Consider the following 144,179-nt stretch of genomic DNA (forward strand, 5'->3'; position numbering starts at 1 on the left):
GAATCTCTAAATGTGCTCTATTGTCTAGTATAATGTGATTAAATAGATCCATCATTAAGTAAGATGAAAATGTTGCAAAATACATTAAAGGATGCTCTCATTTACTTTCAGTTTGAGAATGATCTCAATTGTGAATCATTTCACTGAGGTGTTGAAACCTTGAGATTTATACAGCAATCAGTTTTGTGGCTCAGTTCTGGCTAGCTACTTAAATTCATCTCACTCCTCAATCTCTGATTTGGAGGTTGGTGAAAGTATTCCTAGGGGTTTTGAACATTGCCTCATTGGAAGAAGTCTGATTTTCTTTGTGGTAACTACTCTAGTGAAACTAAAAGACATAAATTGCTCTTTATATAAATCTATTTATCTAATTCATCCATCATATATCTATTTTCCTTTTTTTGTGTTTCTAGCTTTTATTTACATTTTCTTTTCTTCCTATTCTCTTAGCTTAGTGTCCCTCCCAAATATATCCCATTTATTTTTTTATTTTTTAAAGATTTTTCTTAGTTGTAGGTGAACAAATATCTTTATTTATTTTTATACAGTGCTGAGGATAGAATCTAGTGCCTCACATGTGCTAGGCAAGCACTCTACCATTGAGCCACAACTCCAGCCCCCATTTATTGATATATTTTGCCTCCCCTTCTGTTCAGAATCTCTTTTATCTTCAGTCTTATTTCTGTCAGATTTATTTAATTGTTTTCCCCTTCAGTTCATTGGTCTTTCTTCTATATTTTCTCTCAAACTTCGGAGAATGGCTGCATGTGGCTTGGCTTCTACTAACCCTCCCCTTTCCCTCTGCCTTCACATTCTGTTTTCTGCCCCACTGAACTAGTTATAGTGCAATGGTGTTTTCAGAGGCAGAGCCATTTGATGCACAGAGCTAGTAATTGTGTGAAAGGAAAAGAAATAGTGTCGTTGTTCTCACTTCATTTTTAAAGGGGATTTTCTATTTGCTAATATCTTTCCTACATTGGGGAAAATCTAACCAATGTGTTTTCTTCTGAGAACAATTTAAAAGAGTTTATTAACATTTTTTCTTCTTACCGTGGAAACAGACCACTTAAGAGAAATCCCTCCCACTCATGTATTAGTTTCTTTCTACAATCATTTGACCTCCTCTTCCTACCCCATTATTCTCTTTAACTCAGTATGTAAAACATTCCATATTCACAATAGACTTCTAATTTTTGGCTTTGAGAGAAATGTTATGCCCATCAGAAATGAAAAATATACTCTTTGATTGGAATCAGTGTCTTGGGGAACTGGCCAAATTCCAGTTTACTGCCTCAAAATGACTGAGTCCATTGTAGTCTTCTCACCACTTGTTAAATCCACTTAGCTACATAGCAGCCTGGTGGTCTACCTGTAATATGGCTTTTTAAATGTGGTTGCATTCCTGAGGACAATGAAAGTAGGAAAAATTCATGAAGCAATTCATGAAATTCTTGAAGTTATAAAATACTTAGGTACCCAATTCAATGTTTTAGTGGGTTGCTCCATTCAGCCTTTAGTTCTAGCCATAATTTTACTTGCCTAAGAAAGTTAATTTATCTGCAGATCAGTTATATTAGTGTTTACAATGTGCCAAGTATTTGCTCTCTGTTCTAGACTTACAGAGCTTCCCAGAACTTACAGCACAAGAGTTATCGATTTATAGTAAATACTGGAATGTCTCGGGAAGTTTTATGACTTGTACTTACATCTGACTCTTAACACTAGTGATTCTGATTCTGGTCTATGTGTAGACATAATTTTTAAAAACTCCTTAGATGATTCAGATGTTTGAACAAAAGTGAACTCTTCTAGTCTAGGGCAGTATTTTTCTAAGTGTCCCAGAGCAGCAGAATCAGAATCACCATTATCTGGGAAATCGTTAGAAATGCACGCAATTTATACGATCTGAAGAGAAACAGAGAAACAACATGTATCCCATTTGTTAAAATAAAAAAAAATGCACGCTATTGGCTCCCATTCCTTGTTTTCTAAATCAGAAACTCTATGAGTGGGACTCAGTCTTAATTTTAACAAGTCTTGTAGGTCAGTTGTTAATAAACTTTTTCTGTAAAGGACCAAATAGTAAGTATTTTAGGCTTTGTGAGCCACAGGTCTCTGCTGCAATGACTTAGCTTTGCTGTAGTAGCATGAAAACAACCATGAACAATACATGAAAAGGTGGCTATGTTCTAATAAAACTTTATTTGTATAACAGGTAACTGGGCTGGATTTGGTCATTGAACAGTCATTTTTTGACCCCTGTTCTGAAGTTTGAAAACTACTGTTTTAGGATGATTGACAAATGAATAGTCAGAAAAAAATGCTATTAGGTATGATTGATTATTTTCTAGGGGAGTGAAGGATGTCAAGAAAGTACATTAGAAGAGATCTAACCCAAATTTGGTGGGTGGAGAAAGAATGTTAATGAAAAGTGCCAGCTAATAAGAAATAAAAGATCTAGGAGAGAATGTTCTTGGCAGGGGGAACTGTTATGCCACTTTTCCTGAAGATGCCCCCTCATGCCAATCAAAACTGCCCTCTGGCCACCTTACTCATAGACACCTCTACCCATGACATTGTTTATACTACTTCCCCTTTTTGGAAGGTCTTTTCTTTTCTTCCCAAACCTTTTCATTCTTACCTATTTCTCAAGGCCCACTTTAAGTTCCAAAGGGAGTTTATATTTCCCTTTCTGTCACCATTGACATGTGGGATGTCAATACATCAGAGGTTCCAGTTGCTTATGAGCAGGCAGTATTCAGTGTTCAGGTTAAAGAACCAGATAAACTATTGCACCCACCTGCAAATTTACAGGTCATAATGTAGAGAGGCAAAGGATTTGGGTGAAATTTATGGATACATTTTAAATATTCAAAGACATTAAGTAAATGGCAAGAACTTTCAATGATTTGTAATCAGAACTTGCAGCAAGAAAGTATTCCAGAGAACAAATTATGTGGGGAAAAAGATTGAGGTTGGATATACTTGTTAAACTAAACTACCCCAATAGCCACACTATTTTAAGGGTTATTAGGTCTTCCCTGCTGAGGAGAAATTGAATACTGATATCCAAACTTACTCTTATCCTTCATGGATCTTGGTATTTGTCCATTCAGGGTAAATTGTTTTTGGTTTTCATTATGGACAGTGAGTTGACTTTTTCCATAAGTACTTTTGTTTCCTAAATAAACTTCCAAGTTGAAATATCTTTCTAGACATTTTCAAATCAAGGTACCTACACTGATCAGAAACTACCTGACAATTAAGTACTTAACTACTCGGATTAGACACAGTAAAGTAAGTAGAATTCTCTTAATGAGTCTTGCTTTACCTTAAATCTGTTACAAGTTACATAAATGTGGGGGAGGGGAGAAGAGAGAATAGTTTAGGAAACTAATTCAACATGACTGCAATATAGGGGCATAGGAAAATTGTCAGACTTGTGGTTGGAGTGCTGGGTGCAAGAACTACATCATGTAGGGCCTAATATTGTATGCTAAATTGTTTGGAATTTATTCTGACAGTGAGCCATTTATTTTAAACAAGGGAGTGACATGATTCATTTTACAGTTTACAAAGATACACTGAAAATTATGTAGGGGAATAGACTGGAAAGAGGTAATCCTGGGCAGGGAGAAGGTAATGAATTCCATTTTGGCTATGTCGTATTGATGTGCCTCTGCAACTTATCTAACTTTCCCCTCAAAATCTCACCAATTTCAATTTATCAATTGTAGTCCTCTATTTATACTTAAATCCCTCCTTTATCCTCATTTCACCTAATGAACTGAAAATTAACTATTAATAGTCATATGAGCACATAGAATCAGAAAATAATAGAAACATTAAAATAGGCAAGAACTTTAGATAAATCTATCTTCCTTATTTTACAAATAAGGAATCTGAGTATTGAAGAGGTTAGGTGACTTGTCTAAGGTCATAGGTGAAGTAATTAAATTGGAGTAGAGAAGTGGTATTTTTCCTTCTATGTGAGTGATTATTTTCATTATACTGCCCTACTTTATCTGTGTTTGTGTGTCTTAAGCAAGAGATATTTAGAGATATGTGCAAATATACTATCTAATACAGAAAATATCTTAGTTAATATTCAGGAAAGGTTAAATTCCAACAATAGCTAGATGGCTCTCTTACATATAATAGAAATTACACCAAGAGAAAATCCTCCCTGGAGTATTTTTATGGTTGTACTTTTCATGATTGAATCAATAAATTGGACTGATTTTTACATCAAAGGGAAAGAATTATTCCATGAGGGTCAGATCACACTAAGCATTAGCTAGTTTCTTTGGCTAACAATAGTAATTAATCAGTCATTATACATTGGCTGCAACATATGTGCATCTTTATACTTATTTATTATATAGATAAGCCTATAAACACTATGGAACATTTGAGAAGTTATAGCTTACAAATACGTATCCCTCAATTTAAAAAACATTTAAAAAATTTCATCAAAATAAAGTCTAAAAACCCATTAACTAGGCCTCATATAGACAAGTAACTCCAAATAATTAGAAGGAACTTAAATCTAAACTTAGTTTAGAAGATTATTCAAGTTATTCTCAGATAAATGTGTATGTCTGTGAATGAACATATTGTTGTAAAAAGAACATACCACATATGATACCACAACTAGACCAGATTGTGGGGTACCTAGATATTTGTTTAAATATTATTTCTGGTTGTATTTTTGAGTGTTTCCAAATGTGATTAGCATTTAAATCTGTAGGCTAGGTAAAGCATATTTCTCTCCTATATATTGGTGAGGATCATCCAGTCTATTGGAGCCCTGAATAGAATCAAAACACCAAGGAAGAGAGAATTCACTCTCTCTGCCTGACTGCTTGAGCTGGGACATCAGTATTCTCCCACCTTTGGACTGAGAATTATGCCATTAGCTTTCCTGGTTCTCAGGCCTTTGGATATGAACTAGAACTACAATAGCAGCTTTCCTGGGTCTCCATCTTGAAAATGAGAGATCACAGGATTTCTCACCTTCCATATTCAAGTGATCCAATTACCTTATTCCTTATGATAAATCACTCTCTCTCTCTCTCTCTTGCTCTATCTCTCTATATATACATATATATACACATATGTATGATATTTATGTATATATAATATAGAATGTATATATACATATTTTATTGCTTTTATTTCTCTAGAGAATGCTAATTATGTATATTATACCTAAATGTATATTATATATTACTTGTAAATAATATATATAAGATATAATTTGTCTGTCATAATCAGTATTTACAGAAAGATACTTTGGATTCACATTGAAAAAAATCAACTCCCAAATACTTCTGGCATGCAAAGGAGGGAATTGGGAAAAGAATGGAAGAAAACTAAGACATTTATTTAGTGTTCCTGAAATGAATAAACATTGGCCATGCTGACACTTCCTGAATATAATGTCTTATTTAATGCATACTTTTTCCTTTCTGATTGTAAGACTTTAGAATATCTGAACCATGTGGATGTTGATTCTGGGGAAGACCCATATTCTATTTATATTTATTCTTTTGCCTATAAGCCTAATAGTTTTGGGGAGGTATGTTATGAAATGTAAATGACGCCAATTGTGTCTAAAAATAGGTATAAAACTAGAATATTAATACTGGTGGGATTTATAATGTGTAATGCATTAGTTGATATTGGTTAGGATGCATATAAAGTAAGCCATTGTGTATAAAAGTTAGGTTCATTCTTGAAACTGTGAAGTGTTTTTCTCTGCAATTTTTACAACTTTAAGGAGGAGGATGGTCCTGTTATCATGCTACCAAATTAAGGATACACCATGTCATTACTTTTAGGATTTTCTCAGTTTGCATCTCAGTATGCACCCAGTTACAAGTGGAATTGTCTTTTGCTATCATTTCTCTTGATTTCTGAAGTCATTTGTGTTAGTTTTGCATCACTGTAAACAAACTACCTGACAAGAACAACACAGAGAAGGAAACATTTACTTTAGCTCATAGTTTCAGAAGTCTTAGTCTATAGTTGAGCTTCCATTGTTCTGGGGCTAAGGTAAGGCAGAACATCATGGTAGAAAGTCATGGAAAAGGAAAGCCACTAAGTTCATGGCAGCCAGGAAACAGAGAGAAAAAGAGTAATGGAGAAGGAGGGAAAGAGGGAGGGATAGAGGAAGAGAGAGAGAGAGAGAGAGAGAAAGCGCGTTATAGACAGACAGACAGAGGAAGGTAACCAGGGAGAAAAATAAGTGTTCCAGACCCCTGGTGTCCTGCTTCTTTCAACTAGGTCCTACCTCCAAGTAGTCCATCCAGATATCAATGGATTAACCCATCAAATGGAATTAAACTACTGATGGGGTCACAACTCTTATGATCCAATTATTGCCTAAAAGCTTCATCTCTGAACCTGCTGCACTGGGGATAATGTTTTCAATGCATGAACTTTTGGGGAACATTCCAGATCCAAACCATAAAACAACCATTACTTTGGGTTCATTCTTCACCCTGTAACAGAAGACATCCTTTCTGAGGCTTAGTTTGTTATTCCCTCTTTGATTGTTTTCTTACCTCATTAGGTTCAGTTCTTCCTCCTCTAACATAGTTGTTTTCTTCATGTTACACCTTCTTTTGTAATTTCAGTTAGTTACTATTAGTACTAAGGCCTTAAAATGTTTTTTTTCCACTAAGAGGAAAGCACTATTCATGATTTTGGTCAGTCTTCCAGAGAGAAGGTTTCAATGAAAGTGTGATTATTCTTTTGGTCTCAGTCTTTCTGGCTTGGTTAGTTTACAGCATGTGATTTGAAACACATGCTGTGTTTTACACACCTCTTAGTCATCATGTAGTTTCCAATAGGAAATGAGAAACTCATCTTTAAGCTAACCTTATTTAGTATAAGAAAAAGACATAGCAAAGACAGATAAGATTTTTCAAAAGTTCCCTTTTCTTTGTCCTTAAAAAGTCTGTAGATTCCTCTTTGGTTCTTAGCAGGAGGATATCTTGTCAGCTTTATTTGTTGGCCTGCAACACAAGGTTTTAAATAAAATCCTTTTGTGATTCAAGTCTATTTTATCTATAGGAAGACTAAAGAGAAAAGTCTATTTTCTTTCAAATAACTTTAAAATGTGGCTTCATGGTTTCCTTAACCAGAAACACTGACTGTGTCAATGTGAGACTGAGCTAAGAACAAATTTGACTCCCTTTACATTTCCAGATTTTATGGTTAAATGAAAAGTAAATACAATTTGCATAATTTATCAAGATAATTGACACAAACAAAAATTCATTTTGGTTTTTATACAAGGTGCAAATTAGTGAATATTTCTTAAGACCCAGACAGAAATTGTCTAAAGTTAACGTTTTCAAAGAGGAGATCATTTTCTTCCCCTAAAATGTCTTTCTTTGTTTAAAAAAAAGATGTTGAATTACACAGAAAAACTTTGAATTTTCCATAAAAGAATGTATTGTTCATAGTAAAAATAGTCTTTCCACATGAGCAAAATTTTAAAGAAAGGATTCTCATGAGTTTTTTGTTCTCTTTTATCAAATCTATGGTGATTGTATCTACTGAGGCTCATTCAATTGGCATACATCTTGAATAAGTTTACCATAACCTTATCAATTTACATCACAGTACAGTGTTCGTGGTGGTGATACCCAACTTATTCTTTGTTTTAAACCATGAGTAACTGAACTTATGGTATGACACAAATAGCCATATTCTTAGGGAATAAAACGGGTTTGACAAGGATATTCTGAAAATATTTCTGCCAATATGTGAAAGTCTGCAATTTTTTTCTGCTTGTCAGTTTTCACAACTCTATCATTTGAATACTTTGGCTGATATGAATCTGTATTAGTTCATCCCTCAGGCTGAACTTGTTTCTGTGTCATTTGTCTTGTGAGAAATATATAATGTTTCCTGAAGTAAATCAAAACTCTTTCATTTACGTCTGTTCCTTTTCTTATATTATGAATTGGACTTTAGCCCAGGAATATTTTACCTTCTTATTTCCAGTCTTTGTTCCTTTTTCTTCAAGGTTTTTGTTAATAATTTTAAGCAAAACAATACACCAATTCATTGTATTAATATTAATTCTAAGGCCGGGAGTCCTATACTTTACCAACAAAATTGATGATGATGGGGCTAGGGTAGAAGCAAAATGAAGTTCTGGGCTTCTGAGGAGTTAGGCCTAGGTGAGGTGGTATCTGAGGAAGTGAGTAGGGAAATAGTAGTCAAGCTCTTTGTATTTAACATAAATCTCTAATAAAAGCGACCAAGGCTCCTTTCGGAAATGGCTTACCCTAGGGTGGAACACAGAAAATATAAGCTGATCCTGTCACATCTTACAAAGCCATAAATTAAAGAAGTACTCAAAAACCAAAATGATGGCGATATATCAAAGGAACATAGTAACTGACCTGAAAGGACTCCCAATAGAGTCCAAAGATGGAATAATTTATTCACCAAAATAAATAACAGAGCATTGAATTATAATGCTAAGCATAAAGTAAGTACACACAAGTCCAAACTGGCATAAATAAATAAATGGATAAATAAAGAAAAATAGATAAATCTATGTATAATTTATGGAGATATCCTCCATTTTAGTAGTAGAACTTAATTCTACTCTATCAAGTGAGGAACTGACTTAGTGACTTACTCCCAAAGAAATTGTATATGAAAATGGGTGGGGGTTATTATACAGTAAAGAAAACTGATGGAGATCCAAGATGGTGGACTAGAGGGTGACTGCATCTCCCGTCACTCCAGAACTCAGAATTCAAGAAGGGGGGTATTGAGAGACTTGGAACAACATAGAGCCGCGGGGTGAGTCTCTCCCACTGGGTGAAGCTTGGCCCCGGCGGCAGACCCAGACAAGGGAAAGTTCTCGGAGCAGGGAAGGGCAGCGAGAGTCTTCCCCAAGCAGCCCTGCTCCCTCTGGCAGCAGACGAGATCTACAGCCAGCTTCTCGGAGCAGGCCCGCCCAGTGAGAGTTTTTTTGCACAGAGCCAACCCCAAGCCCTGAACCCAGTGGCGAGCCCCAGCCTGCAGGCGGCTTCTGGGACCAAGGCAGGACAGGGAGAGGCTTTCCCCAAGCAGCCTGGCTCCCTCAGGCGGGGGCAGGCCCTGTCTATAGTAGGCTTCTAGGAGCAGGACCGCCCAGTGAGAGGATTTCCATGGAGAACCAGCCCCCAGCCCTGGACCCAGTAGCAGGCTAGGGACAGCTTTCTTCGGAAGCACTGCATTATCAAGTTCCTCCAAGACTTCAGGCTACTGAAGGGTGGGAGGTGATACACTGGAAATCTACAAGAACACTATAAGCCAATAGAGGAAATCTGCAATATCTCAGAGTCCCACTGACATCTGACCAATATGAGAAAACAAGGGAAGAAAATGTCCCAAGCAAACCTAAATACTGTATCAATAAAACCCAATGACAGCACAGCAGAAGAAATGTCAGAAAGGGAGTTCAGAATGTACATAATTAAAACAAAATGAACCCTCCTGTTATGTGTAGCTATAATGCACTACTAAAAACCTGTTAAAAAAGTAAATTCTAAGAAAAATCTTCTGAAACAAGTACACATGGAAGACAAACTTTGCACATATCATAATTGTCCCTTGAAAAACTACATCTCATTTGCTTTGTATATAGATTGCTTAATTATATATAGCAAATTATATGTATATATATCAATGCAATTCACACTCAAATCAATTTCTATAAAGGATGATGAAATTGCTAGAAAATAGATGTCACAATTGTTGAAAAATTGTCATATGTTTCTGTGACATAAGTATATGTATTACATGGAAGAAGAGTTTCAAATGGAATGAGAAGTTGGATGAACCATATATTTGAACATAGTATTTGTAGGCTCAGATTCAAGAAGAGTATCTATTGAAGACAAAGAAAATGGAAAGAAGAACAGGAGAGGAAGAGGGAGAGAGAGAGAAAGAGAAGCCGAGTGAGAGAGAGAGAGAGAGAGAGAGAGACACCAACCCTAGGACCCTAGGAAGAGTAGAGGATGTCAGTCCCTATGAGTAGAAAAAAAAAAAAAAGATTGGGTAATTAAGCTACAGTGGAAAGCTGATCAAGCAGACTCTGCAGTTTCACACACTGAACCAATTAATCACATATTTGCCAACAGTTGAAATGATTGACATCTTGGGAATGATTCTAAGTTGCATGTAGTCATCTATTTACTACATCTGTTGAAGATTGATGCATATTTAGATTTGGGGGATTTGGGTGATTTAAGGAGAGAAAAAACTATTGGGACATCATTTTGAAAAAGTAGTATCTGAAATAGATGTCTTTGCTTTACTGAGCAGTAGAAACAGTATTATTAGGAAAACTTATTTTTGAGATATGTTTTAGTCAGTTTTTTCACTGCTGTGACCCAAAGACCTGCAAGAACAACATTAGAGGAGGAAAGTTTATTTGGAGCTCATGGTTTCAGAGGTCTCAATCTTTAGACAGCTGACTCCTTTGGTCTGTGCTGGAGGTGAGACAGAACAACGTGAAAGGGTGTGGTAGAGGAAAGCAGCTAGGAACATGGCACCAGGAAGCAGAGAGAGAGCTCAACTCAACAAGGACAAAATATATACATCAAAGACCCCCATCCCAGGATCCATCTCCTTCACTATACCCTACCTGCCTACAGTTACCACCCAGTTAATCCATTCAAGTGAATTAATGAACTGATTAATTCATTAAGGTCCTCATAACCCTATTGGTTCACTTGTAAACTTTCTTGCATCATCTTACACATGAACTTTTGGGGAACACCTAATAGTTAAATCATAACAATATGGTACTAAAACATATTGACAGAGCACTTGGATTAAGTAGCAAAAGTAAAAGGGAGAATAGAGGCAAGGAGAGGTCAAAACTCTTGCCTGGGAGTTGGAATTAAGCAAACAATGGGCATTTTTTTCATATTTTGGCATGGTTCACAATAACACTAAACGTTTTATAGCCAGCTTTCAGATATGGGAAGCAGCAGTAAAATGTGGGCATAATATTTGTTTCACTTTTGCCAGAAAGACTAGTCTTAGGTACACAAGTTATGTCCTACCAGCCAAAAAGCATAACAAAGTTGATGGGGAGCACATAATGTCTGCTGAAACAATGTTTTATCTAAAAGTTATCAAAGAATGGAGCGATCTGCTTCAACTTTTGATGCCACACCAACTAGTAAAACCAGAACCATAATTAAACCCAGAGTAGAATTAAGGCCAGTTCACAATTCAGTGTGGTATTTCTCAACAATTATGCAGTGACTTGGAATTTTTAAATTCAGTAATTTACTCTCTGTTGTCTTCCATCTCATAAAGGGTAGTTATAAGACAGTTTATATTGCTTGTATTTCACTGTTTCTAAAAGACATTCTATTTTTTTCTATTTTAAAAATGATTGAATAGCAAAGCATATTATGTTCTCTTTTTCTCATCCATGGAGTGCCTGGTTGTTCAGATTCAATTCCCAGTCAAAGCACTGCAGTTGGTTGATAGCATATCTGAATCGATGGCAATCTATTCACGTGGAGATAGTTCTCAGAGTGTGTTAGCTTTGTGTCACTGACTAAAATACCTGACAAGAACAACTTAGATGAGGAAAAGTTTATTTTGGCTCATGGTTCCAGAGGTTCTGGACTAATTAAATTACAGCTCTCCTCATTCAGTTTTTAATCTCTGAAGATTTCTGGATTATCATATAAACCTTTTGGGGACACCTTATAATCTAAACCATTCCATCTCTGCCCCCCCCAAACTCATGTCCATCTCAAAATGCACTTAGGAGTCACATAGTCTTAACAGTTCCAGAATTTCCCAAAAGTTCAAGTCCAAAGTCTCCTCTGAAACACAAGGCAAACTCTTCACTGTATGCCCCTGTAAAAATCAAAAGCATGTTATATATATCTGATATACAGTGACATAGAGTGGGCATTTTCTTTACAAAAGGGAGCAATAGGAATGTAGAAAGAAGGAAAGGGATCAAAGACAACCCAGTTGGGGAAACAGGTCCTATCACTCCAAGTATAGTATCTAGGTTACATGGCTGTGATATGTGCTCTCTCCACACATGCAGTCCCACCCCCTTGGCCTTGACAACTGCAGCACAAATCAGCTCTTTTTAGCTTAACTCTCTTCACAGCAACTTTTCTTAGCAGACAGTCCACATTACTAACATCTCTTAATTCCTGGGATCTCCATTCCAGCTTCATCTTCATCTTTACAGCTTTATGTATTGTCCTTTAGGGGTCAGCCTGCAGGGATTCTGAGCCTGCTTCATTTGTCTGGTCTTCTGCCTTACTTTGAAATCTCAGTGGAAAGTTCTACAACCCCTTAACTCCAGCATCCTGCATTCCTGCAGAACCAGCACCACATGGGTAATGCCAAGGTCTACTGCCAGCTTGCACAATACTTTGGCCTCCTGGAATCATGACTGCAGTGGCTTCTGAGTGCCAGCACAGTTGAGCCAAATTTTATGCATCCATGTGTAAACAGGACTTCCCATGACCTCCTCTCAAATAAATTTTTTCTTCTAGGCCCTTGAGCTTGCAATAGGTGTGATCTTACAGATTCCTGAGATGTGCTCAAGTCATCTTTCCTATCATCTATATGTAAAGTACTTCACATCTCTTTAGGGGCTATGATCTCTTTAATAATCACAGCTTTTTGGGCACTAGTTTTACATGCACTTTCATAACCAAAATGCAAGTTTTTAAAGTCATTCATTTCTATTTTCTGTTCCAGACTCAAACGGTAGACTTGGCAAAAATCTTCTAGTAATATCCTTGCCACTGACTGAGCTGTGCTGCCTTGATATTTCCCTCCACTAGAATAATTAGTCCATCATCTTTAAATTCTGCATCACACACAGTCTCAGGACATGGACAAAATGTAGACAAGCTCTTTCCAGAACATAATGCATATAGCTTCTAGTTCAACTCCCAATAGAGTCCTTTTCCCTCTCTGAAGCTTCAGGAGCACACTCCCCATTCCTACCATCATTATCTTCTGAGCTTTCACCAGAACCTCCAATTAAGCTCTGCTTACATTTTAAGTCTTCTCCAGTCTGAATTTTTTATCTTCTTCAAGTTTACACTGCAAATCATTTCCAAAATCTTCCGAACCACATGGCCAGGTCAGTCACAGTAACAGCCCCGCTCTTACTAGCAACTTCTGCATTAGTTGGCTTTGTGTCACTGTGACAAACTACTCAACAAGAACAACTTAGAGGAGAAGTTTATTTTGTCCCATGGTCCCAGATGTGCAGTCCATGGTCAACCCAGTCCTTTGCTTTGGGTCCAAGGTAAGGTAGAACATCATAGCAGAATGGTATGATGGAGAACTGCTGCTCCATTCATGTGGTGGCCAGAAAGGAGAGAGAGAGAGAGACAGAGAGGGAGAGAGGATAATAGGGGCTGCAGGAAATATGAACCCTGCTAGGGTATATCCCCAGTGACCCACCTCCTCTAGCCATACTACAGTTTCCAGTCAGTCCATTCAAACTAAGATGATTAAGTTACAGTTCTCACAAATCCAATCCTTTCACCTTCAAACTGTCCAGCATTAACACAGGAGCTTTTGGGGAACACCCGTATTCAAAACATAACACAGAGTGTTGGTATTACAAATTGTAAAATCAGAGCAAACACAGGAACTTTGCTTAGGAATGAACAGAGTACACCAATCAAAGGAAATATTGTAAGGAGAGACTTGTAGGTGGTCATAATTGAACCAGCATAAGGCGGGAATGAAAGAGAAAAGGAGAAGAAAACATAAAAACAGAGGCTATGGAGAGAAGTATTTACAGAAAATCAAGGTGAAATAATTCTCTGTCAAAAGCAGGCGGAATAAGCTGACCTGTCATTGATGGAAGGTGGATAAAAATGGCACCAAATGAGAAAAGGCCCAGGCAAAGAAAGGCTGGACACAATCTTCTAAGGACATTCTGAGCCATTCCAGGGATGTTTCTTCTTAAAATTGTAAAAAAAAAAAAATTCATCTGAACGGTCCTTTAAGGCCAGTTTTGAGGGAAACCCTTCAGATGTACAATTGAGAAGGAATTGGAAAGGCATTTTGGAGTTTTCATTTTATGCTACACCTGGTTGGCACTAGCTGAATTTCAGTGTCCATGTTTCCTTACCGCTTGCCTCAGATTCCCAAATTGCTAGCGTGTTTAATGAACGTGAGGCAGTAAGGTAAAGGAATTGTAGCAACTTGAGATTTATGTAGAAATTGTGTCATCAAGGCTTTTGTTTCCTCTTACAGCTTCACAAAGGATATGGATTACCAGACAAATATATGTAAGATTTATAAATCAGCTCAAACATAATAGTGGTGTTTGGAACTTGTACTGAACTTGTACTGAGTTTACTAGAGCTACTCCTTTTAAGCTTAGAGCTTTACATAACCCTTTCTTACATGCACTGTTATTGCCTTTATAGATAGATTCATAAATTACTCCTGGTATATAGAATACGTGGGAGGCTGACTGTTTGCACAGCATGGGTCCAAGACCTGAGTGTTCAAATACCGGAAGACAGCTGGAACACAATCTGTGCAAAGGCAATCAGAACTCTCATATCTATTCACTACTAACTTAGAACATCAAGTGAGAATTGAAGAAATCTCACCGAGTTATACATTTATAAATTTTTTAACTTGGAATTCTCCTATTTATGTCTCTCTCTCTCTCTCTCTTCCATGTATTTTAATCTATACCATTAGCTTACCAGAGGAATTTGTCTTTGATGTATTGAGCCTCATTTCCAAAATGCAATAAACCAAATCTGTCTTTGCAAGAATTGTGTACATGTGTCTTTTCTATAAGGAGAAAATGTTGACGAAATCTTTGTTTTGATTTGGGATTATTTGCCACCAACAAAAGATAACAGAGACTGAGTACAGCAATGTACAAATTAAACCAACCCCTGAGTCTTTCCTTGTTTAAAATTACCTTTACAAATGTGTAGATGAGACAGTTCCATAGGTTTACACTGTTTGCTTTCATATTGTTGATGGTTCCCTTCATATATTAATTACTGTGTCTGTGTAGAAGATAAGTCATGTTGAAAACCATATTAATTCCTTTAGACTCTCAGAGGGCTATATACATTATAATAAGAACTTCAAAGAGCTCTTTCTTATCCCTGAAGAAGGCCTCAGAATTTTTATATCACCAGATACTGGTTTCAGGGTTATCTGGTGAGGCATGGTCAGAGGTCTATTACAATTGTTTAATGATTATTTGCCTTGTGCCCAATTTTCGTCAAGAAAAGACTTCTGTAGGGATCCAGATTGAGACCTTGGTTGCAAATTTTAAGAAAATAGTGGAAGTCCTTGTTAAATGATAAATCACCAAATTAAGAAGTTGTGGGTAGGAAAAGGTTGTTTCTGTCAGAGCAAATCTACAAAAAATACCCTTAACCTCTAAACTTCCCATATAATTAGCACTAACAGACCTTCCTTGATTTCTTTTGGAAATTAGATATCTAGAAGTAAATGCATCAAAAAAGTACACCCACACATTCCTGAGGAGGATTGAGCACTTTGTCTATCTCTGTACACACACATACACATACACACCTATCCTTTCTGTGCTACAATAATACTTTTGCAATTGAACTCATAATTAGGTTTTTATATTGTGTAGTTAATACAATGTAGCCTCTTAATTATATTAAAGTATTAGTATTTGTATAATGTACACATAGGCAAAACTTCAGTGTACAGTGAAAGAGAGTATGCACATGAATGAAAGGTGACATGAAGAACCCACCAATTCCATATTAGGAAGATCATTTGGAATCTTTATTCTTCCTTTTTATTTTCTTTGGTAATGGTTTGTGCAACCACTGAATCTGTTGAACTTCAGTGTTATACAGTGGCCGTACACCCATTCACTTTTCTCTTCTGGGGCATACAAGTCCAATTTTCTCACTTGTTGAATGGGTTGTGTTTGGCAGATATAGTAACACATGTTTTCTTTCATGTTTGCACTATGACTGAATTGTGGAATGAGCCCATACTTTTTAAGTTCAACCTGTTTAGTACATATTCAAATTTATTTCTTCATTGATTGATTATAATACCTCTACATTTCACATTAATTCATAGTTAAGCTTGACTACTGCTTCCTATCAAAATGCAACAAATGGTTCTACTGACTTCTGCTGGAAAATAATACCAAGGCATTTCTTAAAACGAGAATGGTAATTTTGTTTTGAGGACTGTGTTTATTAAGGGAATTAATGCACTGTGTACTTTGGTTAAGTTCTCATTATTTATAGATATCCAGAACTGGAAGGGACTTGAGAATTCATATAGTTCTAACAGCAGCCATGCCAACCCAGTGCCTGCCTTTAGGTAGTACCACAAAACCTCCAAAGTGTGATGAATTGATATGTTTACTTAACGATTCTTGATAAAGAAGATTCCTGACTCACATAAATCACTAAACACTAATTCTTATTATCAGGGAATTTGTTTTCATGTTGAACAAGCTGATCAAGTTGCTTTTAATAGCAATTCCTTTAAATTTGTCTTTAGCATATTTGGAGAATTATAACTTTTTTGGGGAAAACAAAATTAAACCAAACAAAAGCCCTGAAAATATTAATAAAGTCACTGTTCTTTCTTGTCTGGGTAGAAGAATTTCAATTTTTTGCTATACCTTATCTGAATATATTTTAGTCACATTTGTTATTCTTTTCAAGATTTTACTCAAGATTTTTTTATCTTTTTTTAAAAATTATGTACTCCACTGTTGGACAAAGCCCACTAATAGTAATATATGAATGGGAAAGAATCATATCTCAATCTCAATGCTCTAATACTCTTTTCTACTTAGACCCAGCCCAAAATGCTTAAATTCAAATAAACAGAGTAAAAAGGAATATCTGCCAACACTACTCCTTGCTTCAGTGCTTATCAATTCCAACTCTGGATATGGGGCATTTGTTTTCATTTCCATTTCTTAAAACTTCAGAAAAGAAGAATTTGTTCTACATATTTTCGTCAATTATCCCATTTTGCACAATATTCAAATAACTTCACCATCTGCCAAGTCAATGATTCGATAAGTAATTACCAAACTCCAAACTACATATATGGCAATGTGCTTGATGCATCCCTACACTGACTCAAATTTGTACGGCATCTACCTCATGCCTTGAGTTTAATTTCTAATCTTGACATTTTTTTGGGGGGGTACTACAGGATTGAATTTAGGGGCACTTAACCACTGAGTTATATCCTCAGCCCTTTTAATTATTTGTATTGAGATAGGGTGTCATCTTGCTAAGTTGCTAAGTCCTTGCTAAGTTGGTAGAGCTTCACTTAGTTGCTGAGGCTGGCTTTGAACTTGTGATCCTCCTGCCTCAACTTCCCAAGTCACAGGGATTACAGGCATGCACCACCATGGCCAGCTAATCTTGGCCAATTTTGAGGCAAGCCTGCTGCTGAGATCATCTACAATTCTGGAGATGTGAGGGTACCTATACAAAAGTAGTAAGTAATTTGATTCTCTGAATCTCTGTATGTGAGAAGTGGAGTCATTCATTCATTGATTTACTCACCATGTATATTTATTAAATATAAATATATGTTTTATCACTCAACATTTATTTATTAAACCCATATATGTTCTAGGTGCTATATTAGGTGCTCATATACAATAGCTAAGAACAATACATATGAGACCTTATCTCATTGAGTTTTCACTCCTTTAGACAAGAAGACTTTAATCAGAGGTTCAGACAAGTACATGAAGAATGAAAATGTACAGTGAAGGTATAACATGTCATGACAACATGGGAACTGACATGCCAGGGAGGGTACTGGAAGCTTCCCTGATAAGGAACAATTAAATTGAAAGCTGAAGGAAGAGAATGTGTCCAGTAGATTCTTGCTAACTACCATAGTGTTACTATACCTGCCTCCAAAGCCATTAGAGTTTGGTGAGGATGATGTTGGTCATGTAAGGAAAAGGTAGAACCAGGATGGTATTTGCATGAAATAATGCAGGTGGAGTAGAACTGGAGGGCTCAGAAAGTGATTAGCAGGTATTTAGGCAAATTACTACTTAGATTAAAAGGAAAATAAAAGATATGAAAAAAGAAAAGGAAAAAATCCCCTGCTTTTGGTTTTCAAACTGAAGGGAAAGAGGAAGAAATTAAACATTGCTGTATAGGTACAAAGGCTATGAAGGAAGTAGTATTCTTTGGCAGATGATTCTATGATACTTTTTCTTTTCTTGAGTGTTGGTGTTGACAGGTGATGAGACACTTTGGGGAATGTGATTTGTTAACATTTATATTCGTATTATTTATTACTTCTTTTTGTTCTATGTGAGAGCAGAATTCGTGGTTTCTAATAGACAGAGTTCAATAGAATGGTGGATTTATGGTGAAAGTTAAGGTGTTTTAGAATGAATAAAATAATTATGTAGTGTGCCCTAGGACATTACAAAGTAGGGTTGAAGAAATAACTGACTAAACAAGACTCAGAACATTAAATTTTAAATTTGTAACACTAGTTGTGCAAGAACATACTAAAGAGGGTATCAATTGGTAAAATTAGCATGTTAATTCAAATAGTGTAAGAAGCCAAAAGCAAGATGTCCCCAAAAGTTTAGAAAATATTCTCCTGAAAGGGCAAAGCCTGAGAGAGGACATGATACATCTATAGTAGGAAAAGTGAGACCAGATTTATGACTCAACTTTTAGAATGCCTCTGAAGCATTAGCAAGGAAAATAGAGGACAAGAAGAAATGGTTTCTTCATAGTTTGGACAACAGAGATATAACTCACTACTCCCAAAAATGTGGTACAGAAAAGGATTATAGATTTTTTTTCAAGCATTGACAGATTTTACTTTCTTTCCTTTTATTTTCTTACTTAAACTAGGATTAAGTTATATTTTCCCTGTTGTACAGCTTTGCTTTTAATTTCTGTCTATGTCTTTGTTTTTTAAAAATGTTTCTTTTAACTTTTCAGTTAATTATTTAAATGATACTTAGAAAGTATTTTAAATCTCATTTGTTTTTAACTGACTGTGTTAAAACATATAGTTTTCAAGTAATCATTTATGTATAGTTCATAGTCTGGTATAATGACTCAGAGTAGAGATTCTTGAGTCAGATGTGCGTGGGTTTGAGTCATGCTTGTAGTACTAACTGGCTATATCACTTCCAAGTCACTAAATAGCTCTTTTCCCAAGTTCCTTTATCTGTAAAATGATCATAAATATAATATGTACCTCATAGGGTTGTTTTAAGGCATACTGATCATAATACTGGATATACATAACCCATAGAACATATCTAGCCAACAATGAGTACATTGTTATGTGCCAGACATCATTCTGGTCTTTTATATTCATATTCTCATTAAGTCCTTGAACTTTATCACATGCTACATATAAACCTCATTTTAATGGTTAGGAAATTGAGTTACAAAGAAGTTAAGTGACTAGTCTAAGTACTGGAAAAGCTTCATTTTGAACCCAGGATATTTGACTCAAGAACCCATACTCTTATTTATTATACTATACTTTGTTACTTCTAGTTTTCATATACAAATATTTGTATTTATATTCTGCGTAGTCTTAGTCAGGATACATATGTACAATTTATTTCTTCCATGTTCAATAAATATGGTTTATGAATAACTTTCATGATGGTACATTAAGGATCTAATGTTATTTTTAATTTATGAAAATAGTCCATCATGTTGATGGGCCTTAATTCATCTCCCCATAACATTATCATGAGGCATTTAGGCTGTTCATAGAATTTTGCTTTTATAAATAGGATCATTATGGGTATCTATGTAATATAGTTCTTTTCTTCTTTAGAATTATTTTAGTGAGATATCATGAAAAGGCCAAATTTAAGAATTATTGGGATTGAGGAAGGCCTAGAGAAACAAGCCAAAGGAATGAACAATTTATTCAATGAAATAATATCAGAAAATTTCCCAAATCTGAAGAATGAAATGGAAAATCAAGTTCAAGAGGCTTACAGGACTCCAAATACACAAAATTACAATAGACCCACACCAAGGCACATTATAATGAAAATACCTAACATACAAAATAAAGACAGAATTTTAAAGGCTGTGAGAGAAAAGAACCAAATTACATTCAGGGGGAAACCAATACGGATATCAGCAGATTTTTCAATCCAGACCCTAAAAGCTAGAAGGGCCTGGACAACATTTTTCAAACCCTGAAAGAAAATGGATGCCAACCAAGAATCTTATACCCAGCAAAACTTACCTTCAAATTTGACGATGAAACAAAATCCTTCCATGATAAACAAAAGCTAAAAGAATTTACAAAAAGAAAGCCAGCATTACAGAACATTCTCAACAAAATATTCCATGAGGAAGAGATGAAAAACAAAGAAGCAAATCAGCAAAGGGAGGAATTATCCTAAAGGAATTGCCAAATAAAGGAGGAAACAAGTTGTGTCAAACAAATAAATAAATAAAAATTAAAAAATGAACCAAATGACCGGGAAACCAAATCATATCTCAATAATAACCCTGAGTGTTAATGGCCTGAATTCATCAATCAAAAGACATAGACTGGCAGATTGGATTAAAAAGAAAGATCCAACAATATGTTGCCTGCCAGAGACTCACCTCATAGAAAAAGATACCCATAGACTAAAGGTGAAAGGATGGGGAAAAACATACCATGCACATGGACTCAGCAAAAAAGCTGGAGTATCCATCCTCATTTCAGATAATGTGGACTTCAAGCCAAAGTTAGTCAGAAGAGATAAAGAAGGGCATTTCATACTGCTGAAGGGAAGCATAAATCAGCAAGATATAACAATCATAAACATCTATGCCCCAAACAGTGGCTCATCCATGTATGTCAAACAAATCCTTCTCAATTTCAGAAACCAAATAGACCAGAACACAATAATACTAGGTGATTTTAACATGCCTCTCTCACCACTGGACAGATCTTCCAGACAAAAATTGAACAAAGAAACCATAGATCTCAATAACACAATCAATAATTTAGACTTAACGGACATTTATAGAATATACCATCCAACCAAGAGCGAATACACTTTCTTCTCAGCAGCACATGGATCCTTCTCTAAAATAGACCATATATTATGCCACAAAGCTCATGTTAGCAAATACAAGAAGATAGAGACACTACCATGTATTCTATCAGATCATAATGGATTGAAGTTAGAAATAAATGAAAGAGTAAAACACAGAAAATATTCCAACATCTGGAGATTAAACAATATGCTATTATATGATGAATGGATAACAGAAGATATTAGGAAGGAAATTAAAAAATTCTTAGAGGTAAATGAGAACAAAGAAACATCATATCAAAATCTCTGGGACACTATGAAAGCAGTACTTAGAGGGAAATTTATTTCATGGAGCGCATTTAATAAAAGAAGTAAAACTCAACAAATAAACGACCTAACACTACAGCTCAAAGCCCTAGAAAAAGAAGAACAGAACAGCACGAAAAGTAGTAGAAGACAGGAAATAGTTAAACTCAGAGCTGAAATCAATGAAATTGAAACAAAAGAAACAATCAAAAAATTGACAAAATAAATAGTTGGTTCTTCGAAAAAATGAACAAAATTGATAAACCTTTAGCCACACTAACAAAGAGAAGACGAGAGAAAACCCAAATCACTAAAATTCAGAATGAACAAGGAAATATCACAACAGACAGGACTGAAATACAAAACATAATTAGAAGCTATTTTGAAAATCTATACTCCAACAAAATAGAAAATTTTGAAGACATCAACAGGTTTCTAGAGACATATGAATTGCCTAAACTGAACGAGGAGGACATAAACGATTTAAATAGACCAATTTCAAGTACTGAAATAGAAGAAGTCATCAAAATCCTACCAACAAAGAAAAGTCCGGGACCAGATGGGTTCTCAGCCGAGTTCTACAAAACCTTTAAAGAACAGCTCTTTCCAATACTTCTCAAAGTATTCCATAAAATAGAAGAGGAGGGAATCCTCCCAAACTCATTCTATGAAGCCAATATCACCCTGATACCTAAACCAGAAAGAGACTCATCAAGGAAAGAAAATTTTAGACCAATATCCTTAATGAACATCGACACAAAAATTCTCAACAAAATTTTAGCAAATCGCATACAAAAACATATTAAAAAGATAGTGCACCATGATCAAGTGGGTTTCATCCCAGGGATGCAAGGTTGGTTCAACATCAGGAAATCAATAAACGTAATTCACCATATTAATAGACTTAAAGTCAAGAATCACATGATTATTCCAATAGATGCAGAAAAAGCATTTGATAAAATACAGCACCCCTTCATGCTCAAAACACTAGAAAAAATAGGGATAGTGGGAACATTCCTTAACATTGTAAAGGTCATTTATGCTAAGCCCATGGCTAATATCATTCTAAATGGTGAAAAACTGAAAGCATTCCCCCTAAAAACTGGAACAAGGGAGGGATGCCCTCTTTCACCACTTCTATTCAACATCGTTCTTGAGACTCTGGCCAGGGCAATTAGACAAACCAAAGAAATTAAAGGGATACAAATTGGAAAAGAAGAACTCAAACTATCCCTGTTCGCTGATGACATGATTATATATTTAGAGGAACCTGGAAATTCCACCAGAAAACTCTTAGAACTCATAAGTGAATTCAGTAAAGTAGCAGTTTACAAGATCAATGCCCATAAATCCAACGCATTTTTATACATAAGTGATGAATCTTCAGAAAGAGAAATTAGAAAAACTACCCCATTCACAATAGCCTGGAAAAAAATAAAATACTTGGGAATCAATCTCACAAAAGAGGTGAAAGACCTCTACAATGAGAACTATACAACACTAAAGAAAGAAATTAAAGAAAACCTTAGAAGATGGAAAGATCTCCCATGTTCTTGGATAGGAAGAATTAATATTGTCAAAATGGCCATACTACCTAAAGTGCTATACAAATTCAATGCAATTCCAATTAAAATCCCAATGACGTACCTTACAGAAATAGAGCAAGCAATTATGAAATTCATCTGGAAGAATAAGAAACCCAGAATAGCTAAAGCAATCCTTAGCAGGAAGAGTGAAACGGGCTATTGCAATACCAGATCTTCAACTCTACTACAAAGCAATAGTAACAAAAACGGCATGGTATTGGTACCCAAATAGAAAGGTAGATCAATGGTACAGAATAGAGGACACGGACACAAACCCAAATAAACACAATTTTCTCATACTAGACAAAGGTGCCAAAAATATGCAATGGAGAAAAGATAGCCTCTTCAACAACTGGTGCTGGGAGAATTGGAAATCCATGCAACAGAATGAAACTAAACCCATATCTCTCATCATGCACGAAACTAAACTCAAAATGGTTTAAGGACCTCGGAATCAGACCAGAGACCCTGCAGATTATAGAAGAAAAAGTAGGTCCAGATCTTCAACATGTCGGCTTAGGACCAGACTTCCTTAACAGGACTCCCATAGCAGAAGAAATAAAAGCAAGAATCAATAACTGGGATAGATTCAAACTAAAAAGCTTTCTCTCAGCAAAGGAAACTCTCAGCAATGCGAAGAAAGAGCCTACAGAGTGGGAGAAAATATTTGCCAATCATACTTCAGATAGAGCACTAATCTCCAGAATCTATAAAGAACTCAAAAAACTCTACTCCAAGAATTCAAATAATCCAGTCGACAAATGGGCTAAGGAAATGAATAGACACTTCACAGAAGAAGATCTACAAGCAATCAACAAACATATGGAAAAATGTTCAACATCTCTAGTAATAAGAGAAATGCAAATCAAAACCACCCTAAGATTCCATCTCACCCCAATTAGAATGGCGATTATCAAGAATACAAGCAACAACAGGTGTTGGTGAGGATGTGGGGAAAAAGGTACACTCATACATTGCTGGTGGGGCTGCAAATTAGTGCAGCCACTCTGGAAAGCAGTGTGGAGATTCCTTAGAAAACTTGGAATGGACCCTCAATTTGACCCAGCTATCCCACTCCTTGGCCTATCCCCAAAGGACTTAAAATCAGCATACTACAGAGATACAGCCACATCAATGTTCATAGCTGCTCAATTCACAATAGCCACACTGTGGAACCAACCTAGATGCCCTTCAATTGAAGAGTGGATAAAGAAACTGTGGTATATATATATACAATGGAATATTACTCAGCCATAAAGAATGATAAAATTATGGCATTTGCAGGCAAATGGATGAAATTGGAGAATATCATGCTAAGTGAGATAAGCCAATCTCAAAAAGCCAAAGGACGAATGATATCGCTAATAAGTGGAGGATGACACATATTGGGGGGGGAGGGAAGGGTTAGTGTTAGGGTTAGAGTTAGGGTTAGGGAGGGGGGCAAGTATGGAGGAAGGAAGTACTGTACAGAGGTTAAAGAGGGGTGGGAGGGGTGGGGGGAAGGGAAAAAATAACAATGAATCAAACAATATTACCCTATGTAAATTTATGATTACACACATGGTATGCCTTTACGCCATGTACACACAGAGAAACAACATGTATCCCATTTGTTTACAATAAAAAAAAGAATTATTTTAGTGAAATCAGTTCTGAAAAACTGGTTTGCTGTGTCATACTGTGCAAACATTTTGAAATATAGGAAACTGAAATATACAACACATATATGAAATTAAAAATCAAATACAGTTAATCCTCCTTTATTTTCTATTGTACATGAATTGAGAAGTTCTTTTATTTGACCTCTAGACCCATAATACACAGGAGATCATTGTTAACAGTTCAGTATACATCCTTTGTAGGATATATGCATATATTTACACATGCGAGTGTTATTTGTTAAACAAAAATGGGATTGTGGTATGATTATAAAACATTTATACATTAATATGTCAGTGTTTCTTAAAATATACTAGAACAAATTGTGTATCAGAATGACTGTATCATTTGATGACAATATTAGCAACATATAAATATGTTTTCTTTCCTGGTATTATATTCACGTTTGATGTTTTCTTTTGTTTTAAATTTTGTAAAGTTCATTTTATGAACCTAAGACCTTAATACTCACTCTTTTGAATTTGTTTTCATTTGCATCATTTAATCATTCTATTTTTTGAGGTGGTTTTCAATCTTGGCTTTGTCTTCCATTTTGGGTATGTAAGGCTTTGATATCTGACAGATCTACTTTTGACTCCTGCCTATGGTACTTGTTGTCTGCCTTGGACAAATAAATTCATTACTCTGAGATTCAATCTTCATATCTGTAAAATGATGTTATGAGAATTAAGTAAAATAATTGATAATTTATATAAATCACACAAATATTTGCATGAAATATGTGCTCAATAAAGTATTAATTATCAATCCTCTATTTTGATGATATGAAAGTAGTATAAATATATCATTGTATGATTGCATCTAAATCACTGAAGAAAATGTTGAATGGGATAGGGCGAAGATAAAAATTCCTCCAATACCCATAGAGGAAATTCCTCCATTTGACATCAATTATTAATAAGTATTTGTGAATACATTCATGAGTCTGTCTCAGAAGCATTCAAACCTAATTGTACATCAGAACGACATGTGGCATTTTAAATCATACATATACTGAGGTCCTAAGTCAAATTTACTGAACAAGAATCTCTGCATAATAGGACCAACATATATCTTTCTTTTAAAAATTTCCATAACTTACCCTGAGTATTCAAGGATAAGAACCAATAATTTACATGAGAGAATTATCTAGCTTACATTTTCCTGTCCACAAATATATCCATCTTATAAACATTTACTGAGCCATATTTTATAGAGATAATCCTAAGCACTAGGCCTGAGATTAAAAATAACATGCATTCTACTCTTTATAGCCCTTACTCTGTCAAATAAAGCAGAAATTTAATCAGATAAATTAAAATACAATGTGATAAGAAATAAGAGCAAAATACTATGAGAATATGAAACTAGAATAGTCACATATAAGTACAGGCGGAGAAGACAATTGAGGAACTAGCATTAAATCAGGGTTTTGAAGATATGAGCACAGGTTTGTGAAAAGGAGCCTGGCCCACTCAAGGAGAATAACATCCAAAGGTATCTTGTTAAAAACAGAAGCAGGTATATTTAGCCAGTATTGATAATTAAACATGAAAGTGATATAAAATACATAAGTTTTGAAATGTAGACTGGAAAGAAAAGTTGATGATAGAGTGTGAAGGGTCATTCATCAGGTTCCCAAGTAAAATGATAATATAGATAATTATACAAGACATCTGTATATAAAGATAGAAAGCTCGTAGGAGAAATTTGAGCTTTAGACATCCATTTGAGCATCATCAGCATATAGATAACAGTTAAAGTTATAGTGGTGGATAAAATTCTCCGGAGAGGTTGTTGAGACAAGTAAGGACAGAGTTTAAGAGAATTCCAGCATTTAAGGGGTCAGAAGTAGGGTGAAATACAAAGAGAAGCAATGGTCAAAAGAAGAGTGACAAGAATCCAGGAAGAATAATTTTGCCATGAAATCCAGAGAAGGAGAGAATTTTACGAAAATTTTCTTATATCTGAGAAGTAACATAATTTATGTCTTTGCTTTCAGAATAGGGACAAGTTGAGCATAATTGTGGACATAAGAAAAAAAAGATGGTGAGATGGTATATACTGATGGCTTTAATATCTTCTGGAAATTCAGATAAACTGTGTCTAAAGTGTATCTATGAACTACCAGCCTAACAATACTATTTAAAAGGGAAATGAAATATAAAAATATGAAATAACAGAAACATATAGCTTGGCAGCTGAGAAGAGCTCCCTTCAGGTGGAAGGGAGCTAGGCAGAGATTCCAGATCTCCTCACAACACATAAAGGAAGCAGTTAAATTAAAGCAAAATCAAGAGGTGGTTGAGAAAATAAATTGTCAGAGACTCAATAATACAGAGACTGCGACCTGGAGAGATTTGAAGATCAATTACCAAAGTAGAAAATAATCACAGAGTTCCTTAACCCAGAACCCAAACCAGGTAGGGGAAAGGGGGACAACACAGGGAGAGAAAGGGAGGAAGGCAGAGAGGGAGAGAAAGAGAAAGAGAGAGAGAGAGAAAGAGAAATCCATCTCTGACCACTGATATTGGGGGGAGGCGTCATGGGAAGTTTAGGGACTGTCTCTTTGATCATGGGGACATGATGAAGGGAAGCTTCCTGAATATCCAGTGACATAAAGACATAGAGATCTGCTTCTCAGATGGTGGCATCCACCAGCAGGAGGCTGCTAAGGAAAGTTCCCTAAGTACCAAAGGAAACTTAAGCAGAAGGTACCCACAAACAGCCAGAGGGAATTAAGTTAAGGCAGAAAATTACCTAATCCACTGTAGCTGGAAGGGACTTCTCCAAGACTTACCCAGCTCCCAGCCTGACCAGTGGTCACAACTGGTGAGTGATAGGGCACTGTTTGGACACTGGCTGTACCTTGCTCAGTCAGTCCATAGATGGAATTGAAGTTCACCTTTCAGGATGTGTGGCAGTGGTAACTAGGTCTATTATAACCCAGAAAGCAGCATTAGCTAGGGGAAGGCTTTTGCACCACAGAACACTAACAGAAAATCCACAACCAGAGGTCATGTGCTCACAGACATACAACAGGCTCTATACCATCATGAAAAGAATCCTGAAGAGGGGAGCAGGAACACAGTGACCCACAGCAATTACACAGACATTCCAGAACCTGCATCCTGAACTCTCCTGCACATAATAGAAACAATCAAGACACGACACTGCATCATCCAAGAAGTGAGCTGCAGGCCCCTGAGCTGAGAAACCAGAACTGACTATTGGGATGTCCATAGCAGCTAGGGAAATGACTTCCATGCCCCAGCAACTCTGGAGGGATCTACAGCCAAAGAATGATGGACACCAGCTAAATGTCACAAGCCCTAATGCAATCCAAACCAAGATTCAATTAGAGTTTTCTTCACCTTGGCATTTTTTATATAAATAAATTTAACATCAACTTTGATCATATATGTTACTTTCAACTTGATAGATAGTTGTTACACTAATAGGTAGCTATGTACCTTCAACCCATATGAATGTATTTCATCTAAAGTTTTAAAGTGTTATTTGGAATCAGTGTTCTATCTTTGTTTTCCTAGCTCTAGTTTATAGAGCTAGTTTATTGCTCCCCTTACCCCCTATTCATCCTCTTGCATTATCTGCTACTATCTCAAATGCCCACCATCTATTTCCTCTTTCTACCTTGGTGTGTATTATTCTTTTCTATCTTCTCTCTCTTTTTTTGTCTCTCCTTTTTCCCAATCTTTCTTCTTCCTCCCATGTTAGCCCCATTTCAAGTTATAGCAATTTTACTAAATTCGATAAATATTTTTGACTGATTCCAGAACTTTACTAAAAGTTTATGCCTAGATTTGATGAACTGTGAAGAATAATATAAACAACCTTTTTATTTCTCATAAGGTTGCAGAGTATAAGTCGTGGCTCTGAAGTAATTATAGTAAATAGGATTCAGTGTCATCTCTGAAAGTGGTGCTGATATTAGCATCAGCAGAGGTCACATATTGAGTTAAATAGCATTATCTGAATATTCATCCAACTCAGGGCTTTTAAGAGGAAGAAATTCACAAAGTAGTACTTTGCTTAAAAGAAGAATTGAGAACTATCCCAATAGATAGGATAATTCTCATATAAATAGTAAGAAAAAGCAAATGGAAAAACCACTCCAAACAGTCCATAATGCTTCAATAACTTCAGCCTTACAGTGGAGGAGTAAGAGAAGTTAGAAAGTTCATAGTTAAAATGTTCTATGAACTACAGTATTTAAGGAGAGAAATTGGAGAGAAAATATAGGAAGTGAAAGTTAAGTTCTGTAAAGAGAAAGATGCTCTGAAAAATAACCAAACAGAAATCCTGCAAATGAAAGACTTAAAAAAAAAACAAATAAAAAATTCAATGGGAAGCATCACCAATAAGTTATACCACTTTGAAGACAGAGTTTTTAGGTATCAAAGAAAAAGTATATGATCTTTTTTTAAATTTATTTTTTATTTTTTAATTTTTATTGTAAACAAATGGGATACATGTTGTTTGTTTGTACATGGTGTAAGGCATACCATTTGTGTAATCATAAATTTACATAGGGTAATATTGTTTGATTCATTCTGTTATTTTTTCCCTTCCCCCCACCCCTCCCACCCCTCTTTTCCCTCTACACAGTCCTTCCTTCCTCCATTCTTGCCCCCCTCCCTAACCCTAACTCTAACCCTAACACTAACCCCTCCCTCCCCCCATTATGTGTCCTCATCCACTTATTAGCAATATCATTCGACCTTTGGTTTTTTGAGATTGGCTTATCTCACTTAGCATGATATTCTCCAATTTCATCCATTTGCCTGCAAATGCCATAATTTTATCATTCTTTATGGCTGAGTAATATTCCATTGTATATATATATACCACAGTTTCTTTATCCACTCATCAATTGAAGGGCATCTAGGTTGGTTCCACAGTGTGGCTATTGTGAATTGAGCAGCTATGAACATTGATGTGGCTGTGTCTCTGTAGTTTGCTGATTTTAGATCCTTTGGGTATAGGCCAAGGAGTGGGATAGCTGGGTCAAATGGTGGTTCCATTCCAAGTTTTCTAAGAATCTCCACACTGCTTTCCAGAGTGGCTGCACTAATTTGCAGCCACACCAGCAATGTATGAATGTACCTTTCTCCCCACATCCTCGCCAACACCTGTTGTTGCTTGTATTCTTGATAATCGCCATTCTAATTGGGGTGAGATGGAATCTTAGGGTGGTTTTGATTTGCATTTCTCTTATTACTGGAGATGTTGAACATTTTTCCATATGTTTGTTGATTGCTTGTAGATCTTCTTCTGTGAAGTGTCTATTCATTTCCTTAGCCCATTTGTCGACTGGATTATTTGAATTCTTGGAGTAGAGTTTTTTGAGTTCTTCATAGATTCTGGAGATTAGTGCTCTATCTGAAGTATGATTGGCAAATATTTTCTCCCACTCTGTAGGCTCTTTCTTCGCATTGCTGATAGTTTCCTTTGCTGAGAGAAAGCTTTTTAGTTTGAATCTATCCCAGTTATTGATTCTTGCTTTTATTTCTTCTGCTATGGTAGTCCTGTTGAGGAAGTCTGGTCCTAAGCAGACATGTTGAAGATCTGGACCTACTTTTTCTCCAGAAAACTTTTAGAACTCATAGGTGAATTCAGTAAAGTAGCGGGATATAAGATGAATGCACATAAATCTAATGCATTTTTATACATAAGTGATGAATCTTTGGAAAGAATAATCAGGAAAACTACCCCATTCACAATAGCCTCGAAAAAAATATAAAATACTTGGGAATCAATCTCACAAAAGAGGTGAAAGACCTCTACAATGAGAACTACAGTACACTAAAGAAAGAAATTAAAGAAAACCTTAGAAGATGGAAAGTTCTCCCATGTTCTTGGATAGGAAGAATTAATATTGTCAAAATTGCCATACTACCTAAAGTGCTATACAGATTCAATGCAATTCCAATTAAAATCCCAATGACGTACCTTACAGAAATAGAGCAAGCAATTATGAAATTCATCTGGAAGAATAAGAAACCCAGAATAGCTAAAGCAGTCCTTAGCAGGAAGAGTGAAACAGGGGGTATCACAATACCAGATCTTCAACTCTACTACAAAGCAATAGTAACAAAAACGGCATGGTATTGGTACCAAAATAGAAAGGTAGATCAATGGTACAGAATAGAGGACACGGACACAAACCCAAATAAACACAATTTTCTCATACTAGACAAAGGTGCCAAAAATATGCAATGGAGAAAAGATAGCCTCTTCAACAAATGGTGCTGGGAGAATTGGAAATCCATATGCAACAGAATGAAACTAAACCCATATCTCTCTCCATGCACGAAACTAAACTCAAAATGGATTAAGGACCTCGGAATCAGACCAGAGACCCTGCAAAGTATATAATCTTAAAAATAAATTTGACCATAAAGAAAAGATTTTAAGAGACCATGAACTGAATATTCATGAAATCTGTGATAATTACAAGAAATCAAATTTAAGAATCCTTGGGGTAGATGAAGGCTCTGAAATATAAACTAAATGGATGTAGAATATTTGCAATGAAATAATATAAGAAAAATTTCCAAATCTTAATAATGAGATGAAAATTCAAATGCAAGAGACATGTAGTACTCCAAATATACAAAATCACAACAGATCTATTAGAAGACACATTATAATGAAAATTATACATACAGAATAAGGATAAAATTTTAAAAATGGCAAGAGAAAAATGACTGTCCACATTTAGAGATAAATCAGTCTTCATTTCAACTGATTTCTCAGCCCAGACCCTAAAAGACAAGAGGGCTTGGAAAAAATATATACCAAGCTCTGAAAGAAAATAGATTTCATCCAGGAATACTATACCCAGCAAAATTAAGCTTCAAGATTGAAGATGAAATAAAAACCCTCATAATAAAAGAAGCTAAAAGAAGTTATAATCAAAATGCCTGTCCTACAAAACACACTCAATGAAATATTTCATATAAAAAAATCAAAAATAAAAATGAAAACCAGCACATTGTAAAAGCTATATATGACAAAGTCAATGCTAGCATTATACTGAATGGAGAAAAACTAAAAGCATTTCCTCTAAAAATAGGAACAAGACAAGGATGCCCACTTTATCTATTTCTGTACAACATAGTCCTTGAAACTCTAGCCAGAACAATCAGGCAAGAGAAGGAAATTAAAGGAATACAAAGAGGAAAAAAGATTCTGTTGTCTCTGCTGATGACATGACCCTATATTTAGAAGACCCCCAAGCTCCACTAAATGACATTTAGAGCTGATAAATGAATTCAGCAAAGTAACAGGTTACAAGATCAACACTCATAAATCAACTGTGTTCCTATACTCCAATAATGACCTCCTGAAAAAGAAATTAGAAAAACAAACCCTTTCCTATATTTTCAAAAAAATTAAATACACGAAAGGCATTCTAACAGACAAAGTGAAGAACCACTATATTAAACATTTTAGGGCATTAAAGAAAGAAATTGAAGAAGACTCTAGGAGATGAAAAGACTTCCCATGTTCTTGAATAGGCAGAAGTAATATTGTCAAAATAACTATAGTATGAAAAGTGATATATAGAATCAATGCAATCCCCATCAATATTCCAATGACATTCTTCATGGAATAGAAAACTCAGATCTGACATTAATTTGGAAAAAAGAGACCTAAGATAGCCAAAGTAGCTCTTAACAAGAAGAGTGAAGATGTACCCAAACTCAAATTATACTATGAGATATAGTAGAAAAACAGTCTTGCACTGGCACCAAAACAGGCATGAAGACCAATGGAATAGAATGGAAGACACAGAGACAAATCCACATAAAATACATTTATATGGTACTAGACAAATGTGCCAAAAACATACATTGGAGAAAAGATTGACTGTTTAAAAAATGGTGCTAGGAAAACTGGAAATCCATACATAGAAGAATGATACCCCTCTCACCCTGCACAAAAGTCAACTCAAAGTAGATCAAAGACTTAGGAATTAGAATAGAAACCCTAAAATCGTTAGAAGAAAATGCAGGCCCAGCACTTCAGTATGTTGGCATAGGAACCAACTTTCTTAGCAATATTTCTAAAGTACAAGAAATAAAATTAAAAAATCAATTAGTGGGATGGAATCAAATAAAAAAGCTTCCACATAGCAAAGAAAACAATTAAGAATCTGTATAGAAATCCTAGGAATGGGAGAAGATCTTTGCCACCTGATCCTCACATAGGGCATTAATATCCAGAATATACAAACAATTCAAAAAATACAACAAAACAAAAATAAAAAACCCAAATAAACCAATCAATAAATGGGCAAAAGAACTAAACAGACACTTCTCAAAAGAAGAAATTCAAATGGTCAGCAAAAATATGAAAAAATTGTCAGCATATTTAGAAATTAGGGAAATGTAAATAAAAACTACATTGAGATTTCATCTCACTCCAATTAGAATTATCAAGGACACAAATAATAATGAATGTTGGTGAGGCTGTTGTGTAAAAGGTATGCTCATACTTTGTTGGTGGAGCTTCAAATTAGTATATCCACGCTGGAAATCAGCGTGGAGATTCCTTAAAAATCAAAAAATGGAAGCAATAGGAGACTTAAAATAACCAAAGCAATCCATAGCAAGAAAAGTGAAGCAGGAGGTATCACAATACCAGACCTTAAATTATACTATAGAGCTATGGTAACAAAAACAGCATGTTATTGGCACCACAACAGACATGAAGACCAATGGAATAGAATAGAAGACATAGAGACAAACCCATATAAATAGCATTATCTCATATTAGACAAAGGTGCCAAAAACATACATTGGAGAAAAGATAGCCTCTTCAACAAATAGTGCTGGAAAACCTGAAATTCATATGTAGTAGAATGAAATTTAATCCCTATCTCTCACCCTGTTCAAAACTCAACTCAAAGTGGATCAAAGACCTAGGTATTAGACCAGAAACTCGGCACCTACTAAAAGAAAATGTAGACCCAACACTCCAACATGTCAGTTTAGGAACTGACTTCCTAACAAGGCTCCTAAAGTACAAAAAGTAAAAAAAAAAATCAACAAATGGGATTATATCAAATTATAAGCTTCTTCACAGCAAAGGAAACAATCAAGAGCTGGAAGAGAGAGCCTATGCAATAGGAGAAAATCTTTGCCACTCACACCTCAGATGTGGTGTTACTTTGCAGGATATATAACAACTCAAAAAGCTTAAAAACAAAAAAGCAAATAACCAAATTAATAAGCAGGCAAAGGAACTAAACAGACCATTCTCAAAAGAAGAAAGATGAATGGTTAATAAATATATGAAACAATGTTCAACATCTCTAGCAATTACAGAAATGCAAATTAAAACTACACTGGTATTTCATTTCACTCTAATCAAAATGGCAATTAACAAATAAGAGTGCTGGGGTTGTAGCTCAGTAGTAAAGTGATTGTGTGGCATGTATTAAGCACTGGGTTCAATCCTCAGCACCACATAAAAATAAATAAAACAAACAAAAATAATACAAATAACAATAAGTGTTGGTGAGGATGTGGGAAAAGGGTGCATTCATACATTGCTGGTGGAACTGCAAATTAGTGCAACCACTCTGTAAAGCAGTATGTAGATTCCATGGAAAACTTGGAATGGAACCACCATTTGATGCAGTTATCCTGCTCCTTGGTATACATCCAAAGGAGTTAAAATTAGCACACTACAGTGAAGCAGCCACATCAGTGTTTATAGTAACACAATTCACAATAACTAATGTATGAGACCAACCTAGGTGCCCTTCAACAGAAGAATGGATAAAGAAAATTTGTTATGTATACACAATAGAATATTACTCAGGCATAAAGAATGCCTTTATGATATTTGCTGATTGGCTAAGTGAAATAAGCCAATCCCCAAAACCAAAGGTGTAATGTTTTCTCTGATATGTGAATGCTAACCCACAATGAGTAGAGGAGGGGAAGAATAGAAGTTCATTGAATTAGACAAAGGGGAATGAAGGGAAAGGAGGGGGCATAGGAATAGGAAAGACAGTGGAATGAATTTGACATAAATTTCCTATATACATATATGAATACAGCACAGTGAATCTCAACATTGTATATATCCACAAGAATGGGGTCCTAATTAGAATAAGATATACTCCATGTGTGTATAAATATGTCAAAATAGACTTTACTGTCGTGCCTAGCTAAAAAGAAGAACAACAGAAAGAACAGAACCACCATAAGTATCACCTATTCCATTCCTCACTATATACATCCCAAAATATTTAAAATCAGTATTATTACCTATTCTGTGATTATAGGAGCACAATTCACAATTGCCAAGCTATGGATCAACCTAGGTGCCAGTTATGGTTTAGCTATTAGGTGTCCTCCATAAACTCATGTGTCAGACAACTCAAGAAAGCTTAAATGGAAAATGTTGGGGCTATAAAAGCCTTAACCTAATTGGTACATTAATCCTCTGATAGGGATTAACTGGGTGGAAACTGAAGGCAGGTAGTATGGGCTGGAGAAGGTGGATCATTGAGGGTATTCCTTTGGGGTATATATTTTATCTTTGTTAAGTGGAGTGCTCTCTCTTTTCCTGATGTGATATCCTACAGTGCTTTCCTCCACTACATTCTTCCCCCATGATGTTCTACCTCACCTTGAGCCCTGAGATGTGGAGTCAGCTGTCTATGGACTGAATCTGTGAGCCCCAAATTATCTTTTTCTTCTCTAATTGTTCTTGTCTGTTCTTTTGGTCACAGTAGTGAAAAAACTGACTAAAACAGCGTTTGGTACCAGGAGTGGGCGGGGGGGATCTTTGTTGTGTCTAACCAAACCACATAGTTCAGAAGCATTTGAAGATTTTTTGAATCTGTGGGAGGAATTTTGGAAAGGTTAGTGATGCAAGTGGGAAAAGTTGTAGAATGTTGTAAATGGACCTTAATGCACATACCTGGTGAGAGTTCAGAAGACCAGAATGCCAATAAGATTTGGACAGCAAAGATAGTTTGATGAGGTTTCAGAGGAGAAGGAGGACTCTATCTGAAATTGGACTAGAGAGCATTCATGTTACTTTCTGGTTACTAAGTTGTCTGCATTTTGTCGATGTCATTGGACTTTCTGTGAGGTTTAATTTAAAGGTGATGACCTAATTAATCTGGTAGAACTTTGATGGAAGCACATCCTTCAGGAAGTGGCATGGACATTGCTGGCAACTTTTAGTCAATTTTATTGTGATAACCAGAATTAGAAAGCTAAGCAGAAAGATTTGAAAAAACTTGCAGTTTGGCCAGAAAACTGTTTTTAAAACTAGGGCTAAGGAAGTTGTGGTTGTTAAAAACATTATAGCTAATGAAACACTAAATAATTTTCCCAGTGAAAATATGAAAGATGGCTTCAGGGCATCTCAGGAATTAGCAAAAATATACCCATCTCAGGCTCAGGGGTGTGAAACTAAAAATTCCTTTGAGAAGAGACAAATGGGTCATCCTGCTTGCACAAGGGAGCCTAGGAAGTTGTTTCAACATGCTCAGCTACCCAGATACTCAGAGGCTGCTGCAGACAGGGTCCCAGGAGACTTTACTTGTACTGAAGTTGTCATCCGTCACTGGTCTCAACCATGTGGTGCTGGTTCTGCAGGAATGCAGGATGCTGGTGTTAGGGGTCATCTTCCACTGAGATTTCAATGGGAGGCCAGGCAAAGTGCATCAGGGTTGGAGTCCCTAAAGACAGCCCCTGAGAGGGCAATTTGTGGAGAAGTGAAAAGAAAGCCAAAGCTGCAGTGGAGACCCCCAATATTCAGAAATGCTACTACTGAGATGGGCATGATGGCACATGCCTATAATCCCAGTAAATTGAGGCTGAGGTAGGAGGATCACAAATCTGAGACCAGCCTCAGCAATTTAGTGAGGCATTAAGAAAATGAGAAAGAACCTGAAAAATAAAAAATAAAAAGGACTGGGATGTGTTCAGTGGTTAAGTCCCTCTGGGTTCAATCCCCAGTACAAAAAAAAAAAAAAAGCAAAAGGAAAAGAAAGAAACCTTAGAAACCTTGAAATGCCACTACTGTGGAACATCTGCTAATGAAAGCTACAGAAACTGATCAGAGACAAGTCAAGAGATAGGCAGTGGGATGCAACCAGCAAATAAATAGGTGCAGTGCTACACAAGTCATTTAAAGAGAACATCATGATGCCATGTGCAGTAGATGCTGGATGCAGAGCTACAGGACTTGTTTTCCAGATGGATTTCAGTCTTGATTGGTCCCATCCCTTCCTTCTGTGACCCCATTTCTCCCTTGTGAAATGGAAATGTTTACTCTGAATATTTATATATCAGATACATGTAACTTGCTTTTGATTTTTACAGGAGCTCACTCTAAGAGGTTGCATTGAGTCTCAAAGGAGACCTTGAACTGTTGAGACTATGGGGCCTCTTGGAAAATGACTAAATGTATTTTGCATTATTAGATGAGCAGGAGTTTTTTGGGGGTCAGAGTTGGAATGTTATGGTTTAGATATTAGGTGTCCCCCACAAACTCATGTGTGAAACCATGCAAGAAAGCTTAGGGGTGAAATGATAGGGTTGTGATAGCCTTAACCTAATTAATACATTATTCTTCTGATAGGGATTAACTGGGTGGTAACTGTAGGCAGGTAGGGTGTGGCTGTTGGAGTGGGTCGTTTGGTGCATGCCTTTGGGGAGTATCTCTCTCTCTCTCTGTCTCTACTTCCTTGTGCCATGTTTCCAGTTGCTTTCCTCCACCACACTCTTCTGCCTTTGATGTTCTACCTCACCTTGAGCCCTAAAGAATAGCTAGCTACCTATGGACTGAGACCTTTGGCACTGTGAGTCCCCAAATAAACACTTGCTCCTATAATTGTTCTTGTCAGATCTTTTGATCACAGCAGAGAAAATGCTGACTAAAACATTGTCCTTCAACAGGTGAATCAATAAAGAAAGTGATACACACACACACACACACACACACACACACACACACACACACACAATGAAGGGTTACCCAGTCATAAAGAAGAAGGAAATTGTGGCATTTTCTGGTAAATGGATGGAACTTGAAACTATCTTGTTAAGTGAAGTAAGCTAAGGCCCAAAATGTCAAATGTTTTCTCTGATTGGAGAGGGTAGTCCAAAATATGGGTGGTGGTAAATAAAAAAGAAAAAAGGCACAGGGAATTACATCAAAGTAGAGAAAGGATTACTAGAATAGATGAAGGAGTTGAGGAGGAGGGAAGGGAAAAAGGAAGAACAGTAGAATGAATCTGATTGTACTTTGGTATATACATGATGAATATAGTACAGTGAATTCCAAAAATAATGGTATCCACAAGACACTTATTTAAAAAAAAAACCCTACAAATAAATTACAGAAATATCATTAGAGGAGAGAACTTGGAGGCAGAAGATAGGAGGGGGGAGGTTCTGGAGACTGAGTTAGAGCAAATTATATTTCATGCTTTTGTGATTATATCAAAATGTAAGTTATATATAACTAAAAATAATTTTAAAAGTGCATAACTTTTAATCATAATCTTTGAATGTGGAAGGATTTACAGGCATAAAGGCAATGGAAAAAATTAACATGAGTATATCAATAGATTTGACATCAAAGGTTTTAAATTTCCTTATGCCAAAATGATGGAAACAGAATGAAACCATGAATTGAGGAAATGTTTACAACAAATAAAACTGGAAAAGTATTGTTTTTATATGTGCTTTACCAAAAATATGCTTTTATATAGATCAATATGAAAATATTAAAACCCAATAAAATGGTTATAAAACCATGATCAGACATGTCAAAGAGGAAGTACATACAAGTATTAAATATGAAAGATGCAGCTGGGATTGTGTTTTAGTGGTAGAGCGCTTGTCTAGCACGCATGACTCACTGGGGTCAATCCTCAGCACCATATACAAAACTAAATAAAAAATAAAGTAAAAAAATATAAAACATGTACAATATGACAACTGCAAAACATAAAATTGACACGTGTTTTAAACAATCAGGTTGTTTCAGAAAAAAAAAAATCCTCAGTATTGGCAATGGTTTAATGAGGTGGACACGCTATGTAAGTGGTGGGATTAGAAATTGGTAATAACTCTATGGGAAATACTATGAACCCAAGGTATTAAAGTGTTCATCCTATGGCTTTAAAATTACATTTATAAGACACTATCCCAAGGAAATACTTAAAACTCATAAATAGCTTTATTATCAGGGTAGTTATTACAACATTCCTTATGTCAAGAAAAAAAATGGAAATGAATTTTTAAGGTATGAATAGGGGAAGGGTTAAATGAATGAACACACATATGCATGGTAGAATATCACTCAAATATTACATTTAAAAATATTCAAGTATTAAATTTAATATCAATAAAATTTAGTAAGTGGGGAAATAGCTTATAACTTAATATCTTATTCTCAGAGCCCATCACAATTCTTGGCAAAGAGTGAGAATTAAATATGTATTTAATGGATAAATACTGAAGGAAATAATATTAAGTGAAAAGGCTGTATTCTGAATTTCTAGTTTATAATATATCAACTATGTAATAATACATACTTTTAAAAAATCCCTAGATATACCAAAATGTTAATGAGTAGTTATGTCTAGTTGGGTGTTGGGGCAAACTGCAGTGATTTATACAAATTTGGCATGACCTGCCTGTTCTCTGTGAATCCACATTGGTCCTAGCTAATCACAGTTTACTTTTTGAAGTGCCCACAAAGTGCTCGCTTAATATTCCATTTTAGAATCTTTCTAGGAATAAGCATCAAGCTTGTAGTTTGTGATATTTGGCACATGCATTTTTGTGTTTCTTGAAAGTTCAGCTACTTGCCTCTGTTCAGACTTCCATCTTCCATAAAATTTTCAAGGCCTCCATAATTTCTCAAAATGAATAGCATTATTTTAGTGATTATATGGAAGTTTTATAATCATTCAGGACACATAAATACAATTCTGTGGGACTATGAGATTTAAAATCCTTTGTAGCAACAAGATGTTTTCTCCTCACTTATTATAAATTCCATTTTTTGTGAAGAGGTTTATCCTACTGGTTTGTGTCAGAAAATTATTATTCTTGATGGATAAAAGAGGAATGGGGCATTTCTTTCTAATCTGATGCTTGGGAGAGTCTAGCTGATTTCTTCACTTTGTTCCCCTAAAGACACAAAAGAAACAAAAACCCTTTTTTCTAGGAATAAAGTCATTCTCATCTTTACCTTTCTGACTTTGCTTTTTTAGGACAATGTAACTTTTCCTTATTGAGGAATTAAAGAGAAGACATGTTAGCACTTTAATTCTGGCATTTGTAAGGGAATTGCTTTTTCCCTTAACCCGAACCTCAGTATTTCTGATTATCAAATGTGGATCATAAAAATCACCTTATCTGTTGCTCAAGCTTATTAGGATGCTTAAATGAGATAATCACTATGTAAATGCTTTGTAAATCTTGTGTTAGAGCACATACAGTACCCTGTTACCCTTTGTCTAATCTGAAGTAATTCTATTCTTCCCTACTCCCCTTATTGTGTGTTAGCATCCACATATCAGAGAGAATATTCAGCCTTTGATTTTTTATGGAACCAACCTAGGTGCCCTTTAACAGATGAATGGATAAAGACAATGTGGTATAGATACAGAATGGATTATTACTCAGCCATAATGAAGAATGAAATTATGACATTTGCCAATCTTTGGTTTTTGAAATGAATTTGAATTATTTCCTAACTCTGGTCTAGGGCTTCTTACATATAAATGTTGAATGAGTGAATGAATCAGTGATTAAATTAATGAATGAAAACACCTATTATAAAATGCTATGTGCACATAAGTAATTGTTCTTGGTTGTTTCTTCTTCCTTTCTTTTTTTCCAAGTCATTTAAAAATCCAATAACCATACTATATTGTTGTGGCAATGATCACTTTTGTGTTTCCCTGTTTTCTGGTTAAGAAAGCTATTATTTTACTATTCTTTAATGTTTTCTTTTTATTTATTTTTTGGTGTTTTTCTGCCATTTTTATTCATGCATTATAATTGTATATAATGATGGAATTTGTTGTTAAATATTAGTACATACACACAACATAGTAATATATTATGGTCAATATCACTCCTCAGTACCTCTCTTATCCCTCCCTCTCCTTTCCTCCTACTCCCTTGTCCCTTTCCTCTATTGTACCTATCTCCCTTTGCTTGTCATATCATTACTCATACTTTTCCTTTTTCTTCTCTAGTTTGTACAAATAAAAGAAAACATAGGACCTTGATCTTCTGAGTTTGGCTAACTTTGCTTAATATAATGTTCTCAAGTTTCATCCATTGTCCTGAAAATGACATAATTTCATTTTTTCATAGTTTGACCATTGTGAATTGTACTGCTAGAAACATGGATATTCATGTATCACTGTAGTATGATGAGTTTAATTCCTTATGATAAACACTGAGAAGTGGTATAGCTGGGTCATGTGGTGGTTCCATGCTTAGTCTGTTGAGGAACCTCCATACTGATTTCCATAGTGGTTGTATGAATTTAAAATCCTGCCAGCATTGTAAAAGTGTTCCTTTTTCTTCATATTCTTCTTTCTTGATTGCATTGTTGATTTTACTTATGATAGCCTCTCACACACTTAGAGTCATATTCCCCCTGGAGTCTTCAATCATGGGATCATATACAGATTTTGAAACCTGCCCATGACATTTGGCTATCACAAAACCCTAAATTGATAGGATAACTGATACCCACTCCCCAGGAATCATTTCCATTTAAATGACCCTTGGTAATACAATTTGATATGGAGTAACAAATACTCTTTTTGCTTCCTTTGCATTTTGAGTTAATGCTTAATAGCAGGGCAAAGAACACCTTGGTTGTGTATATCCATTCCAGCTTGGATATTAAGTTATAATTAATGATGTTATTCTAAATAAGTACTTGAATATAGACCCTTGGTTTCACGTTGAATACACTCTTCTAATTAATTTCACATGTGGTCTGGTGCCCATCTTCTATTCTACATTTTCAACATGAACACATCTCTCTTTGTCCTACCTCCTTGCTAGTTTCACATTCCTTTCCAGGAATTTTAAGGTTAACTATGAGGTGTAGATTCTTATTTTCATAAAAGCTTTATTGAGATATAATCCACATAAAATAAGATCTATTCATTCTCATTGTTTAACCAAATGGGTTCTTTGTTATATTCACAGAATCGTACAACTTCCACTGCTATCTAATTTTGGAATATTTTCATCATACCAGACAAAAAAAAAAAAAAAAACCCTTATACCCATTAGTGGTTATTCCCCATTCTCCCTTTCTCCCTACCAATCCCTGACAACTATCAATTTTTCTATTTCAATGGATTTGTCAGGTCTGGACATTTGAACTAAATAGAAAGATGTGCTATATGGAATTTGTGTATGAAATTTTTATTTGGCCTAATGTTTTCATGGTTCATCCATGTTGTAGCATATATCAGTACAACGTTCTTCTTCATTGTAAGTAATATACCATTGTATGGCTATATCAGACATTGTTTATCCATTTTTCATAGACATTTGGCTAATTTAAGTCTTATCACTGTTATAAATAATACCACTACAAACATTACATATAATTTATTGAACATGTGTTTTCATTTCTTTTGGTCACACACTTAGTGGATGGAAATGCTGGATTATATGGTAATTCTGTGTTGACTTTTCTAAGAAAGTGCTAAATTACTTTCCAAAGTGGATGCACATGTTTACATTTATATGAAAAGTTTATAAGGGTTTCAATTTCTTTATATTCTCATCTTTTTTATTATACCTATTCTTGTGATTATGAAGTTGTATCTCATTTGAAAATATCTGGTGATGATGCTGAGCATTCTTTCATATGGTAATTGACCATTTGTTTATTTTCTTCATAGAAGTCATTATTTAGATTTTGTTAATTTCTAAATTGGTCATTTTTAACAATTGAGTATTAAATATTCATTATGTATTTTGGACCCTAGTCCATTATTACATGATTTGTGAATATGTATACCCATTCTCCTGATTCTCTTTTGATTTTATCATGTTGTCTTTTGAAACACAAAAATGTGAAATTTTGATTAAACTTGTTTTTTCTTTTTGTGATATCACTGTTATTTACAAAAAAATCACTGCCTAATACAAGATCAGGTGAAGACTTATTCCTATGATTTATTCTAAGTGTTTCTTGAATTTACCACTTACATTTAGATCTTTGATCCATTTTTTAGTTGATTTTTGTACACTGTGTGAAATAATGGTCCTTCATTCTTTGCACATGAATATCCTATTGTCAAGGCATTTTTTGTTGAAAAGAGTATTTTCCCCATTGAATTGTCTTGCTATCCTTGTTCAATGCAATTGGCCATGCAAGTAAAAGCTTACTGCTGAATCCTTAATTGTGTTCTATTAATCTGTATTCCTATCCTAATGGTAGTACCACACTGTCTTGATACCTATAGTGATTTAGTAAATTTTAAATTCATAAGTATAATTCCTCCAGCTTTGTTTGTCTATTTCAAGATTGCTTTGATTATTTAAAGTTTCTTGCATTTCATACTAAATTTAGGATCAGTTTGCAAATTTCTGCAATAATCCAGCTGGGATTTTGATAGGGATTTCACCTCATCTCTAGATCAATTTGGTGAGAAATGCCACGTTAACAACATAAAAGCTTCCAGTCCACCAACAGAGGATGCCTTTTTACTAACTTGATATTCAGCTTCTTTTTTTGAAATTTATTTTTATTGTAAACAAATGGGATACATGTTGTTTCTGTTTGTACATGGAGTAACAGCATACCATTGGCGTAATCATACATTTACATAGGGTAATGATGTTTGATTCATTCTGTTATTTTTTCCTTCCCCCCATCCCTCCCACCCCTCTTTTACCTCTATACAGTCCCTCCTTCCTCCATTCTTGACCCCCTCCCACCCACAATTATGTGTCATCATCCGCTTAACAGTGAGATCATTCACCTTTTGGATTTTTGAGACTGGCTTATCTCACTTAGCATGATATTCTCCAATTTCATCCATTTGCCTGCAAATGTCATAATTTTTAAATTCTTTATAGCTGAGTAATATTCCATTGTGTGTGTATATATATCATCTAGGTTGGTTCCACAGTCTGGCTATTGTGAATTGAGCAGCTATGAACATTGATGTGGCTGTATCTCTGTAGTATGCTGATTTTAAGTCCTTTGGGTATAGACAGAGGAGTAGGATAGCTGGGTCAAATGGTAGGTCCATCCCAAGATTTCTAAGGAATCTCCACACTGCTTTCCAGAGTGGCTGCACTAATTTGCAGCCCCACCAGCAATGGATGAGTGTACCTTTCCCCCCACAACCTCTCCAACAACTATTGTTACTTGTATTCTTGATAATTGCCATTCTAACTGGGGTGAGATGGACTCTTAGGGTAGTTTTGATGTGCATTTCTCTTATTACTAAAGATGGTGAACATTTTCTCATATGTTTGTTGATTGCTTGTAGATCGTCTTCAGTGAAGCATCGCTTCATTATCTTAGCCCATTTGTTGATTGGGTTATTTGTATTGTTCATGTAGAGGTTTTTGAGTTCTTTATATATTCCGGAAATTAGTGCTGTATTTGAAGTATGAGTGGCAAAGATTTTCTCCCACTTGGTAGGCTCTCTCTTCCCATTGCGGATAGTTTCCTTTGCTGAGAGAAAGCTATTTAGTTTGAATCTATCCCAGTTGGTGATTTTTGCTTTTATTTCTTGTGCTATGTGAGTCCTCTTAAGGAAGTCTGATCATAAGCCAACATGTTGAAGATTTGGACCTAGTTTTTCTTCTATAAGATGCAAGGTCTCTGGGCTGATTCCGGGGTCCTTGATCCATTGTGAGGTGAGTTTTGTGCAGGGTGAGAGATGGGGGTTTAGTTTCATTCTGTTGCATATTGATTTCCAGTTTTCCCAGCACCATTTATTGAAGAGGCTATCCTTTCTCCATTGCATATTTTTGGCACCTTTGTCTAGTATGAGAAAATTGTACTTATTTGGGTTTGTGTCCATATCCTCTATATTGTACCATTGATCTACTTTTCTATTTTGGTGCCAATACCATGCCGTTTTTGTTAATATTGCTTTGTAGTATAGTTGAAGTTCTGGTATTGCGATACCCCCTGCTTCATTCTTCCTGCTAAGGATTGCTTTAGCTATTCTGGGTTTCTTATTCTTCTAGATGAATTTCGTGATTGCTTGCTCTATTTCTGTAAGGTACATCATTGGGATTTTAATTGATATTGCATTGAATCTGTATAGCACATTTGGTAGTATGGCAATTTTGACAATATTAATTCTGCCTATCCAAGAACATGGGAGATCTTTCCATCTTCTAAGGTCTTCCTCAATTTCTTTCTTCAACGTTTTGTAGTTTTCATTGTAGAGATCTTTTACCTCTTTGGTTAGATTGCTGCCCAAGTATTTTATTTTTTTTTTGAGGCTATTGAAAATGGAGTAGTTTTCCTCATTTCCCTTTCAGCTGTTTCATTGCTTTTGTATAAAAATGCTTTAGATTTATTTGCATTGATTTTATAGCCTGCTATTTTGCTGAATTCATTGATAAAGTCTAGAAGTTTTCTGGAGGAGTTTTTTGGATCCTTTAAATATAGAATCATGTCATCAGCAAATAGTGACAGCTTAAGTTCCTCTTCTCCTATTCGTATCCCTTTAATTTCTTTAGTCTGCCTAATTGCTTTGGCTAGAGTTTCGAGGACAATTTGAATAGAAGTGGTGAAAGAGGACATCCCTGTGTTGTTCCCATTTTTAAAGGGAATGGTTTCAGTTTTTCTCCATTAAGAATGATGTTGGCCATGGGCTTAGCATAAATAGCCTTTACAATGTTCATGTATGTTCCTACTATTCCTATTTTTTTCTAGTGTTTTGAGCATGAAGAGGTATTGTATTTTGTTGATCGGTTTTTCCACATCAATTGAAATAACCCTTTGATTCTTATCCTTACGTCTATTGACATGATGGATTACATTTATTGATTTATGGATGTTAAACCATCCTTGCATTCCAGGGATGAACCCCACTTGATCGTGGTGCACAATTTGCTTAATATGCCTTTGCATATGGTTTGCCAATATATTTTTAAGAATCTTTGCATCTATATTCATCAAGGATATTGGTCTAAAATTTTCTTTCCTTGACATGTCTTTGCCTGGTTTGGGTATGAGGGTGATATTAGCTTCATAGAATGAGTTTGGTAGGGTACCCTCCTTTTGTATTTCCTGGAATACTTTGAGAAGTATTGGAATGAGTTCTTCTTTGAAGGTCTTGTAGAACTCGGCTGAGAATGCGTCTGGTCCTGGGCTTTTCTTGAATGGTAGGTTTTTAATGGCTTCTTCTATTTCATTGCTTGATATTGATCTGTTTAAATTGTGTATGTACTCCTGGTTCAGTTTGGGAGGAGCATATGTCTCTAGAAATTTGTCAATGTCTTCGGTAGATTCTATTTTGTTGGAATAGAGATTTTCAAAGTAGCTTCTAATTATGTTATGTATCTCAGTGGTATCTGTCGTGATATTTCCTTTTTCATCATGAATTTTAGTAATTTGAGTTTTCTCTCTCCTTCTCTTTGTTAGTGTGGCGAAGGGTTTGTCTATTTTGTTTACTTTCTCAAAGGACCAACTTTTTGTTTTTTCAATTTTTTGAATTGTTTCTTTTGTTTCAATTTCATTGATTTCAGCTCTGATATTAATTATTTCCTGTCTTCTACTACTTTTGCAGTTATTCTGTTTTTCTTTGTCTATGGCTTTGAGCTGTAATGTTAGGTCATTTAGTTGTTGACTTTTCATTCTTTTCTGGAATGCGCTCCATGCAATGAATTTTCCTCTTATTACCGCTTCATCGTGTCCCAGAGATTTTGATATGTTGTTCGTCATTCTCATTGACCTCTAAGAATTTTTTAATCTCCTCCCTGATGTTTTCTGTTATCCATGTTTCATTCAATAGCAGATTATTTAGTCTCCAGGTGTTGGAGTAATTTCTGTTTTTTATTTTGTCATTGATTTCTACTCTCAGTCCATTATAATCTGATAGAACCCAAGGCAGTATCTCTATTTTTTGCATTTCCTAAGGGCTGCTTTGTGGCATAACATACGGTCTATTTCTGAGAAGGTTCCACATGTTGCTGAGAAGAAAGTGAATCCGCTCTTTGATGGAAGGAATATTCTATATATGTCTATTAAGTCTAGGTTATTGATTGTGTTATTGAGTTCTATGGTTTCTTTGGTTGGATTTTGTTTGGAAGATCTATCTAGTGGTGACGGTAGTGCGTTAAAGTCACCCAGAATTATTGTGTTGTGGTCTATGTGATTCTTGAAATTGAGAAGGATTTGTTTGATGTACAAGGATGCACCATTGTTTGGGGCATAAATATTTACTATCATTATGTCTTCCTGATTTATGGTTCCCTTAAGCAGTATGAAATGTCCTTCTTTATCCCTTCTGACTAACTTTGGCTTGAAGTCCACTTTATCTGATATAAGGATGGAAACCCCCGCTTTTTACTGGGTCCATGTGCGTGGTAGGTTTTTTTCCCATCCTTTCACCTTTAGTCTGTGGATGTCTTTTTCTATGAGATGAGTCTCTTGCAGGCAGCATATTGTTGGGTCTTTCTTTTTAATCCATTCTGCCAGTCTATGTCTTTTGATTGAGGAGTTTAGGCCATTAACATTCAGGGTTATTATTGAGAAATGATTTGTATTCTCAGTCATTTGGCTTATTTTTGGTTTTATGTTGGCTTGGTTTCTCCTTTGAGTGGTTTTTCTCTAAGGTAGTTCCTCCCTTTGCTGACCTCCATTGTTGTTTTTCATTTCCTCGTCATGGAATATTTTGTTGAGAACATTCTGTAGTGCAGGCTTTCTATTTGCAAATTCTTTTAACTTTTGTTTATCATGGAAGGATTTTATTTCATCTTCAAATCTGAAGGTTAGTTTTGCTAGGTATAGGATTCTTGGTTGGCAACCATGTTCTTTCAGAGCTTGAAATATATTGGTCCAGGCCCTTCTAGCTTTTAGAGTCTGGGTTGAGAAGTCTGCTGCTATCCGTGTTGGTCTCCCCCTATATGTAATCTGATGCTTTTCTCTCGCGGCCTTCAAAATCCTATCTTTATTTTGAATGTTAGGCATTTTCATTATAATGTGCCTTGGTGTGGACCTGTTGTGATTTTGTGCATTTGGTGTTCTGTAAGCCTCTCGTATTTGATTTTCCATTTCATTCTTCAGGTTTGGTAAATTTTCTGATATTATTTCATTGAATAAGTTGTTCATTCCTTTGGTTTGTATCTCTTTCTTTCCTCAATCCCAATAATTCTTAAATTTGGTCTTTTCATGATGTCCCATAATTCTTGGAGATCCTGTTCATGATTTCTTACCATCTTCTCTGTTTGGGCAACTTTATTTTCAAGATTAAATATTTTCTCTTCATGGTCTGAGGTTCTGTCTTCCAAGTGGTCTAGTCTTTTGGTGTTTCTTTCCATTGAGTTTTTTATTTGGTTTATTGTTTCCTTCATTTCAAGGATTTTTTTTTTTTGAGAATCTCTATCTCTTTGTTGAAATGATCTTTTGCTTCCTGCAGTTGCTCTTTCAGCATATTGGTATTATCATTCATTGACTGCATTTGATGTCTTATCTTATCCTTTGCTTTGCGAATCATCTTAATCATGTATAATCTGAAGTCCTTTTCTGACATTTCTTCTAACATACTGTCATTGGATTCTATTTATATAGAATCTATATTTGTTTGGATCATTTTCTTCCCATGTTTTTTCATGTTGTTCATGTATCTTCCCCTCTTGCAGTGCAGATCTGTGGTATTGCATATTTCCCCGTATAGGCTTATAGTGGCCCTATAGGTTTCCAAAACCCTTTCTTTAAGGGGAAATCAATATTAGCAGTGCCCATTTCAGACATTATGCAATCCTAGCCTAAATAGCCCCTATGTGGACAATAACAAAATTGTCATGTAAACAGAATGAGTTCAAATATTATCTTCAATAAAACAAACAGGTTTGCAATGAGGTATGCAGTTTCTAACGGAGGACAAAGAGGATGCAGAGGGATATAGAATGTGGCTGTTAATGGGATAAGAGAAGATTTTACAGAAGTTCTAGATAATAGAATGTATGAGAGTGTAATGAAAAGAAATTGGATGTTAGCATGCAAAAAGGGGAGAAAGAGACTCTGAGAGAACAGGTAAACAAAAGAAAAAGAGAGCAAGAAAAGTAAACAAATAAAAACTTAAATTTTTTCTATAAGGAGAAAAAAGAAAATCTACAGTATAACAGTCATATAGTAATGAAACCTCCCAGTGTTCTGTAGCCTGATGCATGAGAGGTACCTGACAATGAGCTTCAAGCCTCCAGCAGGTGTCTCAGGATGGGATTTGCCCCACCTAAAGATAGGAGCTACGGCTTCCAGGATTATCCAAGATGGCCGCTCTGGCTTCAAAATGTGTTGGCAAATGGGGAGCTGTGGCTCAGGGTGTGGATGTGGTCAGCTGGAGGTCCTGGAGGCAGGATGCGGTTGGTCAGGCAGGGGTCCTGGACCTCCGGTGTGTCTGGTGTGGTTGTGGGATCCTGGAGGCTGGGTGTCATCAGTCAGTGTAGGGTCCTGGTGATAGGGCGCAGTCAGTTGGTCTGGGGGTCCTGGCGGCAGGGAGCAGTCAGTCGATGTGAGGGCCCCGGAGGCAGGGAGTGATCGGTCGGGCTGAGGGATCTTGGAGACGGGGCTCAGTCTGTCCGGCCAGGGGTCCTATGGGGCCTGGCTGTTGTCTCAAAATGGCGGCAGCCACATGTAATCAAACCTGCAGGTACTGTCACAGTGAACTTCCAGGCAACAGCAGGCAGCTGGTGCTCCACTGGCGGTCAGCGATCAGTTTGCTGACAGTTGTCGGACAATCAGGAGGTAAAACTTGTGCGTTGGGTGATGGATAGGTGTAAGTCAGGCGATGGACTGGCCAGAGGCAGGCAAATGGTGGATGATAGGTGCCTGACAGAGCAATCTGCACTTACAAAAGGCATCGATGTGCTGGCAGACTGCAGGTGATCACAGCAGACAAATGGGGTAAACACCAGGGAATTGATAAGCAGCAAAAACTGCCTCACCAAGCAACAGATATCCTTTGCTTGAAACTGGAGTTACAGAGCGACAAGGAACGCAGCCTCCCTCCAGTCCACTGTGTTGGATCCCCGGTATTCATCTTCTTTCAGTGATATTTTGTTATTTTCAGTATATAAGACTTGTACTTCTTTTGTTAAACTTGTAACTAAATATTTTATTTTTCCACTGTTTCTGTCGTTTTTGAATCATTCTTTGCTAGTGGTATAAAAACAATTTTTATTTTGTTTCCATATCTTTCAGTCATATGCAACTCACTTATTAGTTCTAATAGTTTTATTTATTTTTTGGTGCAGATACATTAGGATTTTCTAAATACAAGGTCATATAACCTTAAATGGAGAGAGTTTTATTTTCTTCTTTCCAAAATGGGCATCTTTTAGGTTTTTTCTTGCATAATTGCCTTGAATGGAACCTCTGCTACAATGTTGAGCAGAATTGACAAGAGTGATCATCTTTGAGTTGTTCCTGACCTTCAGGGGACAACATTCAGCCTTTCTCTATTAAAAATGATGTTAGTTATGAGTATTTTTTGGATTATTTTTATCAGATTGAAGATGTTCACATCCATTCAAGTTTGTTAAATGTTCCATTATGAAAGGATTTGTGATTTTATCAAGAATTTTTTTTTCTGCATACATTGAGATGATCATGTGACTTTTTTCTTTTGTTCTATTGCTATAATATTTTGCACTGATAATTTTTTGTATCTAAGCCAACATTATATTCCATGGAGACACACCACTTCCTTATCTTCTTGTTTTTAGTTTATCTTGTAATTTTTTACAGACTGCATTTTGATTCATTGTACACAAAAGGGGTACATCATTTTGTTTCTATGGTTGTACACAATGTAGATTCATACAATTCATGTAATCATACATGTACATAGGGTAATGATGTCGGTCTCATTCCACCATTTTTCATACTCCTTCCTTCTCATTTCCTTCTACATAATCTAAAGTTCCCTCATTCTTCTCTCACTTCCCACCCCCACCCGCATTATATATCATTCTCCACTTCTCAGGGAAAACATTCGGCCTTCGAATTTTTGAGCTTGGCTTATTTCACTTAGCATGATATTCTCCAATTCCATCCATTTATTTGCAAATGCGATAATATTATCCTTCTTTATGGCTGAATAGTATTTGAATGCATATATATATATATATATATATATATATATACCAGAGTTTCTTTATCCATTCATCTGTTGAAGGGCATCTAGGTTGATTCCACAATCTAGCTATTCTGAACTGAGCTGCTATAAACATTGATGTGGCTGTGTTACTGTAGTTTGCTGATTTTAAGTCCTTTGGGTATGAACCGAGGAGTTGGATAACTTGGTCAAAGGTGGGTCCATTCCAAGTTTTCTGAGGATTCTCCATACTGCTTTCCACCAAAGCAGTATGGTGGAGTGGCTACACCAATTTGCAACTCCACCAGCAATGTAAAAGTGTGCCTTTTCCCCCCACATCCATGCCAACATTTATTATTTTTTGTGTTCTTGATAATAATCATTCTAATTGGAGTAAGATGAAATCTTAGAATTGTTTTAATTTGCATTTCTCTAATTACTAGAGATGTTGAACACTTTTTCAAATAATTATTAATTGCCTGTGTGTCTTCTTTTGTAAAGTGTCTGTCCAGTTCCTTGGCCCATTTATTGATTGGGTTCTTTGTATTTTTGGTGTAAAATTTTATAAGTTCTTTACAAATTTTGGAGATAAGTGCTCTATCTGAAGTGTGTGTGGAAAAGATTTTCTCCCACTCTGTAGGCTCTCTCTTCACATTCTTCATTGTATCCTTTGCTGAGAAAAAGCTTTTTAGTTTGAATCCATCCCATTTATTGATTCTTGCTTTGATTTCTTGTGCTTTGGGAGTCTTGTTGAGGAAATCTGATCCTAAGCCAACATGATGAAGATTCGGGCCTATTTTGTCTTCTATTAGGTGTAGGGTCTGTGGTCTAATTCCTATGTCTTTGATCCATTTTGAGTTGCATTTTGTGCAGGGTGAGAGATAAAGGTTTAATTTCATTCTACTGCATATGGATTTCCAGTTTCCCAGCACCATTTGTTTAACAGGCTATTTTTCTCCATTGTATTTTTTTGGTTCATTTGTCTAGTATAAGGTGACTGTATTTATGTGGTTTTGTCTCTGTTGTCTTCTATTCTGTATCATTGGTTTGTCTGTCTATTTTGGTGCCAATACCATGCTGTTTTTGTTACTATTGCTCTATAGTATAGTTTAATGTCTGGTATTGGGATACCTCCTGTTTCACTTTTTCTACTCAGGATAGTTTTGTCTATTTGAGGTCTCTTGTTCTTCCAGATGAAGTTCATGATTGCTTTCTCTATTTCTATGAGGAATGTCATTGGAATTTTAATTGAAATTGCATTGAATCTGTATAGCATCTTTAGTAGAATGGCCATTTTGACAATGTTAATTCTGCCTATCCAAGAACATGGGAGATCTTTCCATCTTCAAAGGTTTTCTTCAATTTCTTTGTTTAATGTTCTGTAGTTTTCATTGTAGAGGTCTATCACCTCTTTTGTTAGATTAATTCCCACGTATTTTATTTTATTGTTTGAGGCTACTGTGAATGGAGTGGTTTTCTGAATTTCTCTTTCAGAGGATTCATCACTTATGAATAGAAATGCATTAGATTTATGAGTGTTGATTTTATATCCTGCTACTTTGATGAATTTATTTATTAGATCTAGAAGTTTTCTAGTGGAGTTTTTTGGATCTTACAAATATAGGATCATGTCATCAGCAAATAGTGGCAGCTTTAGTTCTTCTTTTCCTATTCATATCCGTCTAATTGCTTTGGTCTCTCTAATTGCTCTGGCAAATTTTTCAAGGATGATGTTGAATAGAATTGGTGAAAGAAGGCATCCCTGTCTTGTTCTGGTTTTTAGAGGGAATACTTTCAGTTTTTCTCCATTAAGAATGCTGTTTGCCATGGGCTTAGCATAGACAGCTTTTACAATGTTGAAGTATGTTCCTACTATCCCTATTTTTTCTAGTGTTTTAAGCATGAAGGGGGGCTGTATTATATCAAATGCTTTCTCAACATCTATTGAAATAATCATGTGATTCTTAACTTTAAGTCTATTGATGTGATGAATTACATTTATTGATTTCTGGATGGTGAACCAACCTTGCATCCCTGGGATAAACCCCACTTGATCATGGTGCACTATCTTTTAGATATGTGATTTGCCAGAATTTTGTTAAGCATTTTTGCATCAATGGTCATTGGGGATATTGGTGTAAAATTTTCTTTCCTTGATGCATATTTGTCTGGTTTTGCTATGAGAGTGATACTAGCTTCGTAGAATGAATTTGGAAGGGTTCCCTCCTTTTCTATTTCCTGGAATGCTTTGAGGAGTATTGGTATCAGTTCTTTTTTAAAGGTCTTGTAGAATTCCGCTGAGAATCCATCTGGTTCTGGGCTTTTCTTGGTTGGTAGGCTTTTGATGGCTTCTTCTATTTCGGTGCTTAAAATTGATCTGTTTAGATTGTGTATGTCTTCCTGATTCATCTTCGAAGGGAGGATCATACATCTCTAAAAATTTGTCAATGTCTTCAATAGTTTCTATTTTGTTGGAGTATAGACTTTCAAAGTAGCTTCTAATTATGTTATGTATTTCAATGTTGTCTGTCGTGATCCTTCCTTTTTCTTCACAAATTCTAGTAATTTGAATTTTCTCTCTCCTTCTCTTCATTAGTGTGGCTAGGGGTTTATCAATTTTGTTTACTTTTACAAAGAATCATCTTTTTGTTTTGTCAATTTTTGAATTGTTTCTCTTGTTTCAATTTCATTGATTTCAGCTCTGATTTTAATTATTTCCTGTCTTCTACTATTTTTGGTGTTGTTCTGTTCTTCTTTTTCTAGGGGTTTGAGATGTAATGTTAGGTCATTTAGTTGTTGACTTTTAATTTTTTTAATATATGAGCTCAATGCAATGAACTTTCCTCTTAGTAATGCTTTCAGAGTGTCCCAGATATTTTGAAATGTTGTGTTATTGTTCTCATTTACATCTATGAATTTTTTATATTTCTTCTCTGATGTCTTCTGTTTTCATTGCATCATTCAATAGCATATTATTTAGTCTCCAGGTGTATGAGTAGTTTTTGTTTGTTATTTTTTCGTTCACTTCTAATTGCATTCCATTATGTTCTGATCGAATACAGGGTAGTATCTCTATTTTTTTATATTTACTAATGAGTTCTTTGTGGCATAGCATATGGTCTATTTTGGAGAAGGACCCATGAGCTGCTGAGAAGAGAGTGTATTCGCTCAATGATGGATGAAATACTCTGTAAATATCCATTAAGTCTATATCATTGATTCTACTATTTAGTCCTACAATTTCTTTGTTCAGTTTTTGTTTGGAGGATCTATCCAGTGGTGAGAATGGTGTGTTAAAGTCCCCTACTATTAATGTGTTTTGGTCTATTTGATTCTTAAAATTGAGAAGTGTTTGTTTGATACACATAGATGTTCCATTGTCTGGGGCATAAATATTTAAAATTGTTTTATCTTGCTGTTTTATGCTCCCATAAGCAGTAGGAAATGTCCTTCTTTATCCCTTCAGACTAATTTGTTTGAAGTCCACTTTATCTGGAATGAGGATGGAGACCCATGCTTTTTTACTGGGTCCATGTGCATGGTATGTTTTTCCCCATCCTTTCACCTTTAGTCTGTGAATGTCTTTTTCTATGAGATGAGTCTCTTGATGGCAGTATATTGCTGGGTCTTTCTTTTTAATCCAATCTGCCAGTCTATGTCTTTTGATCATTGAGTTTAGGCCATTGACATTCAGGGTTATTATTGAGATATGATTTGTATTCCTGGTCATTTTGGCTTATTTGTGGTTTTTTACTTGTCCTTTGATTACCTTTTCCTTTAGGGTAGTTCCTCCCTTTGCTGACTTGTATTGTTGCTTTTCACTTCCTCCTCCTTGCTGAGAATGTTCTGTAGTGCAGGCTTTCTATTTGTAAATTCTTTTAAGTTTTGTTTATCATGGAAAGATATTATTTCATCATCAAATCTGAAGGTTAGTTCTGCTGGGTATAGTATTCTTGGTTTGTATCCATGTTCTTTCAGAGCTTGAAATATATTGTTCCAGGCACTTCTTGCTTTTAGAGTCTGGGCTGAGAAATCTGCTGATATCTGTATTGTTTTCCCCTTATATGTAATCTGATGCCTTTCTCTTGCAGCCTTTAAAAACCTATCTTTATTTTGTATGTGAGGTATTCTCATTATAATATGTCCTGTTGTGGAACTGTTGTCATTTGTGCACCTGGTGTTCTGTAAGCCTCTTGTATTTGATTTTCCATTTCAATTTTCAGTTTTGGGAAAATTTCTGATATTATTTTGTTGAACACCTGTCCATGCCTTTGGTTTGTTTCTCTGTGCCTTCCTCAATCCCGATAATTCTTAAATTCGGTCTTTTCATAATATCTCATAATTCTTGGAGGTTACATTCATGATTTCTTAACATCTTTTCTGTTTGGTCAACTTTATTTTCAAGATTAAATATATTTTCTTCATTGTTTGAGATTCTGTCTTCCACAGGGTCTATTCTCTTGGTGATGCTTTCTATTGAGTTTTTTGTTTGGTTTATTGTTTCTTTCATTTCAAGTATTCTTGTTTGTTTGTTTATCTTCAGAATTTCTATCTCTTTATTGAAGTGTTCTTTTGCTTCCTGCATATGTTCTTTTAACTGTTTATTGGAGTGATCATGCATTGCCTGCATTTGCTCTCTTATCTCATCTTTTGCTTCACGGATCATTTTAATTATGCAGATTTTAAACTCCTTTTCTGTCATTTCTACTGCCATGCTGTCATTGGATTCTATCACAATAACATCTTGGTTTGGTAGGGACACTTTCTTCCCCTGTTTTTTCATGTTGTTTTTATATATTCCCCTCTAACAGTGAAGATCAGAGATACTAAAGTTACCCCTTGCAGGCTTATTATGACCCTGAAGTTTTCCAGTACCTCTCCTTTGAAGGGGAAATCAATACCAATAACACCCAATATTGAGAAAATGCGGCCATGAACTAGATAGCCCCTAAAACTTTAACATTATTGTAATGAACAGGATCAGTTTGATTACTATTTGCAGTATTTCTAGTTGTGAACAAAAGGATGGTAAAGGGTGTAGGATGTAAGTTAGTAAATAGTGGTACCTGTCAAAGGGCCTCTAGTCCCCTGTAGGTGCCTCAGGAAGGGAGCTGCCCTTCCAATGATGATGGCCACACCCTCAAGAATAATTCAAAATGCCTACACCAGCCTCCAAAGTAGCTGGGGAGCCCCAGCCAGGGTGCACTGAGTCAGCACAGAGGCAGGTGCAGCATCCTCAGCAGTAGGGGGACAGACAGGAAGGCTTAGCTACTGGATGAATGTTCTTCTCAAAGGAAATTTTACTTTTTCTCCCTTGAGTCTGAGTTCTTGCCAATTTCTGAGATGCCCTCAAGTCATCTTATTGTCTCTTGATAAAGTCTTTAGTGTTTCTTTTTTGGCTGTAATGTCTTTAACAACCACACCTTCCTTAACCCCAATTTTACTAGCATTTTTCTTGCCAAACTACAAGGATTTCAGAACTTTCTGGTTTGCTTTCTACTCCTGATTATCAGAATAAATTTGGATAAAAGTCACCAGCAATACCCATGCCAACCATGTAGAATATTATGCTTCTTGAAATTTCTTCTGCCAGATTATTAAGTCTATCACCTTTAATCAGCCTCACAGAAAGTTTCAGGACATGGGCAAAGTGCTGTCAAATTCTTAGCCAGAAAATAACATAAATGGCCTCTAGTCCAATTTCCAGTAGAGTCTTCCTTCTCTGAAGTCTCATGAGCACTGACTTCACTGTCATCAGTCCTATCAGCTTTCAAGTCTTCTGACTCCCACCAGAATTGCCCTTTAAGGTCCATTAACAACATTCTAAAACTTTCCTGTTTGCATCAGTAAACTTTCCAAAATTCCTCCCATAAATTCCAAAAAGCTCCAAAACTTCTGTACAACATGGTCAGGTTACTCAATGTAAAGGACCTGTTTGTTTGTTCCAATTTCTGTTTTAGATAGCCTTTTTGCTGCTGTGACCCAAAGACCTGCTGTGACCCAAAGACTCTAACAATATTAGAGTAGGAAAGCTTATTTGGAATTCATGGTTACAGAGGTCTGATCCACAGACAGCTGACTCCATTCCTCAAGAGTGTCAAGGCATGTCAGAACACAAAAGAGTGTGGGGGAGGAAAGCAGTTGGAAACATCACAACAGGAAGCAGAAAGAGCTAGGCTCCACTTTCCAGAGACAAAATATATACCCCCAAGGCAGACCCCAATGACCCACCTCCTCAAGCCACACACTACCTGCCTTCAGGTACCACTCAGTTAATCCCTATCAGAGGAATAATTCACTTATTTGTCCATAATCCAATGATTTCACCTCTCAACCTCCTTGCATTGTCTCACATATGAGCTTTTGGGGGACAACTCACATCTAAACCATAAAAATATCTTTTAGAATCATTGTTACATTTGGTTTGCTAATAAGTGACGAAATATTTTTGTACTTATTTTCCTGAGATATACTGTTCTTGTGATATCCTTGTCTGGTTTTGATGTCAGGGTAATATTTGTTTCATAGAATAAGTTTGGGATTGGCTTCTCCTTTCATAATTTGCAAAGTGTTTGTGAAGTATTAGTGTTTAATAATTGCCTGAACATTTGGTGAAATTTAGCAGTGAAGACATTTGGGCCTGGTGTTCCTTTGTGCCCAATTTTTTGACTACTAATCCATTCACTTTCCTTTTTATATGTCTCACTGATGTTCTGTTTCTTCCTGAGTCAGTTTTTGTATTTTGTTTTTCTAAGAATTTGTTCATTTTATTCAGGCTCTCTAACTAATTATATTAGCATATAATTGCTTATATTATTCTGCTATTCATACTTGTGTATCACTAGTAATGTCTGCTCTTATAGGCCTGATTTTCAAAATGCAAGTATCCTCCATTGTTATTTTTTTAAATGAGTCTAGCTACAGTTATTCCAATCTAGGTTATTTTTTAAAAAAATGAACTTCTGGTTTCACTAATTTTTTCTGTTCCATTGTAGCATATTTTATTTTTTCCACTATATTCTTTATTATATAATTTTTTATGGTGCCATTGGGTTGTTTTTTTCTTATTTTTCTAGTTTCCTATGAGGAAAATTTAGGTTGTTGATTGACATTTTATTTTTAATATAGGCTATTTATTTTTAAAAGTATTTTGTAATTTCCCTGTGATTTCTTCTTTCATTCACTGATACTTTATTAGTGTGTTGTTTAATTTCCATGTATTTATGAATTTTCAAATATTCTTTTATATTGATCTATAATTCCATTTCATTATAGTTGAGGAACAGGTTTCTAAAAATTATTTTAGTTCTGTTAAAATCATTAACAACTACTTCATGGCCTTATTTACAGTTTATAACAAATAAATTTTCATATATGTTTGAGAGCAAAGTATATTCTTCTGTTTTGGGGTGTTCTATTGACTTCAAATCTGGTGTTGAATTCTGTAGTAAATTTTTATTTGTTATATTTTTAATTCTAAAGTGGATTTTAAAAAATTTATTGTTTGTAACTGAGTTTTATTATTTATTTAGTAGGACACTCATCTTGTCTTTTAATTCTTTGTCCTCAGTTTCCTTTGATTCATTCAGTTACTTTAAAGTCATAGACTAGTATGGGTTCCTCAGGAATAGTTCTACTAACTACGCTTTTACCAGTGTATGTAAGTGTGTGTGTGTGTGTATATGTATATATATACACACACACATGAAAAGGAAAGTAGGGCACATATATGCATATATATATATATGAATAGGAAAGTATGGCACATATATACATATATACATATTTATTTGCATGCTTTGTAACTTTTCGTTGAAAGCTAGGTATTTAATATGTACAGTGTGGTAACTCTGGAAATCTGACTTACTCCCTCTTCAGGAGTTTTATGTTTTGGATATTTGTTAGGTACTTTTCCTGAATTAATTGTTTAAAGTAAGTATTCTTTGTCATGTGTCACCTTTGATGCATTTTGTTGGTTATCTATGTTATCAGCTGGTGATTGGATGAAACTTTTAAGTACCTTGAATTAATATGTATCCTTGACTTTGCTAAAAGAACTCTGTTGTATGATTTAGGGGTCAATGTCCCTGCTTGCAGAAAGAAACAATATTAGCCAGGTATGAAAGATTAGGGTCTTTTCCTGTCTTTCCTGACACTGCACAGAGTCCTGAATGACTATGTCACTTTCTAGATTCATAGAAATATGTTTGAGTTTTCAAAGCCCACAGGGACATTTTATTTCTGAGTTTAATTTTCCCTTTCACATTTTTGTCATACTTTTGTTTCTTCCAACTAAATGGCAACTATTGCCATTTAAGGCATCTGCAATGTTAAAAGATTGCTGGCAGATTTTTTTTAATTTGTTCAAATTAGTTATACATGGCAGTAGAATACATTTTGACACATCATACATAAATGGAGTATAATTTCTCATGCTTCTGATGATGTAGAGTTATAGCAGTCATGTAATCATATATGCACACAGGTTAATAATGTCTGATTCATTCTACCCCCATAGACCCTCCCCTCTCTTCATTCCCCTCTGTCTAATTCAAATAACCTCTATTCTTCCCTAGCCTGAACCCTCTATTGTGAATTAGCATCCACGTATCATAGAAAACATTTGGTCTTTGATTCTTTGAGATAGGTTTAATTTGCTCTGCATAATATTATCCAGCTCCATTCATTTACCAGCAAATGCCATCATTTCATTCTTCTTTAGGGCTGAATAATATTCCATTGTGCATATATATCACATTTTCTTTATGTATTTATCTGTTGAAGTATACCTAGGTTGGTTCCATAACTTAGCTATTGTGAGTTGAACTGCTATAAACATTGATGTGGCTGCGTCAATATAGTATGCTGATTTTAAGTCCCTTGGGTATAAACCAAGGAGTGGAATAACTGGGTCAAATGGTGGCTCCATTCCAAGTTTTTTGAGGAATCTCCACACTGCTTTCCATAGTGGTTGCACCAATTTACTGGTGATTGTTTTTGACAAATGTGGTAGGGATAGCTCTTGGCACAATGTAAGCTGTGAGGCAGGTCAAATAAAGACAAGTCTCAATTTGCAATCTGCATTGAATTACTAATGACATTTTTCACAGAACTAGAAAAAGCCATTCTAAAACTCATTTGGAAAAATAAGAGATGTAGAACTGTCAAAACATCCCTGAGCAAAAAGAATGATTTTACACACTTCACAGAACTCAAAATATACTATAGAACCATAATAACAAAAAACTGCACGTTTCTGGCTCCAAAACAGACATGAAGACAAATGGACTAATATAGAGGACACAGAAATAAACCCACATAAATATAATTATCTGATACTAGACAAAGGTGCCAAAAACCTTCATTGGAGTAAACAGACATTTTAACAAATGCTGGAAAAACTGGAAATCCATATGTAGAAGAATGAAACTGAACCTCTGTCTCTCACCCTGCACAAAAGTCAACTCAAATTATATCAAAGACCTAGGAACTACATAAGAAACTCTACACCTGCAAGAAGAAAACATAGGCCCAACACTCCAAAACATTGGACTGCAAATTAGGAAAACCGCTCTGGAAAGTGTTATGGAGATTTCTCAAAAATCTAAGAATGGAGCAAACATATGATCCAATTATCTCACTTCTTGGTATATATCCAAAAGAACTAGAATCAGCACACTTAGTGATACAGCCACAGCAATGTGGCATAATTAATAATAGCCAAGTTATGGAACCAAGTACGGTACCCTTCTGCAAATGAATGAATAATAACAACAACAACAGCAGCAACAATAACACTATATATATATATATATATTATATTACTCTGCCATATGAAGAATGAAATCATGGCATTTGCTCATAAATGGATGAAACTGGAGACCTTCATGCTAAGTGAAATAAACTTGACTCAGAAAGGAAAAGATTGAATGTTTTCTCTGATATGTGAAAGCTAGTCAAAAATAAGAAGGCAAAAAAGAGAAAGAGAGAGAGAAAGGAAAAAGGAGGGTTCCAAAATACACTAAGCAAAAGCAAAATATCTAAAAGGTAAATAGCAGAAAGATTGTTAGAGTGGAAGGAAGGGAACAGGAGGAGGGAGAAGAGGAGGGAAAATGGGAATGTTGTAGTTTGAATTTGAGTAATCATAGTCCATGTTTTTAAAATTATGTCTAAATGAATCCTGTTGTTATGTATAACTAAAATTAAACAATAAAAAATCTAAAAAATACAGGACTTGAAAATGTAGCTTTTTAGGTAATTTCCAGGCAGGTCAAATAGTGACACCTGTTTTGATATAAGGCATTTTAATAGCTCTAAATACATTTTGACTCCTCCAGTGCCTGATGAACTGTTGATTTACACAGCTATAGGAGTTGTAAAGCTCTCAGTTTTTAGGTTATTTTAAAGCTGGGATGAGGTATATGAGAATAGGGCAAGTCTAAATGCCATAAAACTCACTGTTGTTACTGATATTCAGTCATTTTTCTCGAATAAACACTTCTGGGCTGTTGTAAACCTTTGGACAATTTCCATCATTCTGAAAAAGTTGACATTGTTGCCAGTGATCTCATGCTTTTCTGCAAAATTGTATTTTTAGGAGTTTTTACCTCATTATTCTAGTTGAGTTTCTTCAGAAATGGTAACCTCTATTCTTAGAATTTCAGTAAAGTACCATATTAATATATCATGATGGAATGAAAAAAATCAGAGGTTTTGCAATTAGACTCACTGTAAATTAAATCCTGGCTCAGTTGCTTGCTATTGTGCTACCCTGGGCAAGTGACTCATCTTCCCAACACTTTAATTTTCTCAATTATTCTGTATAGAGAATAATACATATCCCATAGGATTGTTGTAAGAACTTAATAAAATAATGGATGAAAAACCTCTGGTACATAGATGACATTCAACACATGTTAAATTTACTATTTACCTTTCTAATTAACTGCAAATTCAATGATTTTAATATTAGCAAGTTGCTATACACCACATGAGAGTTGCCTCATTTATGCGTCACAAAAATATGTAGTAATAGTGTTAGGATGTGCAGCCAGTAGATACCATCCCATTAGCTGTCACCTTTTAGCAGCAGACTTATTTGCAAGCTGCCTTTAGGACTTGGTCTTTGCATTACAACTCCATTTTCATTTGTGCCTCCCAGCACTTGGTAGGCTTTACTAACAGTGATACTACATTGTTGACTTATTTTCAGCCTCTATTCATCACCACGCCCCATAGATCTTTTTTAGTCCACTCACACATAGCCAGTTATTTCTCTTATTTATTATTTATTTATTGTTAGATTTATATAGTGATTTCCTCTCTAAAAGCTTAAGGCACTGTACAGCGAACTTAAAAACATGGGCCATCGAACATTGCACATCTAAAATAAAATTGAAAATAGGGAAAGTAGACAAGCAAACAGGAATGGAAATTCTGAGAATAATAGATGATCAGGGGAAAGAGAAGAAGGGTATATTGGCCAGCACAATTTTTTCTCTTTTGGTATGGACTTGGAGAAACTATCCCTGGGTTTTTTTCTTTTTATTTTCAAGTATATGTTCCAGTCTTAAGATGCCTGAGGCCATTTATATTTCAAGAGATATGTATTTGTTACCTGCACAGATGTGAGTGAACAGAAAGCACAACTCAATATGTTTTCTTTCTATTGCTCAAGTTACACATTTAAATGATAAATACCATTAGTCTCAGGACCAATTTCTTTCTCCATGGGGGGAATGTGTTAATGAAATGTGAAGTGTTAGTGGAAAAATCGTATCTTGCATGGACAGGCTTGCTGCATTCCATGTTAAATGATGACACAAATGCTGAAAGGACTGAAAAACTTGATAGAGTGATAATCACTAACAGCATTAAACTGATAAAAAGAATAGTGAATTGCAAATATCACTTAGGTTAAAGTGGTAAAAAAGAATGATAATAGTCTTTCTTCTCTGCAAGTCTGGAATCTCATAGTGTGCAGTTTCAGCTTCCAAACAGAAGTTAAATGGACTTTGGTTTTAAGAGTACATATCTGGCATAATGGAGAACATTGAGAGGCATGTATGAGTGGATATTGACATACTGACTCACATTGATTGAAAGAAAAATCATCATTCTATTGTACCTTTTCTTGTTGTCGATGTTTTACACTCTCTGTGTCTCTGTCTCTCTCTTTCTCTTTTCCTTCATACATTAAAATGTGGTTTATGTGTTCAGAGTTTATTATTCATTTTTATTTTGATTACCTTTAATATTTGTCACAGAGGGGCTAAAAGCAACTAAGATAATTCAATAGCTCACTAGCAGATTAATAGGAGAACCATTTGGAATTAATTTTTCTTTTTGCTTGTTACTATGAACGAGAGAAAGTTGACTTTCACATTTTTCATGATTCACAATGGGTTGAGGACTCCAGGGTTTTGCCATTATTCCATTAAACTGCAAGGTAGGTGAAGCTGTATTTCACTTAAAAAAGATGTTCCATGAAGCTGTTCAGAAAATACAACCAAATTCATTTTTGAAAACTGAACAAATTTTCCATAAGCCCTCTACTGTGACAAAAGCCCTGGATAATGATGTTCATCTGGATAGTCTTGGATCCAGGCCTGTTTTTGTTTTCTCTCTTTTGATTACACTGTCATTGCTCTTGTAGTATATTATCCCTTCCGGAAAAAGCACTGAGGTCCTTGGAATGTGGTTACAATTTCAAAGGGCATCTGTTTTGACAGTCAATGTATCTATCATTGTATTTTGCCTATTTTCTTAAGTTTGGATATGAATCTTTTCAAAAGGAAATTGAGCTATGTTTTATGTGACTTTTAAATTTTATTGTGAAATTTGTGTGATATTTAATAGATTGGTCTTATTCACTCTTTAAATTAAATAAAAAATATTCTTGTCCCTCCCTTAAATAGCATTCATCTAAATGAGTTCATCTTATGGGATGAAAGATACATCATATATGGTATATATAGAGTAAAAACATTGTTTTAATATTTGTGATGAGTAACTATTTTTAACTAATAAATTAATGGTCTATATCACATATCTTAGAAAATTATACTTAAGTGGTCTCAGTACTAAGTGAAAAAACAAATTAGTGAGTTTTTCATGTTTTATCGGTAGAGTGTAAATATATAATGAACCAACATTACAGATCATTTTAGAAAATCTTTTCACCTGAAAACATTTTTTTTGCCAGTCTAAAGAAATTTAACACTCTCCCTGCTTTCAACATTGATTTGAAAATGAGTAAAGAACTTAGAATGATTTTTCTTGTTTTTCATAGTTTTTTTCTTACTCTGATTGATTTCATTTCAGTATGGTTTAATTATGTTCAGGTGCAAAATTGTAACCTCTGCTGTAATAAGCCAGGTTGAATGGTTGCATGTGGGTTGACAGTAACATACTAAGGTAGGAATACAAGAACGTATATCTTTTCTGTGTAATTGTCTCATGTCCTGGAAACAGATGATGTGTTATCTATGTATTTGAGTAAGTGATCAACAAAGAGCAACTGGAGACTTGGATCAAACTTATAAGAAACTAATCTCCTATATAAGCCTTACTGTAGAGGTAGGGACACTGTCGTTGTCTTTTCTCTTTTCCAGTGTGGGTTACTACCATTAGATACAGAACTGCTGTTCAGGTAAAACAAGCAGGTGATAATGGGAAATGTCTCCTGGTTTGGTAAATGGTCGTGTAATTGTAGCTGACACACCCTTGCCCCACCAACTTAATTAAAAAGAAATAGTAATTATGCTCCTATCTTTACTATCAACATACGCACAGTTATTCTGTCTTCTGGATCATAGAAAAAAATTCTAATAATTGACACGGAGACTTTGAGTTTAAAATGGCATTTGGTAAAATAGCACATAAGATTCCAGCTGAAATACTAATAAAAAACCAAACTAATAGGAGCACATAAAAATTTGGAAAGCTAAGAGTAAAATCTGATTGCTGGAACTAAATTGAAATTCTAGTAACTTTAAGGAAAATGAAGGTGGTCTGCAATCTGAAATTCCCTAGTAGCAGTATTAGTCACTCAAATACAACCAAGAACATATTTTTCTTCCCTTGTACTGTTTAACACACCAGTCCAGGGTTTGTATTAACCAGAAAACTGGACAGTTAGCCTGCTACCTTTAAAAATAAATGAATTGGGGCTGGAGCTGGTGCTCAGTGGCAGAGTGCTTGCCTAGCATGAGTGAGGCACTCAGTTTGATCTTCCACACCATATAAAAATAAACAAACAAAATCAAGGCATTCTGTCCATCTGCAACTACCAAAAATAAAAATAAAAATAAATAAATGATGTTGTAAAAATTATAAATGCTTACTGCAATGATGCAAATAATAAAACACAAAGAATAAATCCCAAATAAACCTAAATTCCAACTACAGATATAATAGCTAGCATTTTAGTGACTATCCTCCTGGACATCTTCTATGTAAATATATGAATAGATGTTTTTAGAAAATTTTATTTAAATGACATCCTGCCCTATATCACATCTTATATGTAATTATAATTTTCTTCTTCCCACTCAGTCAGTAGATGTATTTTTTTGTCAGCAAATAAAATCGACACCAACATTTAATTACTAAATATGATTGGATAAACTATACCTGTATCAGTCATTGAATCTCCACTATCTTCTGTTCCCATCACCTCTTGTCTTCCTCCCATACCAAAGATAATTTTATGTTCTTTTTCTTTCTTCCCCTCTTTCCCTCCTCTTTCTTTGTCTATGTATATGTGTGTGTATATATGTATATTACACATACATGTGTATATTATATATACACATACACACATGTATGTTCTCATATGAAATCTTTCTTCAATCTGATGGTGTTCTCTGGATTAAATTAGTCTTAAAATGACTGAATTTGGTTTAATTCCTCACCTATGTCATGTGAGGAATCCTAGATGTTACTGAATTCTGCTGTTAATGCATAGATCCCCTTCCCATGAAAAGGATAATCTAACTTCCTTGTGAGTGAAGCTATAAGAGCTTCATTTTAACAAACATTAGAAATTATTTTTAGTCGTTGAACAGTCATTGAAGCTACCAGAGGGAAGATATTTTAGTTATTGTAGTGGTGTTTATATTGGATTGTAACTAACTTTTAAATATTTTAATATGTTTACATTGAATTACTAAGAAATAAAATGTGAATTTGAACAAACATAGTACTAAGCCTAAAATTTCACTTCAATTTCTGAGTATAAAGGAAATAATTTTCTCCCTTGATCATTTTTAACTTAAAATAAAATGAGGAGTCACAAACACAGAGAGCAGGCATATCATTCCCACAAGTAAAGTGAAATTGCTCTTGGGGAAAAAATAGAGATTGCATGTGCTTTGAAACATATGTCCACCAAGAGTCACTGTTTTTCAGTTCCTGTGATTACTAAGTGAGAGCTTGCATCCTTTTTTGCTAGATTTTCTGATTTTCAGGAACCTGGAAATCTAGATTCTTTCATGTACACTTCTTGAGTCACAAATGTTAGCAGACAATGAAAAAATCACATCAAATTATGTGTGTGGAAGGAGATGGGTGTCTATGGGACTTTTGCCACATAAATGTTTTAAATGTGTGGCTTTAGATATTGCATTTTACACCATAATGAGTGTGCTGCTATTTTTGTGTGACTTTTTTATTTCTTCTTTTAAAATTATATTTATTATTCAGGGGGCATTGATTGAATGTCCTTGATATTACAGGTTGGGAGAGAAATACACAGGAAAAAGAGAAAGAAAGGAAATAAAAGTTATGTGCAAATATATATTACTAGTGCTATCTCATTTATCTACGAACCAATTATGGGGATTAGATACTATTAATTCTATACATAGATTAAAAACTGAACTTTAGAAACTTTAAGTAATTTATCAATATCACAGAGCTAGTAATTTCCAGAGCTAGTATTCAAACTCAAGAGTGTGTGCATACAATCCTCTTAATTTTTTTGGTATAACTTTTTTGGTAAAATTTATACAAGTTTACAGTAAAGAATATACAAAAGGTAAAAGACAAATTTTAGAAACCTCTTTCCAAATCACAACATGCAGCCATAACTACAGGTTATATGTAGATGAACATACATACTCCCAGTCTTACATACACAAATATACGAACAACAAAATAGGTATCATACTGCATATACAGTTATATATTGAATATTTTTCTGAACATTATGTCAGGAGCATATTTCCATTTTGTTAGCTATTTTATATTTTTATTAGTGCATTGTAGTTTTATATAATTGTGGGGTTTACAGTCACATATTCATGAATGTATACAGCATAATTTGCTACATTTCAAACCCTAGTACTACTCCCTTCCTTCCTCTTCACTCCTTCCTCCCCCTGATGCCCTAACTCTCTTATATTGGTTTTTCTTCTATTAATATATTTTCTTAATTGGTGCATTATAATTTTACACACAGTGGAATTAATTGTGAACATTCACATATGCACATGGCATAATTTGCTCAATTTCATTCCACATTTCTTCCCCTTTCCCATCTCTCTACCTTGCCATTCAATCCCCTGCTTCTACTACACAGATGTCACTTCTGTTTTCATAGGCTCTCCCACCTTTTTTTTTCCACTAGCTTCCTCATATGAGGGAAACATTTCACCCCTTTGTTTCTGAGTCTGACTTCACTTAACATTATGATCTTTAGATCCACATAATGTCATTTGTCTTTATGGCTGAGTAATGCTCCACTGTGTATATATACTACACTTTTTATCCATTTGTCTGTTGATGGGCATTTAGAAAGGTTCCCTAACTTGGCTGTTGTGAATTGCACTGCTATAAACATTGGTATGCATGTATCACTATAGTGTGCTGATTTTAGTTGTTTTGGATAAATACCAAGGGGTGGGATAGCTGGTCATAAACTGACCAAACTTTCCTATGTACATATATAAATATAACATAGTGAATTTCACTTTTATGTATATCCATTACTAGTCTTTTCAGGAATGGCCATGTTCTTCTCCAGAGTGTTTGCACTAATTTGCAGTCCCACCAAAATATGTGAGTGTACCTTTTCCCCCACATCCTCACCATCATTTATTATTATTAGTAGTAGTAGTATTAGTATATACTGCATATTAAACTCATGGATGCTCCACCACTGAGCAACATTCCAGCTCTTAGTTTGTGTTTTAATTAGAGATTAGGGTCTCACTAAGTTACTTAAGACCTCCTCACTAAGTTGCTGAAGTTGGCTTTGAACTTATGATCTTCCTGCCTCAGCCTCCCAAGCAATATTATTTGGATTCTTGATGATTGCCATTCTAACTGTAGTGAGATGAAATATCAGTGTAGTTTTGATTTGTATTTCACTGATTGCTAAGGATGCTGAACAGTTTTTCACGAATTTGTTGGCCATTTGCATTTAATTTTTTTAAGAAATGTCTATTTAGTTCATTTACCTATTGGGTATTTTTTAATTTAGTGTTAAGTTTTTTAGTTCTTCCTATATTCTGAATATCAATGCCCTGCCTGATAATCAGGTTGGAAGATATTCTCCCATTCTGTAGGGTCTCTCTTCAAGCTCTTGTTTCCTTTGCTGTGTAGAAGTCTTTCAATTTGATGCCACCCCATTTATTGATTCTTGGTTTCATTTCTTGAACCTTAGGAGTTATCTTTTTTAAATAGTTTACTTTTATAGTCTTACATATGATGAGATTTGTGGTCCCTTTCCTGTACTGATACCCCTTTGATTTTTCATCATCCACCCTTTCCTTACTTTTCTTTTTCCTTTCTAGATCCTGTGTATGAAAGAAAACATATGATCCTTGGCAATCTGAGTTTGACTTATTTCACTTGACATGATGGTCTCTACTTCATTCAATTTCTCGCAAATGACATAATTTCATTTTTCTTTATGGCTAGGTAAAACTCCATTGTGTACATATACTATATTTATTTTATCCATTCATCCATTGATGGACACCTAGGCTGGTTCCATAGTTTGGCTATTGTGAATTGTGCTGCTATAAACATAGGTATACTTGTATCAAAGTAGTAAGATGACTTTAATTCTTCAAGATAAATGCTGAGGAATGGTGTAGTTGGTTCATATGATGGTTCTTTGCCAATCCTTTTGAGGAATCTCCATACTGATTTTCACAGTGGTTGTACTAATTTTCAATCCCACCAACAGTGTGAAAGTGCTCCTTTTCCTTCACATTGTCTCCAGCATTTATTATTATTTGTATTCTTCATGACTGCTATTTTGACTGGTGTGAGATAAAATCTCAGTGTAGTTTTGATTTGCATTTGCAGTTCCCTACTTGCAAATGAATTGAACATTTAAAAATATATTTGTTGTCAATTTTTATTTCTTCTGGGAAGTGTCTTTTTAATTTGTTTTCCTATTTATTAATTGGGTTATTTGGTATTTTGGTGTAAAGTTTTTTTAAAATTCTTTACATATTCTAGGTATTACTCCTCTATCAGAAGATTAGTTAGCAAAGATTTTTCCCATCCTGTGCATTTTCTCTTCACATTTCTAATTGTTTTGCTTGCTGTGCAGAAACTTTTAAATTCAATACTGTTCCATTTACAAACTCTTGGAATTATTTCCTGAGCTTTAGAGGTTCTGTTGAGAAAGTTGTTGCATGTGCCTATAAGCTGGAATGTGGACCCTATGTTTTCTTATAGGAGTTGCAAAGTTTCTGGTCTAATTCCTACATCTTTGATCCATTTTGAACATACCTTTGCAGGGTGAGAGATGAGGGTCTACTTTCATTATGCTACATATGAATAACCAGGTTTCCCAACAGCATTTGTTAAAAAGGCTGTCTATTCTCCTATGTATGTTTTTGGCAACTTTGTCAAGAATCAGATGACTGTAGATAAGTTGGTTTATCTCTGTGTCTTCTATTATGTACCATTGGTTTATGTGTCTGTTTTTATGCCAGTGCCATGAAGTTTCTATTAGCTCTGTAGTTTAATTTAAAGTCAGTTATAGTGATGCCTCCAGCCTTGATTTTTGGCTTAGAACTCCTTTGGCTATTCTGGGTCTTTTATTCTTCCAAATGAATTTTAGCACTGTTTTTCTAGTTTTGTAGAAGAATGCCATTGACATTCTGAGGTGGATTGCATTAAATCTGTATATCACTTTCAGTAGCAAGTTCATTTTAACAATATTAATTCTGCCTGTCCATGAATATGGGAAGTCTTTCCATCTTCTGAGGTCTTCAAATTTTTCTTCAATGTTCTAGAGTTTTAATTCTAGAGGTCTTTCACTTCCTTGGTTAGATTTATTCCTAGGTATTTTATTTTATTTGTAGTCCATTGTGAATGGAACTATTTTCCTGATTTCATTCTCAGAAGCTTCATTGTTGGCCTATAGGAAAGCTATTGATTTTTCTATGTTGAATTTGTAACCTGATATTTTGCCACATTTGTTGATCGGCTCTAGCAGTCTTTTGGTGGAGTGTTTTTAATCTTTTAAGTATAGGACCACATCATCTGCAAACATAGATAGTTTGACTTCCTCCTTTCTTATCTCTATCCTTTTTATTTCCTTTTCTTGCCTAATTGCTCTGGCTAGAATTTCTAGCACTATATTAAATAAGATTGGTGAGAGTGGACATTCTTGTCTTCGCCCAAATTTTAAAGAAAATACTTTCAGATTTTCTCCATTGGCTTTGGGTTTGATTTTGTGTTTTTCATATGTAGCCTTTGCAATGTTGAGGTAGGTTCCTTCTATCCTAAGTTTCTCCATTTTTTTTTATCATCATGAACAGGTGCTGAATATTGTTGATGGTCTTCTCTGTTCCTACTGAGATGACTAAGTAATTTTTGTCCTTAATTCTATTTATGTGATGAATCATATTTATTTATTTTCATATGTTAAACCATCCTAGCATCTCTGGAATAAAACCAATGTAGTTGTGGCATACCATCTAATAAGTATGTTGTTGAACTCAATTTGCTAATATTAAGTATTTTGCGGCTAATTTCTTCAGGGATATTGACCCGTAGTTTGCTTTACTTGATGTATCCTTATCTGGTTTGGGTATGAGTGTGATACTGGTTTCATAAAATGAATTTGAATGTGCTCCATCCCTTTCTGTTCCATGGAATAAATTGAAGAATATTGGCATTGGTTGTTCTTTAAATGTTTGTAAGAATTCAACTAAGAGTCCATCCGGTACTCGGTTTTCTCAGTTGGGAAAGCTTTTTATGATTGCTTCTATCTCATTTCTAGTTATTTGTCTGTTTAGGTTTTCTAGTTCTTCTTGATTATAGTTTTGTAGAGCATATTTCTCTAAAAATGTATCTATTACCTCTAAGTTTTCCAATTTATCAGAGTTCAAGTGTTCAAAATAATCCCTAACAATTCAATGGATTTCTGATATATCTGGTGATTTCCTTTTTAAATCTCTAATTGTATTAATTTGTGTTTCTTTAGTTTCCTTTTGGTTAATTAGACTAAAGGATTATCAATATTGTTTATCTTTCCAAAGAACCAACCCTTTGTTTCATTGATCCTTTGCATTGTTTATTTATTCTCAAGTTCATTGATTTTTGGCTCTGATCTTAATTATTTCCTTTCTACTGCTGGTTTTGGAATTGGTTTGTTCTTCTTTTTCAAGAACTTTGAGATTAATTATTAGGTAGTTTATTTGGGATTTTTGGATTTTCTTTTGTAGGCACTCATAACTATAAACTTTACTCTAAGATCCACCTTCATTGTGTCCCAGAGATTCTGGTACATTGTATCACCAGTCTCATTTGAGTATAAGAATTTCTCCCTTGACTTCTTCTATCACCCATTCATCAAGCAAAAGAGTATTATTCAATATCCATGTGTTTATATAATTTCTGTATGTTTTGTCATGTCAATTTCTAATTTCATTGCATTATGATATGATAAGATTCAAAGAGTTTTATCACTTTTTAACATTTTCTAAGAGTTGATTTGTGGCTTAAAATCTGGTCTACTTTGAAGAAGTTTGCAAGAGTCACTGAGAAGAAAATATATTCAACTGTTGATGGATGCCATATTTTATAGATTAAGTTCATTTGACTTACAATATTTTTTTCAGGTTCAGAGAGTCTTTACCAAGTCTTTGTTGGGTTATCCTATCTAATGATGAGAGAGGTGTGTTGACATAAGCCAGTATTATTGTATTGGGGTCTATTTGAGACTTCAATTTGGTTAGTGTCTCTTTTATGTAATTAGTTACACTCATGCTTGGTGCATAAATACCTGCTATCATTATGCCTTCTTGATAGTTGGTTCCCTTTATCAGTATAAATTGACCTTTGTCATTTCTGATTAATTTTGGCTTTAAGTCTGCTTTGTTGGATATTATAGTTGCTACTACTGCTTGTTTGGGGGCTCTATGCATGTGGTATCTCAAATTCCATCAGTTCAATTTCAGCCTGTGTCTGTCTTTGACTGTGAGGAGTGTCCCTTGCTAAATAGCATATAGTTGAGTCTCAATTTTTAATTTATTCAGTAAGACTATGTCTTTTAATTGGAGAATTAGGCCATTTGCATTCAATGTTATTATACTGAGTTTATTAATTACTGTCACTTTCATTTGACATGTTTAATTTGGTCCTCTTTCTCATTCGCTTAGTTATTCTTTGTTATGGTTTTGATATTAGGTGTCTCCCAAAAGTTCATGTTTGAGACAGTACAAAAAAGTGTAGAGATAAAATTATAGGGTTATAAGTGGTTTAAATTAATTAGTGTTTTAATTCCCTGATAGGGATTAACTTGGTGGTAAATGTAGGTGGGTAGGGTGTGGCTGCCGAGATAGATCCCTAGGAGTGTGCCTTCAAGGTTTATATTTTGTCCTGGTGAGGAGAGTTCTCTCTCTGCTTCCTGGTTGCCATTTTCCAAGCTGCTTTCTTCTGCCTCACCTCATGCCCCAAATAATGAAGCCAGTTGGCTATAGACTAAGACCTCTGAAACTCTGAGCCACCAAATTATCTTTTTTTTCAGGTCTTTTGGTCTCAGCAATGAAAAAGCTGACTAAAACAGAAATTGGTACTGAGAAGAGGGGTTGTTATCACCAACCTGACCATGTGGTTCAGAAGCTTTTGGATTTATAGGAAGTGCTCAGTGTGTTTCTTCTGCTGTTCTTAGTACAAGCACCACTTTGAGAGAAGACTGTGAATCTTATTTAATACATTCCCTTCAGAGGAAAACCATTTACTAATAAACATTAGGACAAACAGAAGCTTGCTGATAATGTCCTCCACATTTCCTGTGATCCATGTTTTTACTTGTAGTAATATTCTAGAGTAGGTTGAAAAATTAATAATTAATGATAGTAAACTTGCTATTACATTTTTAGAGGCTGTAAAATGGAGATGAGAAAAATAGACAAAAGAAGAGAGAAAGAACAAATAAAGAATAATGTAATAAAAATCAAAAAGAATAAAAAGATGGATGGGAAGATTTCAGGCAGTAGCAGATAATGTAAGAGGAAAAATGGACTAAGAAGAAGTATGAACCTGAGCTGGAAAAACAAAAATAGAATGGTAACAATTAATGCTTTAAAACATTAGAAGAAATACAATGAAATGGTGTAAGGACACGATATTGAGAACTTGGGGTAACAATTATCAAATCAAAGTGAAGAATAATGTATGTATGATCACAGTTGGCATTAGAGTTATTAATGGTAAACCATGCCAAAGTGGAGAAAATTTCTCAAGTTTTCCTTGTTTGGATTTCATTGTCATTTCATGTCTTTGGAAGATATCCATTACTCTTGAGCTTTGGGTTCCCCCAGAGGTGCAGGGGCACAAGAACCACTACCCTGGTTGCTATGGACCTTCTCCCAACTGGTTCTCCTTTGTCAGTTCAGGATCCTGAGGCTGGATACTCAGAGAGTCCTGTGCTGCATTTGCTGGCTAATTCTATTTTATGCCAGGACACAGGATGCAGGACTCAGTGCTGTCACTGTGATTGTATTAGGACACCACTCTTTGGCTCCCTTTACAGGGCTCTCTTCAAAGTGGCATAGAGCCTGGTGACTGTGCATGCAATCTTGGATCCTGTGGTTGTGGGCTGGTCTGTGTTTTTATTTGTTGTTATCCAAAGGTGGGGAAGAACTCTGTTGGTATAGTTTCTTTTTGGGAGGATGGTCAGTTGTGGTCTCCAAAAAATGGCAGGCTTGACTGGCATGACTTTCACTTCAAAATTTGGGTTAAACTGCCTGATCTCCATTGTCTTTGATGTTCCTTTCATGTTTTAAGTTGATCTGCCTTTCTTTCCAACTGTTTTAAAGAGGTGAGCTCCTGTTCTTTTCTTCTCCCTTTTTCTCTCTGTGTTGCCCCTTCTCCCTCCCCCCACTTGGGTCCAGATTTGGTACTAAGGACTCTGTACTTATTTTTTGCTCCAGTAACCAAACTTCAAGTCCCTTCTAGTCCCAGACCGTACAATATTGAATTTTAGACCATTTAATCTGTCACCCACCTCTCTGGTCAGCTGTTCCTTCACTGCTTCCTTTCCAGCCTGTGGAGTATTCAGGGTCACCACCTAGCTCTGCTCCATCATCTTAAGCTGAAATTGTGTTTGAACTTTGAATGTATGAGTAGACTTATGGATTTGTAACATGTGTTCACAGCTGCATTCATATTCATGTATATGCATATGTATTTGGTTGGGTTGGGTCTTTAGGGCATATTGACCCATGTTAATCTAATGAACTCTCCTAATCTAATTCACAATTGGGGAATCCATTCACAATTCATCCTTAATAAGAAGAAAACACTGAGTTGGGTGAGGAGGTGCACATGCCTGTAATCTCAGAGTTTTGGGAGACTGAGGTAGGAGGATCACAAGTTCTAGGCCAACCTCAGCAACTTAGTGAGACTCTGTCTCAAAATAAAAATAAAGAAAGGATGATAAGGAAGATGTTATTTATAAAAAAGGAGAAGAAAACATTTATTTTTCCTTTCAGCTGATTTCTTTACAGTAAGAAAATTCAGTATCTGAAGAGGAATATATAGTTGATATAATAATAAACTCAATGTGCAGCCTGGGGAAAGGGGATCAGCAGTGTGTTTATTAGAGATAAAGAAAAATGTTAGTCAAAAGTGATAAATCTTTGTGAGGCTCTTGATTTGTGTCACTGAATAATGACAGTGCTACATATTACATGAGTTTGAATATTGTATTTCCATGGATTCATTTGGGAAATGCCTTTAATAGAATCTAGCTTAGGTGCCATTCTTAAGCATTTGGAGTTGTGTTGTTGAGAAGATGGTCCCTTTGAATTGCTTTAGACAATAGCAACCTTAGCGTGATATATTGGGCCAGTAAAATAAATACCCCAAATAAAACTATATTTGCATGATTTATCTTTTACAATACACCATGAAATTAGACAAAAAGAGCTAAACATGAAATGGTTTTGCTAAGCAAAGTCAGAGTTGAATGACCCTTTATGTGAGTGTGGCAATATACTTAGTGACAACTTTGCACACCTTTAGCATGTTTAATGCTTTGCTGTATTCTGCTTCAGCCTTCAAATTCGCAATTCTTGTGTTAATTGCATGGAGGCTCTCAGACAATATTTTTCCCAATGATTCACATTCAAAATAATTTTATCTCCTTTTTATCTCACTGGTTGGGGCAGCAGTGGTGTAAGCATTTTTTTTCAGGGTGGAAACAGCACCTCCTGAATGAAAGTCATCTTTCCTGACTAACTAGTTTGAAAAGAATTTTTCCCTCTAGATTATACCAAAGCAGTAAATCTGGGACTCATATTGTATGGGACTAAAAAGAGACTGATTTTACTTTGCTGAATTATCTGTGTTCCCTATTTATTGATCACAAGGAAATGGGGATTGTGGCATTACTACACATACTCAGTCTGTCTTCAGCCAGGGATGTGATCACATGCCTAGCAAAACCTGAGAATACCTTCTGCTTATTTTGATCTACTTAAAGAAATTGCTTTGTGTTGCTAGAGAATAGCTGACCCTGTCATCCTAGTCACTTATTATCCTTGAATAATGAGGAGAAAAATATCCCTGCAGTAAATGTTCAGTTTATGCTGTTTTTTTATCACTTCAAAAAGAAAAAAAAAGAAGCTTTATGAAATAATGATGCTATCCTCAGCTGAACATAAGGGTTTGTCCTTAATATCTTAATCAATAGGTAGAGTTAGGAAGGTCAGCTCTTCTCTAAACTAAAGCTAGAATCAGTTATCCAGCACAGAAATGAAATCTGGCAAAGAAGGCCGCAGGCTCATCTAGCAGCTCCAGGTCTGCATCTCAAATGGATGAGTTTCATAGTCAGTTTTCAGTATTTATCTTTGATATCTTGACTAAGGGTCTTCAGAACTTCCATAACCTACCTATAGACTCCTGCAAATTCCCCTTTGGTGTTTCTATTTCAATTATTCTGCTCAAAACTGTGAGCAAGAGTTTGAAGTCTGGCCCTGCAAGAGCCCAGATACTAGTTTTTGAAAATCAGTATGGCATTTATTAATTTATTCATGCAACCAGGCAGTCCTTTGGCAAATATCTTTTGAGCACCTATTATATTCCAGGAACTGGGATGCACAGTGGGGATACAAATAGACTTATAGTCCAGGTTTCATAAACACCCCATTGGCCAACATAATTCCCATGCAAAAAATCTCGGTTTTTCTCATTTTAAATTGACCTAAGAGTGCAAAATTCAGTTACTTTCCTCATTCTATAGAGATTTATTCCATTCTTTATTTCAAGATGTGGTATAATTTGGGTTTGAGTTCAAGGTCTGATTCTGATCTGGGGTAAGCCACTTAGCCTTATTTATTTTTCTCTTCTGCATTTTTTTTTCTGTAAAACATGGATAATAACAGTACCTGCCTTACAGGGTTGTTGGGAAGATTATATGGGCAGTGTCTGATATAAAATTCCAACTCAATATATAAATATTAGATATTATTGTTTTTTACTTTGAAAGAAAATCCTTCTACTTTTACCTTCGTGTTTATAAAAATTGAGCAATAAAAAAATGAACACACAAGCAAATGGTGAATTCTTTTTTCTTTTCCCTTTAAGAAAGTAAAAAACTTATATAACAGCATTGAAGCCATTCTGATATTCTATTTGCTTTAAAATGAGTAAGGCTGTGTGATGAGGTCCAGCTCAATGACAGAACCAATAAGCTTGATTAAAAATTCAGCACTTGGGGCTGGGGATATAGCTCAGTTGGTAGAGTGCTTGTCTTGCAAGCACAAGGCCCTGGGTTCAATCCCCAGTACCAAAAAAAAAAAAAAAAAAAAAAAAAAAAATTCAGCACTTGTTATATTCTTGGAATGCCAATGCTAATTTCATGATTATTTTAATTTCAAAATCAGATGGCTTGACCAACTTACTGAATTTCCAGCACCTCACAACGTGCACCCTGAGAGACACACTAGTGGTATATTTTGTAAAAGTGAGAGTTTCTAGAACTTTGAAAATAATCCTACTCTTTCCCCCTCCCTGCAAAAGTATTTTTCTTTAACTAGATTTATTCATGACTCATGATATCTATTGTTAAAAAGAGACTACTAACTTATTCTAAAAAGAGATATAAGAAGTATCATTATTTCATAGAGGAGCAATGACTTTTGGTTGATGACAACATAATTATGAAAGTAGCAATCTTCATACTCTTGATAAACTGTATCACCCATATTCCCTCAAGCTACAGTCAGGTAATGGAGAATAATAGGTGTCTCAAATGAAGTTGGTAAGTTTTATGTGAATGAATGCCATTTAGGAGGTAATTTCTCCTAAAAATCAATATGTCCTTAGAGCTAATGTATGACCTTGATGTCTTATGGTATTAATGAGCTCCCTAAAGGTAACATTGGGGTAACAAAAATTATGTATTTTTCTTTCTGCATATTTCATCATAAGTCCTACCAATCATTCATACATAATTTTCAATGCAATATTCTTTGGTTCAGTCCAAATAATTATTCTTATATACCTAGATTTTAAGTATATGCTAATACCTTATACAAACTTTTTATTGTCCATACTCAGAAGAGGTCTGTCTACTTGAACATAGACATATCTGTACATGAAGCCATGATCCTTATCCTAATATTATGAAATATCAAGGAATATATAAAACTTTCAGCATAGTTGGTTCAAACTTCAGATAAGCTGACCAAATAAGCCCTTATTTAAAGGGAAAGTCATCAACAGATGACTCTTGGATTGTCTAACTTGAGTAAAGTTCTCAAATCTTAGTTTACTCTGGTAGCATTGGATGTGTTTTATACTTTTTTACTATTCCTTATAACTCTAACTCTATATTGTTTGTAGACTACTTTAACAGATGTCAGCATTCAGGTTGTCATTGGGCTAATCATTTCTTTATTTCAATAACTCTGAGAATATGGTGGTTTTCACATAGGGTGTGTGGGTAGTGACTGTAGACTTGAATCTCACTTTTGTATCTGATGACATTGACATATCAGAAAATAAATATGCAATATCTTTGCGTCTATTTACCTCACAGAGCTGTTGTGATTAACATGGGAACATCTATATAAAGACCTAGAGTTGTGCCTGCCATATATTGGGTACTTATTTGTTAGTAGCATGATTATTATTATACCTTCAAATTATTTTACCAGACAAAATATGTAGTATTAATTCTCTGACATAAAAGATAGGCAAGTATTTTCCCTTCCTGCAGAGTTGAAAACGAGTAAAGTGTGTATAGTTAATCAAAATTTGCATGAGCAGGAGTATTATGGATGGGGCGTTCTGCTACTTAGTAGCACAGATACCCATTTACTGGACCCCCAAACACAAAACAATGAAGTACAGAAATCAGGAGACTAACTTCAAATATCTTGAAAAGTATCAGTCTCCAGAAGTACTTAAAGGAGTTAAATTATCTGGTCAGAATTTACTGTCACTGATAACTAGCTGGCTAACATAAATTTGGATGTCCTATGATAAGCAGTTATAAATTTGAGGAATAATCTTATATAAAATAAATGCATTTTATAAGAACTATATGACTATAGGTTGTTCACATCAACTTAAACATGGTTTTCACTTATTATTAATTTCAAGTCTTTGAAACATTTTTTTCAGTCTTAAAGTTGTTTCTCAAGAAGAAAAAAAATAAAGACAAGAAAAAATGAAAGTGAAACCCTTCCCAATCCATTAAAATATTGCAAGCAGCCGTGATGGCTAGCATTGTTTAATAATCCATCATGGTAACCTACATATCAACCACAAAGCTGTCATCCTTAAAAGGTTATTATTAGAGCACAAATGTGGTTGATTGTTCACACTAGTGTGTTAAAGTGCCATTGGGGATGGAGTATTTTGGGAGCACACACCAATGGAACATCCTGTTCACATTAAGGTGATAAGGCATTCTTAACAGGGATTTTAGGGAAGCTATGGCTGTTGACAAAAAACAAAACAAACCTGTGTGCATGTGTGTGTGTGTGTGTGTGTGTGTATTTGTGTATTTGTGTGAAAGAGAGAGAGAGAGAGAGTAGGTGGGGGGGGGCAAGAGGATTGATCTTGTAAGAAACCTTTAAGCGCTAGGACAATGTCTTGTTCGCTGTTTAATTTCCCATTGCATTCTGAGAACTAAACACAGTGTTTGCCCCATGGTGCATAGACAGCTAATGTACATAAAGCTGAATTTTGTAAAAAGCTTAACTGATGCACTCATCAGATCCTTTTGTTTAGGCTCTGGGGTAGAAGGTTGACCAGTAGAGTTCTTCCTATTGGCACTTTTGTAATAAGCATATCCTTACTAGTCTATAGTCCCATGGGAGGGATCAACATTGCAGCAATTTCCCATGTCATGTCCTCTGCCAGTTTCTTGGAGGTCTTAAAATTCACAGCTCCTTAACTATCAGAAAAAGAAAAAGAAGCTAAAAGCCCAGATATGAGCTCTTCCATCCACATTTTATAGATGAAATATTTAGTGTTTTAAATTAAACATGCCTAAAAATTTTATTCCAGAGAGGATTTTGCAACCATCCTGCTTACAGAGCTCTAACCTTGGAACAGAATCTGCATATGAATCAAGGTCAGTCTGTTGGAGTTTCTCTAACCAAAGTCTAAATTCAAAATCTCAACCTCAGGGAAACAGCAGGGGCTGGAGTAGAGGGTGAGAGTGGAGAACACCAGGGGGATGACATTTAGGGGACTAGTGTAAAGTCTGTATACCTCAGTATTTGAGGTTGATAAATTATAGCTCCTTCTATCCAGTTCGGTATTTTTTATTCAGATCAAGCCATTGAAAATGAAAGAAAAAAATCATTTTTGGAGGCTATTGAACAAAGCAAATCAAAACTTAGCCTGCTTGATAGAAATATAGTGTCCAGTTTGAAGAAATCCATGGTCCCACTCTACTCTGCAGTTGGTTAGCCTAGATTTTTACTGTAAAATTCTGTTCTGGGAATCACATTTTATATGGAATATCAATGAAACAAAATGTATTCAGAAGAGGGGAAAAAAGATAAGGATGGGTTTGAAAATTAGACATGAGTGGAACTGTTGGGCACAAGAATCATTCTCATCTTTAAAAATCTTCAATGTCTTCCTATTACTTTTAGATAAGGACCAAACTCTATAGACCAAGGGGGATTAACAGAGAGGAAGATAGGCAAGAAGAAAACACATTTTATATTTATTTAGCAAGGCATTCTACTGTTCCATTCTACTTGTCTTAACTTGCCACTTCCTCCATACCCTTCAATGATTCTATGTAAAACATACTTAGAATAAAATAAAAAGACAATAAAACACAACTCTACCTATGTGCAATCTAGTTCTTTCTTACTGTTCTAGCCTCATTCCTTCTCTCTTTCACCATTATTCTAATATAGCAGTCACACAATCTTTATTTCTTTTTTCCTTCAGAAATATGTTAATTCAGTAGATGGCAAAGGGTAAAGTTATTAAATAACAGCATTTATACATACTGGATATTTTAACACTACTTAGAATAATAAGCTAGTTTTGAAGACAAGAAGCCTAGGCTGAAGAATATGTGCTCTGTGTGGTTTTCCTTTTCATGTTGTTTCTTTTCTTCCCAATCAATTGAGATATAACTGACAAAATTTTATGCATTTGAGATGTACAACTTGACATTTTGACATATCTACATTCCCTTTCTGAAAAGATCATTGTAGTCAGCATATATGCCCCCCCTTACATAGTTACTATTTTTATTTTTTTCTTTCTGTCTTTTGTTGGAAAACAGGTAAAATAAAAACCCTTTTAGCAAATTTCAAGTATACAATGCAGTTTTGTTTATTTTTATTTTTATTTGTCCTAATTAGTTATACACGGTAGTAGAATGCACTTTGACACATCATACATAAATGGAGTATAACTTCATTCATCTGGTTGTACATGATGTAGAATCACACCAGTCATGTGTGATGCACATAGGATATGCACATAGGGTATTAATTTCTGATTCATTCTACTATCTTTCCTATCCCCATGCCCTGTCCCCTCCCTTCACTCCCCTCTGCCCTATCCAAAATAAATCTATTCTTCCCTAGCCCCCACTTATTGTGAATTGGCATTTGCATATCAGAGAAAACATCCAGCCTTTGGTTTCTTGGGATTGGTTTATTTTACTTAGCATGATAATATTCTGCTCCATTCATTTACTGGCAAATGTCATCATTTCATTCTTCTTTAAGGCTGAGTAATATTAGATTGTGCATATATATGTGCATATATACCACATTTTCTTTATCCATTCATCTGTTGAAAGGCTTCTAGGTTGATTCCAAGGTTTAGCTATTGTGAGTTGATCTGCTATAAACATTGATGTGGCCGCTTCACTGTAGTATGCTGATTTTAAGACCTTTAGGTATAAACTGAGGAGTGGGATAACTGAGTCAAATGGTGGTTCCATTCCAAGTTTTCTGAAGACACTATACTGCTTTCCATAATGGTTGCATCAATCTGTAGTCCCACCAGCAATGTATGAGTGTACCTTTTTCCCCATATCCTCGACAACATTTATCACTGCTTGTATTTTTGATAATTGCTATTCTGACTGGAGTGAGATGAAATCTTAGAATAGTTTTGATTTGCATTTCTCTAATTGCTGGAGATGTTGAACATTTTTTGTTCATATATTTGTTGATCAATTGTATTTCGTTTTCTGTGAAGTATCTGTTCAGTTACTTAGCCCATTTATTGATTGGGTTACTTGGTTTCCTGGTGTTAATTTTTTTGGGTTTCTTTATATATCCTGGAGATTAATGCTCTATGTTAGGTGCATGTGGTAAATAGTTTCTCCCATTTTGTAGGCTCTCACTTCATGTTATTGATTGTTTACTTTGCTGAGAGGAAGCTTTTTATTTTGAATCCATCCTCTTTATTGATTCTTGATTTTATTTCTTGCACTTGAGAAGTCTTGTTAAGTAAGTCAGATCCTAAGCTGACATGGTGAAGATTTGGGTCTACTTTATCTTCTATTAGGCACAGGGCCTCTATTCTAGTGCCTAAGTTTTTAATATACTTTGAATTGAGTTTCATGCATGGTGAGAGATATGGGTTTAATATCATTTTGTTACATGTGGATTTCCAATTTTCCCAGCACCATTTTTTGAAGAGACTGTCTTTCCTCCAGTGAATGTTTTTGGTGCCAGTGTCTAGTATGGGATAACTGTATTTATGCGGGTTTGTCTCTGTGTCTTCTATTCTACACCATTGGTCTACATGTCTGTTTTGGTACCAATACCATGTCATTATTTTTTACTATGGCTCTGTAGTATTGTTTAAGATCTGGAACTGTGATGCCTCCTGCTTCACTCTTCTTTGCTAAGGAGTTCTTTGGCCATTCTGGTTCTCTTAACTTTCCAAATGAATTTCATGATTGCTTTTTCTAGTTCTGTGAATAGACAAAAACAAGAATCATATGATCATCTCCATAGATGCAGAAAAAGCATTTGACAAAACACAGCCCACCTCATGTTCAAAACACTAGAAGTAGGAATAGTAGGAACAGAATAGGAACATTTTAAAAGCTTTCTACGCTAAGCTTAAGGCCAACATCATTCTAAGTGGAGAAAAACTGAAAGCATTCCCTCTAAAAACTGGAACAAGACAGGAATGCCCTCTTTCACCACTTCTATTCAACATCATCCTTGAAACGCTAGACAGAGTAATTAGACAAAAGAAATTAAAGGGATACAAATAGGAAAAGAAGAACTCAAACTATCACTATTTGCTGAGGTCATGATTCTCTATTTAGAAGATCCAAAATTTCCACCAGAAAACTCCTAGAATGAATAAATGAATTCAGCAAGGTAGCAGGATATAAAATCAACACCCATAAATCAAACATGTTCCTATACATGAATGATGAATCTACAGAAAGAGAAAGTAGGAAAACTACTCCCATCACAATAACCTCAAAAAAACAAAATACTTGGGAATCAATCTCACAAAAGAGGCGAAAGACCTCTACAATAAAAACTACAGAATGCTAAAGAAAGAAATTGAAGAAGACCTTAGAAGATGGAAAGACCTCCCATGATCCTGGATAGACAGAATTAATATTGTCAAAATGGCCATACTACCAAAAGTGCTATACAGTATTGTTAACTATAGTCACCATGTTGTACATTATTTTTCCAGAACATATTAACCTTGCAAAACTGAAACTATGTACCCTTTGTCCATCATTTCTCCACCTCTCCGTAGTCCTAGACACTAAAATTCTGCTCTCTACTTGTATGAGTTTGACTATTTTAGATTCCACATGTAAGTGAGATAATGCAGTATTTTTGTGTTTTTGTGTCTGACTTTAAATTACCATAGTGTCCTCTATTTCACTTAGCATAAGTGTCTCAAAGTTCATCCACATTGTTTCAAATGGCAGAATTTCCTTTTCAAGGCTAAATAAGTCTTTATGTTATAAATATGTCATTTTAAAATCTATTCATCCTTCTCCAGATATTTAATTTCTTTTGTTTCTGTCCCATGGTTTTGTGAATAAGGCTGCAATGAACATGGGAGTGCAGACATCTCTTCTACGTACTGATTTCATTTGCTTTCAGTGTATATACAGTGGTGGGATTACTGGATTATGTAATAGTTTTATTTTTAATTTTTAAGAAACTTCCATTCAGTTTTCCATAGAATTTTCACCATTTAACATTTCCACCAGTCGTATATAACATGTTCTCTTTTTTTCCAATTGCTTACTAATACTTATCTTTTGTCTTTTTGAAAATAGCCATTCTAACAGGTGTGAGGTGATATCTCATTGTGGTTTTGATTGCATTTCCCTTAATATTAGTAATTTTGAGTCCCTTTTCATACACCTTTTGCACAGTGGCCTATTTCTGTATATTGCATATAACCAGCTTCATCCTTTAGGAAAAAACTTTGCATTTTGTAACTAACGTGTTTGTTAAAATGTCAGCATAATGGATGAATCAGTGTACATTTTGAGTAGGTAACCACCTTCATACCACCAGGTTAAAACATTCCTAGTTTTACTGGCTTAATATAATTTCTCTGTGATACACTTGTGACAATAATACTATTTTGACAGCAATCTCCCTTGTTAGAGGGATTCCATTAGATTAAGGCCTTATGCCTTCGGTTTCCAACAGTGTTGTATGAGTATGTTTTGCATTTCCCACAGTGTACTTCCTTAGAATATCTTCCTCAATATGATTCACAGAAAAGATATTGGTGGTCTCAAGCTTGTTCTTATGATGTCATTTGCATCTTTCAACACAGTGGAAGTGCTATCTCTTGCAGAAAAGGAAGTAACACCTGTGCCATTTCTAAGGGGTTAGGAATCACAAGGGAATCCATTCACATGCCCTCCAACATTTGAAGATCCCAGGTTTTCTACCTAGTGCCATAACCTAAGCATAAAAAACCTGTCCTGGCTGAATGTCTCTAGAGATTTGTGACTCTGAATTATAAGATTCTGTATCTGCTCCTCAGCTGTGTTTGCTCTTGTAATGCAGAACAAAGAATTTTATTCATCTACCAAAGATATTCTGTGGCTTTAACCCTTAGCCTTTAATTGTTTGTTGATTTTCTTTTGTTTATCATTAACCATCTTCAGGTTAGCCTTTCAGTTTAGCAATAACCAGTTGCTGATTCAGGCATGGTGGCACATGCCCATAATCCCAGTGAGTTGGGAGGTTGAGGCAGGACTATAGATTCAAGGCCAGCCTCAGGAAACTTAATAAAACCCTGTCTTGAAGTAAAAATAAAAAGGGCTTGGGGGTGTAGCTTAGTGATAGAGTGCCCCTGTGTTCAATTTACACTACCACACATACACACAAATAGCCAGTTGCTATGGTTTGAATGTAGCTTAACTGTGTTACCCAAAGGTAACATGTGCTAGAAGCTTGGTCTCCAGTGTGGTGTTTTGGGGAAGTGGGATCTAGTGGCTAGTTATTAGGTCACTGGGTTCAATGCCTTGGGAAGAGATTAATGTAATTCTTGTGGGACCCCAATTAATTTCCATAGGAGTGGGTTGTTATAAAATGAGTCAGCCTGCTGGGCATGTTGGCACATGCTTGTTATCCCAGGTGCTCGGGAGGCTGAAGCAGGTGAATCGAAAGTTCAAAGTCAGCCTCAGTAATTTAGTGACACCCTAAGCAACTTAGTGAGACCCTACCCCAAAAAACAAAAATAGGGCTAAGGATGTGGCTCAGGGGTTAAGCATCCTTGGGTTCAATTCCTGGTACAAAATAAAACGTTAACTTGCCTCCAGAATTTACCTGGTTTTCTGTTTCATCAAGTGATCTCTCCTTCTCATATGCATTCCTGCCATTATGCCTTCTGCTGTTTTGTGATATAGCCAGAATGCCTTCACCAAAGGTAAGAATAAGTTAGCAAATATACTTGGGTCTCTAGCACCATGAGCAAAATATTTTTTTCTTTATAAATTATCTAGACTCAGGCATTTTCTTATAACAAAGAAAAAGAATCAGTCTACTCCTTGGTTCTTGTAGATATATTCTTCCTCTATCTTACAAATACCTAAGTCAAGGGTATACCCTGCAAGGGTATTCTCCACTGGAAATTTCCCCAGTGCACTTCCAGTGAAATCGTCATCTGAGCTGGCACCTTGTGCCATAGATTATCTACACCCCACATAACACTCAGGATAACATTTTATTTGTCCACTGGGTGGTGAGTGAGCCATTCCTCAAGCTCCATATTACTACCTATTTATTAGCTCTCTCCTGGTACCATTTGTACTAGGTTCCTCTGAGAAGATATCAAAATTGGATAAGATTTGTCATAGATTTATTGAAATAAATGTCTTTGAAGGATAAAGGGAAAGGAGTTTTATTAGACAGAGAGAACCTTCAAACCTTGATATGGATCAGACACCTGTGAAGAAGAGATAACAGGAAAGAGGATTGGATAGTAAGACTACAACACAGTTCAAGAGAATATCAGCCAGACCGGTAGGAAGTGTTTGTGTGTATGTGTGTGTGTGTGTGCATGTGTGATATTGGAGATGAAACTAAGGGTCTCACAAATGTTAGGTAAGTCCTCTACCACTGAGCTATATCCCCAGCATAGTAAGAAGTCCTTGATAAATTTACCCACTGGGAAAATCTTGCTTCTTGTAGTAGTGGGAACTTCTGTGATTCTAAGTTATTGACTGGGACCAGCCTATGGGAAGAGTGACCTTGGTGCAAATAAGGTGATGAATCCATAGGGTCAATAATTAGGACCATCAGTCAACTTTGCTTCTGAAAGCAGGAGATCAATGGTAGAGATTAACGCCTAGCTATAAGGATTAACACAAACTGTACAACTTTTCCAATTATTTTATACACTATTGTTTCTCAAAGCTATTTCTATTTGTTATTTTTTTTAATTAATGCTCTTGAAACTTACTAGTTTCCTACCTAGTTTCCTTTGGATTGGAATCTTTATTTTTAGAGCTAGAGTATAAATACAGAATTACCCTAGCTTGTAAGTTTTACTTTGTGCTCTTCAGACCAAGATTTAGTCAACAAAATATTTGGAGGACCAAGTCAGTCTCTGCCTTAACCTGACCAGTCTCTTTACAAAAGCAAAGAGTTCCTTGGTAACTAAGTAGCCCAAGTGAGAGTAGAGATGACTCAATTTGTCTCTTTTCTTCATCACAAAACAACACATAATTCATGTCCAATTGCTGGTGGGTCAGTTTTGTCATTTTCACATTCTATTGGTATCCACCTATACTTGCATGGATGAATAGCTAAGTGTTGATGATGCAGTTCTGATAGTGTTTTGTTTTATGAAAGACAAGAAATACCAGCATATGGTTCCCATGCAACCCTCATCTCTGTCTCTTTGTACTACTCTAAAGATTAGAAAATAACAGGTTAATCAGTAATAATTGGTACATTAGCTGGATAATACTGAAGGATATAGGCACAATACATGACACAAGTATGTTAGAATCCATGTATGGAAGTTGTTTTTAAAAGTCTTGATTCTGATCCATTTATGACTGAATAGGGCTCTGAGAGTTTACATACACTGTAGGCTAATTTTTAGCTTTTCAGCTTTGATGTCTTACATGATGTTATGGTACAATGGAGTACATTTTAGGTTACTTGATTGCTCAGATAATTCTCAGTGAATACATCAAGAGCTCCCCAACCCCAAGCACCATGGCATTATTCTTGTGTCTTTTAATGGCTTTTAAAAAACAACTTCTCTAACTAGAATGTATGCCAGATGAAATAAAGTGAATCGTTCGAAGGCAGATGTTTCTATTCAAGTTTGATCTCATTCCAGCTCTGGATCCTGATTTTTTATTCTGAATAGTCAATCTCCATTTTTATTTGGAAACTGACTAATATCCATCATACATATTTGCTGTCCCTCTTAAGATGAATGCATTCAATTCAGGACCAGGTCTAAATATGCATGTGTAAGTTTAAAGACATTCCATTCTGGAACTTTTATTTAATGCATTGTTACTAATATATACAAAAAGATCACTAATCTGTTATCAAAAACCAATGATATTCTTTTAATATATAAAAAGATTTTTTAGGCCTAAACAGCTAATATTTCTCCAAGTTATTAACAGAAGACAATGTTCCAGTAGGTGGTGTATAGTTTACCACATATTATAAATTCAGGGTGAAACTGTGTTTGAAAAATATGTGTGAATGTGTTTGAGTGTGGGTGTGTGGGTGTATGTGTGTGTGTATGTTCTATACTTACCACACATTTTGCCTAGCCTACCAAGTTTGACTCTGCAGGGCATGGCCAAACCTTTCAGACTCTTTGGCCAACAACATTCGTGACCATGGTCAAATACCCTCTGTTTTGAATAACAAATAACATCTCAGGGTTTTCAAAGTGCTGTTCATGCCAATTACCTAATATAAAGTTTACTATAAGTCTGAGAGGTATCCAAGACTATTATCTTTATAAAATTAAAAAAAAAAACACCAGGAAGGGTGATTAATTAGTCTAAATTCATTCAGCTTGTAAGATGTAGATGTGAAACTATAAACACAATATTCTGATTCCTCTGATATTCTTTTGGGTAGAAGTAAAATGATCAAAGGAGTTTCTGCAAGAGAAAGTATCTATAAATGTATGTGTGTCTCTGTGCACACCAGAAGTTGTGAGATCAGGCCAAGAGGAAAAATCACTCTTCACCTGAGACTAAAACCTGATTAAAATCATGCTAATTACATGTCATAAATTATTCCAAATGTTTATAAACTCCTCTTTGTTTTCATTCTTTTTTTCTTTTAATGTTTAATATCTTTTTTTCTGAAATGACCACTTGGAACAAAAGGATACAGTGAAATTATATTTAGCCATACAATTATTCATTTTTAAATTTTTTGTCATCATCTCTATTTGTTTAAGATTAAAGAATCAGGATCAAAATCTCATAGATAAATTATTTTTGGGGTATCTATAAATCTAGTTTTACTATACAACTCATCTTTATTAAGAATTATAGAAACTCTACAGTGCAAGGTCAAGAAAACTTTGTAGCAAAACCAAGAGGAATAAAAAATACATTTAAGCAGAAATGCAGCTTTCCTCAGTATCTTTCTTTTAATTCCTAATGATGCTCTTAGAATTCAAAATGCCTAAAAGTTATTATAGTCAATTTTTACAGTATTTCTTCAGTACAGGAAGGAAGATAATTGTAAGACAATGGGAGAGGTGAAGCAGGTAGCAGTTGAGTAATTCATCTATAATTACCTGTAATCTAAACCTCTAATTGTCCCCAACCCCATCAGCAAATATTTGCTCTATACAACTCCTTTTATTTTAGACTCTATGAGAGAGCAATGATTTGTGTGATCAACTACTTTGGGTATAGCACTACAATGAATTTGTAACATTTTCAAGTATATTTTCTAGTCTTTTCGGTAGCTTCAGTCTTTTATGAGCTGTCTCACAAAGCTGCCCTTCCTTTGTACTCTCTATATTGGACTGTACTATTTCTTATTCTGTTTTAGTGACATAATGTTTGGTGTAATGTCATTTATCTTATTTGACTATGATCTCCTTGAAAATAAGGAGTATATTTTACTCACCCTTGGATAATAATGATGACCTAGAACTGTATTCGATTCATAGTAGTAATACTTAATTGATATTTGTTGAATGAGTAAATTGAAGGTTGGAATGTTGGTACTACATATTTGGGAATTAAATTGAAAGCACCTAGTGTTTCTTCAACTTCTATCCTTTCAGAATAGGGTGTTATAGATTTTTTTCTACATGTGTTCAATCTAATATTTTATACTTATGGATCATGTTTCTATGCCTTGTTTCAATTACAAATTTAATAAAACATTAATATATTTTATAGTACAAAACAACCACTCTTATTTCTAATCTCTATGCTATTGAAATTCCATTTGTGGTGGGTCATATATAAAGGTTAATCTGGGTATGACTGAATGAAAATTTGGCCTTGCTTATCTTCTCCAAACTTAGAAAAACTGTTTAAATGCATAATTTATTTGTGGGCTATTTTTAAACAGAATGTTTAATAAAACATACATTTTTTGGAACTCTGTTCTTTTATCTTTTTCTCCACCACTTTTTCATTGATTTATTTCATATCCTCTCTGTTTAGTGCAGCTCAGCAATGATTTCTTTCTTTATCCTATTACATTTCTTTTGCTGAATCATGGGGGGAGTAATGTAAATATTTTGTATATTATTCCTGGCACCATGTCTTTCCAAATGAATCTAGTCACAAGCTTGTCACTTGCTTCAATTTTTCATATCTGAACACATGATGAATGCATAATGATGTTTTATGTCACAGGTATGATTTGTAATCCTGATGGAGTCATTTGGGTTCCAGGGTAAAATGTTTTGATTTTTCTAAAAAAAATTTGTTTTATTAACATATGTTCGGAACACTAGCATATCCAGAGGATTTAATACCTCAGTTGCAGGGTTGGGGAATAGCTCAGTGACAGCTTCTTTTCCTAGCATGTGCCAGGCCCTGGGTTCAACACCCAGAGCTGCCCCTGCCCAATCAATTGGTATATATTTAAATTATAATATTCCAAGCATATTGAGGTTTCTGGTTACCTAAATGTTTAGTATAATGGAAAGAGAACCAATGAAGTAGCCAAATAAGAACTTCATTGGTTCTAAACAAAACTCTGCAATGGTAATCCTTTGGCAACCTTTCATCTTTTGTTTTATTACAACTTACCCTCATTATTTCTTCTACACTTAAACTATTATAAACCTTCAGCTCATTCCCTTATGAAATAAATACTATGTAGAATCAAGATAATAAGATAATACAAAGTTCATTACATACTATTATATTCTATATAAACATACGGGATTATTTCATTAATATTAATAGAGTTCCAACTTTCTCAATAATTACCTAATGCTAGTTTTTACAGAGGAGAGCAGTCAGATAAATGAAGGTGCACTAACACACAGTACTAATAGCTAAATTTGCTACATTAGGAGCATATGTATTTTAAAACCAGAGGAATGAATCACTACAGATGGATATTTGGGTACTTTTGCAATGAGAAAGAGAGTGGCACATATCTAAATAATATATTTTGGGAGAGAGAGTCTTGAATTTCTAAAATAACATCTCAGTAGTGTTTACTTAGGATTCCTGTGAATGCAACTTCTTTTGTGGGTACCTGCAGTATTTGGAGAAATATGCATGCAACTTTATATTGTTTAAATACAGACAGCAGGTGAAAGGGTAAGGAAGTATGTGACTGGAAGTCTTTTATCAAGGATGACCATATTTGAGGCTAAAGAGTTTGAATTTTTATCCTAAAACTGTTGAGCACCTAAAGAAATTTAACCAAGAGTGTCAAATCTGTGTTTTGTTAATGACTTAGAAGTAAAAGTAAATCAGTTGGGATGGGAGTAACCACGACTATAGTCTAGAGAATGAATTGGAGTGGGAAAAAAGTAGGAGAAAAGATTACTTGGTAAGCTATTGAAAAAAATCCAGGACAGATGATGTGGGCTTAAGTTAGAATATTTATTGGTAAAATTAGATGTGTCGGAGAGGTCAGGATAAGAAAGATAATAGCAAATTGGGGGAAAGAAAGTTCAGTAGAGCTAGATAGTTGAGTGTCAAGTGTGTTATGTTGAGAGATAAAGCAGAGAGAGACATAGAGATAAGATCATGCCCATGATTCCTAAATATTCTAGCAAAGTTTTCATTTTCCACTTGACAGGTCCAACATTCTAATCATGTTCAGACTTTTATGAGAAGGGAAGGAAAGTTTATATTCAATTAAGTTTTATTCAGTGAAGAGAACATGATGGTTTTTAGGTATGTTTGTCTATATTTTTCATTTTATGTGCAATAACAGTGAAATGGACTGAGTCACATTGTTAATATACAAAGAATATCATACAGATAGAATAATGTTTCCTGACCTAAATCTCCATTCTCTTATTAATATTCATGGATTTTCATTCATTATTTTTACTCTTTGCTACTAAGTGAGCTAGAGCTGATATACAAAACAGGGGAAGATAGCTGGCCTAGTCAACCTATTTTCCCCAATAACAAAAAAAGTCTTTCAGATATGTCAATGGAACTGTTGTAGCTAGATTTTTTTTTTCCAAACTGGAAGAATATTTTCTCTTTTGTGATAAGGTGTAAATAGCTAATCAATGATTCCTTAAGGTCAACTTCTTCCATGATCTAGGCAGTTATGTTAAATGAGGATTTCTGTCTATCATGTAGAACCATGCTGACTTTACATACCATCAAACCTTTTCCATATTTTTAGATGGTGCTATTCAAATTACTAACTGTCAATGGTCCTTGCCTAAAGTATTTACCCCACTAGTTGTCCTTGTGATTTATTATCTTAGTATTAGTAATTTATTAAGATTCAAGTTCCAATGCAATCTTAAAGTAGTACATCCTTAAATTATCAATATTTTTCTACAAAATTAACTTATATATTTAATTTATGGACTTCAAGGAAATGGGATAAAATGAACATGAGTTCTAATAAAAGCAAGAATCAATAAATGGGATAAATTCGAACTAAAAATTTTTCTCAACACAGGAAACAATCAATAATGTGACAAGAGAGCTTACAGAGTGGGAGAAAATCTTTTCCACACATACTTCAGACAGAGTTCTAATCTACAAAGTTTATAAAGAACTTAAAAACTTTACACCAAAAATACAAAGAACCCAATCAATAAATGGGCTAAGGAAATGGGGAGATATTTCACAGAAGAAGATATACAGGTGATCAACAAATATATGAAAAAGTGCTCATCATCCCTAGTAATTAGAGAAATGCAAATTAAAACCACCCTAAGATCTCATCTAACTCCAATTAGAATGACTATTATCAAGAACACAAGCAATAATAAGTGTTGGCATGGATGTGGGGAAAAAGACACACTCATCCATTGCTGGTGGAGTTACAAATTGATGCAGCCACTCTGGAAAGCAGTATGGAGATTCCTAAGAAAGCTTGGAATGGACCAACCATTTGACCCATCTATCCCACTCCTTGGTTTATACCCAAAGGACTTAAAATCAGCATACTACAGTGATACAGTCACATCAATGTTCATAGCAGCTCAATTCACAATAGCTAGATTGTGGAACCAACCTAGATGCCCTTCAATTGATGAATAGATAAAGAAACTGTGGTATATATACACAATGGAATATTACTCAGCCATAAAGAAGAATAAATTTATGGTATTTGCTGATAAATGGATGAAGTTGGAAAATATCATGCTAAATGAAATAGATCAAGCCCAAAAAAAACAAAGGTAAAATGTTTTCTCTGATAAGTGCATGACAATATATAATGAGGGGGGTGGGGGAAGAGAAGAATGAAGGAAATTTGGATGGTGTAGAGAAAAATGGGGTGGGGAGGGGGAGAAAGATAGTAGAATGGAACAGACAGTATTACTATATGTATATGTATGATTACATGAGTGGTGTGGATCTACATTGTGTACAACCATAGAAATGAAAAGTTGTACCCCATTTTTGTACAATGAATCAAAAATGCAGTCTGTAAAAATAAAAAAAAAATTTAATTAAAAAAAAGAAGTCAAGAAGAATTCAGAGAAGTTATTTCTGCCAGGAAAAGCAAACAGGACATGGCAGTGAAAGATCAGAAATAGTAGAAGAACATTGTGCATTCATTTGTGTACTCCCAAAGAGAGAGAAAGACAGATACAATAGGGATTGGAAAGGCATAACAATCAATTCTCCACTTTTATATATTGTTTTACATAAACAGTGTCTACACTACAGAAGTAAGTTTACAAACAGTAAAATATTCATCAAGAGAAAGAAATTCTTCCTTTCTGTAACCTGATGTTTTGTGGGTCTGCTTGTGAACACTCACTCAAGTTATACATGGGTCAGTATTAATATCCAGTGCCACCTGGATTAGGTGATTTCCACCATTAACATATTTTCTCTTGCACAAATGATTCAAGAATGCCAAAATAAGGCTGATTTAGCCAAATGAATCTTGTTTTATTTTCATCCTCTTGTCAGAGCTTCCCATATAACCTCAGTGCCACCTACGTCTAGATTTGTGGTTAGATTTAAATGCATTTATATTTACAAAGTCAAGATTCATAGCCCCTTTGAACCCCTCACATGAAGGGCCATTGTTGTATAGTTATTGAAAATAAGGGCTTTAGAATCAGACAGACCTAGGTTAGAACATTGGCTCTGCAGCTCACAAGCCTTATAATCTTGGCAAATTGTTTAACTTTTCTCAATATCCTTTGCCCATTCATTACCTGAGGATATTGATGATGTCTACCTTGTAAAATTATTATGATAATTAAATAAGATTATGAACGTAAAATCTTTCACAGTACTTTTATATATTGTGACCATTAAATAAGTGTTATTTATGATATTATCATCCCTCACTATATAATAGAAGCATGGCATTTCCACATTATTTTAATTTTAATATCTCCATTATAGACCAGGCAGATCTATTTTTTCTTTCTTTCCTTTTCTTTTTCTCCAAAGGTAATAGAATGAAAAGGAGAAGTCTGAGTATGTCTGGAAAAAGGTAGTCTAGGCTTCTGTGTCATTGTCTCATGTTCCTTCCTTAAGCCTAATTATTTGAGGGGGAAAAAAGAGTGTGACCTAGTCATCATTATAAACAGATAAATTTGGTCTCTTTCTTTTCTTTTGTCCTAAACCTGCCTCCTTTTGTTGGTTGCTCTGTACTGATCCACACAGGTATCCACACTCCTGACACTATCTTCAGATACCTTATGGTAGAGACTTGCCAATGGTAGAAATTGATTCCTTGCTATAACCCTATTCCCTTTCAAGGCCATCTCTATCTTCCCTTGTCCAGCGAAAAGTTGCCACTGACAATCACATCTGAGCATTTAAAATCTTAAAACCTCAGAGAAGTTATCTGGAATAGTTCATGTCTCCAGAGATTTTCTGAGAGAAATACAAAGCAATTTATTTATAACTTCTAAGTGCCCACACACATTCTTGGAACTGATGAGGGACAACGCTCCCTGGTTGTATTTTAAAGTCGGTTCCTTTAGTTGAATGTTGTCAAGCCTGTTTTTTCTTTAATGTATTGTACAGAGAACTTTTTTTCTTCTGAATACTTTTGAATGGATTTCCATTCCATCCGTTGTCTGTTCTTCTTATCTCTAGGGGTGCTATCAGGATTAGTTTATATTTTGCAAAATTCTCTGAGCTCCTTGGATGAAAGACATCACAGAGAATGAAAATATATGGAAAATAAATAAGTCATGCTAATTCGTTGCAATGGATCTCTAAAGATACCCCAAGACTGTGTTCTCCAATCCATCACAGTATACTGTTTTTCATATATACAAATTCAGAAAATCTCTTTGGAGGGAAGAAAACAGAATTTGGAGTTCTACAAAGCAATATATAAACTCAAGGGGAAATGTCAAGGGAGTCAACCAATAGCCAAGCAGTCAGCCATCCTGAGGCACAATGAAACAATCTGGATGGCAGAGCAGGATGAGGCAAAGGAGATTTATAAAAGGACATAATTTCAACACACAAAAACCAGAAATTTGCATTATTTCTAAGTATAATGTATCAAACATAGGCTAAATGCTATATAGCTCCAGGGATCTCCATTGGAATAATAATATAACCAGTAAATGACATGTGGATGACATAGAATAGATATGAGAGAAAATAAAGAGGTCCAAGAGGCTTGAGTCACAATTAATAAGAATTTTAAGGTTTTGTTTATGAACTATGTCCTCCTGAAGGACAGGACTCAAGTCCTTCACTCAGTGCTCAAGACATGCATTCATAATAATGACGCATTTTAGCTGTGTTTTTTAAATTGGAAGAGAATTGCAGATATGTTAGCAGTTTGTTCTCAACATTCTTCTGTCTTTGGTTAGCCTCAGTCTGTTTCCCATGCATTCACTGCCTTCATTTTGTTCTTTAGCTATCTTGATCAACCTGGGTAGCCTCTAAAACTTGTTTGTTTACCCCATGCCCTTCCACCCATTAAAACTCAGCTACTCACTGTCACAGTCACTTGAGGACATTATCTTTAATAGGGAGTTAATTCAGTTAACTTCCTAGAGTATATATTTGCATTAGATCTGTGCCCCTCAGTTACTCAATCCCATGGAGAGACAGATGAGATTCTTAGAATTGCTGTGGCATCAGTAGAAAAGAGATTTTTAAAGATGGAAATACATGGCATTTAGTACCTGTAACCTAACATCCTGGAGTTTTCTAGTGATTCTATATACTATTTATATTTAGGGTATCCCTGACTATAAATAGTATGTGTATACACAGTAATAGGATAGCCTGATGGAAGAGTGAGAGAAGTCTTGTCTTGGTTTCCAGGGGGTGATAGCTATGGTAATTGTTCTACATTGCTACCAAGCTATTCCAACCCTGAAGAAGAAAGGATATTTTAAAAAAACTTTCTTAGAATTTGAGAAATATGTTTTGGTTTAATATTAGATAGAACAAATTCAGGGAAGAAGAATACATGTTTTTTGTAGGACAAAAGAGTAATACAGATATTTCCTTAATGTTTCATAATAGTCAATATTTTATTCAGCTGTGGCATGAAAAAATAACTTGAGTTAGCCTCACAAACCTTTATTAAATGCAACTGAGGGAGATTCATACAGTTGTTGAAGGGTATAAATGAAAGGATCCCAAACTGGCTTTATGATTTCTACTGCAAATTACAAATAATTATGAAACAAAATAATAGATCAGGAATGTACAAATGAAGGGGAGAGAAAAATAGTTAATATGACTATGACGTGGAGTATTAGGAAGTAATTAAAGAGAAAGGAAAGATATTGGGATTAACCACTGTGATATGAAGACTAGAATTTTGAGGAAATGAATGGATGAGATTTTGCAATGTGTCAACTTGGAACATCTTTGTGTGGTTTCCCCAAATATGCCTGTAAATATTTTAATACTTTTAAATTATTGTATTTGTGGTTTTTTTTTTTTTTTTGCATTTCTTTGTATGCAATACTTAGTTGAGATTAAATATTTGTGGGTTTTGTAAAGGTAAAGATTTGTTTCATGGGATCCAAAGGCAGTGTTTAAGGCTGTATTGTGTTTTCAAAATTCATATGTTGAATTCTTTTTTTTTTTTTATTGTAAACAAATGGGATACATGTTGTTTCTCTGTTTGTACATGGCGTAAAGGCATACCATTTGTGTAATCATAAATTTACATAGAGCAATGTTGTTTGATTCATTCTCTTATTTTTTCCCTTCCCCCCACCCCTCCCACCCCTCTTTACCCTCTATACAGTAGTTCCTTCCTCCATACTTGCCCCCCTCCCTAACCCTAACTCTAACCCTTCCCTCCCCCCCATTATGTGTCATCCTCCACTTATCAGCGATATCATTCGTCCTTTGGCTTTTTGAGATCGGCCTATCTCACTTAGCATGATATTCTCCAATTTCATCCATTTGCCTGCAAATGTCATAATTTTATCATTCTTTATGGCTGAGTAATATTCCATTGTATATATATACCACAGTTTCTTTATCCACTCATCAATTGAAGGGCATCTAGGTTGGTTCCACAGTCTGGCTATTGTGAATTGAGCAGCTACGAACATTGATGTGGCTGTATTTCTGTAGTATGCAGATTTTAAGTCCTTTGGGTATAGGCCAAGGAGTGGGATAGCTGGGTCAAATGGTGGTTCCATTCCAAGTTTTCTAAGGAATCTCCACACTGCTTTCCATAGTGGCTGCACTAATTTGTAGCCCCACCAGCAGTGTATGAGTGTACCTTTCTCCCCACATCCTCGCCAACACCTGTTGTTGCTCGTATTCTTGATAATCGCCATTCTAATTGGGGTGAGATGGAATCTTAGGGTGGTTTTGATTTGCATTTCTCTTATTACTAGAGATGTTGAACATTTTTCCATATGTTTGTTGATTGCTTGTAGATCTTCTTCTGTGAAGTGTCTATTCATTTCCTTAGCCCATTTGTTGACTGGACTATTTGAATTCTTGGAGTAGAGTTTTTTGAGTTCTTTATAGATTCTGGAGATTAGTGCTCTATCTGAAGTATGATTGGCAAAGATATTCTCCCACTCTGTAGGCTCTTTCTTTGCATTGCTGATAGTTTCCTTTGCTGAGAGAAAGCTTTTTAGTTTGAATCTATCCCAGTGGTTGATTCTAGCTTTTATTTCTTGTGCTATGGGAGTCCTGTTAAGGAAGTCTGATCCTAGACCAACAAGGTGAAGATTTGGACCTACTTTTTCTTCTGTAATCTGCAGGGTCTCTGGTCTGATTCCGAGGTCCTTAATCCATTTTGAGTTTAGTTTCGTGCATGGTGAGAGATATGGGTTTAGTTTCATTCTGTTGCATATGGATTTCCAATTCTCCCAGCACCATTTGTTGAAGAGGCTATCTTTTCTCCATTGCATATTTTTGGCACCTTTGTCTAGTATGAGAAAATTGTATTTATTTGGGTTTGTGTCCGTGTCCTCTATTCTGTACCATTGATCTACCTTTCTATTTTGGTACCAATACCATGCCGTTTTTGTTACTATTGCTTTGTAGTAGAGTTGAAGATCTGGTATTGCAATACCCCCTGTTTCACTCTTCCTGCTAAGGATTGCTTTAGCTATTCTGGGTTTCTTATTCTTCCAGATGAATTTCATAATTGCTTGCTCTATTTCTGTAAGGTACACAATTGGGATTTTATTTGGAATTGCATTGAATTTTCATAGCACTTTAGGTAGTATGGCCATTTTGACAATATTAATTCTTCCTATCCAAGAACATGGAAGATCTCTCCATCTTCTAAGGTGTTCTTTAATTTCTTTCTTTAGTGTTGTATAGTTCTCATTGTAGAGGTCTTTCACCTCTTTTGTGAGATTGATTCCCAAGTATTTTATTTTTTTCGAGGCTATTGTGAATGGGGTAGTTTTCCTAATTTCTCTTTCTGAAGATTCATCACTTATGTATAAAAATGCGTTGGATTTATGGGCATTGATCTTGTAACCTGCTACTTTACTGAAATCACTTATGAGTTCTAAGAGTTTTCTGCTGGAATTTCCAGGTTCCTCTAAATATATAATCATGTCATCAACGAACAGGGATAGTTTGAGTTCTTCTTTTCCATTTCGTATCTCTTTAATTTCTTTGGTTTGTCTAATTGCTCTGGCCAGAGTCTCAAGAACGATGTTGAATAGAAGTGGTGAAAGAGGGCATCCCTGCCTTGTTCCCGTTTTTAGGGGGAATGCTTTCAGTTTTTCACCATTTAGAATGATATTAGCCATGGGCTTAGCATAAATGGCCTTTACAATGTTAAGGAATGTTCCCACTATCCCTATTTTTTGTAGTGTTTTAAGCATGAAGGGGTGCTGTATTTTATCAAATGCTTTTTCTGCATCTATTGAAATAATCATGTGATTCTTGACTTTAAGTCTATTAATATGGTGAATTACGTTTATTGATTTCCTGATGTTGAACCAACCTTGCATCCCTGGGATGAAACCCACTTGATCATGGTGCACTATCTTTTTAATATGTTTTTGTATGCGATTTGCTAAAATTTTGTTGAGAATTTTTGCGTCGATGTTCATTAAGGATATTGGTCTGAAATTTTCTTACCTTGATGTGTCTCTGTCTGGTTAGGTATCAGGGTGATATTGGCTTCATAGAATGAGTTTGGGAGGGTTCCCTCCTCTTCTATTTTATGGAATACTTTGAGAAGTATTGGAATGAGCTCTTCCTTAAAGGTTTTGTAGAACTCGGCTGAGAACCCATCTGGTCCCGGACTTTTCTTTGTTGGTAGGCTTTTGATGACTTCTTCTCTTTCAGTACTTGAAATTGGTCTATTTAAATTGTGTATGTCCTCCTCATTCAGTTTAGGCAATTCATATGTCTCTAGAAACCTGTTGATGTCTTCGAAATTTTCTATTTTGTTGGAGTATAGATTTTCAAAATAGCTTCTAATTATGTTTTGTATTTCCATCCTGTCTGTTGTGATATTTCCTTGTTCATTCCGAATTTTAGTGATTTGGGTTTTCTCTCGTCTTCTCTTTGTTAGTGTGGCTAAAGGTTTATCAATTTTGTTTATTTTTTCGAAGAACCAACTATTTATTTTGTCAATTTTTTGTATTATTTCTTTTGTTTCAATTTCATTGATTTCAGCTCTGAGTTTAACTATTTCCTGTCTTCTACTACTTTTGGTGCTGTTCTGTTCTTCTTTTTCTAGGGCTTTGAGCTGTAGTGTTAGGTTGTTTATTTGTTGAGTTTTACTTCTTTTATTAAATGCGCTCCATGAAATAAATTTCCCTCTAAGTACTGCTTTCATAGTGTCCCAGAGATTTTGATATGATGTTTCTTTGTTCTCATTTACCTCTAAGAATTTTTTAATTTCCTTCCTAATATCTTCTGTTATCCATTCATCATATAATAGCATATTGTTTAATCTCCAGGTATTGGAATAGTTTCTGTGTTTTACTCTTTCATTTATTTCTAACTTCAATCCATTATGATCTGATAGAATACATGCTAGTGTCTCTATCTTCTTGTATTTGCTAACATTAGCTTTGTGGCATAATATATGGTCTATTTTAGAGAAGGATCCATGTGCTGCTGAGAAGAAAGTGTATTCACTCTTGGTTGGATGGTATATTCTATAAATGTCCATTAACTCTAAATTATTGATTGTGTTGTTGAGATCTATGGTTTCTTTGTTCAATTTTTGTCTGGAAGATCTGTCCAGTGGTGAGAGCGGCGTGTTAAAATCACCTAGTATTATTGTGTTGTGGTCTATTTGGTTTCTGAAATTGAGAAGGATTTGTTTGACATACATAGATGAGCCACTGTTTGGGGCATAGATGTTTATGATTGTTATATCTTGCTGATTTATGCTTCCCTTCAGCAGTATGAAATGACCTTCTTTATCCCTTCTGACTAACTTTGGCTTGAAGTCCACATTATCGGAAATGTGGATGGATACTCCAGCTTTTTTGCTGAGTCCATGTGCATGGTATGTTTTTCCCCATCCTTTCACCTTTAATCTATGGGTATCTTTTTCTATGAGGTGAGTCTCTTGCAGGCAACATATTGTTGGATCTTTCTTTTTAATCCAGTCTGCCAGTCTATGTCTTTTGATTGATGAAGTCAGGCCATTAACATTCAGGGTTATTATAGAGAAATGATTTGGTTTCCCGGTCATTTGGTTCATTTTTAAAATTTTGTTTATTTATTTGTTTGACACAACTTGTTTCCTCCTTTATTTGACAATTCCTTTAGGATAATTCCTCCCTTTGCTGATTTGCTTCTTTGTTTTTCATCTCTTCCTCACGGAATATTTTGTTGAGAATGTTCTGTAATGCTGGCTTTCTTTTTGTAAATTCTTTTAGCTTTTGTTTATCATGGAAGGATTTTATTTCATCGTCAAATTTGAAGGTAAGTTTTGCTGGGTATAAGATTCTTGGTTGGCATCCATTTTCTTTCAGGGCTTGAAAAATGTTGTTCCAGGACCTTCTAGCTTTTAGGGTCTGGATTGAAAAATCTGCTGATATGCGTATTGGTTTCCCCCTGAATGTAATTTGGTTCTTTTCTCTCACAGCCTTTAAAATTCTGTCTTTATTTTGTATGTTAGGTATTTTCATTATAATGTGCCTTGGTGTGGGTCTGTTGTAATTTTGTGTATTTGGAGTCCTGTAAGCCTCTTGAACTTGATTTTCCATTTCATTCTTCAGATTTGGGAAATTTTCTGATATTATTTCTTTGAATAGGTTGTTCATTCCTTTGGCTTGTTTCTCTAGACCTTCCTCAATCCCAATAATTCTTAAATTTGGCCTTTTCATGATATCCCATAGTTCTTGTAGATTCTGTTCATGATTTCTTACCATCTTCTCTGTTTGTTCAACTTTGTTTTCAAGGTTAAATATTTTGTCTTCAATGTCTGAGGTTCTGTCTTCCAGGTGTTCTATCCTATTGGATATGCTTTCTATGGAGTTCTTAATTTGGTTTATTGTTTCCTTCATGTCAAGGATTTCTGTTTGGTTTTTTTTTCAATATCTCTAACTCTTTATTGAAATGATCTTTTGCTTCCTGTATTTGCTCTTTTAACTGTCGATTGGTGCGATCATTCAATGCTTGCATTTGCTCTTTCATCTCATCGTTTGCTTCTCTGATCATTTTAATTATGTGCATTCTGAACTCCTTTTCTGTCATTTCTTCTGCCATGCTGTCATTGGGTTTTATTGATGTAACATCTAGATTTGTTTGGAGCATTTTCTTTCCTTGTTTTCTCATATTGTTCAGATATCAGTGGACCGCTGAGATATTGCAGATTTCCTCTGTTGATTTACAATGTCCCTGAAGATTTCTATATATATCCCCTCTTAGCCTTCAGTAGGCTGAAGTCTTGGAGGAAGTTGATAATGCGGTGCTCCACAAGGAAGCTGCCTCTCTAGGAGTGGTGGCCTTCAGGTGGGGTATATTCCCTGCTAGTGGGCAGAGGTGACTCCACTTGTTGACCAAAGCGGACCTAGGCTGTGGGCTGAGGCAAGGCCTGTTTGGGCCTGTGTCTCTGGTTTTATCGTCCTTGTGGGGAAACCTCACCAGGCAGGGAAGACTCACCCAGTGGGGAGGTCTCGCTGGTCAGTTTCCTCCTAGAGGTTCCCCTCAATTTACAGCTACTGCTTGGGCTGGGCTGCCTTCCTCTGCAAAGTTCCTAGGGGCCCGGCCCTACCTCCTGGGCCTGGGAGCCTCACCCTTCGCAGATGAATCTCCTTAGGCTGCCCCTCCTCAGAGAATTTGCCCACAGGCCTGGAACCTTCGCTCCGCCCTAAGCCTATCTCTGTGCGGCTCTTCCACCCAGAAGCCTCCTAGATCCTGGGACCCTGTTCTGCACCTAATCGCCTGGCTGCGTGGCCCCTCCTCTGAGCAGCCACCTGTGGCCCCGAACAATCGCTCTGAGTCCCAGAGACCTGCCACAGGCCTCTTCCTCCAGACAGCCGCCCAGTATTCCGGTGCGGTCACTAGGAGTCCAAGAAACTCACTTCGTGCCTCCTCCTCCCACCAACCACCCGTAGCCCGGGGCAATCAATCACTCCGAGTCGAAGTGACCCTCCCCGTTCCTCCTCCTTCTCCAGATAACCCCCCGGGTGTTCAGGAGCAGTCCCTCTGAGTGGCTCTGAATCCACGTGACCCGCAGCACGGGTCCTCTGGGCACCGCCCGGAGCTCAAGTGCGGTCACTCAAGACTAAGCGTCCCACCACGCTTCTCCTCCAGGCAGCCCCCCTGTGTTCAGGAGCTGTCACTTTAAGACCAAACAACTCACCACTCGCCTTCTCCTCTGAGCAGCCGCCTGGCCATATGTTGAATTCTTAACATTCGATTTCTAAGAATGTGACCATATCTGGGGTATTTAAAGAGATAATTAAAATAAAAGAAAATCATTTAAGTGGTCCATAATTGAATATGATTGATGTATTTATTAAGAAGAAGATATTATGACAGAGACACACACAGAGGGGAGACTATGTGATGGTACAAAGAAAAGACAACTATCCATATCCTAGGAGAGACCTCAGAAGGAACCAACCCTGTCAACATCTTTATCTCAGACTTGTAGCCTTCAGAACTATGAGAAAATAAATTCTGTTGTTTAAGTCATTCATACCGTGGTACTTTGTTAAGGTGGCCCTAGAAAACTAATACTGACAGAAAAGCTTGTGGTTCTTGAAAAGAGACTAGAGCAGGAAATGGAAAACTACTACAAACCCGGAGAATGCTATTGAATTCTTGTTTCTCTTTCTTTACTTCACTTTTGCCTTTTACTGAAGAGTATTTGTTTCTATGCCAAGTGGCAAACTATGGTTGCCCTAAAACTCTCAAATGCAGAACCACATTTAAAGAAAAATATTTCTGAATTATTCTGAATTTAAATCTGCAGAGGAGAATATTTGACCAGACCAACTTGGTTCATTTGTCTAACCCTTGCAGAATATCTGAAACAGTCGGGGAGGGTGGTGGTACAAGGTACAAACATTATTGTCAGAGCTCCTTTCCTGTGGGACTATTATTACATTTTCTTGTAATTTGTGCTCCCTGCATTTATTCTCTTACTTTATCAAAAGGCCAGCCATGCTTTAAAAGTGATATATAAAGATATAAAACATTTTAAAGTATTCTGTATGAGGAGATGTTTCTCTACACTTTTAGCTCATTCTACTGCCAGAAATATACATTATATAGTATATATTTGTAAGAAGCTAGGTCAGCTCAGTGTTCTGTTCCAGGAAGCATTCCTCTGCACATATACTGTTACAAACATACAATATAATATATATATATATATGTTTCTTATATATTATATAAGAAATTATAGAATATATTATAATATAGCAGTTTGCAACATGCTAAGCTAGATTAGTTCCTAGATAAAATATATAATATAATTTATGTTATATATTACTATAAAATACTATATATATTATTTATTACTATACTATGTATGTGTTTATATACATGTATATATTAGAGGTGGAATATATCTTTCTGTTTGTTGTTTATGGGTTGAAGGAGGCAACAGGAAGAGAACAAAATTAATAATTCTATCAATAAAGAAATGAAAAGCAAGATATTCTATTGCAAAGACATATTTATACCATCTATGTAATATAGGATAAGAGACAGACAACTGAACCATTTAACCATCCAGCAGGTGGGTAAACAGCACTCCAGTTATGGAGGAGGCATTTTATTTTTTCTCTAAATGGAAAGCAAAGTAAACATTTATTTTTAAGAATTTCAATTTCAAGTGAGACATTTGCATAGCACCACTAGCATCTTGATCTTTTGAAAGGCTTTTTGTAAGTCATTTCAAGGACTCTAAAATAATGCTCCTTTTTATAGTTTGACTGCTTGGCATTAAAAACAGAGTAGAATATTGCCCTTCATGGTGCAGTATGAAAAAGGAACATGGATTTTCTTTCTTTCTCTGCTCTCAACAACTCTATGACTCAAAGCAGGAACTGTTTGAAGTTCAGACTGTGTAGTTGTGTTTGGCCATCCTCCTGTTTGACAGACATTTTTTCCCTTTCCATTATTTTAATTTCAAAGTACATGGGAATTAGATTTTTAGACTTTCATTTTCTTTGAGAGAAGAACCAAACAGCATATTTAACCAGGTCTTTTTTTTCCCTAAGAAAGGCCAGTCAAAAGTTTTAAACAAAACAAAACTGAAAAAAAAATGAACCCATTAATAGTATTTATTGTTTAGTTAACATTATCTTTCCTTTCATTATTTACTCCAAGTAATCCAAGTGAAATAGTGGCCCTAACCGTATATTTACATAATATTTATGTTTATTCACATAATGTAAATATACACAAATATGTACATCATTTATGATTGTATGCACACAATTTACTTGTCAATATGTATCATGTTTAATGGCAATATATATTATATGTTAACATACTTAAAAATGTATTGTATCTTCACTTGTCATATAATGAAGAAAACACTGAGCAATAATGATTGTAATTACAATTAACCCCATGAGGGTAAAATGAAATTTTCAGCCTTCTCTCCAAGCACACTAATGAAGGGTAAAATTTTCAATTCCTTCTCTTCAGCACTAATCAACAAAAGATAAATGTTCACTGGGAATCTTTTAGATTTATATTCTATCACAGTTGTCAGGTGCCAGTCATCAAAATAGAGTTAGGAAATGTTTAATAGGTGTGGCTCACTGGTGGGTGGTATGACACTCTTAGAACCAAAGAGGAAGTGCAAATACACTTTGAAATAGAGTTTGAAGGCTAGCTAAAACTTGGTGCTAATTCTAACTGTCCTTCATTTGTCTTAGCCACATCTGTAACTGAAGGGTCCTTTTGACCTAATGAACAGAAAAATCTGGAGATAACTGATATTAAAGTGCCTTTAGGCCTTGAGTAATAGATCAAGTATTAAGTGAAGTCTGAAAGCTTAACTTAGGCTCTGCATTGGAATAAGTGCTCTCTGATGACTAGTAAGGTATATGTTCAGTACATCCAGTTTTATTTACCAATATTAATTAATTAATTAATTAATTTCTAAAAACTTTATTGTTCAATTTATTTTTTAATTTGTTTTCAAAATTCAAATTACATTAAATAGATTATATTAAATATATATTTAAGAAGTACTTATTGGTGGCCTATTATACACCAAGAATCCAGTGTTAAATAAGTTCTTGAGTTTTCTTCCTGACACAAGAACCTCTTGGTATAAACCTTAGTTATGGTCAATACCTTTTTGTGGTTTAAGTTAAATCTCTTGTAAAAGGAAAATGTAGCAAGTTACAAACTTAAAATCTCTTCTTTCTTATCTCTCAGACTTATACTAGCTCTTTAATAAAACAATCCAAGTATTTGTTACTTCTCCAATGAGAGAATGAGTTGTTCAGAAGCTATCTCTAGTTGCGTATCCTATCTCTGGAGTTATCAATTTCCAACACTAATGTATCAAACCTCAAAGTTCCAACTAGAAGGTGACATTAGTTAACAGGTACAAAAAGGAAGAAGACTGTGCAAGGAGATGCATGGGTTATAGGAAATGGGGTTTAGTATCATTGACAGAGGCTAATTTGTTTCCATTAGAAGATATAGCTGAAAACTTTTAGGAAATAAATCATGTATTTAATCATAGATAGGAAGTCATTAGTATGTCTGCCACCTATACCTTCTTGATTTTCTTACTTTATCCATAACATATACAGTGTTATACAAATATATACTCATTTTAGACTATTAGACTACTACTAGATTCATGAGTGCTATTTATTCCCTTCTCAGATATTCTAGGAACTGGGCTACATATTGAAATTTCAAAAAGAAATCATCGTGTCTTGTCAATCACCATATATATATATATATATATATAAATAACTGCTAGAAAAAAACCCGTGACAGGAATTATTACTTTTATATAAAAAATGAGAAGAATGAGGCATGGAGGTTATATTCCTTGGAAATTCAAGGATCACATAATAAAATAGATACTAACTAGCACAATCATCTAAGCAACCCGACTCAAGAACTCATTATGTTATTGGACTAAATCAGGGTCTATAAATTTTAATAGAACTAAAATAATCTCTAGCCAAAAGGGCTACTTTGTTCCATCCTTGGTAATGTAGTTTAGGACAAGAATACAGGAAGTAATGTTTGTGACACTTATACTAATAAATCTAGCCTTTTACATGTAGTTGTATAGAAGTGGCATTGTACACTGGTTAGAGCACAGACATTAGTCAGATGCCTATATTCATGCCCCAGGTTGGTAGTGTCTTAGGTGTGTTACTTAGGCAAGTTAAAGGGATAGTTGAGTACCTCTCTCCAAGGAGTTTAGGATAGTGCTGGTACATTGGAAAAACACAATTAATGCTTTTCTAGACAACAACGACAGCAATTACAACAACAGCAAAAAAGAACTCATTATGTGACCAGCACAGTGTTTAATGCTTGTGATTCAGTACTGAGCAATGAAAATAAGTAACCTATCCTCTTCAAGATCACTGACTAGTTTTTAAGACATATTTATCAAACAACCTAACAAACAGATGTGAAATTGCAAATGTGACAGTGCTGTAAGGGAGAGAAAGATGGTCAGTGAGATTCTATGAAATGGAGATTTAACATGTTCTAGATGGTTAGGGAAGGATTCCCTGAACAAATGGTGCTCAAGGGAAAATCACAGATTGAGTTGACATTAGTTAGATATAAGAAGAGTTATAGACACAACATGGAGACAGAATAGTATGTGCAAAGTTACTTATTTGGAAGAGGAAAGAGTATGAAGAACTGAAATAAGACCAGTGTGGCTAAAGTATAGTGGGAAAAGAAATGGTAGTGGACATGTTGATAGAGATAAGGTGATGCTTGAACTAGTTGGAGAGCTAGTTCCAGGCTGGGTCACAGATTTCTTAGACTGACTACATTAATAAATTTGTTTGTATTGTAATGACAATGAAAAGCCAATGAAGAATTATAAGCATGGACACAGTGAGGTAACGTGATTATATTTTGATGTTGAAAAGATTACCTTGGATGTAGTATTGAAATGATTTTTAGTATACGTTGATTCAATTACATTATTAAAGAAGCAGTCACATTTATTTAGACAAAAAAATGATGGCTCTTTAGGCTAGAGAAGTACATATATTTGAAAGATATTTAAGAAGTGAATCTGGTGCCCTATCTTTTTAATACATTTTTGTATATGATTTGCTAAAATTTTGTTGAGAATTTTTGCGTCGATGTTCATTAAGGATATTGGTCTGAAATTTTCTTTCCTTGATGTGTCTCTGTCTGGTTTAGGTATCAGTGTGATATTGGCTTCATCGAATGAGTTCGGGAGGGTTCCCTCCTCTTCTATTTCATGGAATACACTGAGGTGTATTGGAATGAGCTTTTCTTCTAAACCCTATCTCTCACCCTGCACAAAACTCAACTAAAAATGGATCAAGGACCTTGGAATCATATCAGAGACCCTGCATCTAATAGAAGCAAAAGTAGGTCCAGATCTTCAACATGTTTGCCTAGGATCAGACTTCCTTAATAGGACTCCCATAGCTCAAGAAATAAAAGCAAGAATCAATAACTGGGATAGATCCAAACTAAAAAGCTTTCTCTCAGCAAAGGAAACTATCAGCAATGTGAAGAGAGAGCCTACAGAGTGGGAGAAAATCTTTGCCACTCATACTTCACATAGAGCACTAATTTCCAGAATCTATAAAGAACTCAAAAAACTCTACACCAAAAACACAAATAACCCAATCAATAAATGGGCTAAGGAAATGAACAGACACTTCACAGAAGAAGATGTACAAGCAATCAACAGATATATGAAAAAATGTTCAACATCTTTAGTAATAAGATAAATGCAAATCAAAACTATCCTAAGATTCCATCTCACCCCAATTAGAATGGCGATTATCAAGAATACAAGCAACAATAGGTGTTGGCGAGGATGTGGGGAAAAAGGCACACTCATACATTGCTGGTGGGATTGCAAATTAGTGCAGCCACTCTGGAAAGCAGTGTGGAGATTCCTTAGAAAACATGGAATGGAACCACCATTTGACCCAGCTATCTCACTCCTTGGCCTATACCCAAAGTACTTAAAATCAGCATACCACAGTGATGCATCCACATCAATTTTCATTGCTGCTCAATTCACAATAGCCAGATTGTGGAACCAACCTAGATGTCCTTCAATTGATGAATGGATAAAGAAACTGTGCTATATATATACAATGGAATATTACTCAGCCATAAAGAATAATAAAATTATGGCATTTGCAGGCAAATGGATAAAATTGGAGAATATCATACTAAGTGAGATAAGCCAATCTCAAAAAATCAAAGGACCAATGATCTCACTGATAAGCGGATGATGACACATAATGTGGGTGGGAGGGGGCAAGAATGGATGAAGGAGGGACTGTATAGAGGGAAAAGAGGGGTGGGAGGGGTGGGGGAAGGGAAAAAATAACAGAATGAATCAAAAAACATTACCCTATGTGAATGTATGATTACAAAAATGGTATGCCTCTACTTCATGTACAGAGAAACAGCATGTATCCCATTTGTTTATATTAAAAATAAATTTTTAAAAATTATATTAAAAAAAGAAAAAGACCAAAAAATAAAATGAAGTTTCCTATAGTTAATGAAAAAAAAGAAGAAATCACAGTGAAGATTATAAGATATTTTGAACTCCATAATATTTGAACATGCCCCTATAAAACATGTATGAAGGTGCTAATGCTATGCTTAGAGGAAATTCCAAAGCCCTTAACAGAGATATTAAAAAACAATAAGATTTAAAAATCAATAAATTAAACATCCATCTCAATTAAACATTCCTCTCAATTAAAAAAAAAGTAAATCTGGCAAGTAGTAGGAAATTATTGCACATGAGTAAGAAGGGAATATACTTAATTAAGGGTTAGGGGACATTATCAGATATATATATATTTTTTTCACCAAAAACCATTATAATTGATACATTGATACATGAATTTGGTTAAGTTGCATGATATAAAATATCAGTTGAATTTTTTATGTATTAACAACAAGCTGTCTAAAAAAGAAATTAAGAAAATAATCCCATCAAAATAGCATAAAAATATTTCAGAGTAAATTTAACAAAGGACATTAAATTTTATAGTTTTGAAAATTGATCATTGATGAAAGAAATTGGAGAAAACACAAATATGGGAAAAGATAACCCATGTTTATGGAGGAAGATATAATATCATTAAAATGTCTATACTATTCAAAATAAGTAACAGATTCAATGCAATCAGTGTTAATATTTGAATCACATTTTTCACAGAGGCAAATGAAACAATCTTAACATTCACATGGAACCTCAAAAGACTTGAAAAAGAACAAAACTGGTAGCATGACACTTTTGATTTTAAAATATATTACGAAACTGTAGTAATTAAAGCAGCATGTTACTGGAATAAAAATAGAGCAATGGAATACAATAGAGAGCCCATAATATACCCATTCATTTATAATTAACTGAATTTTTTCTAAGTTGCCAAGAACACACAGTGGGGAAAGGAGATTATGTTCAATAAATGGTGCTGGGAAAAATGTATATTCACACATAGCAGAATGAAATTAGACCTTAACTAATATCGTATTAAGAAAATCAACTCAAGGGACTGGTGGTATGGTTCAGTGATAGAATGCTTGCCTAGCATGAATGAGACCCTAGGTCCCATCCCCACCAGATCCAAACAAAAGCAAAACAAAAAACCCAACTCAAAATGAATTAAAGATTTAAATGTAAGATCTGAATCACAAAACTACTGGAAGAAAACATAGGAGAACTCTCTATGACATTGTTCAGGGTCAAGAGTTTTTGTATGATCTCAAAATACAGGCAAAAGAAAAACATATGCATGAGGAAAATTAAAGGTGGTTTGTTACATCAATTTTGATGAAAAAAGTTTTTTATCAAAGTAAAAAATCTTTTTATTGTAAACAAATGGGGTACAACTTAATGGTGTTTGATTCATTCTGTTATTTTTCCTTCCCCGCACCCCTCCCACCACCCTTTTCCCTCTATAAAGTCCCTCCTTTCTCCATTCTTACTCCTCTCCCACCCCCCATTATGTATCATCATCCGCTTATCAGTGAGATCATTCGTCTTTTGGATTTTTGAGATTGGCTTATCTCACTTAGCATGATATTCTCCAATTTTATCCATTTGCCTGCACATGCCATAGTTTTATTATTCTTTACGGCTGAGTAATATTCCATTGTATATATATACTACAGTTTATTTATCCACTCATCAATCGAAGGACATCTAGGTTGGTTCCACGATTTGGCAATTGTGAATTGAGCAGCGATGAACATTGATGTGGTTGCATCTCTATAGTATGCTGATTTTAAGTACTTTGGGTATAAGCCAAGAAGTGGTATGGCTGGGTCAAATGGTGGTTCTATTTCAAGTTTTCTAAGGAACGTCCACAATGCTTTCCAGAGTGGCTGCACTAATTTGCAACCCCACCAGCAGTATACGAGTCTGCCTTTTCCCCTCATCCTCGCCAACACCTATTGTTGCTTGTATTCTTGATAATCGCCATTCTTATTGGGGTGAGATGGTATCTTAGGGTAGTTTTGATTTACATGTCTCTTATTACTAATTATGGTGAATATTTTTTCATATGTTTGTTGATTGCTTGTAGATCTTCTGTGAAGTGTCTGTTCATTTCCTTAGCCCATTTGTTGATTGGGTTATTTGCATTCTTGGTGTAGAGTTTTTTGAGTTCTTTATAGATTCTGGAAATTAGTGCTCTATGTGAAGTATGAGTGGCAAAGATTTTCTCCCACTCTGTAGGCTCTCTCTTTGCATTGCTGATAATTTCCTTTCCTGAGAGAAAGCTTTTTAGTTTAAATCTATCCCATTATTGATTCTTGCTCTTATTTCTTGTGCTATGGGAGTCCTATTAAGGAAGTCTGATCCTAAGCCAACATGTTGAAGATTTGGACCTACTTTTCCTTCTATTAGATGCAGGGTCTCTGATATGATTCCAAGGTCCTTGATTCATTTGGAGTTGGGTTTTGTGCAGGCTGAGAGATAGGGGTTTAGTTTCATTCTGCTGCATATGGATATCCAGTTTTCTCAGCACCATTTGTTCAACAGGCTGTCTTTTCTCCATTGCATGTTTCTGGCACCTTTGTTTAGTATTAGAAAATAGTATTTATTTGGGTTTGTGTCTCTCTCCTCTATTCTGTACCATTGATCCACCTGTCTATTTTGGTGCCCATACCATGCTGTTTTTGTTACTATTGCTTTGTAGTATTGTTGAAGGTCTGGTACTGCAACACCCCCTGCTTCAGTCTTCCTGCTAAGGATTGCTTTAGCTATTCTGGGTTTCTTATTCTTCCAGATGAATTTCATGATTTCTTGCTCCACTTCTGTGAGGTACATCATTGGGATTTTAATTGAAATTGCATTGAATCTGTATAGCACTTTTGGTAGTATGTCCATTTTGACAATATTAATTCTGCCTATCCAAGAACATGGCAGATCTTTCCATCTTCTAAGGTTTTCAATTTCTTTCTTTAGTGTTCTGTGGTTCTAATTGTAGAGGTCTTTCATCTCTTTTGTTAGAATGATTCCCAAGTATTTTAATTTTTTTGAGCCTATTGTGAATCAGGTAGCTTTCCTAACTTCTCTTTCTGAAGATTCATCACTTATGTATAAAAATACATTAGATTTATGAGCATTGATCATATATCCTGCTACTTTACTGAATTCACTTATGAGTACTAAAAGTTTTCTGCTGGAATTTCCTGGTTTCTCTAAATATATAATCAAGTCATCAGCAAATAGGAATAGTTTGAGTTCTTCTTTTCCTATTTGTTTCCCTTTAATTTCTTTTGTCTGTCTAATTGCTCTGGCTAGAGTTTCAAGGACAATGTTGAATAGAAGTGGTGAAAGAGGGCATCCCTGCCTTGTTCCAGCTTTTCTTGGGAATGCTTTCAGGTTTTCACCATTTAGAATATTAGCCATGGGCTTAGCGAAGATGGTCTTTACAATGTTAAGGAGTGTTCCCACTATCCCTATTTTTTCTAGTATTTTGAGCTTTTCATCAAAAGCTTTTTCTGCATCTATTGAAATAATCATGTGATTCTTGACTTTAAGTCTGTTGATATGGTGAATTACATTTTTTGATTTCCGCATGTTGGACCAACCTTGCATCCCTGAGATAAAACCCACTTGATCATGGTGCACTATTTTTTAAAATATATTTATGTATGCGATTTTCTAAGATTTTGTTGAGAATTTTTGCATCAATATTCATTAAGGATATTGGTCTGAAATTTTCTTTCCTTGATGTGTCTCTGTCTGGTTTAGGTACCAGGGTGATATTGGCTTCATAGAATGAGTTTGGAAGGGTTGCCTCCTCTTCTATTTTATGAAATCCTTTGAGGAGTATTTGAATGAGCTCTTTTTGTAGAACTCGTCTTGAGAACCCATCTGGTCCCGGACTTTTCTTTGTTGGTAGGCTTTTGATGACTTTTTCTATTTCATTACTTGAAATCGATATATTTAAATTGTGTATATCCTCCTGGTTCAGTTTAGGTAATTCATATGTCTCTAGAAAGCTATTGAAATCTTCCATATTTTCTATTTTGTTGGAGTATAGATTTTCAAAATAGCTTCTAATTATGTTTTGTATTTCACTCTTGTCTGTTGTGATATTTCTTTGTTCATTCCAAATTTTAATAATTTGGGTTTTCTCTATCCTTCTCTTTGTTAGTGTGGCTAAGGGATTATCAATTTTGTTTATTTTTTTCAAAGAACCAACTTTTTATTTTGTCAGTTTTTTCAGTTGTTTCTTTTGGTTCAATTTCATTGATTTCAGCTCTAATTTTAACTATTTCCTATCTTCTACTTCTTTTGGTGTTGCTCTCTTTTTCTTTTTCTAGGACTTTGAGCTGTAGTGTTAGGTTGTTTATTTGTTGATATTTTTCTTCTTCTATTGAATGCACTCCATGAAATAAGTTTTCCTCTAATACTGCTTTCATAGTGTTCCAGAGATTTTGATATGTTGTGTCTGTTCTCATTTACCTCTATGACATTTTAAAAATTTCCTCCCTGATGTTTTCTGTTATCCATTCATCATTCAATAGCATATTATTTAATCTCCAAGTGTTGGAGTAGTTTCTGTTTTTCAATCTGTCATTTATTTCTAATTTCAATCCATTATGATCTGATAGAATACAAGGTAGTACCTCTTTCTTCTTGTTTTTGTGAACAGTAGCTTTGTGACATAATATATGGTCTATTTTAGAGAAGGATCGATGTGCTGTTAAGAAGAAAGTGTATTCACTCTTTGTTGGATGGTATATTCTATATATGTCCATTAAGTCTAAATTGTTGACTGTGTTATTGAGGTCTATTATTTCTTTGTTCAATTATTGTTTGGAAGATCTGTCCAGTGGTGAGACAGGTGTGTTAAAATCACCTAGTATTATTGTGTTGTGGCCTATTTGATTTCTGGAATTGAGAAGGATTTGTTTGATGTACATGGATGAGCCACTCTTTGGGGCATAGATATTTATGATTGTTATGTCTTGCTGAATTTTGCTTCCCTTAAGCAGTATGAAATGTCCTTCTTTATCCCTTCTTACTAACTTTGGTTTAACGTCCACATTATTTGATATGAGCATGGATACTCCTGCTTTTTTTGCTGTGTCCGTGTGCATGGTATGTTTTTTCCCATCCTTTCACCTTTGGTCTGTGGGCATCTCTTTCTATGAGATGAGTCTCTTGCAGGCAGCATATTGTTGGATTTTTCTTTTTAACCCAATGTGCCAGTCTATGTCTTTGATTGACAAGTTCAGGCCATTGACATTCAGGGTTATTATTGAGATATGATTTGTATTCCCGGTCATTTGGTTTATTTATTTATTTATTTATTTTTGACATGACTTGGTTTCTCCTTTATTTTTCTATTCCTTTAGGATAGTTCCTTACTTTGCGACTTTTCATTGTTTTTTTTTTTTCACCTCTTCTTCATGGAATATTTTGCTGAGACTGTTCTGTACTGCTTCCTTTCTTTTTGTAAATTCTTTTAGCTCTTATTTTTTTTATCACAGAAGTATTTTATTTCATCATCAAATCTGACGGTAAGTTTTGCTGGGTAGAAGATTCTTGGTTGGCATCCATTTTCTTTCAGGACTTGATATATATTGTTCCAGGCCTTTCTAGCTTTTAGTGTCTGGGTTGAAAAATATGCTGATATCTGTATTGATTTACCCTGAATGTAATTTGATTTTTTTCTCTTGCAGCCTTTAAAATTCTGTCTTCATTTTGTATGTTAGGTATTTTCATTATAACTTGCTTTGATGTGGGTCTGTTGTAATTTTGTATATTTGGAGTCCTATAAGCCTTTTGTACTTGGTTTTCCATTTCATTCTTCAGATTTGGGCAATTTTCTGATATTATTTCATTGAATAGATTGTTCATTCCTTTGGTTTGTTTCTTTGTGCCTTCCTCAATGCCAATAATTCTTAAATTTGGCCTTTTCATGATATCCCATAATTCTCATAGATTCTGTTCATGTTTTCTTACCATCTTCTCTGCTTGGTCAAATTTTTTGTCAAGATTAAATATTTTGTCTTCAATGTCTGAGGTTCTGTCTTCTAGGTGTTCTATCCTATTGGTTATGGTTTCTATGTAGTTTTTAATTTGGTTTATTGTTTACTTCATTTCAAGTTTTTCTGCCTGTTTTTTGTTCAGTATCTCTAACTCTTTATTGAAATGATCTTTTGCTTCCCGCATTTGTTCTTTCAAGTGCTGATTGGTGTGATTATTCAAAGCCTGCATTTGCTCTTTCATCTCCTCGTTTGCTTCTCTGATCATTTTAATTATGTACATTCTGAACTCCTTTCTGACGTATCTTCTGCCAAGGTGTCATTGGATTTTGTTGATGTAGCATCTATGTTTGTTTTGTCCATTTTCTTCCCTTGTTTTCTCATATTGGTCAGGTATCTTCCCCTCTAGTAGTGAAAATCTGAGATATTGCAGATTTCCTCTTTTGACTTCTAGTATCCCCGTAGGTTTCCAATAACTCACCTCCTAGCCTTCAGTAGCCTGAAGTCTTGGAGGAAGTTGATAATGCAGTGCTCCACAAGGAAGCTGCCCCTCTAGGGGTAGTGGCCTTCAGGTGGGGTGTATTCCCTGCTAGTGGGCAGAGGCACCTCCACTTGTTGACCTATGGTCAGCCAATGGGGGATTATACTGCAGGCTGGGGCATGGCTGGTCTGACCTGGGTCTCTGGTTCTACTGTCCTGGTGGGAAAACCTCACCCAGTTGGGAAAACTCATCAGGTGGGGATGCCTTACTGGGCATCTGTCCTCTGAGAAGTTTCCTTTGGTCCAGAACTACTGCCTGAGCTGGGGAGCCTTGCCCTGCAAGGAAGTCTCTCACTGGGCAGCCCTCCTCTGCGATGTTCCCTAGGATCCAAAACTTCCACCCGGGCTGGGGAGCCTCACTCTGCGCAGAAGTCTCTTGCTGGGCGGCCCTCCTCAGAGAAGCTGCCTGTGTTCCAGTCTTGGTGCCTGGGGCCGGGGAGCCTCCACTCTGTGCTGATGTCTCTCACTAGGCAGCCCTCCTCTGCGATGCTCCTGGCTGTCCACGTTCACTGCTCCAGTGGGGAAGTCTCACTGGGCAACTCTTCTCCATGGCGTTCCCTGCATTCTGGGACTACTGCCCTGGTCAGGGAGTCTTGCTCAGTTGGAAAGACTCACCCAGAGGCTCTGAGTTGGTCCTGAGTCTCTCAATACCTCGTCTTCTTGAATCCTGAGTCTTGGTGAGATCCAGATGGAAAGCTCATATTCAGAGGATGAAGAAGATAAGTTTTTGGTCCAGCACAGAACTCAGATGGATCGACTGGCTTAGGAAGAAGCTTTCTATTGATTTTTGAGTAACACATTGGGCTCTGCCTTGGAGTCATCAGATTGAAGCAAGAACAAAGGTCAGGCAGTGTAGATTGATGAATCTCATCAGGTCAGGAAGATGGAAGCCTTATGAAGATCCCCCTATGGGTCACCAAGATGAAAACTGAGTTTTGAGATGAGACTACATTTTCCACTTTGAGAACTATCTTCTGGGCTCTTATCTTGCAAAAGATTGAAGAACAAAATCTATAATCATGGAAAGAAAGTGTAAAGGCTGTAGGATTTATTTGAGAGAGAACTCCCACAATGCAGGAGGGAGCCTGATAGCAGAAAAACCCATTTTGGTGTGTAGGTTAGGAGTTTATATGCTTCTAGGTAGAGCATGTGGCTAAATCCACAGAAAATGGTCATTGAAAAATTTAGATATATATATTTAAAAGGGAGTTTCTGTGCCAGTTTATACCAGTTGGTGTGTAAGGTCAAGATAATTATGAAAGAATCTGAGGCAGAAAAGAAAAATAGCAGAAATTTCTACCTAATTTCAGATTTGGTAAGTCAAGATAAAGATCATTATGTCAGAATATATACTGTTCTTGAAGTGGTTGACTTTTCTATTTAATAGGAAAAGAAAATGAAGAGCAAATCATTGCCAAACTGATGCATTGATGGGCATCCCTCTTCAGTGATTGTCATTGGTGGATGTTAGGCCACTGGGAAAGAGACATATTTTTATGAAAGCCATTTCAATGCATTTGAACTAAAGAAAATGATATATTCTAAAATGTGCTGTGCTTATTTTTATAACTTTCACAGTATATCATTTTTCATTCTTCAAGTGAGTCTTGGGAACATGTGGTCAACCATTCACCATTATGTGGCTGCAGACAGGCTTTTGGTGATCTACTTAGAAATTTACATGTATTTGAGAGTACAGAAAGGGGATTGAGAGAGAGAAAGGAGGAGAGGACATGGGGTGGTACTGGGAAATGAAATTGACTAAATTATGCCCTGTCCATATGTGAATATACCCACAAATAATCATGCATCCATCCAGAAGGAACCTTGTTGAGTGGTATAGTTTGGTTGAGGTAATATGGAAATCCGCACATAATTGATATCTTATTACATGGTGTCAAAGCATGACTAAAATGAAGGAGGTATCTAAGTATAGGACAATGGTGATAGCTCAACAGAGCGCAAAAGGGATGAGATTGAAATTTGGTTGGCACGAGGACAGCAATTAAATTTATGGAAGAACATGGAAAATAATAATAAGGATTAGTCAAATACAGAGAAGCTAAATATGAAGGATAGTGGGAATGAGAATCTTCTTGGAAGGATTATTGTTGGGGGCTGTGCCATGCGGATGGCGCCAGAACAGCGCCTGATCACATGGGCAGCGAGGAGGTTAATTGCCATAAGCACACTCAGGTGATTTATCGTCCACGCACACAATGCATGCGCATGTGTTCTCAAGTACTCCTAATTGTGCCTGCTCGGACATCTAGCGTCTTGCTTAATCTTTGCATAAGAGGCGTGGCCCTGCTCTCCGCCTCCTGGAGGTGATGTAAGCGTAGGCGGAGTGAGACAGCGGAGCAGCAGCTAGCAGAAAGAAGTGCAGAGAAGCCATTAGCAGAAAGGAAGAAGAAGCGGCAAGCAGATAGAAGCAGCGAGTAGGGGCAGCAGCGGAAGGCAGATCACAGAGCGGAGAACTGAGAACACACCTTTAGGCTGCACATCACAGATAGGCAGAATGCAGTATGTGGGACACATCACTAAAGCACATTAGGTAGATGCACCTTTAGTTCACAGGATGCAGGACACACCAGTAAGAAGCAGCAGACCTTAAGTAAGGCGTAGCAAGTCTCTCTTCCTCTAAACTCTAAGCAAAGCCTGTCCTTCTCTCAAAGTCTTTCTCTCCGATAAGCAAAGTCTCTCTCTCTCTCCTCTCAAAGCAAGTAAGCCTCATTTCCTCTATCCTCTATAAACAAACAAGCAAGAAAGCAGCGCACTAAAGAGAAAGATAGAAGTAGCTCAGTTTCCAGTCCACCTCCGATAAATACCCACGCAATTGTTGCTGCAGGCGGTAATAAATTGCCGCGGGTGGTGACAGATTATAAATATGAAAAATCTCAAAGCTATAATGAGCACTGTTATTGGATTAGAACTGGAATTCTCATTGTGACCTTATGGTTTTAATAAACATCTATTGATTACAGCTGTGTGTGTGTGTTTGCACATGTGTGAGTGTGCATGAATGCACACTTTGTCCAATGAAAGAGCCTGAGATCAGTGACAACCTGATATTAATCACTGTGTTGATTGCCCAAAATTTGACTTCTAAGTGAAATTCTTCAGAAATCACTGATTCCAGGAATTGGGCAAAGAAGCTTCAAGATAAACATAGAACTCTGTTTTCTCAGAACAATGAAATTCTCAAATAATGATAGGAATATGTCAAGAGCATACTGAAAGTGGCTTTAATGTGATACAACTTGAGAAATCAGAAAATTTAAGCATAAAAATAATGATAAATAGATTCTAATCTATCAAGTAAACTATGTGACCATGATTTTTTAATTTGTTACAAAGCAATTGGGAGATTTTATTTCTTTTTAAAAATGTATTCTGTTTAGATATACATGACAGTAGAGTGTGTTTTGATGTATCATACATACATGGGGTATAAGTTCCCATTCTTATGGCTGTGCATTATGTGGAGTTTCACTGGTCATATGTTCATATATGAACATAGGAAAGTTACGTCCATTCATTCTACTCTCTTGCCTATTCCCATGAATGAATCTAACAAAAGAGGTGAAAGAACTCTACAGTGAAAACTACAGAATACTAAAAACAAAAAAATGAAGAAGACTGTTATGGGGCAAAACTTAATTGAGAAGTCCAAATTTGGGAGTCTTTATTAAGCTGGGCAGCTGACTGTCTCATACAACGCCCCAAAAAATGGCTATTGGGAGAACAGCCCCGAGCACAGGGTTGTAGGGGTTCTTATACCAAAAATCACATTAATCATAAGTGTCTGTTGCTATGATCCAAAATTACACATTAACATTATGAGATCATCGACAGAGGGAGAAGTGGGTCAGAAACCCTTACCTAGGTACAAACTAAAGAATGATTGCTAACATCCACACAATCACTGTTCACATGGTACATTGTTTAGGAGCAATAGGAATCAAAAGAGAGCAATTCTCTACTACATAGGAGTTGCCATTGTATATTATTAAACATGTCACACCAAGTAACTGATGATGGGCACAGAGGTGGGGTGTTCCCATGGGAGAAGCTTATTTCCTACATAACATGGAATCTCAGAGCAAAATGGAGTCTGTTTAGTCATTTCCCTTAGAGTCTGGCCTGTAACATTCTCATGGAGCCAGATCTGTCAGTCCATCATAAAGAACTTAGAGTATGGAAAGATCATGATTCTTTATTAATAAATATGAACTAAAGAATAAATTGAAAGTATAACAAACACCATATTATTATCATAGGTTCAAAATATCTCACCACAAAATATAAAATATAAAATGGATAAAATTCAGTTAAGAAGTCTGGGAGGCATTTTTTGAGTGCAGATTGCTCACTGTCAGGTGCCTATCATCCACCATTTGCCTGCCTCATGCCTGTGAACAACCTATTCCATGAAATAATATCAGAAAATTTCCCAAACCTGAAGAATGAAATGGAAAATCAAATACAAGTGGCTTGCCGAACACCAAATGTACAAAATCACAACAGAGCCACACGAAGGCACATTATAATGCCTACCATTCAAAATAAAGATAGGATTTTGAAGGCCACAAGAGAAAAGAAATAGATTACATATAGGCGGAAACCAATATGGATAGCATCAGACTTCTCAACCCAGACTCTAAAAGCTAGAAGGGCCTGGAACAAAGTATTTCAAGCTCTGAAAAAACATGTTTGTCAAACAAGAATCCTATACCCAGCAAAACTAACCTTCAGATTTGAAGATGAAATAAAATTCTTCCATGATAAACAGAAGTTAATAGAATTTACAAATAGAAAGCCTGCACTACAGAATGTTATCAACAAAATATTCCATGATGAGGAAATGAAAAACAACAATGGAGGTCAGCAAAGGGAGGAACTACCTTAGAGAAAAACCACTCAAAGCAGAAACCAAGCCAACTTAAAAATCAAAAATAAGCCCAAATGATTGGGAATAGAAATCATATCTCAATAATAACCATGAACATTAATGGCCTAAACTCATCAATCAAAAGACATAGACTGGCAGAATGGATTAAAAAGAAAGACCCAACAATATGCTGCCTTCAATAGACTCATCTCATAGAAAGAGACATCCACAGACTAAAGGTGAAAGGATGGGAAAAAACCTACCATGCACATGGACTTAGTAAAAGAAATGGGGGGGTTTCCATCCTTATATCAGATAAAGTGGACTTCAAGCCAAAGTTAGTCTGAAGGGATAAAGAAGGACATTTCATACTGCTTAAGGGAACCATAAATCAGGAAGACATAACGATAGTAAATATTTATGCCCCAAACAATGGGGCATCCCTGTACATCAAACAATTTTTTCTCAATTTGGAGTCAAATAGACCACAACACAATAATTCTGGGTGACTTTAATACACTGCTGTCACCACTAGATAGATCTTCCAAACAAAAACCAACCAATAACACAGTCAATAACATAGACGTAATAGACAATAACACAGTCAATAACATAGACGTAATAGACATATATAGAATATTCCATCCATCAATGAGCAGATTCACTTTCTTCTCAGCAGCACATGGAAACTTCTCAAAAATAGACCATATTTTATGCCACAAAGCAGCCCTTAGGAAATGCAAAAAAATAGAGATACTGCCTTGGGATCTATCAGATCATAATGGACTGAGAGTAGAAATAAATGACAAAATAAAAAACAGAAATTACTCCAACACCTGGAGACTAAATAATATGCTATTGAAAAAACATGGATAACAGAAAACATCAAGGAGAAGATAAAAACATTCTTAGAGGTCAATGAGAACGATGATACAACATATCAAAATCTCTGGGATACTATGAAATCACAACATATCAAAATCTCTGGGATACTATGAAATCAGTACAAAGAGGCAAAATCATTGCATGGAGCACATTCCAGAAAAGAATCAAAAGTCAACAACTAAATGACCTAACATTACAGCTCAAAGCCCTAGAAAAAGAAGAACAGAATAACAGCAAAAGTAGTAGAAGACAGGAAATAATTAAAATCAGAGCTGATATCAATGAAATTGAAACAAAAGAAACAATTCAAAAAATTGAAAAAACAAAAGTTGGTTCTTTGAAAACGTAAACAAAATAGACAAACCCTTAGACACACTAACAAAGAGAAAGAGAGAGTAAACTCCAATTACTAAAATTCGTGATGAAAAAGGAAATATCACGACAGACACCACGAGATACATAACATAATGAGAAGATATTTTGAAAATCTGTATTCCAACAAATAGAAACTACCAAAGATATTGAGAAATTTCTAGAGACAGATGCTCCTCCCAAACTGAACCAGGAGGACATACACAATTTAAACAGATCAATATCAAGCAATGAAATAGAAGAAGCCATTAAAAACCTACCATCAAAGAAAAGCCCAGGACCAGACGGATTCTTAGCCAATTTCTACAAGACCTTCAAAGAAGAACTCATTCCAATACTTCTCAAAGTATTCCAGGAAAAACAAAAGGAGGGTACCCTACCAAACTCATTCTATGAAGCTAATATCACCCTCATACCCAAACCAGGCAAAGACACATCAAGGAAAGAAAATTTTAGACCAATATCCTTGATGATTATAGATGCAAAGATCCTTAACAAAATATTGGCAAACCATATCCAAAAACATATTAAGAAAATTGCGCACCATGATAAAGTGGGGTTCATCCCTGGAATGCAAGGATAGTTTAACATCCGTAAATCAATAAATGTAATCCATCATGTCTATAGACTTAAGGATAAGAATCCTATTGTTATTTCAATTGACACAGAGAAAGCGTTCGACAAAATACAAAACGCCTTCATGCTCAGAACACTAGAAAAAATAGGGATAGTAGGAACATACCTGAACATTGTAAAGGCTATTTATGCTAAGCCAATGGCCAACATCATTCTTAATGGAGAAAAATGGAAAGCATTCCCTTTAAAAACAGGATCAAGACAGGATGTCCTCTTTCACCACTTCTATTCAACATTGTCCTTGAAACTAGCCAGAGCAATTAGGCAGACTAAATAAATTAAAGGGATATGAATAGCAAAAGAGGAACTTAAGCTGTCGCTATTTGCTGATGACATTTTGCTATATGTAGAGGATCCAAAAATCTCCTCCAGAAAACTTCTAGACCACATCAAAGAATTAAGCAAAATAGCAGGCTATGAAATCAACATGCATAAATCTAAAGCATTTTTATTCCCAAGAGATGAAACATCTGAAAGGGAAATGAGGAAAACAATTCCATTTGCAATAGCCTAAAAAAAAAAAAAAAAAAAAAAAAAAACTTGGGAATCGATCTAACCAAAGAGGTAAAAGAGCTCTACAATGAAAACTACAAAACATTGAAGAAAGAAATTGAGGAAGACCATAGAAGATGGAAAGATCTCCCATGTTCTTGGAAAGGCAGAATTAATATTGTCAAAATGGCCATAGTACCAAAAGTGCTATACAGATTCAATGCAATTCCAATTAAAATCCCATTGATTTACCTCATGGAAATAGAGCAACAAAACATGAAATTCAGCTGGAAGAATAGGAAACCCAGAATAGCTAAAGCAATCCTTAGCAGAAAAATGAAACAGGGGGTATCACAATACCAGAACTTCAACTATACTACAAAGCAATAGTAACAAAAACAGCATGGTATTGGTACCAAAATAGACAGGTAGATCAATGGTACAGAATAAAGGATATGGACAAAAACCCAAATAAATACAATTTCCTCATACAAGACAAAGGGGCCAAAAATATGCAATGGAGGAAAGATAGCCTCTTCAACAAATGGTGCTGGGAAAACTGGAAATCCATATGCAACAGAATGAAACTAAACCCCTATCACTCACTCTGCACAAAACTCAACTCAAAATGGATCGAGAACCTCTAAATCAGACTGCAGACCCTTCATCTTATGGAAGGGAAAGTAGGTCCAAATCTTCAACATGTTGGCTTAGGATCAGACTTCCTTAACAGGACTCCCATAGCACAAGAAATAAAAGCAAGAATCAATAACTGGGACAGATTCAAACTAAAAAGCTTTCTCTCAGCAAAGAAAACTATTAGCAATGCAGAAAGAGAACCTACAGAGTAGGAGAAAATCTTTGCCACTCATACTTCAGATAGAGCACTAATTTCCAGAAGCTATAAAAAACTCAAAAAACTCTACACCAAAAATCCTAATAACCCGTCAACAAATGGGGTAAGGGAATGAACAGGCACTTCACAGAAGAAGATCTATAAGCAATCAACAGATATATGAAAAAATGTTCAACATCTCTAGTAATAAGAGAAATGCAAATCAAAACTATCCTAAGATTCCATCTCACCCCAATTAGAATGTTGATTATCAAGAATACAAGCAACAATAGTTGTTCGCGAGGATGTAGGGACAATGGCACACTCATACCTTGCTCGTGGGGTTTCAAATTAGTGCAGCCACTCTGAAAAGCAGTGTGGAGATTCCCTAGAAAGCTTGGAATGGACCCACCATTTGACCCAGCTATCCCACTCCTCTGTCTATACCCAAAGTACTTAAAATCAGCATACTACAGAGATACAGCCACATCAATGTTCATAGATGCTGAATTCACAATAGCCAGATCGTGGAACCAACCTACGTGTCCTTCAATTGATGAATGGATAAAGAAACTGTGATTGATATATATATTCAATATATATATATATATATTCAATGGAATATTACTCAGACATAAAGAATAATAAAATTATGGCATTTGAAGGCAAATGGACGAAATTGGAGAATATCATGCTAAGTGAGATAAGCCAATCTCAATAAACCGAAGGATGAATGGTCTTGCTGCTAAGCGGATGATGACACATAATGGGGAGTGGAAGGGGGGCAAGAATGTAGGAAAGAGGGACTGTATAGAGGCAAAGGAGGGGTGAGAGGGTTGGGGGGAAGGGAAAAAATAACAGAATGAATCAAACACCATTACCGTATGTAAATGTATGATTAAAAAAATGGTATGCCTTTACTCTATGTACAAACAGAAACAACATGTATCCCATTTGTTTACAATAAAAATAAATTTTAAAAAAATACCAAAAAAAAAAAAAGAAATCTGGGAGACACCACCTTAGTTGAGTCCTGTATGTGAAAAACATCTGCAATAGGACAAATTGAAATTGCATACCATGAGATAGATAACAATGAGAAGAATACACTATTGCTTCTATAATTTTCCTGTCAAAAATGCATAATGAGTTTTAATCATGACAATACATCAGATAAGCCCTAATTGAGGTAGAGTTCACTAAATAACTGACCTATAATATTTAAAGTCATAAAGATATTGAAAAGTAAGTTTGAGAAGCTGTTTCAGTGACAGAAATTAAAGTGATATGACAACTAATTGTAATTCATAATTGTGAACTGATTCCTTCTGCCACTAAAGAACATTATTTGGATAACTTGGGAGACTTGAGTGTGCTTGAAAAATGCAAGATAATGTTATAATAATGTCAACTTCCTGATTTTCATGTTGTTGGTAGTTATATCAAATGAGTGCCCTTTATGGTAGAAAATGCAATATAAAATATTCAGAGTTCATAGGTCATCATGTTGGCACCTCATTCCAGTGGTTCAGGGGGAAAATTTCTTTGACTACTTCCCCTATGCTTACGAATTTTCTGTAAGTTAGACATTATTTGTAAGTATATGTGTAATAGAGGAACTGATATCGTAATGCATAACTGAACCAGTTATTTAACAGAGTTTGTCTATTTGAAATGTACTGCAGTTAATATTAGTTATATTTGAATTGGGTCCTCATTATAGCTATGTGTGGGCTGAAATATTTTCATCTTCATTATCAAATAATCATCATTTCACTCTTTGCTATATGTGTTGAATTTAATGAACACGTCAAACTATCTATGATGTAGAATCAGATTTCTTAATATGTGATTCATTATTAGCTAATATTTTTAGAGAATAAAATACTGAATTACTAAAAATGAATTAAGAAATGGATACAAAATAAAAGCTTTAATTTTATTAGATTCAATAAACATAAAAGTGCATTTCATTAACTATAATAAGAACATCAATGTAAAAAGAATTATAAAAACTCTTATTTATTGAAAGTGTAAATATAGGTAATTAATGATTACATGAGTGAAAAAGTGATTCCCAATATTAGATGCTTATATGCACACTTTAAAATACACTGTGTATATCAACATCTAAAAATGTTAATATGACAAATGAGCCTGCTTTTGGCTAATTAATTTACATAAGCTAGTCTGTAATGATGACAATTCTACTCACATGAAATAATGTATATATAATTTTTCTATGTTTGGTTTTAATAACCCTTAGAGAAATTTATCTCGTAAGAGTGTTGATAGTCACAAAAGAGATTTTAAAGCAATTTCAGCAAGCTCAAGCTATTCATTCTTAACTTTTATTCAAAATGAAATGAGTGATGCTGAAATTTCAAAATGTATCTTCAAGTGTTTTTTGGTAACCAATTCCCAATATTTAACCTGTAATGTTGTAGTAAAATTATCTTTTGATGAAGGCAGTGAATTTCAGATTGTATACACATTTGGGTTCTAATTGATAAACTAAGCAGAAAAGCACATGTTCTGATGTGGCCTTGCTACGCATTACTATACCACAGTTTTCATCAAATATGACTCATAAATACAGCATCTGAGTTTGAGATAAGCACTTTCTTAGGTATTGTGACAATGTCAGTGTGACTATAGAAATTTCTAAACTTGTTTTCTATATTTTCAGTAAGTTAACAAACTGTTCATTGACTAGCACTGGTTCAAAGACAATTTTGAGTAGCTCAGGTTTAATATTTTACTAGAATACCTTGAGAAATAATATATGTTAATCATTCAGCATGAGAGATACACAGTGTGTACTGAATAAATATGACTTTATTTATGTTGATATTATTGTTATTTAAAATGTTTGCCCTCAAGCTTAAAGAGTTTTTGTCCAATGTGATAAGATGCAAGCAGCTTTAAGTAAAAGCACTATTCAAAAACTATGTAAAGAGTTGTCCTCTCCATCATCCATTCAAAAGCAGGTGGGTGTTAGTCAAAGACAAATAGGGCTGGGGTTCTGACTCAGTGATGGAGCGCTTGGCTAGCATTTGTGAGGCCCTGGGTTTGATCCTCAGCACCACAAAGAAATAAAATAAAGGTATTGTGTCCAAAACAAACAAAAAAAGACGAGTAAACGCTTACTTTGTTAGCAACACTTGTCTGGGCACACAGTGTTTACATAGTGTTGATGCAGACTCCTTTCAGGAAATACCTGTGCATATCCTATCCCAAACCATTCTGTTTTTAGTTAAAGTACCCGTAAAGAAGAAAGACATGGTTTAAGTGATCTACTCAGAATAGAATACATAAGTGACTGCACAGTCTCTTCATTTCCAGGAAACATACCAACTTTAACTAAATCTGGAGTTCTTGCTACTCACTCTTCCTCTCATCACTGGGGAAATTTCAGCTGAGGAGCTTGTATTTTACAGTTGGCTAATGACTGCATAGAGATCACTTGAGATTAAAATATTGCCTGGGATGAACTTTCTAGTTATCAGATTGGGCAAGCATACTTGATTCTAGGTTCATTAGTCAGAATTTTTAGGATCTCTGGCAATTGCTTCTCCCTTTTTTTCTTTGCTAGGATTTAGACTCAATAAGTGATCTCTATAAGTCAGATCATCTTATTAGTTATAAAACAAATGCTGTGTAGTGTTCGTTTACAATATTCTACATGGACAATGAGTCACCAAATTTGTCCTCATAGTTATCAAGAAAGTATAAGCCAGGTAGAATAACTTAGTAGTACAAAATGGCAGAGCAGAAATACATTAGTAACCAGTAGAACAATAGAGAATTCTTTGAGTAAGAAATTCCTGTAAGGGATCTGACCTTTTCCTATCACAAAAACTAACCACAGACTACAATCATGAGCCTAAAACACCTACAGGATATCTATTCTCTTTTCATCTGAAATGTTTATCATGTTTTGCTGGTAGTGTTGTTTGTGGAATTCTTCTGTTACTGTTTGGAATGTACGTGCATTTTTTCTGTATATAGTTGTACTTTTGTGGTTCAGGTATTTTAATCATGCATTTCATTTTAAGGACTTTTTAAAATCATGGATCATATTAAATGTCCAATTTTCATCACTCTGTTTCTTCTTTTATGTGCATTGTATAGTAACCTTGAAAGATGAGAGGGTAGACTTAGCCTTCCAAACTAAGAAAGCACAGTTTCATAGTCAGTTCATGTTTTTGAAACATCTTTGAAAATCAGACAAAAGGGGTAAAGACTGGAAAGCGGCAGCAGCTTTCACCACCATATTCTGGTATCTTCAAACTACCCAATGGGCCCTGATTACAATCAGATATTTCTAATAATAAATGCCATAGCTACACTTCATTGTAGGAAAAATAAATATGGAACAAAACTAAAAAATGATGACTCTGAGAAATCCATAGCCCAATTTGATCTTCTGAAAACCAAACTAGAAAATTACTACCCACAGATTTATTAGGAATAATTAGCATTTTTCTCTAAAATTTTTTTATTAAAAATTATAGAGTTAAAATAACTTAACATTAAAAACATAACATAAATATGTTTAGATTTGATAAGTAGCATCACTCTATTTCCTTCTATTTGAAGAGTGTTTTTCTGAAAGAAAAATGAGTTTACTTGAACTTCATCGAAATTAATGAAAACTCAGTTCCTAGATAAGTATCACAAAAATTTCTGCCATATTATTGTGTTATCATTTCCCCCAATTTATAATATCTTGATGTTTCCAAAATGTGTAATGTCAAAGCTTAATTTCTTATTATGCTGGTTTAACTATTATCTATTCAAAAGGGGAAAACTACATACATGTTGACATATTTCTTATATGTTCTGATTAATTATTATTACTAAGTGTCACATCTTGATAAGTGTTAATTGCTTTTGTTGTTTTTTGCTAGGCATAGCTTCCAGTTCTCATTACATTAAGTTCCTAAAGTAATTATCATTCTTCCTCATAAGGTTTGGACAATTAACATACAGTTGTTCCCCTGCATTTTTAGAGTATTGGTTCCAGGATCCTCTGCAGACACCAAAATCCATGGATGCTCAAGTCCCCTATATAAAATGGTATTGATATTTGTATTTAACATATTCACAACCTCCTATATAGTTTAACTAATTTCAGAACTTATAATACCTAATACAGTGTTAATGTTCTGTAAATAGTTGTTATATTATTTTGGGAATGTTTTTAAAGGTTTGTATATAGTCAATGTACATGCAATTTTTTCTGAATACTTTCAATTATTGATTGGTTGAATCCACAGATGCAGAACCTGTGGACACAGATGGTAAACTCTGTGTGTTTGTTAAACACAGGAGATGTGCTTAAGTCATACTTAAAGAATTCTTCACTGATCATCCATTGTAGAGTGGGTCCCATTCCTTTCTGCCATTCTTTATGTTTGATCCTTGTTCATTTATTTTATGACATTTATCATCATTTTCAATAACTTTATTCAATTTCTGTTTGCTTCACTTGTTCTGTCTCTTGCCTCCAACAGAATATGAGTTTCACGAGGCAAGGCCTGTGTCAGAAAGTTCTTAGTTGCTATTGTATTCCAAGTACTCAAAATATCGCCTGGCACATATTTGAAGCCTAATAAATTTCAATTGAATTAACAACAGTTCTGATAATTCTTTATAATTCTAGACTTAGCAACATAATAAGTATTCAGTAAATATTTGCTGAATATTAGATTTGGGGTATGCAATAATTTGGTTACAGCTGTCTCCCCTGTGAAGTGATATTAATGCTGAACTTGTTTAGTTAGGATGATAGTACATTCATTTCCTATTGTTGTCTAAACAAATGCTAAAGCTCCTTCTTCAGAGTACCAACACCAATAATGTACTATCTCACTGTTCCACTGAGTCCCTGAAACATATGTATCTCATTTTTCAATTTGTTTTATCAACATGTAATATTCAAAGGGGCCAAGTACCGTATGTAACCAGTAAATCAATGCTGTCAACAGAAATGAGGCAAAAGTAATTCCTGATGCTGGAGAGAAGCAAGGAAGAGTGGAGCAAGAAAAGGGAGGGAGAGAGACAAAAAGAAACATAGTCACTGAGAAGTCTGCATAATAGAGAGGGTAAGACTCTGGTAACTTACCTGGTCTCTGTTAGCATTGGAGTGGAAAGGACCCTGGCTTGGAACTCAGATTTTAGTTTGAATTCTAAGCTTGCTACATACTGCTTATATAATTTCAAGTCAGTGACTTAGTCTCTCAGATTGTGTTTCCACAACTTTGAAAATGGAACAGCAAAGCTCCATTTACTAAGTATTAGAGGAGATAATGTATATGTGAGTCCATGGACAGATAGCTACATTTTATATTAGTAATGAAATTTAACTTCAAATGTTTGTTAAGCTAATTTTTTAAATTAATGCCTATTAAGCTTTGCCACTAGCTTTGAGCTTTTCTGAGTCTTAGTTTCTTCATCTGAAAAATAAGCATGATTGTTTACCTGTTTGAGTCACTGTGAAAATTACATTGTGAAATTCCTTGAATGGTGCCTAAAACATAAAGTGCTGCTGTTGTTATGGTTACTGAAAACCTGTATCCTTTAAGTGTGTGTGTGTGTGTGTGTGTGTTTAAGAATGAGGACATAATCTTGCATTACCAAAGCTCACTCTGAAGAGACACACAGAAAGTATAAGAGGGGCACTAATTATCTACAAAGGTTGATTTAGATAGTCGGTGATTTACTATACCCTCTAAGATTAGTGCCTGAATTAAAGCAAACTTCTAAGCTTTCTGGGTTTTGATCCTCTGAAACAGCATGAAAATGCTATCCCTTCTCCCCTTACTTCCTGAAACTATTGTAAAAATAATCAAAATAGTGATTTGGGAACACTTTGCAATTATAAACATGTTATAGAACTACATAATGAGAAAACAAAAAAGATTACACTTCATCTTGTTCAGTTGATAAAAGTTGGACAGATAATACTATAAAGGTCAATACAAATCATAACAAATGACATACTTTTCTACCCTTAGAGTCAAAGAAAACAGACGAGGCAAATTTTCAGAATAACAGGGTCATCATCTGGTGATAGAGATTGAAGGGGGCAGAGTTTCAAAATAGTATAATGAGATTAAATGAAAATAAACTTAAGTATCCTCTGCTGAGGTAGGAATGTTTGCCCTAAACTATGTGGGAGTGAAGACCCAGGAGGGGAGAAGCACATTTTGCAAAGAATTGCCAATCTTATCATCATTCCTATTGATTCCTCTCCCCGAATGAGTTTGCTTTACAATTGTTAGCTATGTAAAGAGACTTGCATTGAATGATCTCAGCTGGATTACAGCCAACGATGGACTGGTAAATGGTTTAAAACTGCCTCCCCCATCCCAAATCCTGATTTGAAGCATTTGCCAATTTCTGTGGTGGAAATACACCAACCACAGGTGATTTAAAGCTACCAATGATTTAGCTGTCAGTCTAGAAGATGCTTGAAAGTACAACAAACAGCTCTTGTGGCTTAGCAGTAGAAGGCCCCAACATTCACTGTGGCTGCAATGCATGAGACATCATAGGTTATATAACTTTATGTGGAATGGTTGAATCAACAAAGGATGGTTTCAGAGGAAGCCTAGCTGAGATGCACTCAATTCTACTAGGAGAGTGGTATTATGTTATATTAAATATCATATTCTCTTTAGGAAATAAAATCTGTATCAATTTTTGGAAATGCTTAATTATTAATATCTTCCTATGGTTTGACTTTTCTTTTTTTAATTAAAATTTTTTAAATTTTTACAGACTGCATTTTGATTCATTGTACACAAATGGGGTACAACTTTTCATTCCTATGGTGTACACAATGTAGAGTCACACCATTCATGTAATCATACATAACATAGGGTAATACTGTCTGTTCCATTCTACTATCATTCCTTCCCCTACCTCCTCCTGCCCCATTTTCCTCTACACCATCCAAAGTTCCTTCATTCCTCTTTCCCCCCACCCATGGCATCCCTCCTCGATATGTATCATCATCCACTTATCAGAGAAAACATTCAGCCTTTGGTTTTATGGGCTTGGCCTATTTCACTTAGCATATTTTCCAACTTCATTCATTTACCAGCAAATGCCATAATTTTATTATTCTTTATGGCTGAGTAATATTCCATTATGTATATATACCACAGTTTCTTTATCCATTCATCAATTGAAGGGCATCTAGGTTGGTTCCACAATCTAGCTATTGCGAATTGAACTGCTATGAACATTGATGTGGCTGCATCTCTGTAGTATGCTGATTTTAAGTCCTTTGAGTATAAACCAAGGAGTGGGATAGCTGGGTCAGATGGTGGTTCCATTCCAAGTTTTCTGAGGAATCTCCAAACTGGTTCCCAGAGTGGCTGCACCAATGTGCAACTCCACCAGCAATGTATGAGTGTGCCTTTTCCCCCACATCCATGCCAACACTTATTATTGCTTGTGTTCTTTATAATAGTCATTCTAATTGGAGTTAGATGAAACCTTAGTGTGGTTTTAATTTGCATTTCTCTAATTACTAGGGATGATGAGCACTGTTGCCTTCCATTATTTTATCCTAGATTGGGTTTCCTGAATATCTAAATCAATAGATTTTAGAAATGGAATTTTGAGACTATATTTTTGTGTCCATCTCTTGTGGCCATTTAGTTAAGTTGGCCATTTTTTTTTTCAGTCCACACATTAAGGAAAACTGATAGTCAACATAACAATTGGGTGAAAAGGAGGGATTTTTGGGAGTCATGCGTTGGTGGCTTTCTTTCCTTGATTCATTACTTAATTGCATATGTCTGGTATGTTGTCAAACATTTTAAATGCCTCCTTGCTAGATTCTTGAAACTTAGCTATGATTAATTTTTCTACTTTACTGATGTGATATAGATTCACAGAAGTTGAGTGATATTTCTATGATAGCAATGCTAGCTATTTAATGTCAAATCCATGCTTTTTCTATTATACTTTACTGCCTTTATTGTTGTCAGTCTATAGATGCGATAAGCATTGGTATGTTGTCTGCTTTACCTTTCTAAAGGCCTAAGATGTCTATTAGTGCAGGGGAGGGTAAGATGAAAGCAGTATCTGATTGGTTTTCATTTCTGATTCTTCTGTACCACCGAAGGGCTTGTCAAATTTTAAGACACTTTCTTTTATTGTCTATGACACAAGCTGTATCAGTTTGTTCCGTTTTAGGGGAAACTTTCTCATTTCATCATTGACATTCTGAATTTTTACACTGGTTCCCAGTGTGTTGATTGTATCACAAAGGTTTCTCAAAATGAATCAAGCTAAGAGTGGAATGGCATCACACAGATGTAGGTAGCTGTTGTCTGAAATAAAATGAAAGTGTTCTTGAAATCATCCTTTGTTGTAATTGTGATTTCATTACAATATTTTGGACATTTATTTTGAGTTTTTAAAGCAAATTTCTCAAGTTTTCAACAACCATATTTTCCTCTGGGATGTATGTGCTTCAGGAAGAAAACTGCTAAGGGACACCAATATTCTTAGTTATGAATACTTCAATTATACTTAAGAGAAAAATAAATGATTAGGACTTCCTACAGATCAATTGATTTTACAGGTAATGTTGTGCCTATTTTTGTAACTATTTTAAAGCCTTTATGGCTAGGTTCTTTGAAAGCAAGGGAACTAATCTGAAAGTGTTCAAAATCTGCAGTAGCCTCAATAGACCATCATCATGTTTTTTCCAGTGTAGGTATGCGTGCGGGAGTCTCCATAGTATGTGTTACAATTATCCAGAAGTTATAGAGTTTCTAAAAATCAATCCAGAATTGTAGCAGCACAAAATATGAAAATAATTACATTTGCAGAATTAAAAACTTATGAAGTTTATCATATACCCAATTAGTGAGATATAAGACTTTGTTGTTTCTTTCTAAAAACAAAACAGAAAGAAAACTCACTGTACTTTTGTTCTGTGTTTTATACATACCCAAACAACTGGTAATCCCATTCTTTGTAGAGAATGCATATTTTATCTAAGAATATCTGAAACACTCAGATATATTTACCCTGGTACTTGATATACAATTTTTTATCAATATCAAACTCTCTACCGCTTTTTAAAAGACATCTTTGTCTTACTGCACCAACGTCAATGACTTCAGTCTTTCCAATGTCCTTAATATCATTAGTAAACCATTTTGTAAATAACTTAATGATACTGACCAGATGAGTTCACTATTAAACTTATAAATGTATGTTCAATGAGTACTTCTCCTATTTAGAGTTTACTCTTCGAAGTATACAAAGCACTTTCACAAAGTAAGAATAAATAGGAGAAATTTCTCTTAGTTGCTATGCTTCATTCTCAAGAAAAAGAGGAACATATCCTAGAAAAATTTAAAAAGTGATTTTTATTGGATGCCTACTCTATGACAGATGCTTTCCTAATGTTACATCATTTAATCCTAACAACAGACTATAAAAAGTCTGTTTTTGCACCCATTTTACAAATAAAGAAATTGAGACTTTTGAGATCTTGCTACATATCCAATTTTATATGGCTAATATGTACGAGAGTTAGAATTGAAACCCAGTTATATCTGGCTCCAAACCTGTTTTTTATTCAAATTATATTTATGGATTCAATTACGTTAAGTGGGATAAGTTCCAAGAATTCATGTTCACAATGAGTCTGGGTTATTTTCTTTGAATAAATTGACTGCTTAAATCTTGAAAAGTGAACTTTCATTTGTCATCAAAGTTAAATATATCATTATTGTTCATGAACTTAATAGTTGTGTGACTCTTCTTTTTTGATTTTGAAACTGAGGGAAAGGAGAGAGGGCTCTGGTATTATTCCTAGGAATTTTGCCATATGGCATTTGGTTTACTTGAATTAAACCTGGGTATTTCATCATCCTCAGTTCTTATGCATATTTCTATTCTATCATGCTTAATACAAGTTGTTTAAAGCAAATGTGGTTCTTCACGAAGTATAACATACCAAAAAATCCTGTTTTAGAATTACTAGACTATATTGTATGTGTCTTTATGAAGAAGTGAATATTTTTCTCAGGACTATCATTCTTTAAAAAAGTATAAATTCAATAACAATGGGGTAAATTTGAGTTGGTTAAATATAGGGAACTGAAGAGTCAAATCCAAGAATACTCTTTCACACTAGAACCACATCATTTTCATTTGATTGTGGAAGAGAAAATTTCAGACTTTAAATTAATTGTCTATTAATAATCTACTGAGAGGGCAAACAATTGTAAATGGCCATGCTTATCTTCATGAAAGTATTAATTCCAGGTACAATGTTAAATGCAGTCTTATCTTTGCCAAAATAGAAATTCATTTGTGAATTATTACATAAAGAAATGGTGATATTTTCCTACATAGTTCAATTCCTTCCGCTACCTATGCAGATTTTCTTCCTTGTATCTTTCATACACTTTCCAAAACATGAGAAAATTTCCAAGCCAACTGTTCTGTCTTTCGAAGTTCTCTTCCATTGACTCTGGGTCCTCCTGTCTAACTCACCTTGACGCAGTTTGGCCGAAGGATGGTACTTCACTGTCATGACTACTTTCATTTCATTACTCACTGTGGGGAGTACTGACCCAATGTAAAAGTAACTGCCTGTCAGATGCGATTTAAAGGGGAATAAAAGATCTACTGCTCCAGATAGTTCCTTACGTCAAAGTATCTTATGTGATTCCCCCTACCCCCACAATTTCTTTGGTTTGGGTATTGAAGAAATTTTTGCATATTTATTATGGGTATGATAAGTTATTAAAAGCCATTAATTTTCTTCTTATTAGTAAATGTAATGTTCAAATACCTACTATAATGATAAAGTGCATGGTTTGATGTGGGAGAATTAAGAGAATGAAGATCAAGTGTCAGTCCTCAAGGAACTTCACTGGGGAGTTAAGGTAACTCCTGTTACATGACTGTAATCCTAAAGAATAACATAAGCAAGTTTGAATTTCCCTTGATGATAGAAAAAATTATTGAGAAAAGGCATTATGGACAAAATTGGGACACTTCTTTGGAAGGAGCCTGAAGGTAGAGAATGAAGGGGCAAGGGGAAATACAATTGTATTGCATACGTGTACGTGTGTGTGTGCATGCCTCTGTGTGTGTGTGTGTGTGTGTGTGTGTGTGTGTGTTGCATTTTAGGGGAGATTAAAATTTCAAAACAAGCTCACAGTTTTTCCCTGTGCTTGCTCTGGTTCTAGGGTCTGTGAAATTCCTCTATAATTGCATACTGCTTGTTGATAATGCCTCTCCAAGAAGGGGAATGACTTCTTACCGACTAGTAAATTCTATAGGATGCCAGATGGCTTTGAAGTGAAAAATATTCTTTATATAACAATTTTGGTGAGAAATAAGTAAGAAAATAGAATTTCCAAGAGAGCCTGCCTTGCCTTCGATGCATTTTCTACCTATTTTGCATGCCTTGGAAAGCCTGCTAAACTTTACCAAATTTTAGACATATGTTTACGTGAAAATAGGACTTAAAACACATTTGTATGGGAATATAAAATGGTTCAGTTTCTGTGGGAAACAGTTTTGAAGTTCTCCCAAAATTAAATATAGAATTTCCATTTTAATCAAACAATTCATTTTCTGGGTATATACCCAAAAGTATTAAAATGAGAAACTTGGTTTGGTATTTAGACACAAATGTTCTTAGTAGCAGTATTCACAATAGTCGAATGTTGGTGATAATCCCAATGTTCATGAATGGGTGAATGGATAAACCAAGTGTGGTATATACATATAAAAGAATATCATTGCCTAAAAAATAATAAAATTCTGACACATGCCATAATATGAATGAAACTGAAGACACTATGCTAAGTGAAATAAGCTAGAAACAAAGGACAAATATGATATAATTCCAGTAATGTGAGCTATCTAGCACTGTCAAATTCATAGATACAGGAATTAGAATGGTGGTGGCCATGGCATAGGGAAAATGGAGGGAAGAGAAGTTATTATTTAGTGGGTACATGGTTTCAGTGGGGATGATGAACAGTTTCTAGAGGTGGATGGTGGTGAATGTTGCACACATGTAAATACATTTAATGCATTGCTAAGTTTCAGGTTATGTATATTTTACCACAATATTTTTTGTATTTTATTTATTTTGATTCATTGTAAACAAATGGGATATAACTTTCATTTCTCTGGTTGTACATGAAGTAGCATTATACCATTTGTGTAATCATACATGTGCATAAGGTAATGATGTTTGTCTCATTCTATTATTTTCCTTCCCTCCACTCCTCCCACCACTCCTTTTCTCTTTACAATCCATACTTCCTCCATTCTTGCCTCCATTCCAGCCCCCTCCATTATGTTTCATCATCCACGACTCAGATCATTTGGCCTTTGATTTTTTTGGTATTGGCTTATTTAGCTTAGCATGATATTCTCCAACTCCATCCATTTACCTGCAAATGCCATATTTTATTATTCTTTATGGCTGAGTAATATTCTATTGTGTATATATACCACAGTTTCTTTATCCATTCATCAATTGAAGGACATCTAGGTTGGTTCCATAGTCTGGCTATTGTGAATTGAGCTGCTATGAACATTGATATGGCTGTATCTCTGTAGTATGATGATTTTAAGTCCTTTGGGTATAGGCCAAGGAGTGGGATAGCTGGGTCAAATGGTGGGTCCATTCCAAGTTTTCTAAGGAATCTCCACACTGCGTTTAAGAGTGGCTGCACTAATTTGCAACCCCACAGCAACGTATGAGTGTACCTTTTCCCCCATATCCTCTCCAACACCTATTGTTGCTTGTATTCTTGATAATCACCATTCTAATTGGGTTGAGATGGAATTTTAGGGTAGTTTTGATTTGCATTTCTCTTATTACTAGAGATGTTGAACATTTTTTTCATTTATCTGTTGATTGCTTGTTCATCTTCTTCTGTGAAGTGCCTGTTCATTTCCTTAGCCCATTTGTTGATTGGGTTATTTGAATTCTTGGTGTAGAGTTTTTTGAGTTCTTTATAGATTCTGGAGATTAGTGCTCTATCTGAAGTGTGAGTGGCAAAGATATTCTCCCACTCTGTAGGCTCTCTCTTCACATTACTGATAGTTTCCTTTGCTGAGAGAAAGCTTCTTAGTTTGAATCTATCCCAATTATTGATTCCTACTTGTATTTCTTGGGATTTGGGAGTCGTGTAAGGAAGTCTGATCCTAAGCCAACAAGTTGAAGATTTGGACCTACTTTTTCTTCTATAAGTTGCAGGGTCTCTGGTCTGATTCTGAGGTCCTTGATCCATTTTGAGTTGAGTTTTGTGCAGGGTGAGAGATAGGGGTTTAGTTTCATTCTGCTACATATGGATTTCCAGTTTTCCCAGCACCATTTGTTGAAGAGGCTATTTTTTCTCCATTGTATGTTTTTGACACCTTTGTTTAGTATGAGAAAACTGTATGTATGTGGGTTTGTCTCTGTGTCCTCTATTCTGTACCATTTATCCACCTGTCTATTTTGGTGCCAATACCATGCCATTTTTGTTACTATTGCTTTGTAGTATAGTTGAAGTTCTGGTATTGCGATATCCCCTGCTTCACTCTTCCTGCTAAGGATTGCTTTAGCTATTCTGGGTTTCTTATTCTTCCAGATGAATTTCATAATTGCTTGCTCTATTTCTGTAAGGTACATCATTGGGATGTTAATTGGAATTGCATTGAATGTGTATAGCGCTTTTGGTAGTATGGCCATTTTGACAATATTAATTCTACTTATCCAAGAACATAGGAGATGTTTCCATCTTCTTTTTAAAAATCGTTTTTGGGTGTAGATGGACACAATACCTCTATTTTGGTTATTAATTTTTTTGTGGTACTGGGAATGGAACCTAGTGCTTTGCATGTGTTAGGCAATTGCTCTATCATGGTCCACAAACCTAACCTCAATCACAATATTTTTAATTAAAAAACATTTTCATAAGCTTTACTAAATAAGCAGAAAATTCTTTAGCATATCTGCATTATAAATTTTGTATGGAGACAGAAAAATATAAATTTAAAATTAGTTCCTTGAAGGCAAATCTGGTAAGTTTTTTCTTTTGCATTAAGTACTTTTTTAATGACATGGAAAAATGCAGAAAGATGAGGCATAATTTTTGCTGTCAAATAACTTATAAATTTACTAGATTTATAACAATAACATACAGAGGGTGCTATGATTTAGATGTGGTTTGTTCCACATGGTTAATATGTTGGAAAATTATTCTTCAGTGTTTTGATACTGGGAGGTGGGAACTAGTGGGAGATTCTTAGATTACTGAAGCTTTTAGAAGGGATTAAAGAAGCTCTCGTGGGTCTCCTTAGCTCTAGTGAGAGTGAGTTATTATAAGAATGAGCCCTATCTGGAATCACTCTGTGCTTACTCTTTCAAGATGTGATCACTTCCTCCTGTGTATGCCCTTGCCATCTGTTAATGGAGAACTTGCCAGAGTGGGCGTTATGGTATTTGAATTTTAGTCTCCCAAACTGCAAGCTACACAGACCTCTTTTCTCTATAAAGTTATCCTGCCTCAGATATTTTGTCATAGTTATTAAAACAGTCTAACACTGAAGAAAGAATGAAAACTTAAGAATCTACATGCTAAATATCCACATATTTGAATAGCTAGAAAGGACACAGTATGGAATTTAAAGTCATGGGGAGACAATAGAAGTGAGAGCAGATAGGTAAGAATTGGATTTGGCTTATATGTAAGACAGTGAGAATAAATTTTTGACTACATAGCATAGTAAATACCAGGAAATAAAATTGAATAGGTCAGTTTTGGTCAGATCATGAAGCACCTTAAGATACAGGCAATTTATTGAGATTAAGTGGTATCTGGTTGATTTTAACAGATATAATTTCTCCTGACTTCCCACTAAAATATTTTGAAGACAGATACAAATTAAAATTCACAACTTCTTGGAAACTAGGATGATTAATCAATTATTTGGTAAAATATGGAGAAATATGTCCACCAATAGACCATTGGAATTGGGTCTAGCAACACAATTTGTCAATAGATGCTAAACTGTTACAAACAGACCTGACAGTCTGAAAGAAAATAGGGTACCCATTTTTCCTTTTCTCCTTTTATCTTTGATTTGGCATTGTAATTTTTATATCAACCATAAAATGGTGAAAGTATTTTTATTGTATAAGACCTGCTTTTTGATTCTTTTGCCTACTGTTTTTCTTTCAGCCTCTACCAATACCTGATTTCTGTGTACAGTTAGAAACTACAACTGCCATTATGACTAAATCATGATGCAGAGAGGAAATTATAGTAATTCATTATTCCTGGGGTCTGTAGTTCTTTGAAGGAAAATAGCATGGGCCTGTATGGCATAGACAATTAATTATTTTCCATTTACTGATATTTTTTTTTTCCATAGTACTGAGTCATTTGGGGAAGTAACTGTCCCTCTAGAAACTATATTCATTATTCTTCTCGCATATTAATGGTCATTGTACTTGCCATAAAAGTGAAAGAAAGTGGTATGTGTCACTTTCAGGCATCAGTGATCAGAAAGTAGGTATTTACCTCTACTGTGCTTTTTCCATTGAGTAGTTGAAGGCAGAAAAGAAACGTAAGTTTCTAGGAAATAGAAGAACCATCAGAGGGAAGGATACTGGATTCCTACATAGTCATAGGGAAGGTTACCCACTGAATATCCATTGAAGAGTTGATTCAGCAAGAAATAATCTTCCATAAGTCAATGATATTTTAGAATTCATTTGTTACAGAAGCTAACATTGTTATAACTAATATAGTGTGGGTGGAAAATAGTAGGTTTTTTTTTTTTTTGTAATGCATGCTGGTGTAGTTATTTAAAAAATATACTCCAAATAATGAGTCCTGAGTATGAATTTGGGGACAATAAAAGGTCTCTCAATCCATTACAACACAACAAATCAATAAATTTTGCTAGCAACTATACATAGGAAGTTTTGTATGCAGTATCTTACATCATCCCCACAATCTTGCAAGTTAAGTAATAGCATCCTAGATTTACAAATGAGGGAATTCAAATAACTCCTCAGGGTCACACAGAAAGTGGTAGACCCAGGATATGAACCCCAGTGGTTTTTATTTCAAAGTCACTTTTAATTACTATTTTATAATACTTAAAAGGAGTTGAGAAAGATATTTGTCCAACAAAAAAATGGATAGAGAAAAAAGTCAAGGGAAATCTGCATATATTATCTGTTAGACAATTTTAGATATAGGCAGATTCGTTTTTATTGTAGAATGTATAAGAGGAGAAAAACAACCACTTTAACAAATGGTTCTGGGAAAACTGGTTATTCATATGTAGAAGAATGAGACTAGACCTTTGTTTCTCACCCTGCACAAAAATATAAACTCAAAATGGATCAAATTTCTAGGAAGTAGACTAGAAAGTATGCAACTCCTAGAAGAAAATTCAGGGTTAACACTCCAGCATATAGGCACAGACAATGACTTTCTCCAAAGAACCTCTAGAGCTCAAGAAAAAAGTCGAGTTAAAAAATGGAATAGGGGTGCTGGGGTTGTGGCTCAGTGGTAGAGTGCCTGTCTAGCATGTGTGAAGCACTAGGTTCAATCCTCAGCACCACATAAAAATGAAATAAAATAAAGACCCATCAACAACTAAAAAATGTTTTAAAGGTGGAATGGCATCAAATACTGCACAGTGAAGGAAGCAATTAGGATTGTGAAGACAGAAATTAAAAAATAAGGAAAAACTTTTCTATATATTCTTCTGAAAAAGGGTTAATATTGAGAATATATAAAGAACTCAAACACTTAATACAAAACACTCCCCAAAAACACAGTTAATAAATGGGCATATAAACAGATACTTATCAGAAGAAGAAATACATGATCAAAAAATATATGAAAAATGTTCAACATCATTGGCAATTAGGGAAATACAAGTCAAAACTACACTGAAATTTCATCTCACACCAGTCAGAATGGTTGTCATCAAGTGTGCAAACAATAATTGCTGGAGAGGATGTGAAGAAAAAGGTCCTCTTTTACACTGTAGGTGGGATTGTAAATTACAACTACTATGGAAATCAGTATGGAGGTTCCTCAAAAATATAGGCATGAAACTAACTATACCACTCCTTGGTATTTATCCTAAAGAATTAAAGTCCTCGTACTACAGTGATACATGCATACCCATGTTTATAGCAACTCAATTCACAATAGTCAAATTAGGGAACCAGCTTAGGTATATTTCAGTGGATGAATGGATAAAGAAAATGTGGTATATACACACAATTAAATTTTATGTAGTAATAAATAAAAATAAAATTGCATTGTTTGCAGGAAAATAGATCAAACTTGAGACCATCAGGTTAAGCAAAATAATCAAAACTCAGAAGGTCAAGGGTCATGTGTTTTCTCTCATATGTACAAGATACAGAGAAAAAAGAAAAAGAAAGTTGGGGCAATAGCATGAAAAGCAAATGGAGATAAGCAGAATAGAGGAAAGGGACCAGGGTGTGGAAGGAAAGGTAAAGGGAAATAATGCAGAATGATATTGGCCAAATTATATTGTTATATAGTGTGTATATAGGAATATGTAACAACAAATCCCACCCTTATATACAACTACAGTGCACCAGTATAGGAAAAGTTGAGAAAAAAATAATGCATAATATAATTAATAGTCAACTTGGAGATTATTGCCATGTAATTTATGCATATAACAAACATATCTTGTGGGATATAATCAGAAAGTTGCTTTGTCTTCTTTTCCTGTGATCTTTTAAAATTTATTCTGTGAGATGAAGTCTTTGTCTGCCCTTGGGTAAAAATCAAGGAAAGTTCTATAACTTTTCTGGTTACTTTTAAGTGATGCGAGCCTCATTTCAGTAATTAATGTATTTTGAGCAGCCATTTCTCTACTGTGCATTTTCTTCCTATTCTTATGCCTTGTTAGTTGTGTGTTTTGGGTTTCTTCATGGTAATAGAAAGGCAGAAGCAGAGGAGAAAGGGGCATGGGAAGAGGTACTGTATATACTAGACGGTCACAAAAGGCATAGTACTTACTGAGGATGATGACTGTTTAAACTTGATTCTTTCATTCATGAAATGCCTTATTAGCTTCTTTGGAGATCACCTCATGACTGGAAATACATCTCCTGATGCTTTTCATTCATCTACTCTGGCTTTTTTCTTTGCAGTTCCTTCTTTATCACACAGTAATCTTGCAATTCACCTTATTATTGAAGGTGTCTCTCATATGGCCTCTCTCGGCTGGACTCTAAGGAACTTCACACAGAATTTTTCCCCCTGTGTGGTCTATATATGATGTACAGCATACACTTAATGTATCCTTTGTTACAACAATTGCAGGCATTCCTCAAATACAGCAACTTCTCTTTGCTCTGTTTCTTAAAAAAATCTTTCTTCTAATTTTTCTCTTTGCTCTGTTTTATGGGCAACTAGCTAACATGTATTACCCTTTAAGTTGTTCAGATGTTATGAGAAATGCATCAGACTGGTATCCATCAGACTCCAGGGGTCATATTTCAAATTCTCCATGTGATTAAAAGATTCTTTACTTTGACTTGTGATAAGAGACAAACACCCTACACTACTCACACTACTCACCCTTTTCGAATGTGGAATTCATAGCATACCAATAGCTCTTTCAGATTATCCCCTTCTTAATTCCAAATCCTTTTGTCAAATTCTCCAATATTATTTCGTAGTATAAAAATATGATATTCAATGAGGATTCTTACAACATTATTTAACCATCTTTATAAGTTATACATGGTGGACTTCTACCCATTGGAATGTAGCATTTAATTGTTTAGGACATCAGC

This window comes from Sciurus vulgaris (assembly GCF_902686455.1).
Source record: "Sciurus vulgaris genome assembly, chromosome: X".
In the NCBI taxonomy this organism is placed as follows: Eukaryota; Metazoa; Chordata; class Mammalia; order Rodentia; family Sciuridae; genus Sciurus; species Sciurus vulgaris.